The following is a 121,896-nucleotide window of genomic DNA, read 5'->3' on the forward strand; positions in this document are numbered from 1 at the left end:
ATCTGCACTGAGTATGTAGAGTTAGCGGTCGGAGGTACCAGCGTTCTCGTTTCTCTTTATAGTCTGGGTTTGAATGACCAATCATTTTAGTAGGATAACCTGAAAACTACTCCAACCCTGTATTTTGGAGAAAGGTAAAACTCAATGTTTTTAAAAAAAGTATTATTTTTTTTTGATGTTTGATAGTTAGAAAGGTTTTTTTCTTTGTTCCCTAATTGTCAAAGCTTCCACTCACCCATCCATCCTTTTTTTCTGCTTATCCAATTCAGGGTCACAGAGCAGAGGCAGAGTACACTTTGGACAGATCTCCAATGTGTCCCAGAGCTGACACAAAAAGACAGACAGCCATTCACACTCACATTAACACCCACAGTTATCAATGAACCCAACCCAATGCATGCCTTTGTACTGTGGGAGGCTGCTGGAGCACTTGGAAAGAACCCACTCAGGAACCGGGAGAGCATGTAAACTCTGCATAGAAAGGCTCCAAACTGCATTCAAACCCTGCACCTTCTTGATGCGAAACATTTGAGCATTTGGTGAATAATTAAAAAGAGAAAAAAAACATCTTTCAATTAGGTCTAGATATGTTTGAGTTTGGGTCCTCACCAGTGATACTTAGATTTAAACAGTGTGTGCAATGAGCAAATGAGTTGTTGCATTTGGCTGAAAGCTATCACCCACAAAATTGAGCTCTACCTGAAAGGGTTCCTGGATTGTTATAAGATAAACTTTGATAAGTTTGATAAACTTTTTATTTGTGGATTTTGGGGTTGTTGAACAAAGGTGCAGGGGCACAGGTGAAAATACTATCAGCACAACAATGAAAAACATTCACCAGTTTCCATGGATCATAATGATTCTGCAGGTGGGTTTGAGTTTTTAGTACTACTGTAAGTAATTCATGATCCTATTTTTTTTTCTTCCCTTTTTAGCTACTGGAAATGGTATTGGAAAAATGCTTTGTATTGTAGCTTGCAAGTGAAAATGCAATGCAAGTGCATTCATTCGACACATTAATTTTTCCATTTCTTGTGTTTCTAATTTTTGAAGCGGCTACCCTGAGAATGTGAAAATACCCAACTGTGACACACTCAGGTCACACCCAAGCAGTATTATTATTAATGAAAGACATCAGTGGAAACTGTATTTAAGAAGCTTCTGAGACAAAATCTTACATGATTGCTCGTTACCATCATAATCACACAGTACTCTGTTCAGGGTAGAAGTCAGATCTATTCAAAGGAGGGTGCAAGATTATATAATACAGTCCTGTCTGCAAAGGATCAGTTTATATATATATATACATAAAACAACCACCCAACAAACAAAACACAAAAAACAGACTGAAATAAAAACATCTGATAGTTTCCTTTTCCTTTTACTACTTATCAAATATGACAAATTCTGAAAAAATATCAGTTGCATTTTTATTTACTACATTTAAATATCAGCAAATAACTGACAGGAAAAGGAACTGTGCTTTAAAGACAAGCATAGTTAATGACACAGAATCAATCTCTACTAATATAAGAATAAACAACCCCCCCAAAAGACTGCCAATAAAATATCACCTGATAATAATGCCCTATCAAGCAATACATATATTAAAATATTTGTTTTTTTCTCCATGTCAACTTTGTTTGTGTGACTGAGTCTTCTCTTTTTCTGTAAACACACGAACTCACACATGCTGCAGCAGGACCAGAGATGGGCAGTAACGCGTTACTTGTAACTTGTTACTTGTACTTTTTTCAAGTAACGAGTAATGTAAGGGATTACTATTGCAAAAACGGTAATTAGATTACCGTTACTTTCACGTAGGAACGCTGCCTTACTGCGTTACTAAAACCGTGATTTTTTGCGAGAATGTCTCATGACAGTGACGTAAGCGAGTGCGACGTTAGTGACAACAGCTGTGTGCAGATCATAATATATCAAGTGCGGGAGAGAGTATGAGCATGCAGCGTTCAAAGCGTGGAAGTACTGACCTTATTTTGAGTTTGATTCCATAAAAAGTGACAAAAACATTAGTGTCCGTTGTGCGTGGGAAGAAAACTTCTTTTTACAGCGAAAAAACCCCCTAAACTTCCAAGCAAGCAGCGAGTGCGCTACGACGTAAAGTGAAACTCACAGAGAAACTCGCGGATTCTTCCACTGACCGCTGCGGCACACCTGCACCAGGGTAAACCTCCGCCTAACCCAGTCCTGCTTTACAGGTGAAAATAGAGCAACAGGACCGCTAGTCTTTGATTTTATTTATTTTCTGCTGTGTTTTACTTTCATCTATTTGAAAGAGTGAGTGTAAATACAAAAAAATATTTTATTTTATGTGCTGGAATGTGCAGAAAATAGGTTTAATTGTTAAACAAATTTCTTCCAGTCAGAGAATGTTGCATATAATTAAGTTTTTGCTTGATGCATAAAGTTAAAAGATTTAAAGTTTAAAGTTTTAAAAAGAGACGTTTCCATTTGATTACATTTTGTATGATGGATTATGCAGAAAAAGTAGAATTGGGCTGAAAGATCTATCGCTTTATCACCTATTCAGGTTGTAAATCGTCTTTTTAATAAGTAACTAAGTAACTAAGTAATTAATTACTTTTGAAAATAAGTAATCAGTAAAGTAACGGGATTACTTTTTCGGGGAAGTAATCAGTAATTAGTAACTGATTACTTTTTTCGAGTAACTTGACCAGCACTGAGCAGGACATATACAGTAGTATATACAATAGGTCATAAAGACAGGGGAGAAGACCCAGACATTTCTCCTAAAAGAAGAAAGAAGACATGTTTAGATAGTAAGAAGAGTCCACATCCTCATTTGGGAACATTAGATCTCAGCTGTTATGCATTCTGCTCAGTAAAGTGTTCATACTTTGTTTGCAATGTTGACTTGATTGCATTGTGCTCTTAAATAAACCCATTCTCCCTGTCGAAGGACATAGTTTTTCTTTTCTTTTTTTTCTTTTCAAAGATAATGCTGATCCAACTATTACCAAACAGACTGTAGAAATTAAAAATACATCCCAAAGAGCGCTCAGGTTTCAGGAAGTTAACATGTAAGTTCTGTGCAGTCTGCTGTGAGTTTATATTCGGGCTGCTTTCTGCCTCCCAGAGGTCAAAAATGACTTAACTTTCAGAACGTTCAAAACAAGGTATTCATAGAGCAAACACAGGAGAAGCCTCATTATAGCCACGAACTGGAGATTACATTCAGATTAACTTCTGCTTTATTTTTGCTGTTGTTCCTACGGTGGCAGCGTTCTTCTGAGTAACGCTCCCCTCGATGGACGTCCAAATAGGGATGCCATTCCTCAGATGGCGAGCACAGTGACTTCAGACGCTGCAGAATATAAGAAGCGTAAATTTTAGTACTGTGTATTTATTTTAATACTCACAAATCATTTGTGGGATTGACTGAAAAAAAAAGATCCAAGCAGTTCAACAACTGCTACAATCTTTCAAATGTAGAAAAAGACAAGAATAATCCACAGTCAATCTACTGCACAAGTACACACCTTCCAGGGGTTTCCCTTTGCTTTTATCAGCTTATACCCAGCAACAACAGGGATCCACATCAGGACAAATGCAATCATGCACCAGCCTAAAGTCATGCCCCAGTCTGGGTACGGGATTCCTCCATAGTTAGGGGGTTCAAAGTAAACCAGAGACGAGATCAAGAGGAACTAGACAAAAGTCACAAAAAAACCACAAAGTTCACTACTGGTAGAGACAAACAACTACAACATATTTGTGTACAGCTATACACGTTAATAAAAGTCGATACTTCTACTTAACACAATGCTTTTGCCTTTTAAATTCTCTTGTACAGCAAACAAGGCAGCACTGTGAACTCACCACTATGATGCAGGGGCTGATGAAGAACCAACATGCTCTCCACCACAGCCAAAATGTGGAAGTCTTCATTCCAATCATCATCTCAATGTCTTTGATAAAACGGTTTCCTCCTGCAAGATGGAAGAAGAATATAAATATCCTGGAATTTAAGACCATCTGTCACCTTTCATATGCACAAACTTAGATTGTTGTACTTACCGTAAATGTAGGAGATGGCAATAATCTCCAAAAGCACCAAAAATAGCAGCACCCAGCTGGCAACAAACTGGTCAATTAGGGTTACCCAGTATATTCCTGCCTATGATACACACATGCATGAAAAACACCCAAAACCATTATACATTATACATTTATACAGAGAGACTGAGCAAGTTAACTATTTTATAACAGCCACAGAAAGTTGTGCTAAGACAGACTTACCCTTGTGACACATGGTAAACCCAGGAGGTAGAGGATAGAACATAACGTTACAGTTAATAAGGCATGTTTGGATTTGAAGACTGTGGGGAAAGCGTCGAGCAGGCAGGTCGTTATCACCTCTAATGACAAGAAGAGAGATTTTAGTTTGTGTAGATCAAACAGCAGTGGGCTGAATGTTCTGCAAACATCACACTGAACTGAAGCTTCAGATCTAACCTATTCCTGCAAACTGGGAGTCCAAACCAACAGTCAAAAGCATGAAGAAGAACAAAATGGACCACAACGGGGAGATGGGGAGCTTAGACAGAGCATCTGGATAGGCTATGAAAGCCAGACCAAACCCTGCACAAAGACAAATAAAAGGGGAAAAATCATCTGGTAGCATCATCTGGAACCAACATGGTTTATCCAGCTTATTATGGTTTGCAGGATATCAAATACTGCCAATATTTTCTTCATGCAGCATTGAGACCAGTCTTGCACTCATTTGTAAAGGATCCCATGAATTTCTGAAACCTAGTCGCATTCTTTGTTTTAGTGTCTGAATATAACCAAGTACTTTTTAGTGTCTGAAACTAATAAACAGGCAAAACTGAAAGCACAAAGCTGACAGAATGGCAGTATTTAACACAGCATGATAAGAGTGTGTTAGTGTTGTATGTCTGACCTTCCTTTACCACTTTTGAAACTGGCGTTTTGTAGATGTGAGCCATATGTCCCAAAATTGAAAATATGGCAAAGCCTGCAAGCACACTGGTCCCTAGAAAGAGATAAAATCAGGAAATGTATAAAATTAAATGCAAAAACAATTTCATTCTTTCTAAAATTTAGTTAGAGAGGTCTCTACCTGCATTAGTAAGGGTGACAACAAACGAGTCCTTGAACACGTTGTTGTGAAAGTTGTTATAGGAAGCAAGAGCCATGAGTCCACCCCAGCCAATAGAGAGAGAATAGAAGATCTGAGTTGCTGCATCTTTCCACACCTAAAACACAGAGTTGTACTGTAGATCTTTGTTTTCTCAGAAAACAAATGACTTTATTGGATTCCACATGAACAGTGACAGTTTCTACCTGAACTTCAGTCAGTTTGGTCAGATTGGACTGAGAACCAATGTAGAAGTCAATCCCATCTTTGGCTCCCTCTAGAGTCACACCTCTGATCAGCAGGATCACAATCACCACGTAAGGGAAGGTAGCAGTGAAATACACAACCTGGAGATACAAAGACTTGTTACTTTGCAGGAAAAGCAAAAGACTGCATTTTGTTACATTTCTTAAGCCTGCATTCTAAATCTTTCAAGCCCTCTGCATTTCAGTACGGACAGTTTAGCATCACATACGAAAAGTGCAGTCTGTCATTTTGTTGTTCTTGGTTTACTAATTTTAATAATACTTTAACACTTTAATACTTTAATAGTTGCTTCGAGTTAGATGAGATGATGAAAATCAGTCCTGTTTCAGTACATTCAGCTAATTATGAAACTAAGGGAATATTTTGTTAGATTACTATAAAATCGTTCAAAAGTAAAAAAGGAAACCAGCACTATAGACTGTCGATAAAAGGTTTCAGATAACCATCCTGAGTTTTTTAAACTGGATAACAGAAACAAGGTGTGGAGCTGCCTGAGACATGGCTGCACAATAGAAAATATAAAGCACGTGGTGTCTTTTTTTATTTATTTTTTGCCATTTTAAAAGGGAAAAACATTTGGAGCAGCATGGTGGTGCAATAATTAGCACCTTTGCCTTTGAATCCACGTGTGGAGTTCGCTTGTTGTATTGATGCCTATGTAGTTTCTCTTGGGGTTCTCCTATATATATGTATATATATGTATATACATACAGGGCACCTTTTGTCCTATGACACCTGAGTTGCTGAAGTCAAAGAAAATAGCGGGATGGGACCATAATTTAAAAAATTATGTTATGAACATAATTTAAATCTAGTAATAGAGAGTATTAAGTCCTTGAGAATGTGTATGGTATATATGAGGTTATGAGCAGGGGGAGTCACACCCTGCTGGCTATAAGAAAAAATACCACAGTGACTTCACTTATCAGATGCTTATTAGACCTTTTACATACAGTTAGTTTGTGAAACTAAACAGCTAATATCACAAACTAAATTATTCTAAATACATGTGTGGATTTGTATGCTGGACAAACGAATATTAGTCCATCTACACGGAGGACTTTGACGTACTTTGCCTGATGATTTGATGCCTCTGATGAGCGCAGCAGTAACAAGTATGGAGGTCAGCAGCAGACAGAGAGCCAAGTGCCAAACTACTGGCCCCGTTTCATCAAGACCACCGGACCTCTGCAAAGCCACATTACTGCAAAGAAGAAGACACGTGTATTTGTACAAACAGTGTGACAAGTGCTCTTATTTGTGCCTGTGTGCACGAGTGTTTGAGTCTTACTCCCAGTACAGTTCACTCGGAGTCTGTATCGAAGAGCAGCTGCTGTTTTCCTGAGTCCAGTTGGTAACCAAAACACTGCTTACATTACAGGACACTAGAAAAAGAGAGAGGACCTGTGAGTGTCCAAAATATAAATCTTAAATCAGTATTTACCACAACACAAATACCTGAGATTGGATCTGAAGTGGGTGCTTTAATTTCTCCAGAATAATTACATTTTAGGTTACTGAGACTCAAAAACACATCAAAATACTTTATAATCTTTATGACTGATATCAATTTATGTTAAATCAGTGTATGTGGTGATACAGATGCCACAGACCAGCAGATTTAATCAGCCGCTCTTTACAAGAATACAAGAATATAATGTACGCACCTTCAGGCGTGGTGCTGCAGTTACTGCCATCGCAGCTGGAACAGCCGGACCACGGCAGAGGACACTGCATGGAGGCGAACATGTAGTACAGGCTGTAGGCGATGATGACGTTGTAATAAATAGACACTATTAGAGACACCACAACCATGGCAACACCAGTACCTGAAGGGATAGATAGGGCATAAAAGACACTATTAATTTCAAAAAATATTATCGGAAACTTCACCAGACAAAAGCTGTCTCTTTTTAAATGAATTTTTGATTGAACTAATCATAATAAGTTTACTGATCATACATAAATGCATGCTATTTTTGTTTATTGCTGTAGTAATTTAAAAATCTTATTACACTTTCTTTAATTACACTGCAGCATTCTTCTTTTTGTTTGAAGAACATAAAACAATTTTGTATTCCTCATTAGAGCTGTCATAAAAAAAAATTGGGTTATGGTCAGTTTTTGGTCACACAGTTGACCATTAACCAAAAATCTCATTAAGGAGAGTTTAGGGCTGATTTATGGTGACACAGCTCTGCACTGGCCACAAGCCTCATTAAATGTACTGTTAATGATTCATGTCACATGCAAGCACTACTTAAGAAAAACAAATAATAAAAATTTAAAAATGCAAATTTATATTTATTGGAACGTTGATTAATTCATAACATTTTCTTTTATTAAAAAAAAAACATTAAAATTACCCTGTATTAATGGCACTGCTCTCCATACATTAACTGGACCTTGGCTGCAGAATTGACCAAAGGCACTTTCCAAGAAGAAAAGAGGAATTCCAACCACCACCAACATCACGAAATATGGGATAAGAAAGGCACCTGCTCAAAATCAAGGATTTGGTGGTGAAGAGGAAAACAAATGTTATAAAAACATAGTTGCTTTCAAATAGAATCTTGGATAATGGATTAGAAAATAAATGCTGATGTACCCCCTCCATTCTTGTATGCCAAATACGGAAATCTCCAGATATTTCCCAGACCAACAGCATATCCGATCATAGAGAGAATGTACTCCTTCTTGCTGGTCCAGTTACCACGCTCAGTATTCTCATCCCCATCGTCCACACGTGGATCCTGCTCATTTAAAAAGTTCCAAACTGTTGAAAACTTGTAAAACTTGTGACGTGTGTAAGCAATTATCGGACGCACCAGGACTTTCAGAAAGAATAAAGATGTTAGAGAGAAGAGTCTGTTTTAGAACAACGGTATGGTACATATTTTAAATATTAATTAATCAACACCAGGACACAAAGTCTCAGTCACTATAGTAATTATATACTACAAAGTTGGTTTCATTTTTCAGCTGAACCATTTTTTCTAAATATGTGACAGTTACATCAAAAACAACAACAAAAAACTACTATGGTCTTTATACAGGCAAGTGTCTTCTTCCTCAGTCTATTTCTCTATTTTTATGCTGTAAGTTATCCAGTGAAAGTCTGGTCAGTCAGTTGTGCAGACCTACCTGGTCGACAACAGCAGGATTTCTGAAAATTAAACCCTTGAAACTTTGACACCTGTATTCCCTCATGTTCGTTCACCTGCTTGTTAGGACAGAATAAGAAATTTAAAGTTAACTACATCTGTTTTAAAGTCACCTCTCTAAAGGCGAGCTGGTGATGTGTTCCAACCAATCACCTGCCTCATCCCTCCCCCTGAGATAGTTGTATGCAATTACCTCAACTCCCACTCTAATCTTAAAAAAAAGAGGTTATAAAGATCAGTGAAGGAGATTTTCCTCTTTTTAAAATTAATGACACACCTGCAGACACTCAGTCTGATAACGTCAGTGTCACTTTAAGCAATCATGTGGAGCTATTATTAGATGGTAGTCGTGTTCACTGTATAATATCATGGTGCTAAAATACAGTGTAGTGTAGGAGTGAAAACTTACACTGATAAAAAAAGAGTGGAGCTCTGACTGTTTACGAGTGTCCAGGTTGTGGGTGACTCAGCGTTGTGACTCTAAGCCTGCATCCTTATCTTCAGCACTCCACCCTAATGCCACTGCTGTAATGCACCGTGGATGGGACTCATTTCGGTCAGTGACATCTACACATAATGACTGTACGGATGACCCTCGTGTTGTGGTGGATTTTTGTTTGATATGTATAACTATGTAACTATATACACTATATATCTATGCGCACTGAACCTATATATTTTAACTTTCATGTAGAGTCTTAAGCACAAGACATTTTTGCTTCACCGAGGTTTATTAAGTTGGTACTGTAACAGGGCAGTTAATGTAGGGGGAGAGTTCTCTTGAATAATTTACTTAATAATTAATTAATTTAACATCTTTAATGCAGCACAACCAAAACAGTAACATTGTAACAGAGATCCTGAACACATAACGATAAAATATCATACAAAGTACACACACACACACACACACACACACACACACACACACACACACACACACACACACACACACTTTGAACCCAAACTGAAGTGTTTTTAAGCATGTAACCTGTGTATTATATAAGATTGTGCCACTTGCTGAATAAGATTTAATAATTAGGATTAATGTCTGACCTTTGACCGTGTCATGACCTATTGTGATAAGCCAGAGCAGGGGTACTCAGAGTCCTGACTGGCCTTTGGCCAAGACCTTGGCCGCTATCTGACCCCAGCAGCTGTGCGGGGCGTGTGGGAAAGTTACCCAGCAGCAGGGGGCGGCGATACTGGTCCCTATATTAGGGGACCAGAGGACGCCCCCAGAGCTCTTTTTCCTCCTGCTGCTGCTACCTGTCCGTCTCTGTGTTGCTCTGCTGTCTGTGCTTAAGGCTGTACACCCCGGGGTTTTGCTTTGCTTGCTTTCTGCTTTGTAATTTTCTTGCTAAATGTCTGTATGTATTTTTCCTGCTGTTCATATGATTCAGTGTATTAAACTCTGTTCCAAGAATTCTACTCTTTTACAGAGCATCTTTTTGAGTGTCTTGGTTTTAATTGGATTTGGATCTCCACATCGTTGGTGGAAGAAGGTTATCAGGATGGCTTCAAAATTTGCGACCACAGTGTGTCTGTGTCACTTGTAATAACAGATGGCGTGCCCACATGATGGTGACTGGTGACAAAAGGAGATGAATGAAAAATGCCTCAGATTATTCAGCACAGTCCAAACACAGATGTTAAATTGATTTCATTCACATAAGCTAATAGTGTAAGCACATATGTAACGCCGACTTTGTCTTTGGTCATAATTTGGTAAGCTGTAACTTTACCAGCTAGTGCTCTGTGGACACAAAGTAACCAGATCATAGGGAGACCTTCTTAACAACATAGAACAATATAAAACAATGTATTTACGTAACTATGACGTTGGTCATCAAATATAACGGGCCCTGGTTTTGACATTACATCATTTGAAACATTAAGCAGACATACGAGACCAATAAAGGACATTAATGCTACCAGCCAGATATTGTTTGTAGGGTTCTGACCCACATGCGTTAAAATAGTTTGGCCTCATGTGTTGTTATTCAGTAATACTAATGGTTTTCCTAATGCTAAGTGCAAAAATAATAAAGCTTACTACTTAGTTTTCATTTCCTGCCAGGGACACATATTCCCTTTGGGATTGTGTCAGGAGGGACATCCGGCTTAAAACTGCCAAATCAAACACGTGGAGCTGCCCGCTGTGGCGACCCCTTCTGAAAGTAGCTGTCCCTCTCTCCTTCTTGCTGTGCGCCTTCCTGACATCAAACCAGTTTGAACATGTTGGTGTTCATATTTGTGCGTGCACTGATGAAAAACATGGAGATGAAGGAGAAAAACAAAACATACGCAGGGAACATGAGCACAAAGCAAAGCATGACAGATAAATGTAAGGTTGGACTTTACTACAGAAGATGAAGACTTTGGTCGTTAGTTTTCACCAGAATCTTTGTTAACACAAGTATCTGCACTTCTGCTGAGTAAACAACTTGTGCACGTTTGTCATCTGAGGTTATTATTATTATTATTGTCTTAAGTTGGCTGTGCTTCCAGGTTACCTCGTTTCCTGTCCATTTTCACTACTACTGCTATCAACTAAACACTTGGCTCAGTATGGGTACACCTAACAGACCTTATTCCACTTGCCAGATTGTCTCTGTGTCTGCAGTGATTCTGCATTACAACATTTTCTGGTGTTGTTTATTCTTTAAGAACCTCAAAATTGTAAAACGTTTTTGTTCGCTCCTCATTTTTGCCTTTTTCCCTGCTCCCTGTCTGCTCTGATTGCCTTGCTGGTTTGCTGCCTGTGACCCCTGCTTTGTGTATGCTGGATTTTGGAGTTTCCCATAGATCCCAGAATAACAGTGGAACTTTATGTCATATCCAAAGGTCAAATGTAATTATCAAGTCAACAAGTTCTACACATTCTGTTCATTCTTCAGACTTAGACGAGCTTCTTTCCACAGGTTTTATGAGTCAAAGGAGTTAAACAAGTCGAGGACGGTTAATGAATTATTTGTGTTTTCCAGGGCAACAGATTTTACTCAGATAATCCAGTCTTTACTATACAGTTTGCTACAAAAGTAAGAGATTATGAAAAAATGCACCCTATCTCTATGTATCTTTGTTTTGGGAGCATTCAGATGCTGTCACGCTGAACATGAGGTGCTAACACTCTTACCTCTTGTTCACTTTGAATGGTGTGACATTGTGCTTTACAAGACCAAATTATGGATCCTTTGCTTGCATGCAGTGAAATGTTCAGCTTTTTAAATAGTAAGACAGTTGCCAGTCAGTCAAATCATGGTTATTCAAATATTCCAAAGCTGCTGTGAGCCAATCAAATCACTACAGAAAACTATTCTGAGGGAGTGAGGTCGTTGCTTGTGCAGCTTGTTATTAGGCATCAAAATGCAGCTCTTAAAAGTTGATCACCATGGTGAGTAATCACTCTATTTTATAAGGACAAAGTTAGGTAACTGGTTTGGCTAATGCTAATTTCTAATTGAAGATCTGTTAACTTGGTTTGTGAGTGACTGGTTGTTGTCAGTGGTCATGCTAGTACCTCAAAGTCTGTTTTGCTAACTGTCAAATTGTGGAAGAACTGTAAATCCTCCTAAGGTGAGTGTACTCATGCACTTTTCCTTGTGCATGGGTACAGTAGCAGTAGCAACATCTCTGCTTCAAATTCAACCTTTGTTGCATCTCTCTGCTTCTTTCCTTTCATCTTCTCATGTTTTCTATGACGTAAAAGCATAAAGTTCCCACAATTTCTATGAAATGTCCTCGAAATTACTCAGTACTCAAAGATGGATGAATATAAATAGAGAAACAGGAAGTGAGTCATATGTTGTCATTACTACTCTCCACCATAACTATACACAAATCCTTCTTTTATTGATAGCAGTGCTTTTGAGTTTAAAGCTGTGAACAAATAGTATTATTGCCCAGTGGCAGTTACTCAGACAGTGTGAGACCTTTAGTTGTTCTCTGTACTCATTGTACCTGTTTGCAATGGTCTGTACCTGAGTTCTCGGCTATTTTGGTCACTGACCTTTAGCCACAAGTTAACCACAGAAGTCATTTGATGTACATTTTCCTGTAATGATGATCCTGTGGTGTGTGTCCACACACCACAGTGAAAAACATCCTAAATTTAGACATTATGTGTCCTCTGACCATCCCACATCTGGTGAGCTGACGCGTAGAGGGTTAGGCCCTGATGCAACGGCACATCATCGTTAACATTATCAGCATTACAAGTCCATCCCAGAAGAACCTCCATTTGTAGCATAGCGGGCATAAGAAATGTAAAAACAAAAGATACACTTAAATTGTAATGGAAGGCCATTAAGATGGAGCTAAAAGGAACTAAAGAGAAACATGAGAAGAAAGAAGAGAGTCGTAGTTTCCCTCTCGAGTAAAGCCAACCAGCCTGATAAATATCTCTATAGCCATGAGAAAATCGCCTTAGCTGTTTAGAGGAGCAATTAGTCTCAAGAATTCAGGTTAATGAGGTACAATTAAAAAAATATAAATATTTTAAGGAATCCAGTGACTCTTGTTTGTGCCAGTATCCCCTTAAGAGCTTTCCTCAGTGTTATATTGGGTTAATTTATTGGATAAACATATGAGCAGCTTCAGGGCTTTGACTCCTCGTGGTTTCTCTCTCCTTCAAGGAACTGGTTTCTGTGGGCACCTTGGGTTAAAAGTGTAAATAAGCTATAAATGAAACACCTCTTTATCCTGCCTATTACTATGTAGAAACCTTGCATCAGACCCTAAAAACCCTCACTGGTGACTGATACTCGCTTCATGCTCATGTCTGTTATTAACCTTTGAAATAAGTATGAATTTAACATTGAGAGATAAGATCAACGTAAACTTTAATTCAAAGACTTCAAAGACACTTTTCAGCCACGTTTCAATTGCAGGAGGAAATGCTAGAGAGACCTTGAAGCTGCTCGACTCCAGCGTCCCGGATCTAACTTAAGTGCTAGGTAAATTATTTTAATCCCCCAAAGTTCCTGCTCAGGGTAGTAATTTCAAAGAGCACAAACTTTGCAGGTGGAACTTGCAAGAATAAAGCTTTTTTGATTGTTTGAGTGCCTATTTATTGTGTTCATCTCTACCCAATTACTGAGGAAGTTTGTTGTAGCAATATGTGACAATTCAGCAGCCTGTTATCTTAAATAAAGTGTATTCTGTAAATTAAACACTATTTAAAGACAACACTTAAAACACCGTGAAACAGTGAAGTGAATATAACTGATCAACTCTGGGAAACCTTGAGCTTTTATTATTTAAGTTGTTATAAGGAACCATTTGAGGAATAGCTACAAAAACTTCAAGCCATTGACTCAATCTCCTCGGATCCCAGATCAAAGTTTATGTCAGCTTGATTGAAAGCATCCTTACCTCAGTATCGTGTGGTAACCTGACCATGGCAATTAGGAACAAACTGAACAGGATCGTCAGAACTGCTGGTAAGATTATTGGTCGACAACAACCTTCACTGGATAAGCTGCATCAGTATGTTGTCTTAAGGAAAGTCTGGTTTATTGTTGCTGACTGTGAACACCCTCTTCATTCTGACTTTGAATTAATGCCCTCAGGATGATGCTTTTACACAGTAAAAGAGAGTCAGTTTATACTTTTGACTGATCACCTCAGTATTGCATTTCATCATTGGCTGATCAATATAGGACAAAAATGACACAGATCTTTATTAACTTTATTTATTCTGGAATGGCTTCATAAACAAAAACCCTTTGTCAGGATAATAATTAATCCATGCAATGTTTACAGAGATCCTAATTCACAGACCATGAGCCCCATGCATGTCTGATTTACTACAGTACGATATCCATATTTTTTCTCATGGAGCAGAGACATTTTCTGTGTCTCTAAGAAAATTTCACTGTGCAAAAAGACGATCTTAAACAGAATCAAGCTGTCACAGCATTTTTCTCTCAGAAAGATAAAATAATGTAACCAAGTGCAATAACATAATCTCATGCAGTAGACACCATAATAGTGTTTTAGTATTCTACAAGAGCTATATGATCTATATTTGAAATTATACACTTCACAGTATATATGATACAAACTGTTATTCATCACCTTATTATACAAAGCAATAAAACACATGGAGGAAGTCCCGAAAAGTTGATTCTGTTCATCTGGACGTGGCGTCACCAACCTGTTTATTAGGTTGGGGAAACCTGCAGTGAGCTGACACTGAAGAAGTCACTTGAATGAGTGACAAAATGTTTCTCCCACTGAAAATGCTACGTCCACATGAACAAAATCAACTTTTTGACATTTCCCTACCTGGATGATTGAGCATGCATCAAGAAATATGGAGGAAGAATCATTACAACAGAGTATGCTGTAAATAGGATGAAGGTCAGAAAACCATTGCTAAATTTGATTCAGCTTTTGTTGTTTTTTCGCGATTAAAGGCTGAGGAGGAGGAGTTTCCAGTAAAGCTTGCTCACAGTGATCCTCTCTGCAATCACTACTAGGAAAATACCGTGTTTTAATAACTGCTGCTACTTGCTGTAGATATCAACTTATATCTGCTGTAATCTGTTGTCAAAAAATAGTCCTGCTGTAGGTCCATGTGGTGAACTGAGCCACAGACTGCGTTGTACACATGCTTAGATCTCAAGGTCGAGAACCTGGCGCAGACAATGGCCCACGTCGGTGGGGATGTCCACAAGACTGAGCTCATTTCCGTCCAGTCGCACCACTAAGAGTCTGGAGAAATTCGTTACGTCCACGACACTGCAGAAGCTACCCACAGTAAACTCTACAGGCAAGGGAAAGAGTGGAGACAGCGATGAGTTTACTTTCATGCAAAACTGTAGAATGGCAGTATAACTGTATAAATCACCTCAGGAAAAGATATGCCCAACATCTCATCTCTCAAAATCCAGCAAACAGCTTTTTGTTCTCATTTAATCTAAGTGTGCATGACACAGTAGTACATACACGATCATGTCTTATTGTGAAATCAACAAAACTGGCTTAAAGGTAGAAAACTGTATCGTAATGTAGAACATGACGATTTAAAAAATGTTTTCTTCAAAGAAACTCTCACCTTTGATCTGATTGGCTTGCAGATAAAGATATTGCAGCATGGTGCTAACTGAAGGAATTCTCTCCAGTTTGTTGAAGCTCAGGTCCAGCTCCACCAGCCCAGACACGTTAAACGTGTTAGCGGGGACGCCTTTATCTGTGAGCAGGTTGTGCGACATCCTAAAATACTGTAGCTGAGAGAAGAGGCTCAGGAATCCCTCAGGTATAGAGTCGATGGCGTTGTACTCCAGGTAGAGCTGGTGCAGGTATGCAGGTAGCGGAGCTGGGACCTGGGACAGTGACACAGCATCTCTGAACAGGATTACCTTGGTTGCTTAATAATGCATTTAGAAACAAACAGATAAACAATTACCTTTGTCAACTTGTTGCTACTGAGGTCAAGCAGTGTGAGGGAGTTCAGCCCCTTCAGTGATGAGCCCACCTCTGAGAGAGCATTATCATGAAGGTACAGGATAGTGAGGTTATCCATTCCCTCTAGGTCTGCAGGTGACACCTAGGTAAAAGTGGCAATAGCTGTAAAGCATAGCGTAATGTCTCACCTGATGTCGGACTAAACAGGGGGGCTGTGAATGTGAATTTTTGAACTTTTAAAAAGTCAGAAGATTTACCTTCTCAATCATGTTGTTATCCATTCTCAGGTCTCTCAGGCAGAGGGGAAGGTTTGAAGGAATGCTGGTCAAATTATTGTATTGTAGATATAAACGCTCAAGTCCCCCCAGCTTCAGAAATGCCTGCAAAATGATCAACATGAGCAGGTACGAAACCCAAAAAGAAAAATCATGGTAAATTATGTGGTGTTTTTACAATAAAAATGATGAAAGGGGCCTTTTCAGAGCATAGATGCACTATTGTCGGTTGTGATATTGAAATGATAATACACTACATCTTTTTATGTGTTTGCAAACGACCAGCTAATTCTCAACTTACAGTGCACTTTTGCTTGTGTGTGAAAGTGTTTTTCAGTGTGTTTCATCGGAGAAATAATGCTGGGGGTTGTAGACCACAAGGTCTGTGGCTCTGATGTAGCGAGCTGCTGTCTGGTTTAGTGTGAGCATGTGCTCTGCTGATCAGACTGCTTTACCCAAACATGTTTCAAATTATAACAAGTTTATTATATGATGACAGAAAACTAACCACAGTATTTATTCATGTTTTTTTCCCCCCTTTTGGCTCCTTCTTTTCTTTAAAAAAAAGATAACACAGGAAATTAACTTGAGGATTAAGAACACACACCAATAAAAAAACACAACTCGGGCTGTTAGACACCTGTCAGCCTTCGTACCGCTATTTATCGCGACAATAACTCATGTGATCTCACACACGAGTGTCTGGATGTGCCTATGACCACGTGTTTACCTTCTTGCCAATTGATTCAGATGTCAGCTGGTTGAAATGCAACATAAGCCACACCAGATTTGTTGCGTTGCTTAGAGCCGAGTCCGGCAAAGATTTGATGGCATTGTGTTGAAGATACAAGTATTTGATATGGGAGGGAATCGGTGGCACGGCGGTAAGGCCTCGCCCGTCACAGTACATAGCAACGGGGAAGGAAGAGGGGCAGTCACACTCGTCAGGACATGCCGACACACTGTATGCTCTGTCTGCATACTGGGAGCCATAAAAGTATCCTTGGCTCTGCCAGTAATTTGTCCAGGAGTTCCATCCATGGCAGAGAACGAGGGGAATCAGGGCAGACAAAAGAAAGAAGATCACCAGACGCATGATGGAAGATCTCAAATCTTAACTGTAATGTAACATAGATAGAACAGAGGGACACGCACTGGTATTAAAAAGGCCAAAAAATAGAAAAAGTTATTCACAAATCACCAAAATGTTCAAGATTTATCATCTTACAGATGTTTTAGAACGTTTTGAAACGCTCAAACATGCAAAATTAAACATTTGAAAGAACAAAAAAAATCTTTCAGAAGTATAACTACCAACAAATCTGTTATTCTTCTGTCCTACTTAGGCTTAAGGTGCAGTGCAGGCATGGACTTTATTTGAAAATATTACTAGCTGCAGGCAGTCACGTTCTTAGTGGTCTTAGTCCACAGGGAAGCTCAGAAAAGCCTTTCCTGGCTTCGTTAAGCCTTCCTTGAATGCCAGTTTCGTAATATTCACTCTGCTGCTTATGGTAAAAATTAAGCTAAAACATTCAGTGATTACTTTTCCAAAATTACTCTACTCTTACTGAGTCTACTTTCTCATTTAGCCTTGTATAAATCTCCATTTAAAAGAAAACAAAAAGATTTCACACACTTGCGTGCACACACAAACACACACACCTACCCGATCAAAGCACTGGCCCTCTTGTCCCCCGCTCTCTCTCTGAGTGAGTGTGCTCAGGACTGTAGGGTACTCTGACACACACTGTATGAAAAGTCTTTTCTCCCCTCCCTGCTCTCCCTTCTGTCATGCCAGCCCCCTCCACACCCGTCTGTCTGTTCTTGTGCTTTTGATTACTTCCACCCCCTTGTCCAATTGCCCGCACCCCATTGCATTTGGTCGGGAATGGCCCACAGCCCACTCCGAAGCCTTTTTTTTCCCCCTCCAGTGTGAATGATGTGAGATGCAGTGGCTTTGAGGGATTGTTCCCATCTGCGAGCAGCACATTCAATCCCTCCATTTCCTCATTTCAAGTGACCCCCCCTCTTTCTTCACAATAAAGGGTAGTAAAATAAAAGTCATACATAAGTGGCAATGATAAAGTGATCCAACTTTGGTTCATATGGTGCAAATGCAAATACCTGTGAAAATGAGTCAGAAATTGATACTACATATTCTTTAGCTGTAGCACTGAAAAAAAAGTGGAAGTTTTGTTATCGTAGTTTATTGCAGCTACAAACATAAAATCACAGGTGTGCTGATAGCAGGTGAGACACTCACCAGCCAACTTCAATGTGTAATTTGGAATAATGAAAAGTTGGATAATTGGTTGTGTTTTTTTCTTCTTGCTGCTTTTTTTAAGAGGTCATCATTACAGCTGGAATAACTCAAAGCAAGCATACCTTTATCAGCACACACCTGCGGGAGGTTTTATTGTGATCTGTGTGGGGAAACGATGCAGAAAAAGAAGTACAGCACAGGTCAGTTTTGTTGTAATAGTACACGGCAAAAACCTTGTTACACCTTGCATGTGCTTCTTTTGTAGTTGCTTCAATATGCTGACAAGTGTTTTACCTGTGTTGTGTTGTAACGTGTAAGGCATGGTTTAAACGTTATTAAACATAATAAGATAACCTTAAGACAAAACCTAGATGCCCTTCGACCTACATATATGTTTTGTTTAATTTTTTTTTTTTACATGGGTGCGCTCTTCTACAACAAGCTTACATCTTGTAAAGGGTTAAATGAAACCATGTGTGATAGTCTCCTTATGTTGTCTGTCTGGTCTCAATGTGGGCCTCTTCCTGCCTCTCTATGTTCTCCAACTCAGCGTCCATAAGAACCAGTGTTTCTACTCATTTTCTGCCCTCTCCACATCTTTTCAATCATTGGTTATTCGGAACTTTTATCTCTTCTTTTTATCCCGCTTTTTCTCTCCTCCTTTGATGTAAGCTTGGAAGATCTATAATTTTCCACGAAAATAATATTTACACATACTGATGAAATCTCTGAGCTTTAACTATATACAGGGAAAGATTTTTGGAAACACATGAAGATACAAACAGTTAGGTCCAAAATTTGTTGGGAGAAAGACAAAGTATCCGCACACCACCACACTGGATCGCACAGTCAATGTGTAATTAAAGTTCAAACTTTCAGTTTTACTTTGAAGGGTTTTTCAAATGATTTGCATGAACTTTTTACAAAGTTTACAGCCATTTTTAAACATAGTCCCCCATTTTTAGACTCAAAACTAATTGGACAAGCTAACATGAACATTAAACACACCACTTATTTCAATATAAGGAGTGTGTTTAATACTTGATGAAAATCTACATCGGCTTGTTTGTGGATTTTTCTTCTTTGTCTTCAGTAACTGAAATGCTTGCTTTCTTGCAGCTTGCTTCAGATCATTATCCATTTGCATTGTGGAGCTCTGTCCAATCAGTTTTGCAGCATTTGACTCAATCTGAGCGGAGAGTTTAGCGTTGTATACTTCAAAATTATTCTGCTGCTTATATTAGCAGTCACATCATCAATAAAAACTAGTGACCCGGTTCCACTGGTAGCTATAGCGACATTATTATTATAACGCTGCCTCCGCCATGTTTGACACATAATGTGGTATGATTTGGGCGATGAGCTTTTTCTCTCCTTCTTCAGATTTTTCTCCTTCCATCATTCTGGTAATGATCTTAATCTCGGTCTCATCTGTCCATAGATTTGTTTGCAGAGCTGTGTCGACTCGATGTTTTCTAGCAACATATAATCTGGGCTTCGTGTTCATGAGTGGAACCAGTGATTTGTTGTAAACCCTCTGCATTTCCATTCATAGAGATGCCTCTCGATTATAGCTGTAGACAACGATACCCCTACGATCTTAGGAGTGTTCTTGACTTGGTCAGACGTAAATTGACCAAGCAGGCTGTCGTGAGAGTGAGCAACCTCCACAAATGCAACAACTCAAGGAATAAGCTTTGTTTTGTATCACATCTAACATAGCAACTCTTGAACAATCTGCACATGATGTCACACTCAGTCTGACTCTTTTTAAGTCAGCATATTTCCCCAAATGCTAATTTTGTAATCCACTTATGTAGCTTTGGAGCCTCATCCAAAGACTGTATCAGTAAAAGACAGGCTCTCCGTGAGTGATCAAAGAGCTGTCTTGTCAACACGTCATAAAAAAAGTATCTCAGATGAAATAACACCAGAAATTCTGCTGTGTAAACTGGCTTTGTGCCTTATACATGTTATTCGCGTCGGCTGTTATTCCTGTAGCCATTGTGTCCGACATCTGACAGCAAAAAGCTTTATGCATCAAAAAAAGGGAAGAAAAGAGTGACCAGATGTCCACATTGCATTACATCTAAGCCAAAAGTTTCTTCCCTCTTTCTTTTTTGTCTGCAGGCATCCACAGACAGATGTAGCATTGGCAAAATGTTTAAGCAGTCATATTTGTTCCTGTAAAATGTTTTAGTTATTTATTTGATTTTAAATATTTCTCTTAAAACATCTGAGGAGTTGTGTTCAACACCTGTGAAGTGAACCAAGAGACTGATAATTAACAGTCAAACCCTAAACATGAGGTTATGAAGTTAATAACTCTTGAAATACTGAAATCTGCTTTTATGAGATTGTCAGGCAGATAAAGTTGTGTGACGTTCGTGTGCATGCGTGAGACAAAGATAACCTTTCTGTCACACAGTATGACACATTCTCAAGGTTACCAGCAGCTACCCTTGAAAGTGAGGGAAATGACTCAAGGTCTTCAAAGTAAAAGGGTAAAATGGACTTTTAGGAGCCACAAACATGTCCAACCCCCACCCATGCCCCCCGTCTCCAAACTGGGTCATGAGCGGCACTGAGCTAGAACCTAATCCTTCTAGCGCAGCCTGTGAACTCTTCGCAGGAATGCCTGCTAATTTCTCCTTGTGCAAAAAAACAAAGAAATACCAAGAAACCAAAACACTGACAAAGAGAGATCAGACAAGCCAAACGCCAGGCAGAAGTAACTGCAAAAACACACACGCACAACACATTAACTTCCTTTATCTCCAGCATGAAGTCAAACAGGAAAAACACACTTTGTTTGCAGCGCGTTGCTTAAAATGAGCCAAAGCGCTCCGTTACATACGTATGGCAGTCAGATGTTCTCTCCGCTGGCTGAGGTAGAGATTCATGGGGCCCTCATAAATTTGCACTAATTTAAAAAAATCCAGTGTTTAACAGTTAAGTAAGACGTGATGTTGGGGTTGTGTATTACTTGTTGCTGAAAAAGAAAGTATGGAAGAAGATAATAATAGAGATTCGCTACAAAAATTCACTACCACTTGTGATGCATTTTTTTCTTAAACTGCATAGTTTGCACATCTCTGTGTTTCTCATTTCCTGGACACTAACCTTAACCTTAACATGCTTTACCTCATCCCTAATGACACACACACTCACACGAGCAGCTTCAATAGCTCTTCTCAAGCATCCCTGATCTCCTCACTCACTGCACTCCACTCCAAATATAGCTGATTCTAACTTGTCCTCCACACAGTTCTAAATGCTGCATAAAATAATCACTGAAGGAAATGCACACTTAATAAAAAATACTCTGAATTTTAAGGTGTTATGGTCTACTTGGACAAAGGGACTCCTTAAGGTAACTTAACCCATGGCACCCTAGGGCACAGGGGCAGCAAAACCATGCAATAGAAAGCAGATGTATACACACACATACACACATATAGATACATGCGTGCACACACACTTCCACATAAACCATAAATGATAAACAGATGTTTAAATTTACACCATGTCAGGATTCTCAGCCTTTTCTCATATGGATAAAACGCACAGCTCTTTAAAGAAGTATGTTATAATTACGGGCCTGAGCAAAAATAGGAAAATAAAAAATAAAAAGAACAAACAAAAAGCATTTAACTTCTTAACATCTTGACATAATTTGTTTTTCAACCAGTGTTAAATCTTTTTGAGTTACGCTGAGAACGGAGGCGTTAAAACTGCACTGAACGGTGTCCTGGTGACTCAGCATAGCTGCCTGCATCTTAGACTCCAGCTGCAACATCTGGAGTCCAACACTGTGCTTTGGCCCATAAACCTGGGGGAAATTGTAACACTAAAAGAAAGAATATGGCTCCAAAAGAAAGTTATATCTGTCTTATAAGAACAACCAGGAGTCTTTTGCCACATCATAATTCATCTGAAGTCTTTGAGTTGGTTATTATTTTTCAAATTGCTAATAAATCACATCTTTCAAATGGGCCTATATGTGATTTAGTGGAATTAATGCGGTACGTGTGCTTTTGATAAGTGAGGAAAGAGAGCCCTCTAGTGTAAGTGATGGGAAATTTAAGGATGTGTTCAGGAAGCTGTTGAAGACAATCAAAGAGAAGGGCGAGAAAGAGGAAAGCAGAATCACAACTTCCAGCTCAAACTATGCTCTGGTCAGCTGATAACACTTTTAAAATAAACATGTTAAGCAGACAGTTTAAAAAAAAAATTGCACAAACTAGGTTAAACTAGGTTAAAAAACATTATGAGTTTAAAATGAATATAGTGAAAATGTTCAAAAAACATCAGTCACAGTGTTGTATTGTACATTCAATTCAATTCAATTCAATTCAATTCAATTTTATTTATATAGCGCCAAATCACAACAAAAGTCCCCTTGAGACTTACGCAGACATGGTAACGTGCATCTACCCATAAACAGGACGGTAGCTGGCAGGGACAAAAGACGATGACTCATTAATGAGGAAATTCAACAAGAAACTCCGAGTGATTCACACGTCTACGATGACATTATACCTTTTGTCAGTGGTTACATAAATAATTGTGTAATGATGCTATTGTAAACAACAGACAAGTGTTGATCTGACTGTCTCATTGTAGATTATTGCATCACATCATAAAAAAGCTATGATACAGTCTGAATAATAGCGATAATAATAATAATAATCTAGGATTATGATGAATAATGTGTGACATTATTTGTATCTAGTTTAAGAGTACTTCATTAAACAAGGTGAAATTTCAAAACACTTACTATTTAATCTTATTAAATGTCTCTATTGTCAGTTCTTAAAAATACTCACAGGAATACTTAATATAGTGAGTGTAAATGGCATTTATAGTGAGCATTTCTAAGTCATGACTATGATTGTACTATTCTAAGAGAAAGGAGATAAAAAAAATATGCTGAACTTATGTTTTGGGGGGTTTTTTTGCTCTTTGCACTGCGATTACACAATGTTATTGTCACAGTTTGGCAGCGTGGAAGGCAGGAAGTGGACCCCAGTGCAGGACTTAGAAGATAAGACTCGAACTCAGCTTTACTTTACAAGAAACTCTAGGAGAAAAAGACAGGGAGCACGGTGCAAGGATACACAGTACCATGTGGAGAAGACACAACAATAAATAGACAAGACTTGGACAATAAATACACACCAGGTAATTAGGAAGATGGGAAACACCAGGGAACACAGCTGGAACTCATTGGGGAAGCAAGACGAGGGAAGCAAAACCACACACATCGCACAAGAGACGAGAGACTAACAAAACAAAACAGGAAATATCTAAACACAGTTTCACAGATTCAAAGACTTGACAAGAAGGCACGGGGGCCGCTGGAGAAGCATGCAAACTGAAACAAGAGATAGAATACAAACTAAAACACAAAGACACAGAGGAAATGAAAAAATGAAACAGCAAGGGAGACATAGCTGAACAGGGAGACAAAACTAATTCGACACAGGAAGACAAAAGGACCAGATATGGGAATATGGAAAGACAAAGGAAAATGCTGATGTCACTGGGATACCAAGGAACACAGGAGAAAACTAACTATAACCAACCTGCATGCCAACGGTAACAAAAATGACAAGAACAGAAATCCGAGGAATATACTAAGTTGATAAAGAGCCGCAAACAATAAAAAAGATTGTTAATCTTTAAAACACGGGGAATAAAATTAAAGCCACCACTCAATAGTAAATAAATATCAACATTAACAGGGACAAATAGTGAAACACTAATGACTAACTAAATATAAAAACAAATTAAAGGCAATAAAGAATAAAGGTGAATATAGGTAGGTGAACATTGGTGATCCACAAATTGCGGTTGAAACATTAACTTCAGAAAACTTAGAACCCAGGGTTTTATAATATCGCATTCAAAATCACCTCCTCGTGCACCATTTTCAGCAGGGTTTCTCCTCTGAGTTGTGTCAAAATGTAATCCTTGAAGTTGAGGGGAAGTCGTAAGGAGGCAAAACTGATCGTGCTTGTGTGGCTCTAGTCTTTTAAGAGCAGCTGCGTGGCAAACACTTCCGATCATAGATAGTTTCTGCTGAATGCAGAGTGAACGTGGACGGTCGTATTCCTACCTAGCGTCATTTCCACTGGTCTTGTCGCAAATTGTGATATATACTTAATAAAAGCTTACAATGGTGTGACTGGAATGAACACTTAAAACCACTTGTCCACACAGTCAAAATAAAGTTAGGATGTGGTATTGTTGGTTAAAGAACATGTTCTTGTAATTCTCCATGGTTAAAGTGAAATGATCCATCCCCTCTAATACATTTTGAAGCCCACATTAAGGATTGTGATTCTCCATGGTTTATCCTAGAGGGAGCTCTTTACATGATGTGATCAGGAGATCACTTTGCCTGCTTCTTCCCCACTGCCTCTTCTCTCTCAGTAATATTTTGCAGAAAAGGAATGTGGGATCGTTTTCTTTTCTTTTGGTCAGCTGTTTTCAAGAAGCTCTTTCCTTCAAACACGCACACACAGAGACACACACACACACGCATAGGCACACACACACAGAATGGTCTCTTTGGCTCCCCAGGTACTTTGTAGCTTAATTGCCTCTAGGCAGATCACATACTCTACCCCCACCGCCACCACCACACACACGCGCACGCACACACACAAACACAAACACACTCTTTCGAGGAACAATAACATATACAATTTGCATGCTGATCAATTCAAATCCAGTTTCCTCTCATTTCCCCCCTCCTTGTGCTTCTTTAGCATACCTTCTCAGATCTTTTTGTGCGTCTCTGCAAGCAAACACGTTTCCACCAAATGTCCTGCTTTTACTGCGGGCTAATAGACGAGGAATGGAAGAAGTGAGTGAGGGAAGTTTATGAAGGAGGTCTGGTAGCGTTTGAAGCAGAGGAATGTGTCAGACGGGGCATACGCCGCCGGTAGCCTGAAAACATACACACATGCAGACATCCTGACACACACTCATTCAAAGATCCCAAGGGTTTGATCACTGGGGATTTAGGACAACCTGTCTCCTTTTGTATCTCCTAAACAAACAGGTAAGTTTGCGGTTAGTTTCCAGTTTACCTCCATTTCCTCTTTCTGCATTGATAGCAAAACTGGAAATGATGAAAATAAGAGTGTGTGTTTGTTTAGTTACAGTAAATCTCTTGGCAGTGCTGCAGTGTAAGACAGTACTGTAAGTGTGGAATGCAAATGCAACATTGCAACCATGCAGATCAAGTCAAACTTCCTGATGTTGCAAACATTTCTTACAAATTGCTATCTTATACGGTAACTTGATGTGTAATTGCGTGTGCATGTGTAGGTGTGTCTGCATACGTGTGTGTGTGTGTGGGCGTGTGTGTGTTTGTCTTCTTGTGCACTTTATGTGAAGGTAGGAAAATTTATTCTCTCAGATTCAATCAGTTTGAATTCAAAGAAATGTGCAAGCAAAAGCAACAATCTGCACACACAGCGACTGAAAACTGTGCCATATACTTTATTGTTCATTCATTTTGCTCTATTTTACTTTATTTATCCTGCAAGAGAAATAATCACAAAGACAATTTCACACAGAGATTTATCTTTAACTTTTGAAGCTTCAGATGGATAAAAATAATTCATTTTCACACTGAACAGTTTAATAATCAGAGATGGTACTTGTACTTCACTTGAGTACAAGTACAGATGCATGCATGCAAAAAATACTTTTTACTCCAGCAGAAGCACTGATTCAGCTTCTTTACTCAAGTAAAAGTGTAAAAGTACTGCCTTTGAAATGTAATCAAGGTACATTACAGTAGCTGAGGTTGAGGATATTTCTGCCAGCTATTTTTTGCGAAGGAAACTGAAGCTTGTGCTGTATAACGATAATAATAAAATCATATTAGTAAATAGAAGGCAAACTTTATTTCAACCTAAGTTTTAATACACCGAATGTGCTTAAACACTAGCTCTGTTTGCTCTTGCCTATATTGCAGATGGGTGACTTTGGCTTCATGCGTAAACAGAAAAATGAGTAAAGTCAAGAGTTAAAGTGGGATTCAGTAGGTGTGGGAACCCTAAGCTAAGATGCAGTGGTGCAACCTGAGAAAACAATCATTTAGAAACAAATCACAATAATTCCTTTTGTGATCTCCAGTAGAATTTCTTTGCAGCAGGCTGTGATTAGCTTACTGTTGCTGCTACTTTTTGTGGATTTACACAACCCAGTTCATCAAGATATCAGCAGATGTTTCACAAACTATCGTGGCTGACTTCCAACCCTAGATGCTACAAAACTGATGTAAAGGTGAAAATTAGTGAGTTAATTTCACCAGTTTAATTTACTGTCTGCTACCCTTGTTATATCCTAACACTGACCATGAACACCAGAGCTGCTCTGCACCAGTCCAACACAACACATCACTAACCAGTGTAGCCTGCACTAAACTGCCCAGTATGTTCATGCAACCTTTGAATAGCACAAAATATAGGTCAAATTTGCTGATGTTTGTTGAGTTGATAGAAAAATTACATATCAAAATAACTGCCATGTTACTCTATTTATGCTCCTTGATCTTAAGTGAGGATCATGATATTGAGGTACTGTGAGCACAGCATATAAATATCAACACCAGATATGCTGTGTAGATCATTCCCCCAGTATAGTGCTGTAAAAGATCCATAAATTATTTTTTTTTTTTCATTTTTGTTTTTTTGTTTTATTTCGGTAAACAACATGAAAGTAAAAAGGTGTCAGAAAAACAAATACTCAAGTAAAACACAGATACCTGAATTCTTAAGGACATGAACAAGTATTGGTATTTCATTACTTGCCACCTTTGACAATAATAAAGTCTTTTTAAAAGAAACACTCAGGAACTTTACACTCACACACTTCTATTAATTTGGTGAATTTAACAGAGACAGATAGAACAAGATTAAACAAGAACTGTCACACCAGTGGCTCCTTGAGGCTCTTCATAAAAACAGTGCAGTTTAGGAAGTAATGTTGGAGAACTTCCAAAAATCTCAAGAGCTACATGTCCAACTTAATATGTTAAATGTTAAAGTTCATGACTGCACAATTAGAAAAACACTGAACAAGTATGGTTTCATTGGAAGGGGTTTATGCAACAATGTCATTTTGACAGACAGGACCAACGTGAAGATGTTTAAACATAAAGTCCACCACTGCATTCAGCAAAAACCAAACACAGCATATCAGCACAAACACCTCATGAAGGGGTGATGATTTGGACCTGTTTTGCAACCACAGGGATTGGGCACCTAGCAAACATGAGACCATCTGTCCGACAGCTAAGGCCTGGCCCAAATTGGGTCATTTAACAGGACAATGATCCAAAGCACACCAGCAAATCTAAAACAGAACACCCAAAATAGAAAAGAATCAAAGTGTTGCAATGGTACAGTAAACGTCCAGACCTCAGCTTGAAATGCTGCGGCAGGACCTCACAAGAGCTCCGCATAAATTAATGCATGCAAAACTTAGTGAACTGAAGCAACACTGTAAAGAAGAATGGGCCAAATTTCCTCCACAACGCTGTGAGAGACTCATGAGGTCATACAGAAAATGCTACTGATTCATGGTTTTTCAGTTTTTCAGATTACTGCACAGAGTCCTTTGAAAACTTTCTTTTTCACATGATTGTGAAAAAAAAGATGCGTCGGAGCTTATATAGTTGAAGCTCCTCCTCCTAGACTCTATTAAGGAGCTCTTATGCCTGGCAGACCATCCAAAATTAACACTTCCAGGTTTGGCTTACGGATATATTGTTCCTTTCTAATTTAAGTAGTTGTACGGATCATGACTTGTAAAACTACTTGTAAAATCTACGACGGTGTTCAGGTTTTTAATGTTTCATTTACAGCATAACATATCCCCCCAGCCATGTCCATGGCTCTTTTGTGCTCTGGCCTCCTGTTTCTGCTGAGTGGTTTTCAGTCTGCTTCAGCCACATTTGTAGCTGATATGGACTATGGAGGCATTCCTCTGTGGATTAACCGCCTGCTAGGTGAGCCCAGTGTGTTGAGTCTGCAGGGGCGAATGGATCCAGCCTGGTTCCGCGCTAATAATCCGCAGCCCTGCCCTGAAGAGTGTGATTGCCCCATCCAGTGGCCCACAGCACTCTACTGTGACCAGAGAGCCTTGGCACACATCCCTGACAGCCTGCCGGACAGAACTCAATACCTGTTTCTACAGGTAAGACAAACACTGACATGGACAGTGAGCATGTGCTATCTTAAGGTGGTCTACTGTAAACCAACTGAGGATTCGCCTCAGTTTCACCTACAATATATTCTATATGCTTTTCATCAGTGTTAAATGACAAAATTCCTCAGGTAGTGAATTGTATTCTTATCAGGGCAACAACATCTCAACCCTGTCCTCCTCTGTGCTGGCCAACGTTACCGGGCTTCGATGGCTCATTCTGGACAACAACCAACTGGAGAGCGACAAGCTGAAGCAGGACTCTTTACAGAGCCAGACCCAGCTGTGGTACTTCTTTGCTAACCACAACCACCTGAGTTCAGTGCCCAGTGCTTTACCAGCTGGACTCAAACAGCTGCGACTGGCCTACAACCAAATCAGCAGCATCAGCCCAGAAGCTTTCCAGAACATGCATAGCCTGGCATTGCTGCTGCTGCAGGGAAACAGACTGAATACCATCACAGAGGGAGACCTCAGAGGTAGCGTAATGTGTCATTTCCTTTTGTTTGTTCATGCACAATTTACTTTGAACACGTATGGCTGGAAAGTAAGAGAGAGCTCAGCCTTATCTTGCTGACAAAAAAACAAACAGAAAAACAAGTCATTAATTTAAAAAAATTGTATTGTACCGAAACACTGCCAGGAAAGATAAGAATATTTTTACATGTTTGTTCATCTCACTGGGAAATGTTTTGTCCTAAAAACTATTTTAGCATCAGTATTAAGTTTTGCATGTTTGTGTGTGTGCATGACTTGTGTCATGTAGGTCTGGTCAGTCTGAACCTGTTGGACCTCAGCGGGAATTCATTTTCAACCATTCCCAGGCACTTACCTTCCTCCGTTGAGCAGCTCTATCTGTCAAACAACTCTCTCACTGGACTGGATGAGGACAGTTTCGAGGGATTTCTCAACCTTAAGTATCTACGCCTAAGTCACTGTGGCCTGCAGAACCGTGGGGTCCACTCGCAGGTCTTTAACCACTCCAGCTTGGTGGAGCTGGACCTTTCATATAATAAACTCACTGCTATTCCCACAGTCCCCACCACCCTCCAGTACCTCTACCTGGAGGCCAATAAAATACAAGGTGAGGACTATACGTTCAGCAAAGCATGCACAGACAGATGTCACCTTTTACATTGTAGAGGTGTTACTGAATTCACGTTGCCTAATATTTCATACATGTTACCATTCAACAAGACAAAGCCCTGCTGTAATAGAGAAGAAATGTGGAAAGCTTTCACAGCCCATCCCATTTAAAAATGGGCGGCTCTCCTTGCTGTATGCAGACATGGGAGGGGCTGGGTTTGGATGGTGAGGCAAGTATGAAGGCAGAAAAGGGACAGAAGGAAAGAAAAGGAGTGAAAGGAGGGTGGAGGTAAGAATAGAAGAGGGGATATTAATTGGTTAGACGTGTGGAAAGTGGAGCTAGTGAAAAAAAGAAAGTGAGGGGATTGGTATGACAACATCTGTGATGGATTCGAAGGTAAGAGTGCCAGATGAGCCAGAAGCACATGCTGTTCCCCTCTCCAGTCTCCCCTTTCCTCTCTCTCCGTCTGCTCCCCATCAGTTTGATTTTTTTGACTTTTCAGCCAAAACCTGACTCACATGACCATTTAGCGGCAGAGAACTGGCACGCAGTTTTGGTTCAGGCATTCAAGTTTGCTCTCATTTCTGAATGTGTGATGCAGCAGACAGTGGGGCTGTGTACCAGCGAGACAGACAGACAGCAAAATACTTCCACAATAACATACACCTCATCGTCTAGCAAGCAGCCTGACTGCTACTGCAGTCTTTGGCTGCCAAAGCGCACGCTCTGGCCTGAAAGACATTTTACTACTGAAATGGCTCAGAGAAATATGAAGAGGGTGTTGTGGTTTCCTCTGTCTTCATCTTTACTGCAGCACCTGTAAGATGGTAAATGCAGACTCTATGGGAAGAAGACGGATTTCTGCAGATTGCACAGTTCAACTTTGATCTATCTCTGAACGTGATGAACACATGGCACATGATGTGAAACTAGAGCTCTCCAGACTGGCTTAGTACCTATAATGTCTTGGCGAGACAGCATTATTCATATGGTTGTGACTCCGGTGAATAAAGATTGTGAAAATAGAAATACCTTTTTGTCTGTTCACCACAGAGTTCAATGTGACCAGTTTCTGCAGAGAGGTGGGACCTCAGTCTTACTCCAAGATGAAGTTTCTACGATTGGATGGAAACAAAATATCCTACCATCAGCTGCCTCCCGACTGGGTGTTCTGCCTGCGAGTCCTTCAACGTATTTACATCTGACTCTACGTTTTGAACACAAAACCAACACAGAGGTGCTCTGTGTAACTGTCAGCCCATCAAACCTCCAACTACGACTCAGCATTTCAATATCCAGCTCATAATGTGAACTCTAACAGCCCAGCTTTAAAGCTTAAAACCAGAGAAGAGTCTGATTATGTGTTCAAATATGTAGATACGCAGCCAGGTGGTGGTGGTTAGAGGAAAACTGAGCTTCAAAAGATAGCAAAGCTTGAACTTAACCCTAAACCAGTGTTATTTATTGGTAATGACAGAGGTTCTGATCAAACCCTTTCTTATACCGCCACTGCAGCCTCGTGGCTTTCTCTCTTTTCCAAGTTCTGCATCATCAGGTTTTAAACATCTGTGTATTATTAGTGAATAGGAACAGTGACAACCCATCTCATTTTTGAGTTTACTGAACGATGTGCTCTGGTTAAACTGAGCTGCCCTTGGGCAAAGGAAGCATGTATGAATGGCAAAATTCAGTAGCTTTCCCAGGAGTGGATCTGACTCATTCAGCTGCACCCTGTTTAACAGCCACACCAGTCTACATGTGGAGCTGGGTGGAAAATGAACATGACCCGAAGCATGCTTTGAAGACTTTGTAAACCTCTTTATTGTTAGATTCTTTAAATCTCAAATCAACAACTGATTTCCATGATAAATAAAATAAAACAAAAATATACATATATATCACATGCGTACCTGTCTCTTTTTTTTTTTCAAGCAAAAAAACCCCAGTATGTATAAAATTTGTGATTTAATTTTTATGCAGCTACATGATGTCAGCAATGTAATAACTGCAAACTGTCTATTTAAACTTTTCAATCTCCCCACAGTGATGTCAGAACTAATAAAGCCTAATGAGGAAAACACAGAATACAAATGCAGTGAAGACCACAGTCCTTGGGCTGTTTCTCGATACCTCGAAATGGCCTCTGGTTATGCACTGAAGTACTTATTGCAAGTAGACTGCCACTTGTGCACAACATTTCTGCACTCTGTTGTCATTTCACTGTTTATTATGCGTCTAATCAGCTGATCAGAGCTGGTGGTGGTGAATAACCTTGACTGGCATTTCAGATTTCAGTGAGGCAAAAGAAAAGATGTAAAGATGCCGATAGGTGTAAAACTAGTGTCTCGAGCTGGTGTTCTATTTGCACTGACAAAGTGGGTGCAATAATACCTTTCATTTTCTAGTTTTGTCACCGACTGCAGTGAATACTGAGAACTGTGTGGGAGTTACATTTGTAAAGATAAACACAAGGCCATCGACTCAAATCAGCACTGAATGTATGTATAATTGCGATTTTGGTATTTCCCCAGTGAATTATATGCTGCTGACTAGTATCAAATATTAATACAACTATTACTAATAATCTAAGATAAAGGAAAAGTATTTTCTAATAAGAGTCAGGTAGAACTCTCATAATCGTAATTTCCTTCATTTTCCAATCATTGTGAGACATAGATCATTTCTGAGATAGGTGCATCATCAGTTTAAGTAAATTCAGTTTAATTCGATAAAATAAGTGGGAAAGATTCACTTAGCATAAGCAAAGATTTGAAAACCTGAACTATGTTAGATTAGACCAAAAAACAAAAACAGCACACGCGCATGATTTCTTTAAGTGAATAAAATGAAACTTTAATCATTATTATAGTTTATAATACTTAAATACAGGCACTCAAAACTTTAAAAACAGTACTTGGGTTTGTCTTTTTCTCACTAAATCCACTACCATATTTTCCCAGTGATTCAATTTCTTCCAAACGCTGCATGTTTTTGATGGTCTGAACATACTTGTCCAATGTCTGGACCCACTTTTACCAGAGTCAGGAGTCACTCACACAGACTTCCTTTGAGGGATGAGCATCAACCATAAAATAGTGTACAAGTTTGTTCCAGTGACAACCAGCCGGCAGTCTGCTGGCTACGTATGAAGTCGTGGTGGAAGGAGACAAAGTGAAGGAAAAAGCTTGCTGGTTCGGTGTTGCTGTTGAGGGACTGTAAACACAATACAAACCACATCATGCTGTCTTAAAGTAACAGTTTGACATTTTCAGAAACGTGCTTGATCACCTCGTTATTTTGAGTAACAGTCGTTTCAGAGCTGTGCTAATAGTTTCCACTTGTTTCCCTTGTTTTTGCTTCGTAGCTCATCAGCATGTTTAAAGTGACATCAGTCCTCTCATCTTTCTGTTATAAAAAATGAGTTATTTCCCCAAATTTCCATATATATACTGTTAACATAGGAGGAGGTCAAATAATCTTACCTTCTGTGAAACTTTATAGATGTCAGCAGTTCTACAATCAGCAGAAAATATATTGATCTTTTTACCTCTTTTTGTTGTCACAAAAGTTGGGTTTAAACATGTAGGACTTGCTATGGTCATACTTGACCCATCCATCGAGCCCAATCTCCTCCCTGTGTAAACATGGTGGCTCTGTGATAAAATAACCTTAGATTCACCTTTGGAAATAAAGCATTATAATTATAATACGAACAATACAGTGTGCTGTATCTACAGGTCTTAACTTGCTGAAAAGGCAGTCAGAGAGAGAACACCATCACTGAACCCAATAATCGGCTGTTCTCTGATATGTTCCTTCATACCGCAAAAGTGGTGGGTGATATAAAGAGTTTTTAAGATGTGGTTCTGAGTCTGTGTATCAAAGCTGATTTTGATAGAGATCTTGCTGAGGTATTACCTAATTTCATATCTGGCAGCTATGATTAGCTGTGACAGGCCAATATGTGCAAATTTGCTAATGTGCTAATAATAAAGAGTGGAAAATCAGTGTATTGTTAAATATCTTTTTTATGCAGTCACTGTGAGTGATTAGAGCGCATAATGCACTGACGACAGGACTTAAAAGCTTCCTCTTTTGCCCACGCTCCACCGCTCCCTTAAGCTTCTTGCTTGTAACCTGACAAAATGGTATTGTACAAACTGCAACCTCCTTGGCAGATGTAATAACGTGGTTGCACTAATGACCTATGGAAAGCAACTGTGGTAATAATCTTTATTTTTTTTTAGCTTATTTTTTCTATAAATCAGTCGCCCTCCCACACTTAAACCAGACCTCTAATGCATTTCTCATTTTCCGAACCATGAAGCACGATGATCATAAATAAGCCACGTATTTATTGGAACAAAGTGCACTTTAAGGGGAACCACATTTAAAATATGGTGCATATTTTGTTAGAGTGAGCCATTAATAGTATCTCTAAACCAACACCTGCATCTGAGAAGTGCAGGTGTTGGTTTGTGAAATTGCCAGATACAGAAGAGCTCACTGTGGAGCCAGATGGCACGCGTTAACACCCCAAAGGCTGCTTAGAACACCACTGAGAGAAGAATCAGCGACTGAAGGTGCTGTTGTTGGTGCACTGACTGCAAGTCACTGATGTGGTAATTGTCCTTCACTGCAAAATAATGTGTAATTTTTCCCTTTTCTACTTCCAGACTCACTGATTTGCTCAAAAGATGACCTAAACAAAGTGGAAAGATTGCAAAATGGATCTGGAAAAATACAAAAGCTTCTCTGTGTATTCAGTTTTTTTTGGGGTTTCATGTTTGAATAAGTATTAAATTTTGTAAAGAGACTGAAAGCTCATGTTAGTTTAGACGTTATTCATAGTCAGGAGTATTATCTTTACAGCAGAACAAAACTCTGGCTGGTGAAATCGTTAAGGCTCTCACCATTCCTCTCCTCTGAACTAAACTGTGCCTTGGAAACCACCAGTCAAAACAATCTGCTACAAAGTTCCCTGTGGTGTCATAAGAGCAACATAAAGAACTGCAGAGCTCAGGACGCTTCACATATCACATCCCCCTGCCCGCAAAACTGTCCCGTCAGGTGTTGGAAAAACTCGCCTCTTTGAATCTCCGATTTAATTCACTGCCGTCAATGATCTGTTTTACCATCGCAAATATTTCTGGATGGTTCCCAGCTGCTTCCTGATCTGTTCTCCTTCTTGATTTTGAGCTGCTAAGAAAAATATGTTAATGTAGGCACAGACCCCGAAGCCTTGGAGCAAGATTTCTCAAAGTGCTACAGTTTTATGACATTGTTTGTGTTGATTTTATAGTCACAGATTTTTCTGTATTAGTTCATTGTCACTGGCTCTAACCCATATTACACCACGTTCTCAGTGCCAAACAGCAGAGAGACAGCTGGCAACTGAACACCGGAAATAGTTGAGAAATTAGCACCAAAAACGCACACTTCTCCCTCCTGTATTTGGCCGAGGAGAGTGAATATTGAACTTGAGTCATTGGACTCCACTGTCAAAAACTTAAATAAATGACAATGTTGCATCAAGTGTGCAAGAAGTGTGATAACGGGGGCTTTTTGCTACTGTGTGAACAATGTGGAAACTAATGTTATCTCTAATTGTTATTTGTTGTTGCGGTGAAATGGCAATGCATTGGCGCAGGATGTTTTCTTGCTACTTCAGATAATATTTAAGCACTTGCTGTGTGGTATCTGACAGCTCAGACCACAGTTCATTGCACGCCAATGCTAATATGGTTAACTGAAACTAAACTAAAAATAAGATTAGATAGATAGATAGATATGAAATACCATTTTAGCTCAATTTTGAAAATGCAAAACGCTTAAACTACTTAAACAAATCAATAAACATGCCTCACTGATGAAGGTTTCATGGACGTCTCTTGCAAACTGAGTCATCTGCTTTCGAAAAAGTTCTGTGTTTTTATTGTAATACCTGTACTGAGTTTCAAAAATATTGCCTCTGGCCCTCCATACAATAATAAATAAAAAGACTAAAACTAATGCTGATAGTAATAAAAAAATAAACTAAAACTTAACATTTTCCAACAATAAAAATTAAAGTAAAAGAAGAAAATCCACTCTGGAATCTGAAATTAAACTGAATTAAAAACAAAATGAAATAAAAATATAAACTAATTAGAAAGCTCTGATGGGTACCTCAGAAGCTATGGGTTATTTAAATGCCAGTTTAACATAGCTGACTAAGTCATAGTGCCATGCCACGGTGCAAACAGCTTAAGGGCTTTGGCCCATTCAGAAAGCAGCACATCAGTAAGGTTAAATACTCACTGGGCCTTTAGTTCTGGCTTATGAATGACTTTCCAGTTCATCTGAAAGATCTTGGGGTAAGTTACAAATTCTGTCATATGTTCTTCTACTTGTTTCACAGCTCTTCCCTGTTTGTCTTGTCTTAACAGTGAGGGGATGCTTTGGAGAAGTAAATTAACCCCATATTTCATCGGAAAAAGCCAGAGATTGGTGGCAATGAATTAACCGGACTGTTAACAAAACATAAGCATCTCTGTCTTTATTTATCTTCTAGGTAAAAGACTGGCTGACTTGTGTGTCCATAGCTGTGCTGCAGGTTGTGTGTGTGAAGAGTACTTGCAGGATAGTGAATTGGGTAATTGTCTCACTGCCCACAATTCCCCATAAAGCCACTTTTCCTTAAATCTGTGTTAAACAGTTAAGGAAAAATCATGAATGTGCTCATGTGCCAGCCCCCTATAGTGACTAATAGAGTAATTATATATAAAGCTGATGGGAACCGCCCAGCTGTGTGAAGAGTCTGTTGCTAGGCACAGATATTAGCTTGGAATCCAGCACAGACTTGCATGGGTCTTGTGGTTTTGGCGAGATGACTGAGGAAGCCGTTAGTTACATTTACAGGCCTGCTTACAAGCAGGACTAAGACCTCCAGCCCTCTCATTACACACAGACACACACACATAAAACTGCACACAGATGCTGATTGTGCTGTCTTGTCCTTCCTTAAAGGGTCCCTTCTACATGTAGCACAGTAAGAACTTCTTCTGTTACTTATGGCAGCAATTACTTTTTACTGAGACACTTTCACAAATAGGAATGGCCATAAGCTTACAGTAATGAGCCTCAGCAAAATGGAGGGGAATGCATAATTTTCATAAAGTTTCTGTTAGTGAGCCTGGAAGCTTCAGCCAAAGAAATGAGTAACAGCACATTGCTCGAACAAATGCCAAATTTGAGTTTTAGTCTCAGCATATTTTATTTAATTATGTATTTATGTATTTATTTATTTTTAAGATGAATGCATCAGAAAAATGAGTGATCTAATAAATTTACTGCATTTATAAATGATCAGAGTCCTCAGAGTTGTCATATTACTGAAAGGTATTGTTTATAACTCGGGGTCCTGACGTTTTGTCACAATCCCTGCGCCTGTCTGAGACCCATGTTTGGGCAACTAGTAATGCAGTACAACTCAGATTAAACTTAGCAATTGTGGTTTTCCTGTTTATTTACCTAAACGATACTTTCATTATCGTCTTGACTAAACATTACGGGAGACAGTAGGTGGAATGGGGGTTGAGGTTGCTTTGTGTGAGTGGGTAAAGGTGTTAAATGTGAGGTTTAGGGTCCAGGTTGAATATGATATACGTGTGTTATGCGTGAGCAGAGTTTGACCTCTTATGGGAAGTGTATCAGACATTCCTCGTTTAACCTACGCAGCCTCATATGTGAAACACGTGCAACGTACCCAACACAGTATGGCCATGTGCAAACATGCAGACTGCTCTAGCACCGGTATCACACTTACACTTCATAAACGCACGAGGGCTTTTTTTTAATCTAAAAGAATCTAACTGTGATTCAAAATTGGGTGTCAAATGCAGATCTTAAGCATGTTCATGCCAGTCCACAAGTTCAAGCAGAGCAAGCGTCCAAGCAATGACAGCTGTGTCAAGCTTTAGATTTCTTAGCATGTTGAGACAATGTGCATAATGTTAGTCAGTGTGAAGGCTACCGCTGCACAGTGTCAGGATCAGCTTTCACAGTGTTGTTGCTTTAACGCGCGCCAGCTAGAAAGACTTAAACGACACTAACAGCAGCTTGATTAGCTGTCATTTCAGCCTGCTTAGAAACGCTCATTAGTCAGAATATGAGAAACCTGCTTTCATCTGTCTCCGTCTCATAAGACAGGCAATTCTTAGTAATCCTCCACAGTTTACAATGTAAACTGCACGTGTAGGAATGAAAAGCTCTTACTCGAAAGTAGAGTTTTAGTGCTTTAGAGGAAATAAAGCGCTATTAAAATACGCAGTATATGATAGACACTGATATTTAATTATTCGCTGGGTACTTCGTTTCTCTCAAAAAGTGCTGCGATCAATTATAGAGCACCAAAAGAAATTCACATAAAACCAAAACTAAGTGAAAAAGCAGGGATAAGACTGAACAAGATGCTTGAACCGCAGCTATGGAACATTGCTGCTTGTTTTTGTGAAAGCTGTCACTGGTTTATCTGAGGAATTTAAACACCCTCAGCTGTGAATTACACCTGATCAGACCCATGCGTCACAGGGTAAGTACTGTATAGCCACCTTGGCATCACCCACTGGTTTTGCGGAGAATCATTTTGAAACCTCCAATTCAGCAGATCAACCACTACTGTTTGTTTGTGTGTGTCTGTGTGTGTGTGTGTGTGTGTGTGTGTGTGTGTGTGTGTGTGTGTGTGCTTGAACTGTACATGGTAAATGGAATGATTCTTATATAGTGCTTATCTACTAGTACTCCACATGATATAGTACTCCACATGAGCACTCAAAGCCCTTTATACTGCATGCCTCATTCACACATTAATACATGCACTTTTTTCTATGCTCGATTACACGAGCACACTGCATGTCCACGCTGTAGCCACTTGTCAAGGCAGACGATAAACATTTTGTAGATATTAACAGAGTTAATAAATTGATCAAGACTTCTATATAACCCCGCTTCTCCTTCTACCACGGCACAATTGGCAAATTTCTGGTATCGAAGTCTCCAAAGATACATCGTATTTTAGAGTAATGCTCAAATATTCAAAGAAGTGACACAAACAAAATATTTTAGTCACATTTAAAGGAAAGTGTCGCTAACACATGACTTACTGATTCAGAATGGGAGTGAACACTGTGAGTTTAAGTCTGACTATGTTTGAACGCAACGTGATCTTTGATTTGGAAGTCTTAACTGCGCAGGAGGATCCTTTATTTTACGTCATACTTGGGAACCGCAATTTCTATTAATATTTTATGTACTATGATTCATAGGATAACATAAACCAGATCTGACCTCAATTTTGGGAAATTACTGTGTGACAGCAGCCAAAACATGTCATTTCATGATTTCATATACATTTTGAGATCATGAAATGCTTCATCGGGTGCTTTTGGACCCGCACTCACTGATGGTGCTCAGTGTGTTCTTAAACTTTTATTTCGCTTTTATCGCGACCAGAATGTGTCCTAACTAGCAATAAAAGACACTAAGTTTATCAATAATATAACAAGAATTTTTTTTTGTGTGCATTTAGGATCCAGCTGTTGAACAGCTGCTGGGACTTTATCCTATAGGGTAGACTGCACGCTTTACTGTTAAAGCGCTAAAGGAAGACACTTAGCACAGAGAGTGCAGCGTTTATGACCAAAATCCTTCTTTCATATTTCTATAAACATTACTTTGTTTCAATAACACTGTTTATTTATGAGTAATTAGAAAAATAATTTGTGTAAGCAGAAAATGATCTACGAGACGCCAGATTTGTCTTAGCATGAATCCTTTAAAGTCAAACACAGAGACTTCTATAAAACCCCAGTTTTATTATAAACTCTTGCCATTTGCCAAAAAAAGTCATAAAGCGAATGAGAGCTTTGGATTTTGAGTCGACTTTGAAAATAAGAGAGAGGGTGTGGCCTTCAGAGCTTAATATACAAACACGCTCTCCTAAGGGATTTCATATCTTCTTGCTGTTGCAGCAAAAAGAAAGTTGTCTGTAAATGTTTGGGAGAATATTAGTATTCCTCTCACTGGACTTCCTCTGGGAACATTTCTGGCTAAAACTAATATGCAACTCCATTAAACCAAATAGTTCAGTCATCCAAATCACTCTCTAGATGACAGAACAGACCGTTCTTGGAAAGTTCTCACATTATTATACACACCAAGTCATTTTGGGGCTGAGCCTGCTTCACTCTATCCATCTGCTAAGAAAACAGCTGCTGCAGCATGTGATACCTCTGGTAAGGAGTGCTGCTTAAAGATTTCCTACTGTAAAGACAAGGGTCTGGCATTATACACACCCCTCCAGAACCAGCAGGTTGAATTCAGCTGTGAAAAATTGAGAGCCCTAACATCCATTCACCTCTGTGCAGGCTCTGGCTGTACTTGAACACTGCAAGGCCAAGCAGTTACATTCCACAGGCCATGTGACTCAGTTTCCACATGCAAAACAAAACCACACAGTTTGATCCTCAAAGGCTGCTTAAGCTCTGATACACACAAGAAGAAATGATGCAGATGTATGGTGTCTAAACAGGTCAGTATTTAGATGGTGAGCATGCATCAGCACAGTTATGAAATTGTGGCAAATACAAGAATCACCATTTTAGACACAAGAGGTGATAATGAGTGAGGTGCTTCACAAACTGGTGCTGTAGGCGGCATGGAGGGAAGCCAGTTAAGTCAAAGGTAGCTTATTAAACATAAATCAAAATGCAAACATCAAAGTGGGGTGATGCCAGGTGAGCATTTCTTCATCACTTCTCTCTCTCTCTGCCCACTTCTCTTTCCCAGCACCCCCAACCGGATAGAGCAGATGACTGCCCCTCACCTAGTCTGACTCTCCCTGAGGTTTCTTCCTGTTAAAGGGGAGTTTTTCCTTACCACTGTCACCAAATTCTTGCTCATGGGTGGGTGGTGTTGCTGGTGGTAGGAGTGTTGTGTGATTGTTGGGGTTTTCTTTCTTTCTTTCTCTTTATTATAGGATTTTACCGTAAAACACAAATCACCTTATGACAACTGTTGTGTTGCACTGGTGCTATATAAGAAAAACTGAATCAAATGAAGTGGTTTTCCAACTCATTCTGTTCAAGTCAAATCTTTATTGCAGTCACGGTTTAAATGGTGATCAATTCACAGAATGTAGTCTCTTATTTCTGAAACTCTCTTTTCTGCAGCATTCTGTATCGATTTGTTGTTGTTGTTTTCATCAGTGCCTACAAAAAAGAAAAAAGAAAGTGGCTCTCTTGTGACTGTCCAACCAGTGAGGTGAAAGTTAAAAAGCTAAAGAATTATTGACCCTCATTATACTTAAAACATAGATGTCTTAGTTTGCTGCTATTTCTCTTTGTTGTGTTTCTTTCATCTGTTGCACTATTGCATAGTAGGTAGGGTATGAGTACACTGCCAACATTAAGCCTAGTTAACACGCAGATTTTTCCCTTTTTCATGGATGCCCACCTCTGTGTAGAGAACACTGCAGCCACAGACCAGTTTTGTCACATTTAGTGTGGGTCTAGGGCCAAACAGCAGCAAGAGAAATTTGTGGCGGGCTACCTCATTCAGAAAAAGCCTTTAATTTAATTTAGAATTTGTTCAGTTTAAACCCTGCATCAAACTGGCGATCTGTCCCGAGTGTACCCCACCTTTCACACTAAGAATGCTAGGATAGGCTCCAACCCAACCCCCACGCCAGCAACCACGAATTGGATGAGAGAGAGAAAATGGATGGGTGGATGTTCAGTGTAAACTTTTTGGTTATTGTGTTATTTCCATGATATATGAAACATTAAACAAATGTTGGACTGGTGCTGCTAATGAGCAGCTGTTTCCAATGATGTCATCCTCGAACGCTGCAAAAAGAAAAACTCGCTGACGTTGATTAGAGCTGAGTCACTAAAAAGCTCTCACATGTAAATGGTAGCAGAGCAGATGGGAGGGGAAAAAAAGAAAAAAATGACGTATTTGTTACACACACCCGTTTTGCTGCTTGCGACCTGTTTGTTAAAGTATACTCTCCTTCCTTTGCCGGGAACAGTCTGGTCCAGATGTTTGACCCGACGCTGTATCATAATCACTGACTGAGTGGGAGACAGGAGCGCGGCGGGAAAAGGAGGCATGTGTGTACATGTGTCTTAAAGACATATCCCCACATATGTTCACCTCATTATCGTTCAGCTGCAGCTCACTCTGCAGGAATGCAGGGTAGCAAACACATGTCCACCTCCAAACCCCCGGTGACATATTAGCTAAACACACACACATGCACACACACACACAGACCCTACTTCATGCCACCAGCCCCACTTCCTGAGAGCCCCATCACATCACCCTCCACTCCACAGTTGGACCTCGACAATCAGACTGCTTTCGTGTACTTAGACTAGAGGGGGAAGAAGAAAAAAAGAGCGTTCCTGGACATTTAACTGACACAGAAAAGATGCCATGGAGTCAGCGGAGAGATGCTTCTAATGAAAAGCACATGACTGGATCTGAGTGCAGTCATCTAAACAATGGCGGGGTGGGTGGGAGACAAAGAAGAGATGCAGTTACAGCTGGGCTTTCCCTCGCAGAGGTCCAGTGTTTGTTTATCAAAGACTTGAGATACAGAAACTAAGGCTTGTTGCAAACATGCAAATATGGCACGCAAACACGTCACGGTGCCCTGGTGTTTATGTATTTAGTTATTTCATTTTTCAGACCTACGCACTCATCATATAGTGTGACAAAAACAAAATAATAACAAACTGCACAACGGTTCAGACACATAAAAGAGCCGGTGGTCTACCAGAAGGAATTAAGATTAAATCTCTCTGGCTCCCAGCCAAGCTAAGGGGGGAAAAAAAGAACCACTGTGACCTTCAGAGGGAAAGAAGCCAGGGAACAAACCCAACAGGCAGGCTTGTCCACCAAAGGAGAGCGAGAGGGGGAGAGAGAGGGAAGGGAGGGCTAGGGACCAGAGGAACAGAGGAAGAGCAAGAGGGAGTGAGGGAGCGAGGGGTAGGAGAAGAGTGAGAGAGGCAGAGAGAAGAAAAGACACAAAACTTGTGACTTGACAAAAGAGGGCAGGTACCAGAGGCAGGTAAGACCCTTTATTTGTTGTTTCCACTGGGGGCTGTTTTTGATGGGACCTGATGAGTAAAGGTAAGAATGCAGACAGAGTTCTGTGCATGTGTGTGTATGTGTGTGTGTGTGAGTGTGAAACAGAGAAGCCAGGAGAAGCAGTGAGGGAAGTGTTTGTGGACAGAAGGGGAATCCTGGCACGGGCACAGCTGGGCCATGCTGCCGAGTTTCTATAGAAACAGTTTGTCATACAAAGTGGCACTCTGTCCTCCAGGGAGCTGCCACACGCTGTGACTCTGCTGCTTTTCTCTGCTACTGCACGCTCACCTTGATTTCATCTTTTTCCATTAGTGAGTACAGAGAGCTACCACTGCAGTGCAAGTGAAAATATGCAGACTAGAAGAGCTCTAGCTGTTGTTTAAAAAAAAAGAAATGCCATATTGCTCACTTTTGGCAATCAGATGGATCCCCAGGGGTTTTAAAGGCGGTGCACAATTACATTTTTGGCTTCTTCTGTGGTGAATTCAGATGGATGCAGTTCCTACATGGGTGTAAACCAACAGTTTAAAAAGCTGAAATGGAACGTTCTAGTTTAAAAACAAGCATGCACTGAAAAAAAAGTGCAATCACATGATGTGCTGACATAAGAAGGTTTGTGAAGTGTGTGAAGAATTTGAAAAGAAAAACAGCAGCTACTTTGGAGCTGGCTGATGGCGATGTGTACAAAGACGCGGGGATGACAGTTTCCAGATTTCTGATGCTCGTCCTTCTGCTCTCAGCTATGTTTACATTCTAACTACTGTCGTCTGGTTTCTTAATAAATTTATCATGTTTTATTAGAGCATTGAAGAGCACACTTAGTTGGAGTTTTTGTATTTCTAAATGTATGGAAAGAATCTGTAGATGTTAGAGCTTGGCATAAATTTTGTGATTATTGTGCTTAGTCACAGTCACGGGTCTTTTTTTAAAGATATCTGACTCAGATAAGTGAGGTCGACTGGGGATGATGTAACTTTTTGTCAGGGCTTTTTTTAAAAAGTGGTTTTATGAAACGCTAGTTTTTTTTCTTTCTTTCTTTCTTTTTTTGGTAAAGGAATGATGGGCTGTTCTGCCAAAAAAAGAAGGTTGGAAGGAGCCCATCATCAGTGATGAAAAGGGCGTTATGAAACTGAAAATTTTTGAGGATGAAATGCTTTAGATATAACCTAAAACTCACACTAGTTCTATGACTTTCTACTTTTCCTTTAACCAGATAATTCTAAACTTTAAATATATATATAAAGCAAACTGTTTAATAGCTGCACATAAACATATGATTAGTTGTCTGAAAAATATCAGCAGTAAAGTAAGAATGTGTTAGTTTTTAGTAATGTTTAACCTTTATCTCACCAGTGCTTGCATATATCTTTTTAACCTTGCAAACAGCCGTTGAGAACGTAATGCCACCACTTAGTAGGTCCACATGGTCTTCATCAAGTCCAGTAAGACAAAAGTATCTGATGTTTAAAATATGCAGATCCAGTTCAAAGTCACAGTAGATTGTGTTTGTTTTAAAGCTTTGCAACAGTTTGTGTCATGTACTAGCAGTGATCTCTGTCCTACAGTCCTAAGTATAGTTCTCATGCTGATAACGATCAGATTAACTCATTGAGGTCATAAATAACAAACTGGTGAATCAGCCATTGTGGACACCGAGTCTTTAATTGTTTGCCAAACTTCTGGTCGTAACAGCAGCACGACAGGAAGGAAATCTGGCTGTGGATTTAAACGAGGGGTTGCAAGGCTCTGAGAGGGAAAATGAAGGGCAGTGCCAGGGAATGCTGTCAGAGAAATGTTCAGATTTGTTATTTCAGGCATTTTAGATATGAGGCTCATTCCTGCCTGATGATTTATATCAAACTGAACAAAGGCAAAGAGAAAGAGCGCTGGAAACAAATGGTGGATCTGTGATGAGAGTTTATGTTTTTCCTAATCTTTGTGATACTTATTTACAGGGCTTTGCTGATAATATAGAGAATAACGATTTAGCCATAGTTACCATGGCCTGAAAAAGATCGTTTCACTTTGAAAAGTGAATTCGATTCACTGAAGGGTAAATACCTGCAATGGTAAGCCAAACAACAGCATGTATGTGTGTGTGTTTCAGTCTCAGTCTGACGTAATTTTGTTATCCACATACAGAACTCTGAAAAAGTATCCCTCTCCTTCCTGATTTATTAATGTTTTTGCATATTTGTCACATTTACATGTTTCAGATCATCAAACAGATTTTAATATCAAAATACAGTTTTTAAATGATGGCTTCTCTAATTAAGAGAAAAAAGTTATCCAAACCTACCTGGCCCTCTGTGAAAAAGTAAAAGGGGCAAAAGTTGCCCCTGATTCCATTATTATTACAGTATTACTTATTGATTCTGGGATCTCACTGGCTTTGTTTTGAGAGTCACCACCATCTCTAACCAGCATGTCAATATTACATTCATGCAAATGAATTGCATTGTGCCTGGTCAAATGTTTGTGCATGTTGTGGAGTTATTTCTCCCCCTTCTTCTCCCCCTTGTGGGTCATTACTCAAAAAAAGTAATTATTACAAATATTACACAGAACACTTTCATTAAAGGTAATGCAGTACAATACTTAATTACTTACTCTTTACATTGCTTTCCATAAAATGAGCTGAAAAGCATTGTGCATTTTGGCTAGCTTAGCGTTAGCATGCTGTCTGTACAGGAGCTTGCAAAAACCTGAAGCTGTGTTAGCAGCATAATGCAGATGTTTCTGTCTACTTTACCATCGTGCTCTCATCCTATTATGCAATAGAAATGAAAGTAAAGTCCATATCCACGCTTCAGACTGTGCCACTGTTTTCCTCCTCCTGCATGTGAACTTAAATCAGCTGATTGTTGTTTGAGTGCTACAACTGATAATCGTGATCCACAGGCAAGCGAACCAACAACTCCAGAAACTGAACTACTGGGAACTAGTTCTCTGCAAGAACTGGTTCTCGATTCCCTTCCCTAACCGACAACGATGCTCTTACGTTGCCGTGGAGTAATTTTAGCACACTCTTCTTTTCAGAATTGTTCCAGACACATTCGAGGGTCTAAATCTTGAGAGGTGGACCTTGTGGTGTGTTTTGGATTATTGTGCTGCTATATAACCTGAGTGAGCTTAAGCTTCAGGGCACAAACGGATAGCTGGACCTTCTTCAGGACTTTCTGGTAGAGAGCAGGAAAAGATGCCATGGATCATGGTTCCATTAACTACGGCAAGTCGTCCAGCAGCAAAGCAGTCCCAGACTATCACACTACCGCCACCATATTTGACTGGTGGTATGATGTACTTTTTGCTATGTTAGTTTTACACCAGATGCAACGAGTCTTGTTAGTCCACAGAATATTTTCCCAAGCCAGGTAGGTTTGGCTATTTTTTTGTTTTCCCTTAATAGATGCAATCATCATTTAAAAACTGCATTTTGCATTTACTCTGGATATTTGAGTCTAATGTTGAAATGTGTTTTATAAACTGAAACATGAAAGTGTGACAAATGGGGCGTGGGGTGCAAATACTTTTTCACAGCACTGTAGCTAAACCGATTTGCTCACAATTGTTATATATTCTTAAACCCTGTCAGTTACAGAACATGTACAAATCACCTCCCCTGTCCTGTCATGGTGAAATGCAAGCTCATAGGTGTGCCTAAGATGACTCCTTGTATGAGCAATGTGATGAAATATACAAAATGGAAATTCCTTCTTACAAGCAACTTTGGAAAATTCCTCATGCACACACAAAACAAATCTTCCTGGTGTGAAGCTTTAAACACACACCGATTATAAAATGCTGTAAACACATATTGAGTTCATGAGAGCTTCGTTCCAGTGCGCCTCCCTTTTGTTGACATATTTTAACCTTGCAGGCTTGCTTTCTCTACACAGCTCTCCCCTCTCGACCCATGCTTACAATAGTGCCTTTATCCCTAAACCTTTCATAAGCGCTCATTTCCTGTATCAGTATCTGCCCTACACTCTCTTGAATTTAATCAAATTAAGGAAGTATGGCTCCTCCTCAGACAATCCCACCTCTTCAAACACAGATTACTTTACGGAGCTACACATGTCCATCTTCCATTAGTTTAAACTGCAACAGAAGTGTGGGAGCAATTCTTAAGGTAGGCTGTGGGACAATCTTGGTATATAACATTAAATGTTTTCATAGAGTCAGGTGAGCATTGCTTCACGTAGGCTTTGGTAATGCTGTTTCACTCAGTTCAACCCTGAAAACACCTTCTTAAAACTGGTCGAACAGCAACCAGCTTGAAAGTGGAATCTTTCCAAAGAGAAATACAAACTAACGGATATTTTTAGTAAAATCAGAGATAAGATGAATGCCCGGGATTGCACGTAGCCTTGTAGGAAAAAAGGAGGGTTTGTACGCGGCTGAGTCATTACACCCACATGGAGAAAGAAGCACCAAAAGGACGTATTGTACTGAATTGAACTATTTATTTTTTCTTTTTGTTTTTTTGAAGCATCTTTCTCCCTTAACTTAATGCCTTTCACTGTGAATACTGCACAGTCGGTAGAAATCGCTACTTACACTTCATGCTTTTCCTAGGACAATGAAGGCTGGTGCGAGACTCCTGTCGGCACTGACTCTGCTCCTCCTACTGGGGGCAGTGTTCACACAGAGGCCTCGGCCAAAGAAGCCCACCAGGCGCCCAGCTACCCCCAGAAAGCCTCCTGCTCGTCTCCCAACTGTACCACCCCAGCCTGAGCCAAAGGAACCAACAGATTTCCCCCCACCCATCCTGGGCCCACCTTCCATCTTTCCTGACTGCCCCCGGGAGTGTTTTTGCGCCCCAAGCTACCCGAATGCGCTCAACTGCGAGAACCGGAACATTCGTGTAATCCCAGTGATTCCATCCAGGACTCACTACCTGTATCTCCAGAACAATTACATCTCCGAGATAACCTCGGAGCCCTTCCTCAACGCCTCTGAGGTCCGCTGGATCAATCTGGCAAACAACCGTATTCATCGGATAGATAAGCAGGTCAGGGAGTTCACCTCTATAAATGCTCAGGATTTAAAGAAATAGAATCACTTTACTACAGTTGCTTTGCATCTATCTCTCGCGCAGGTGTTTGAAAAGCTTCCATCACTTCTGTATCTCTACGCCCAACGAAACCAGCTTAATGAAGTCCCTTCAGGCCTCCCAGAAACTCTGGAACAGCTCCGCCTTAGTAGGAATCGTATTTCCAAGATCCCACCTGGGGCCTTCAACAACATGGGGAGCCTGACTATGCTCGATCTGTATCACAACCAGGTGAACCTCACTGTTACAACACTGTGCTATCTAGACATGTATGGAGCCTAACTAAATCTCTAGCATTTGTGGAGCAAATATGTGATGTCTTTTCTGTCAGCTGAGTGACAGTGGCCTGGGTAAGAACAGCTTTAAGGGCCTTACGAACCTGGTGCAGCTCAACCTGGCTCATAACACGCTGAGGAGGATGCCTACTAGTATACCAACCAGCCTCGTGCAGCTTTTCTTGGATAGGAACCGTATCGATGACATCCCAAAGCAAGTATACGGCGCACGCATTGTCCCAAAGTTGATTATTCCCACTGAGAATATTTGTTGTTGTCTTTTTTCAGAAACTTCTTTGACAACTATGTTCACCTGGCTTTTGTGAGGCTGAACTACAACCAGCTGAGTGATAAAGGAGTTCCCAAGAATGTGTTCAATGTCTCCAGCCTGCTAGACTTGCAACTGTCCCACAACCAGCTCGCTTCGATTCCTTTGTTCAACAGTCACCTGGAGCACCTGCATCTCGACCACAACACCATTGAGAGTAAGTAACCAGCAGACACGTCAGTCCCAGTGAGCGGTCATCACTGTGCTTTTGAAGCAAGGCCTCCACATCAGGGAGCATAACCACAGTTTGTCTCAACGTGGGCTGAATGTGGTCTTAGCGTTGTCCGTGTCTCCCTGTTTCTGTTTGGATCTGGTGGATCTGGTCGTGTGGCAACTGAACAAATAATATAAGATAAGAGATAAGATAAGATAAAACTTTATTAATCCCTCGGGTGGGTTCCTCTGGGAAATTCGGTTTCCAAAAGCACAGCACCAACAGGAGTTACAGAACATGAGCAGAATATTATATATATATACACATATATAAATACAGAGACATATATAAATAAAATATACGAAAGGGATAAATAGAATAAATAGGAATAAGAATACAAGGGAATTGCACATTTCAAGTATTGAAGTCTATTGCACCATTGACTATTAACAAAAAGTATTGCACAGTGAAGTGAAGAGGCACTACAGCTTAGTTGTTCCCCCCTCCTTTGTCCTCCTGTTTCCCCTCCCTATCCCCTCCAGAGAGGAGTTAAACAGTTTGATGGCGTGTGGGACAAAGGAGGTTTTAAGTCTGTTGGTTCTTGTCTTTGGGAGAAGCAACCTATATGTCGTTGATTTAAACCCCTCTTTTTAACCTATGTATTAACCGCTGTAAATTGTCTTGGTTAGTTATACCCGATTGTCTTGTGTCCTATGCCGACTTTAATGAAGACAGATTAGTGTAGTCTGTTGACACTACAGCTGTAATTTGATCAGCGTGCAACACAAACCAAAAGTATTTTTTCAGATATTCTGTTATACCTGTTTCTGCGCCACGATTACAAAACAACTTTGGCTTCTGGCCATTTTTTTTTCAACTTCCACTGACGTTAATCATCATGACGAGATGTATTTTATTTTTTTATCTCCTCTTGTTCCAATGTATTTGAATTTATTTTAAAAATATGTTTCTTAGTTATTTTGATGCAATAATTTAAGGGCTTACACAATGCAATCTTCTTCCACACCGTTGGAGAGAAGACGTTAAAAATACTGAATTAGCTGCTGGGTTTTGTTTTGTTTTGGGGGTTTTAACTACACAGTTAGAAATGTATTAATATTGGTGGACTCAGTAACACTTAATCATATTTTCAACATGAAACACTTACTTTTCTGAAGCATGTGTTGCATTACAGAGAAATCAGATGTGATCCGATTTAAAATACTTACTTGTGTTTTCCAATAAAGTATAATCAATTTTACAGTTGAGCTCTGTTTAAAGGTGAGTTTGTTTTTTTCTCAAATATACCCACTTCAGTAGCATTTAAACACACTGATATTTCTGTCTTTTTTGTATCCTTTGTTTTATTCCTAAAAACATTTCTCATGCTATTTTCTAAGTTAAAACATCATAAAAAATAAAGATTTCTTCTGAAAATTTATGCTAAGCACTTCATGTTTAAATAAATAATTCAGATCATGCATAATATTTAAGATAATTATCTTCTCAGGCTATTATCAGGCTATACCCCGCTCTTCCTGTATATAAATTGCTATAATGAAATAAATTATACAATAAACAAACAAAACTGTCAAATCTAAAATAGCATATTTTCTTATTTATATGCACATGTGTGAGCACTTGAACAGTAGATCTTAATGACTGTGTATTTTCCCGACAGGCATCAATGGCACCCAGATCTGCCCATACAGCGTGCAAGCTGACCCGAGTGATATGAGCCAGGTTCCCAAGCTAAGGTATTTCACATTATGTCATAATGCGTGTCTCAGCACTAACCTAAAGAATGAACTCGTCTGAGCTGCACCTGTGACCTGTGTGTTAACAGGAAGTAAACAGGAACAAAAGAATTTTGTCCGGAAATGCCAGGTTCAAAGAGCGAAAATCCCAATGACATATTAGATAACTGTTCTGTTGTTTTTAGGTATCTGCGTTTGGATGGAAACCACCTGAACCCTCCCATCCCTCTGGATGTCATCATGTGCTTCAGGCTCCTTCACTCTATTGTCATTTAGGAAAATGGGGGCTTGCACATGCAGTACTGTGCAAAAATCTTGAGCTGTGCGCCATTTCTTTATATTTTGTTATTAAAGTGTGAAAAATGTGCTTTCTTGTCATTTCTTTAAGTGGTCTCCAGAAATTGTTCGCCGGGCTTCTTAAAGGACATTCAAAGCTCTTCATTGAATGTTGGCATCTTTTTGTTCTGTTCTCTATCAAGATGATTCCATACTGCTTCAGTAATGTTGAGGTCTGGGATCTGGAGAGGCCAGTCCATGACTGACAGTGTTTAATTGTGTGTTTTTCTATCCTGGTATCTTTTACTGCTTTGTCAGTGTGTTTGGGATCTTTGTCATACTGAAAGTTGAAGCTTCTGCTAATCAGATACTTTGCAGATGGTACCACATGGTGGATCAAAATCTGACTGTACATTTCTGCATTATTGATGTCAATTGATTTGACAAGATCCCCAACACCACTCGCTGAAATGTAGCCACAAACCATGACAGGGCCTCTGCCATGTTTGTCTGCAGACACACACTGTGCTACATCTTTCTTGACCTCCTCTGTACATATTGACCATAATTTGAACTAAAAAATTCAAATTTTTGGTTCAAAGAAGACCTGTTGGGACTGATATTTGCTCCCATTCTTGTGTAATTTGACATACCTTAACCTTTTCTCCATTTTACTTAATTAAGAATGGCTTCTTAACAGCCGCTCTTCCATTTCTGATGAGGCTTCAGTGAACAGTAAATGAACTGAAGGGTCAGATGCATCTCTCGGGTCATGTTTCAGATCTTTGCTGGATTATTTGACCTATTTCTTCTGAATATAACTTTCAGAAAAACTTTTAAAAGATTTTAATTTCTTGGAGAACTGTTGCTCACTACTATAAAGAATTACAAGAAAGTCTGGCTCCAAAACAACAAGAAATGAGGGGTGGCTCAAGACTTTTACACAGTACTACTGACACACACACACACACACACACACACACACACACATATCCATGAAAACATAGACTCTGTGCTAAGTGCATTTCATTGTAAAGTATGGTGTTAACCCAGCAGTAGACGCTGTGTTACTGTAATACTGAAAGAGGGACTGCAAATAACTGCAAAACTTGGATGGTTCAAGCTCTTTTAATTGTGATGACAAATTTAACTATTGCCATTTTTTGGACAGTCCCAACATTACACTACAAATCAGCATAAAATGTGGCTATGCTGACATTTAGAGTTAGGCTTCTGTAGTAGTTGCAGTTTATCAGTGTTTTTTGTTTACAAAACTTCATGTAAAGAAAAAAAGTGAAAAATATAGCTTGAGCAACGTCTGAAAACACGGGGACATTTACAGACATGCTACAGACATAAACGGTAGTTAGGTTAACAAGAATAGGTCAACAGAGTGGGGCAGCAGTCAGAGGCAACGAATAACTACGCAGTGGAAGTTAAAAGAGATAACCAGCTTTAAATAACTAGCTCCATGTAGTTAAAACTGTTTCAAATGTGCCTGTGATTTTCAAGATACTCTTTGTAAAAATGTCATTTTATTCTTGTTATCCCTAATCTTTTGTATATTATTCTTCTGTATAAAGAAGCTTTGTACAAACAATGGAAAATAAAAGTTCTCCTTGATCATCTGATAATGCTTGATGTTTGAAATAAAAAGTGTAGTTTTCTTCCTCATTTCGCTTTTCTAATATGCTTCACCGCTCTCTCAGCTTAGTCGACACCAACCCAACCTGTTTCACAATAAAATGAGCCTTTGGATAAAAGCAACATGTCAGTAACTGACCAGCTATAAAAGGAACATTCCAAAGAAGCTAGAGGTAAGGGTGTCGCCTATCTGTAAAAGGCTATGTGCAAAAACCATAAAAGACGGATGTAGCACCATAACGTCAAGGTCAGCATTTTGGCCAATGCCATGTTGGTTGTTTGGAGACTGAATGACTCCCCTAAATCTGCTGGCACTTATACCTAAACAGACAGATGTGTTTACCATACCATAAAACAGTAAAAGAAGGTACGACCTCTCTCATGACCTTAGGATACGTATATGCCAGAGCACTCTGGGAGGCGGTCTTTGCAGACTGCTAAGGATCAGACATCCTATCACTATGCAATCGATTATATACCTCTAAGCATATATGATTATATATTTCTAAGCATAAATGACAGTCCAACAATATAAACCTAACAGAGGTCTATTCCAGTGACTTGAATTAGCAGAGGTGAGGTCTAGTAGATGCTAAAGGACCACAGCTACTTGTGCTGGGACACCTGTCAATGAACCCACCCAAGGCCTCGACTCAATAATCCAGGTGGATATTTATATACATTTCTTTTTCTACCAGGTCTTAAAAATGCCTTTTTTCAATGCTTTAAAGTTTGGCTTTTTATCATCATGACTTCCTCTCACAGCTAACTTCAAGTGGCAGGAACCACAGGTTTGTGCACTTCCTCGCTGGCTTCATTTTAAACTCATATATACATGGCTATTTGAGAATAATAATTTCTAAATGTAAAATTTCAGAGAATCTGAAGATTTGTTTCTCAGGGTGACATAATAAAAAGTCAGACTATCCAGACAAGAGACAAGAACCTAGTAGTGTAAATCACTGAATGGCCTCACCGTTACTGAACACAGTTTGACGCTTGAGTCACAAATACAAGTTAAAGCTGCAACATTCAAAGAAAAAATCCTATGAAAACAAGATCCAGAAATGGTGCCACCTCCTGTGAGCCTGAGCTCATCGAAAAGACAGCATTTATACAAGCTCACATTAATGCTGAACAGTATACACAGGTACTGTAGTAACATGTGCTAGCATCCAGAAAACATTTTTTCATAAGAGGCCCTTGTTTATTTAGCAAGGCAGCAGTTAACCACATGCTAAACGAGTTAGGACAACATGACTTTTCAAAAAAAAGAAGTTTGCGTGCTGAACTAGCGTGCAGGGCCGGGCTCTACCACCAACTGGAAACATTTGGTGCATTGTGAAATGACAAATATGACAACCAAACTTTTCAGAAAGAACTGGAACACCATCACAATAGCATCAGCAAACTGCTTTGGTTCATTCTTCATAAAAAAACAAAATTCATTCCATTTAGTTTCACTTCACTGTTTTTTTTGCCTGATGCGCCCCACCGGCAGTACCTTTGTGTCCTACCAGTGGGGCCTTCCCCGCAGTTTGAGAACCACTGGTGTAGAGTTTCCATGTTAACCCTATGGTCTGGGTGGTGTTTTTGTGGGTGCTCTGATTTCCACCCACAGTCCAAAGATATGCATGTTTGTTTAAATCGCAAGTGAATTAAAGGATTTTTCATTCTGTTTATTGACTGTGACAGTTTAACATGTAATAAAGCGGAAGTGACTAAAGGCTGCAAAATTGCACAACACAGCGCAAACAGAAGTAACCATGTGCACGTAAGAATGACTGGATTAAGCCAAACTCTCATAAGATACATCATAAGAAAATATTTAATATCCACTTTGTTTCTAAAATGCTTGATGATTTTACCTTTTAAGATGTCTAAAAACGATTTCAATGAAACATGCTGACATTTCAACTTGTTTCAAAGAGTAACAGTTGAAAAAGGGTTGAGAGAAACTGACAGTGGCTACGCTGGCAATTTTGTCAATTTTTTGTGTTATTTTATTCGGTCAGTGCCGGTTTCAGTGTAAGAAAAAAGTCACTTTGTTCCCGAGGCTCTGTATTAAAGAGGTAGTACTGCATGACTGCAACTCTGGTGGAATTGAGAATACAATAGAAAAGCATTAGAGGCTTTTTAACTGTCTCTAATTGACTTCATTTACAGGTTATTCCTACTTTCATTGGGTTTTTCTGCTTCCTACCGCTGCAAGCGAAGTTTTAGAAGACGCCAACCAGACCTGGCGAGCAGGTCTGGTTGGTGTTTCCAATCAGGACTTGTTGACTGAAGTGATGTCAGAATGCCCTTCGAGTAAAAAGACAAAAGCCGATGAGAGGCTTTATTTCCAGTACACACCCACAGTGTTATGCAACATTTGGAAGTAGATATACCAATCAATCTGAAATCTAAAAGAGACAAGAAATAAAATGATATTGCCACAAAACACTTTCTTTTACAATTAATCACATTAAAACAACACAGACTTTAAAAGGTCATAAGGCAATTGATGCAGGGAGTGACTTCTTAATGCGGAAGCTGCAGCGGCTTCAGTTTTAATGATGAAACTCTAATCTAGCAACAATGATTACTCATCCATTATTTACATCACGCATCACTGAGAGTGAAAGTTTTTCTTCACAATGACAGCACTACTCACCAAAGAGGAGGAAATCAGCAGTAATTCCTTTTTCCATTATTCCAATCAGAGACTGAAACATCACCGGGAGTTCCTTTAATTGCACCGGACTTCCTCCTCCTGTAAACCCATTCACATGCATGCACCTGTGCAGTCCCATGCATGTTTAACCTGTTCGATACCTGGTAAAAAAAAATCCCCTTACTCCACACTATAAGAGGACACAGGATGGAGGCACAGAGACACAGCTTCACCAGAACTCTCCCTCTGAGTGACACGCGCACAGGTGAGTCTGAATACAGGTGATGCTTCTCTAGGCAATGATCATGGTAGCTGATGGACTTGACATAGTGTTTCCTTTATTCTGGATATTGGTAGTTTATAAACAGTTTTTTTAAATGATCCAATATCCATTTATATATCTATAAATGCTCATAAAGTATTTTTTAATTTGTGGATTTGAAGTTTTTTATCTGTTTTGATGATCTGAGGAAACTGTGATGAACCTTTTTCCTAAATTAATCAACAATTTTACATAATACACAATTCTTACAAACCGAAACGCTTCTGTTAGTTTTCTCACCAGATCGCCATCATCAGGATGAAGATGCTTCTCAGCTGCTCTGCTTCCTTCCTCCTCCTCCTGCTGCTCAGCTGTCTGACTGAACCTGCGGAGAGCCGAACTCTGCATCTGGACAGCTGCTCTGTCAGTGTTCACACACACGAGCTGCGCAAATACTACGCACACATACGATCAAACGCGGTGAGTTCAGCGAGCAGTCGTGCAATCGAAACCTCTGGCAAGAACTTGCACAAGTGTAACGTCAGATTAAACTGGCAGAAAGTCATTGTAACTGGATCCTGTGTTTTTCTTTTCTTTTGTGATAGATTTCGGAAGACAACGAGATCGGAATGAAACTTCTGGATAGATCACTGATGAAAAACGTTCAGGTGAGCTCTCGCGTTGTGTTGCCACTGAGTCATGATGATTTGCCTTTTATATTTACTTTTGCTTCCCTTTTTTTTTGGCAAGTGTCTTCCACATATTAAGTCTCTATCACCAGTATATTGGCTCTGAAAATAGGTTGTGAAAGGTGCTAGAATCTGACTTTCGCCATGTCCCCCTCAGGATGGTCAGACATGCTGTTTCCTGCGTCTTGTGCTGCGTTTCTATGTTGAGAGAGTGTTCAGCAACTATGCCTCATCTGAGCCAGAGCAACAACGCTGCTCCAGCGCTCTGGCCAATGCTTTCGTGAGCATCAGAAGAGACATCCATAAATGTGTAAGTTTGCTCTCCAGTCTCAAAATGTGCTTTTTTTTAATGAAAAGCTGTCATAGATTGTTATGATAATTGTGCTTTTCTGTGTATAGCACTGCCAATGTGGAGAAGAAACCCAGAGAACAATTGATTCAGTGCATGCTGAGTTTATCAAGGTAAGACACACAATAAAATCTAAAATGACTTCCTGTCCTAGATGCTCAGTAATAAGCCCCAAGATCAGTTGTTGTAATTTTCCTAATATAACCTAGTTAGTTAGGAAAAAGCTGTGATCTGTGAAACTTTGTTGTATGTCAATAATATCTTTAATAATGTTACTTTTTGTTTTGGATTTCAACAAGAAACAAACACAAAAGGGTTACTGTTCAGAAACACAGCACACAGAGAAAATACCTAAAACTGCAATGATTTCTAAGTCTTGTAAACTAATTTTTATTCACAGTAGATTCTCTGAGTCTTTTGATGATATTATTTACTGCAGATGACGAGATAATCAAAGCAGTTTTACTTTATTCTGAAATTATTCAACAATTAGCTGATGTTTTTGCAGATAGTTGAATCTTTGTCTATCTTTACGTATGAGAAACTCTGCCTCTCTAAGAGGCCCTTTTTATACCCAGTCACGTTACTGAAATGCTGCCAATAAATTGAATTAGTTGCAAAATGTTCCTGTATTGACTTTCTCAGCCTTTTGTTGCCCCTGTCTCGACTTTTTCGACGTGTGTTGTCACCTTCAGATTCAAAATCAGTTAATTTTTTCTCAGTTTAAACGTTTGATATTATTTCTATGTTTATATGATAATCGTATCACCTTGCACGTGTTGTATTTTTTTAGATTTATTTATTTTCTTATCTAACCCTTTTTTCCATTTTTCCCTTGTTCCTCTTTCTGCTGAGCAGCTACAAGCAAACAGGGCAGCACAGAAGGCAGTGGGTGAACTGGGCACTGTGCTGGAGTGGCTGGAAGCACTGGGACCCAAAACTCAAAGAAATTGAGCTGCTCTTTACAAATGTGCTAATTTAAGTTTTGTGACATGTTGCATTTCTATTTTTTCACTTGAAAGAACTTGTATCCACTAATGTGGACTGAACTTGTTTGCTATATTTATAACTAAACAAAAACAGACATGTATACTTCTGAGGAAGCTGTTACTGTAAGATTGTTTACTAGACTTAAATGTTTGTTTTTATATTTGTAAATACTTTAATTTAAAAATCAATAAAAAAAAAATACAACTGTACTGTGTGCTCTCTGAGAGTTTCCTGTCAACAGCTGATGTCTGCTCTTCATTACCATCTAGTGGCCATCAGTGAAAATGCAGTTTTCTGAAACTGTCCTAATACCAGATTAGGAGCCTGCTCGTGTGTCTGCTTCTGTGCTTTCTGAAATTGTCTCAAATCAGTATTCATGGTGTAGCCCACATTTTATCACAGTCTAGTATTCTGCTTCGCGCAAACGCTGACAGTATCTGGGAACATGTGGACAAATTGCTTTAGTCTGTTGTCAGGACTGACATCAGTCCAAAGGCAGATATTTGGGATTTAGTGTTAAAGGGGATCTTTTAAAGTCCAGACACGATAAAGTTATGGCTGGAAGTCATGGTGATGCTTCCTCTAATATATAATCTATATTTGAAAGAAGAGAAGAGAAGAGAAGAGAAGAGAAGAGAAGAGAAGAAGAGAAGAAGAGAGAATGTGTTTCACTTACTGTTATCAGATCAAATCCATTTAATCTGATGTGTCTTTTTTATGTGCAGCAGATGTACAGCTAGTAGATAACTTGATCTGGCGGGCTGCTCTGCCTTCTCAGCTTCTTAATGCGTGGTTTGTTTTATGCCTGTAATACTGTATGACTGGGCCTATTAGTTCCAATAAATCACCTGAGAACAAATCAGCCTGTCACGTCTGCAAAAAGAATTAATTGAGGGACATTATCTGAGTAAGCTTTAAGGGACATGTTGAGTCGGCTTTGATCCTACTGCTTGAACTAAGACTTCACAAATCTAAGAAACACAATGACAACATTCAACAATTTGACTAAACAGGACACACATGCTTTCATGATTAAGAGTGGATGTGTAGCAAGCCCTCTGGCTCTGTCTGAACAGACATCTGATTACTAGCTGCTTGAATACATGCCAATACTGTGAATGTTGTGTCAAATATTACAAAGGAAATTGCTTCCTCTGATTATTAATCACTGCAGCAGCAGAAGCAACAGACGTGTGACAGAGTATACATGTAATCATGTCTTACACAAGAACAATAACGCCTCACAAAGTATGATAAAAAGAAGCACAGAGGAAAAAAACTAACACCTACTTACTGCAATTCTCATGTTCTGTGAATCCATAAAGCTGCTGGCATTTTTTTTTTCACTTTGCTGATAAAGGTTAAATTGGAGTAAAAGTGAAACCTAAGTTATGAAGTTCTAGCTAAAATGTTGTGCTATCTTTCTTCGAAACTTGTGGCCAATTTATTTTCCTCTTCTGGTGTCACAATCTGCTGAAAAATGAAAATGAGATAAGTAGTAAACCTGATGTGTGGGATCATATTGTACAGATCTTTTACTTAGGCATGAATCCGTGTGCTTAGTTTCAGAAAATGTGAGCCAAGTAACGGATATATAAGCGATTGGATTGTTGACACTTACAGCTCTACTTACAACAATGTATAAGAACATTTTATTAATATCCACTGTAAATAAACTATTCTTAAGGAGGGGAAACAGGCTGAGTTATGCCAAATTACACAAGAACTGGACTGAAGATTAGCGCCAACAGTGCTTCTCACGAACTGATTAATCTAATTGTGAGATTTGATTTCAGCCAGCTGTGCTGCGTATCTTGTCAAAATTGATGGAATTATGAAAGCGGGAAAGTTTGATCAGGTTTTGATCCCATTTAGAAACCATCTGACTCACACTGGCTTCGATTTTCAGCATGAAATTGATACCAAACACACAATGGAACACTGTCAGGCATGGATTGGCCTCCCCACAGCTCAGACCGCAATGATATTGGAGAAGTGTGGGATCATCTCGATAGAGGGAACAGAATAAAAGGCAACATCCAATGAAGAGCTTTAATCCTACTCCAACAACGTGGTGGTTCATCACTAACATCATATAGACACAAATATCCACAATCCTGATTACTTATTAGGACTCGCTCACCTCCTCCAGTATCGTTTGGCCCACAGCCCACAGTTAAAATTGAATCTAATAGAACAAAATATTAATATTACCAATAAGTCACCACATCAAACAAACCCAAGACAATCTCATCAGTATTCAAAAATGATTTAGGTACATGAATTTGCTTTCTGGCCCTACTCCTCAACAGACTATGTAATAACCTTTATCCACACCTAACAGTACAGATGTATAACTTACACAGCATATAAATATTTACAGGGTTCTCAGCAACCACAGAGAGGAGTTTGCGGATGGCCAAAGAAACTCTCACCCTCTGTTCCTAGAAAGCTTTCTCGAAACAGTTTTCAGAATGCAAATGCTTTTCCTCAAAGTCGTTTCTCATTTGATTCATCAGCACCCTTCTACGTCTCTCTCACTCTGTTCCTTTTTTTTCTTGCTCTCCGGGTCATGAGTGACTAACACCTTGGAGGACCAGATCAAAAAAAAAGTTTGACGGATATTACAGACGGATGTGCCACGATTTATGCCAACAGTTCCGATCACTAATTCCAAGCACGGTGAAGGTATTATTTGACTTGATCAAACTAATTGTGACTGGTTGCAAAGAGTCAGGATCAAATGTTCCAATCTAAAACATGTCATACTCAAACATGTCTCCTAACAGGCCGCTAGTGCTTTTGCAATCACCATTCTTCACCATTTAGGGAAATGCTGGTTTCCGTTCAATTCTGTTTCCTTGGAAGTATTACAAAAGCTCTGGAAGACCCTCAGTGGTGGGCGGCGTGGGCCACTATTTCACTAGCAAGCACCCTCGTTAGGGTGTGGAGGTGACTTAAAGCTGCGTATAACAATCGAGGCAGATACGAAAATTTGACAAATAGAGAACGAGGAAAGTGATGACTTAGAAACCTCCCCTTGCCGAGACAGAACGTACACAGGACTGCAAACAGCTACTGACATTCATCACACTTCAGTACAGAGCTACAGCAGTGGACTCATTCAGTTGGATATATATTATATCAGCATCATCTGGTTTCAGGCACTGTGCTAAAAATCGCTGATGGCAGATTCTCAGCACTTGACAGCACTCGTGTGTGACAGCATTAGAAACTTTTGAAGGGGTGAAGGGTTCAGACCAAAACTTACAAAGAGACATCTGAAATATGCAGAACAGGCAGATGCAAGATAAGATTTGCTCTCTTTTTATTTTTTCAGTAAAGCAAAGTGTGAAGAGGAAAGATTTGGCACGGTTTAAGTTGTCAGTTACATTTAACAGGATGATGTGAAACAACCACTTGACAAACATTTTTTTTTTAACTCCTAGCACAGATGCGTTTTGGTAGTATTGTGAAATCGCATACATTTTTTAAGTCAAAGTCAGGAATTCATTTGTATGGTTACTGTTCAGAAATGCCCAAGAAAAGCATTTTGCATTTTGTAGTATGCTGTTTCGAAAATAAGGAACAAATCGCTAAAAACTCTAAAAGACTTATATGGTCTGAAAAGAGAAGCAAGAATGGAACTTGCTTAAACATGCAAAAATCCTCTGGTTGCAAGAAAAGTTGAACTCCGTAGAAGTCTTCAAGAAAATGACCCTACTCTTCACTTGAGTTAAATATTTTGAGCTTGTAACAGTTTGTTTTCAGTTTATATTTCATCAAAATCGTCTTGTTCAGCATTCAGATGAACTAAAACACCCTCTAAAGCCTTGATTATCCTTTGCAAGTCCTCTAGGGTCCACTTGAATCTGGGTCCTAGTCCTCTAGGGTCCACTTGAATCTGGGTCCTAGTCCTCTAGGGTCCATGCAGAAATCCCTGTGACCATAGAGACTTGTGTGTGGAGAGTTTATATTACACTGCACCAAATGTGCGTGTGCCCCAGACACCGGACTTCAGAGAAACTTAACAAATATGACCACTCAGTTATCGTTTCTCCAGCTGTCCTTGACCATAGCAGAGTTTAATCCAGGCTTAAGAAGTCTGCTGCTACTAGCCACAGTTAGCATACAAAATAACACCTCAATACATTTTTTTTTTTTGTCCTGTCTTCCTCCCCTCACTCCCAACCAGTCACGGCAGATACCTTCACAGCCAAATGATGTAAAATGCCAAGACAGTGCAGTCAAAGCCCAACCAAACTGCATCCATCTCTTGCATATAGAACCGTACGTCTCATGACAAATTCAGTTCAGTTCAATTCATTTAGCATTACTAACACCAATAATCAGTGTTGGGGAGTAACGGAATACATGTACCGCCGTTACGTATTCAGAATACAAAATATGAGTAACTGTATTCCGTTACAGTTACCGTTTAAAAAGGTGGTATTCAGAATACAGTTACTTTGTTGAAATAAATGGATTACACTGCGGTACTTCCCTGTTTCATATTGTCGCGGGTCAGGATTATTTGGGTTTGTTTGACAGCTACGTTCTGCTGTTCCAGGCGGCAGCGTTACGGTTTCCATGGTTACAGGGTGACGCGCTCTCTCTCTGCGTGTTTCCTGGGTGAGAGAGCGCCTTTTTGTTGTTGTTGTTGTGCTAAGCTAATAGACAGAATGCTACAGGCATAGCTCTAAAGAATGTAGCTTCATAGGCAGTGTAGTCCGTGCTGCAGGGAGAATGGACTGCCATACACGTTATGTGTCTGTGAGCGAGGGAGGGAGGGAAAGGAAGTCCGAGCTGTCACGGAGCAAAAACGGGAGCTGGAAGCATGTAAATATAATAATAACCACAGCAGCCAAGAAGAGTGCCTGACGAGCCCAGCTGTAAGTAAGCTATTAAGACTCAACTGTACACTGTGTTCGTGTTTTCCTCCGGAAAAAATAAGTTCCGTTGGAGCAGCCTTTCAACGCCTCTCTCTGTCTCCCGCAAGCAAAGTTGACCCAGACAACAAAGTAAAGCTAGTTTTCGGCTACCAGCCCGACAGGGAACCGGACGTATTAGCCAGAGGTCCCTTTACTACGTTTCGGAGCCGCGGACCTTCAGTAACAGTAATAAATCACAGCAATAGTACATTCACGTAGTTGTAAACAGCACGATAATATATTAAGTAATCCAAAGTATTCAGAATACGTTACTCTCATTGAGTAACGTAACGGAATACGTTACAGAATACATTTTGGGGCATGTATTCAGTATTCTGTAGTGGAATACATTTTAAAAGTAACCTTCCCAACACTGCCAATAATATACCTTAAACACATCAACCTGAGGACTCATCAAGGTGGGGGAAGAAACTGACAGGGCTCCTGAGGAGGGATTTTCTTTTCACTTGTCCCTCCTTCCTTTATATACAGACACACCGAAACACAATACACATTTTAATTTGTTTTTTTCCTGGAGAGTCTTTTGTTCCCACGTCTTTTCCTGCTGTCTAACCCTAACCCCTAACCCATGGGTTTTTTTTAATCTTTGATCCACAGTGACTCAGTCACAGTTTTTTTTTTTTTATAACATCTAAGTTTAAAAGTTCCTGAAAGAGTCCACCCCGAAAGAGTACCTAACCACTTCTCTATAGAAAAACTAGAAAACTCTCGTCTCTAGGGCATAGCAAAAACCAAAGAATATCCACAGTGTCATCAGACTCAAGCCACAACTTATTTTCTCCCTGCGACAGACTGGTGACTCTGTGTTAGCCGGGCTGGGCTCAAGCCGTCCCGTGACCCTGATCAAGTTAATCAGAAGAGAATGACTGGATGGGCACAATTTCTGACAATTTTTTTAAATTTAGTTCAATTCAGTTTTATTTATATAACACCAAATCACAACAAGAGTCACCTCAAGGTGCTTTAAATTGGAAGGTAAAGTCCCTGCAATATTATGTGGCCGCTCTAAGTTCACTTCTATTTTTAGTAGTTTAGTGGGTCTGATAATACTATTAATGCTGTTGTTGTTGTTGTTGTTGTTGTCGTCATCGTCATTAATAAAAGATTTTTGTAAAGTAGGTCAATGATTCAGTAAACCAGTTTTATTCTGGCAGATCAGGCCAGAGTCCTCCTGCTTTGTCTCTTTCAGTTGCAGATGTAAGGACGATAACAGGGAAATTATTTACTCGTGCAGCTTAATTCCGGATAAAAGTCTGGCTGCCAAGTTCTGCCCTGTCTAAAGCAGTATTTTTTCAATTCAAGCAGATAAAAAGACTGTTGCATCCCTCCAGGTGTTATTAGGTGAAAGCATCTGTGTCTTTAATGGATGAAATAGACTGCATTTCTGGAACATTCCTACACTGACGGAACACATGTCAGAGTGAGAATATGCGAGTGCCCCCATGTACATTGCTACCATTTAAGGGAAAAAAAGCAGGTTTAACCATTTCCCTTCCAGTAAGTCTCCTCCCTCTCATATCTATCCCAGGTTTTGCTAGACATTACGACAAGGGGGATGACTTCTAACATTCAACAAGCACTTCTTTGGAAGTCTCACACAATACTTCATGGTCTCTCTCCAGAGGGCCTATTCATCAGGCTCAAGAAATGGAACTTTTTGACAGATCCAAGCGTGAGTAGTATTTCCATGTAGCACTAACCCAGCATTATATTGTTTTGTAACACTAACCTACACACTAGCTTGAAAGCTATTTTACTGATTTTTCTAACTGGATCTCCAAGTTAAGAGACTTGCAGACATCAAAAATGTGATGCATTGGCCTCTATTGCAGTTTGTGCAACTTAAGTTGATTTTAAACATTTTTTACTGTTAAAGCCAGTAAATTCTGGGCATATTCGAGCTTATTCAGGAGCTGCTTTGCATGAGTTGGTTTCTGTTTTCATACGTAAACAGCCTAGCTTTTGTGCCTTTCAAGAATATATTTGATTAGGTCAGCATGTTGAGATGACTAAGCCTGCCTTCCTCGTTTGTAAACTGTCAAAGCTTCCCATATTTTATTTTATTTTGCATTGCTGAGAATGAAAGAGGAACACACTAAATAGGCTTTTTTTCTTTTTCTTTTTTTTTTTGCATTGATCAGAGATCCCTAAACCGGATATCATATTGCCCAGTGGCTGCGTTTGATCCATTTGTGTTAGGGGGACCGGATCCCAATACTCGCTGTGCCAAACATTGCTCCAACCCAGGGATCCGGTCCCCCAGCAGAAACGGAGTAATATTGTGCACGCTGTCAGGAGGATTACCGTGATTTATACATCGGAGAAACCAAACAACCTCTGGCTAAGCAGATGGCACAACACAGAAGACCTACCTCCTCAGGCCAGGACTTTGCAATCTATTCACACCAACGATTCACACCTCTTATATACTGTTGGGGTTGGGGAAACCTGCAGTCAGCTGAGACTGAAGAAGTCCCTTGGATGCGTGACAAGACGTTTTTCCCATTGAAAACGTCACGTCCAAATGAACAGCATCAACTTTTTGGAGTGAGTCAATTTTTGCGTCCAGAAAACAAGGAGGGAGATCAAGAGTGATCAGATGATGAGTACATCATGCTTTCTTTGTTTTCAAGACGCTAATTCGAGGCACTCATGAGCAGAAGGCCTGTCACAAGTCAAGACTTAAAGGTCAAGTCATGACTTTACGTGGATTCAAGCAAAGTCAGTATTTCATTACCCATCACCTCACTGGGTTGATTTATCATTGCAGATGTGTTTCAAGACATGTCCCCTGTGTCAGTGTGGCTATTTGGGGAGCATGTTCATCACAATAATCTTACTGAGACTGGCTGGAAAAAGGGAAGAGGCAAAATGATCTTAAGGTTAGTTGTCAAGTATTCAAAATATCACAAGACGTTCAGTGAAACATCATGTTGGGATAGCTTTGGTCATCAGGTTTAAATACACATATGATGTTCATGCAGCTCGAGTGCCCAAAAAATAACACGCATCGTTTAATGATTCATTCACTCTGATTATTAGGGGGTATAATATCAAAACACTATGTAATTCGAAGAATATCTATTCGATTGTCTGGATTGGCTGTAGCTCAGAAGGGAGAGCAGGTCATCTACTAATTGGAAGGTTGGTGATTAGATCCCTGGCTGCTCCAGTCTGCATGCCAAATATGCATGTGCAAGATGTTTACCCGATGCATCCATCAGAGTGCGAATATTAGACAGAAAGCACTTGCACATAGGAAAAAAGTGATTGGGTGAATGAGACATGTTGTGTAAAGCGCTTTGAGTGCTCACATAGAGTAGAAAAGTGCTATGTAAGAGCCAGTTTACTTACTGTGTTCATATATATAAAAAAAAAAATATCTGAAGAACAGCAGACCAAGCATGGAATTAAAACGATAAGAATCTATGAAACTGTGATTCATCATTACAGATGCACGGAGAAACTGTTATTTTTAATTTTCACCAATTCAGCGTTTATACAACACATTAAAAAGGAATATGGAAAACATGAGCTGTCACAATGAGCAGTTCTTACTTATGTGCGGTTAACACCATCTTAGGCACATATGCAAATTACCAAATATGTGCATGTGCTTACGCACTTTGACTTTTTTTAAAAAACGCTAATAATACAGACAGTATGGAGAATGAAACCTAATTCTTGATCATATCAAACTGAAGCATATCAGTTACAAACGAAACCAGAAAGTAGATTAACGAGTGAGTAGGTCCGGGTCAGCTGAATGCTGTGTGCACAGGGAATTTCAGAGTGTCTCCAGTTGACAGATGACTACTCAGCATGAGCGCAGGGCTACTTAAGTTTCACATCACGCCAATAAGGGTTTTTCGTACCGCTTGTACAGCTCTGCAGAAATAATAAGTTTGTTGAGAACGTTTTATTTATTATTGCATGCCCGCGTATGTGCATGTGTGTTTCTGTGTGTGTGTATGTCAGGTTAAAACCACTTAGGTATTGGCAAAAAGCACTTGTATAAATGTATGTGTGAATGAATGAATGAGGCCTGTGGTAAAAACCACTTCAAGTGCTCAATTAGAGTAAATAGCGCTATATGAGCACCAGTCCATTCGCAGTCAAGTGTGCATCACATAATAAATAAATGATGATGAATTTGTTTTTTCATTTCCATCACTAAGCAGACCACATTCACCAGAGTGAGTAAGCTGGGAGGGCAGTTCAGTGACTAAAGAATTACTCGTAAGTTCTCTGTTGGTCAACTACAGGAAACGAAGACAAAGCTCCAAGAAATTTGCTCTTTTACTGTTCTGAGCATTCTTCAGAATAGGCATCTATCCACCCCGTTACCAGCTGTCACATCAGATCTCATGCAACTTGTTACCACACCCATTCATGTGAGAGTTACTGGCGGTATAAGCGATACTTACTGACCCTGGTCATAGTAGTTGCAGTTGCAGTTCTGATAATTTCCTTTTTGAGAATTTCTAAAGCTACATAAAACTAGTGAAGACACACACACGCAGACTTCATAACAATTGTTTATGTTTATATAACCAAAGCCACAAAGTATAAACAATAACTGAAACATACCTGAGAAGAGTTGTGTGCTACAAATGAGGGGAAAAAAGAGTACACATACACACACACACGCGCATTCAAACGGACAAACAATGTGAAAGTGAAAGAGGAGTGTGGTGAATGTGACTGTAAAGACGCTTTAGTTTCTGATAAACTGACAAAAAATGTGATGCACAAGGCTGAGGAAAGGCATAACTACAATACAGAGTGCAAGTCATCAGGTCTGCAGAGCACAAGAAATTCACATTCGTCTGAATGCATCTGCATTGTGATATCAGCTCGTTTCTGTCAAGTTCCAGGAGTGGGTTAGGTTTCAACTGGATGTGATATCAGCAGTAATTTCATGTAAAGTGCTGAAAATCGCTGACAGCAGATTCTCAGCACTGGTGCATGACAGCATCTGAGACAGAAACTGAGGTGAAGGGTTAAGAGCAAAGACAACAGAGACATCTAATTATTTACAAGGCATACGCCTCCCAGCCGACTGTTACAACAAAACGACAAGATAAGCTCTGGCTCCGCTTTGTCCCCATTTCATTGAAGCAAATTGTGAACAGGGCACGAAAAGGGATGTGTTGGCAGAAGAAAACCGTTGTTTGGTGTGGTGTGGGAAATATCACTGCTAAAGCAGTTCTTTGCGGTTTCATTTGACAGGTTACCTTTTACAGACTGAGATGAAGGCGTAATGAAAATGTTAACTTAACTTTCTGACAGCGCAGATTCTTTTTCATAGTATCGTCAAATTGCTAAAACAAAGAGATAAAACTTCACGCACTTTGACTTTTGCAGAGTTCTAGTGTGAAAGTCACAACTCTGTCAGTTTACTTTATTGAATATTAAAATGAGACAGAAATGCAAATGGCACCCGAGAAAGGCAGCTATATTAAAGTGTATGCGGTTTTCCTTTTTTTGGTGCTACATACTGATTCAAAACCAGGAAACAGCTTGTTATAATTGACGGATGGAGTACTGATGTAACCTCTGTACCAGAACAGAGAAGTCAACTATAAAGTGCCTTACCCCCTAAAGAAAATGACCCAACTTCTCTCTTGATTTATTACCCCAGTAAATACTTTGACCTTTGAGCACTGTGTTTTCAGTTTCAGTAACATTTTCCTTGCCTAAGATTGCTGTTAAGATTTTTTCAGTCTTGAGAAGAGTTTTTGCTTGCTACAGGCAGCACGGTAGCACGGTGGTTAGCACTGTTGAAGGTCCTGAGTTCAATTCCACCATCAGGCCAGGGTCTTTCTGTGTGGAGTTTGCATGTTCTCCCCGTAAGCGGGAATGTGTTACCAGAGGCTACAGTTTGCATGGGCTCATCACAACTGGTGAGAAACGTCAGGTGTGATGAGTCTCGATTTGTGCTGTGACATTTGGCAGGGTGTTGCATCAACAGTCAGGCTGCTGCTGCCTGTATAATGTTCTTGGCGCACTTTAGTACCAACTTAGCATCACTTAACTGCCACAGCCTACCTACCTGAGCATTATTGGTGTATTATTGGATCCTTACTGGGTATGTTCATCCTTTTGTGATCACAGAGTATCCACCTTCAGCAGGTTATCATGTCCCAAAGCTCAGATCATCTCAAACCGGTTTCTTGAGCATGACTTTGAGTTCACTGTACTCGAATGGCCTCCACGATCACCACATCTCAGTCGAACAGAGCACATTTGGGATGCGGTGGAACAAGAGATTCTCATCGTGGATGTGCATAACTGTCAAGCGAATGTGAACCAAAATCTCTGAGAAATGTTTCCGACACCTTGCTGAATCTGTGCCACGAAGAATTAAGGCAGTTAAGACAAAAAGGTTTCCAACTCAGTACCTACCTACAACAGGAAGGTGTGGTGAAATGCTTAACTGGAGGCATGAAAACGGTAGCCCACAAACCAATGGATGACATCATTTTTGCTAATCTTTTGCATATGGTTTCAGGTATATCTCATGGCAAACGGGATTAGCATTACTAATACCAGTAACACAATTTCAACCTGAAATAATCATACCTTGATAACACCTCAGTTCTGTGAATGGCAGGTCTGAAGACCTCATTCATTGTGTGGTGTGGGTTTCTATTACTCAGGAGTTTATCTAGATAAATTACGTTCCGAATATTTGTCATTTTCGGAACGAAAAATGATGTATCAGACTAGTCAGAGGCATCTTAAAAGCAACTACAACCACATGAAATTATAAAATCACAATGCAGAGCGCATGCATGCACTGATGTGAAGTACGAGGCGTTTCCCATGAACTGGTCACTGCTGATTCATTTATTTTACATGGAGTAACTTCAGCTGTTCCCTTACTTCCTAAGGTGTTGCCCCATGCATAGATTTTACGCTGGATTGGCCTTAATGACATAACCATGGGACCAAACGAGAGTACACTAGCTCATGACCCTCCGAGGACGGAGTTTGTCGGCTCTCAGTCTCAAACCAGGGATCTTTTACACGTTCGTGAACGGGTGAACGACTACACCATAGATTTTACAGATAACAGATATCGTGGATAGATTTGACCACTTCTTGATTTTTTCCTCCCAAACCGCAATGCGTTCCCTTGTTGTGTTTAGTTTTTGTAAGAAACTGAAAGTTACACCATAATTTAGACATTTCAAATCTTCTGCCTTTAAAAACAACTTGAAACCCTTTTATTAAATCTCTTATTACAATATTATTGCAAAATGATGTGTGTGTCATGTGGTAAATGAACTTTAGCTTGACCCTTCATTTGTCTGCTGACTGCAAAGTCTGTTTATCACACAGAGGCGATCACAGAATGATCCCCCCCCCCAATGGGCGTATTTTGAAAATGCCAGTGTTGCCTAACATGCACGACCTAAGACGACGTGTGAATTGGACAGACTGATATCAAATATCTGGACTGCTGGACATTCCATTCAAAAAAAAAGTACTAAGGGGGGAAATACCTCTTACTCTGCCAACATTACTGAATCACTTCTCGGTGCCGTTTCCCTATTACAAATATGAAAACATATATACGTTTTTTTAATGCAAAATGGTTAACTGAAAAAAGATAGTGGAATCTGAAGAAAGATTGCAGTAACTCCAACTCAAAGTGAAAAGCACTCTTATTACGTATGTCTGACATGCAGCGAGAATCCACAGCGTCATCATAGTCAAACCACAATTCATGTCATTTCCATATGGGGGTTCGATTTCCTTTGTTATTGTGAATAGAGTCATACGTTGCTTTTCATGGACTTTAAACACAGTTTTTACACTGAAAAATCAGTTTGGAGTTCTTTATCTGCTCATTTTAGGAACTTAGTAGGGTCGATGTGTGTAAACTTGTCACCTAAAAGCAACAGGTTGAATAAAAATTCAAAATATATAATGATAATAATAATGATGTGTGGAAGGATAACTATATTTACTATTACTGGTAGTGGTGGCAGCATTTTTATTATATATGCAATATTAGTACCATATGAAAAATCATTTTAAAAAAGAATCAATAGCTTCTAATTCAATTATTGATCACAGAAAATGATGTCAGAGTTTATTTCCATCGTGTCAATACCAACCCATATGATGGGAGTGGTAGAACATATGCAACACACTAGCTGCTTCTAGGCCAAAAAAAAATCCCCTTCATGTATGAAGCATGTTTAACCATTTCTCTTCCAGTAAGTCTCCTCCCTCCCTCCTCCCTAAAGGATCGCCAGATTTTGCTATAAATTAAGGCAACAGATGAGCTCTAGTATACACATTTTTCTCTTCTGAGCAATTCAGCAAGATCCAACAAAGCCTTTTGTGCAGCAGCAGCAGGAGCATCAGCATTTCTGTGGACCAGCTATTCTCTTCATTCCAGCCAGAATACTTCAGCATCTTATCCAGCAGAATGACTTCTCAGACCGTCCTCCTGTGCGTCCTGGCGCTCGCGTCTTTCTTCAGCTCTGCTTTGTGCTCTCCTATGTGCAACAACCACTGCTGCCGTTTCGTGGAGGGCTTCCCCGTCAGGCTCAAGAAGCTCAGACAGGACTATTCACGGATCAGAGATTTCTACGTGAGTATAAGCATGTTCTCTGCAGGCATTTTTGCAGCATCACCAGCCTTCCCCACAGCGGGGATGCTGCACTTTCTCACTTCTGCCTGTCAGTCTTTGTGGGTGCACGGGTCTCTCACGGCGCACTTACTATTTTTTTCTCCTTCGCTCTGTTTTTGCAGGAAGCAAACGACGACTTAGACTCAGCGCTGCTAGATCAGTCCGTCGAAGACTCCTTTAAGGTAAGATTCTAGAAAAAAAAAACCCTCCTCGTTCTGTCTCGCGGAACCAGAAAATCCGCAGAGTTAAGGATTTGATAAGAAAAGCATGAAACTAACCACGCTGGTGTTCTGCTCCATCAGAGCCCGTTTGCCTGTTACGCCATGAACAGCTTACTGGAATTTTACCTGGACACGGTTCTGCCGACAGCCATGGCCGGAGTGACTGAAGAGATCAAGGACTTAAAGCCTCACGTGGAGTCCATACAAGAAATTTTCAATACCCTGAAGAGAGATGTCACCCAGTGTGTGAGTATCTGACACGTGTTAACTCCCACAGCAAAACAAACCGTGTAAATATTCACCTCGCGCTGCTTTAAGGTCACGGGTATCCTCTGTAGAATACGCAAGTGCATGCCTTAAAGTACCATTCAGTGGCTTTATATTACTTTTTTGTTATGTTCGCTCAAGTCGTTGAAGATGGCAAAAAAAAAAAAAGAAAGAAAGAAAGAAACTTCTGAATGCTATTAAAGGAGCAGAATTCAATCAAAACTATTTACAAGTAATCACTGCAACGTATGTTTGGTCAGGTGGATAGGGTTAGGTTGATAAAATACACCTATAAATTTAGTTTTATATTGATTTTTTTTAAAATAGCCGTTTGACTTTGTGTGATCATCTGCAAGGAAGTTAGCTTCTACTCTGCATTTACAAATATTCAATTATTCAATTTTTTAATTCATTGAGACAAAAAATTTCCAAGTACCCTGTGACAGGTTGATTCGGGTTTAAGCGAGTGCTCACAGAACGAGTCAATACTGCATTAGTCATGTGATTTTTGAAATGCACAAGTGTGCATCTTCCAGATTGTGCAAAAAGGGAAGACAAGAGACTGAATGTTGCCGCCGAAAGGTTCTTTTCTTAATGCTGTCTGCATGCAGACCTAGTTTACCAGTAGTAACATCATGTCTCTTTTGCTCTTCTTACAGAGGAAATACTTCTCCTGCAAAAAACAGTTCGACATCAACAATCTGAACTCTACTTACACTCAGGTGAGTGTCAAAGTCTCACGTGCAGTGAGGCAATATTTGAAATCCTGATTTCAAAAGAATGTGCATGCTTATACTTTTCACCATTTGTACTAAATGAACCTGTCTTTGCTCATCTGCAGATGGAGAGCAGAGGTCTATACAAGGCCATGGGAGAGCTGGACATATTGTTTAACTACTTTGAGACGTACCTGGCTTCTAAACGACACAGACAATAACCTCTGCTCGAAGACCTGCTGACCCAAATCAAGATATGAAGCTCATCTCTGGGAGAAAAAGAACTTTTACAAGCATTGACAGATGTGAATTTTTTGTATGGGACTTACTGAACTGTTGTCTTTATTTTTTATGAGACGTTATAACTAATTTGTCCTATGGACAAGTTTCTGTTAGGATCCTTTTGAATCATTATCATTTTGTTTAAAAAAGGACACTTTGTTATAATAATATTACATTTGTTATAATTATTTATAAAGATGTGTCATTCTGTGTTTTTTATATTTATTGTGCCTTCTGTTAAATTGAAATAAATTACTTTAATATAACGGATGTCTCTTTAGAGTTGCTTTCACGATATGTAAAAGCTGCTATCGTTTGCCATTAAAAGGAATAGAGCACTGAATACATCACATCCTGCAGTGCTGCAGTATACGTGAGGAACCATAGACTGCACTGTCAACATGCTGATGCACTAACCTCAAACGTGACCCATATACATCACTTACCAGCAGCAACACTGCTGTATCTTAACTTACCGTAACTCCAACTAGCCAGCCTCACCCTCAATGGCATATGCACACTTGCACGCATGCAAAAGTAATCTCACTTAGTCACACACATTTAGAACAAAACTGACAGGCAGACTAAAACCACTCTGTCATAATGAAGGAAGCACAAAGTCATGGGGAGCAATTGCAGATTGGTTTGGGAAGGGGTGGTGGTGAAAGCATCATACAACAGTCAATGATCTGAACTGCAAATAAAGAAGAAGAAACTGTACACAGACACCTTCTGTGTACTGTAGTATCTTTGATTGTTTTCAAAGTGAAGCATCTACAAAACAACCTCACAAGCATCAGTGAGGTTCCTGACCTGACTCAGGACTGCACTGAAACTACTCTAGGACATTTCGTCAGTCAGTTGCTGACTCAACGTGGGATGAATAGTATCAATTTAGCAATGACAGTACCTTGCAAAAAGATATCATTCATAACTTTGTTCTAACAGGGCATTGGTATTTTTTTGACCTGTGCAAAAAGCAGTTTGTCAGCAGTGTTGTGGTCAGTGCTTTTTATTAATTTCGATTTTTTTAAAGATGCTTGCAGATTCACACTTCAGTCCCCCCCCCTCCCCTCCCCTCCCCCAAAGAGCTCTGGAATCGGTTCCACGTAAACCGATTAAGATCACATCTGGTTGTTATGTAATGAGTGGACTTTCAGACAGCAGTAGCTTCAAAGCAGGCTGAGAAAAACTGAAGAATCATTTTCACAAGTATCACCCTGGTACTCTTTTACATTAAATATTCACATCCACTTAAAGCATGGCGTTGAGCAGAATGCAACATCTCTGAATATTGTACAGGGATGCTCACAAACAGCAGGTCACAATAAAGAAAGCAATTAAAATATCTGTTCCTTGGGCAAATGAAATACGGCTGTGTGGAATCTTTGAAAATTAAGTTTGGTGGTGTTTTCAGTGAATATAACATTTTCACAGATGTCTGATTTTGTTGACGGAAATATAACAAACAAAAAAAGTCTTTCACTCATCTGTTTCATAGATCACGTGTATAGGAAAGTAACAAACAGTGCACACAGACGCATGTGTTTCGCAACCTGGAAAAAAAAACATTTATTCAGAGGTTTCGGTACTCGATCACGAGGCAATTAATCAAAGGGAAGGTACCTCTTATAAGAGTGGCTCTAAGGCTGCAAGTGCATATTGAAAGTTGAGGCATTTTGCAGCTACACTATATGGACAAAAAGGGGCACCTTCACAGGTGGTTTTATGACATCCCATCCTAAATGCGTAGGCAGCGCAACTATGATGTCTTCTGCTCTTCTGGGAAGACTTTCTATGACACTTTGGAACGTGTCTCTGGGAATGATTGCCCACCACCTGACAGTGGTGTTGGACAAGAGGCTTGACTTGCAATTTCTGTTCTATATTTTCTCAAAGGTGAATTTGATGGGTTTAAGGGAGGTCAGGGTTCTGTACAGGCCAGTCAGATTCTTCCACACCAAACTCATCCAGCGAAGCCTTTATGGACGTCTTTGCACACAGAGTGAATCAGTAGAGCTCGTGACTTCTGTGCAATCTGAGCTTCAGCCCCCTCTGGATTCTTTACGTGGTCTGCTACTTTTGGCTGAGTTGCTTCCATCTTGCAGCAATACCACTTACAGCTGATGGTGGAATACTACTGAGGTGGGAAAAGTTTCACAAAGTGACATGTTGCAATAGTAGCATCCTATTGCAGTACCAAACTTGAATTCGGTGAGCTCTTTATAACGATCCATTCTTTCACGCATCATTGTAAAGGTTAGATTTTAAACTACTATGATAATGGGACAACTTGAAATTCAACAGTTAAGTCCATATAGTCAAGTTTGACTGGGAAATACTTTTTCTATTAATTTAAAAAAAAAAATGTCTGTTTAGAAATCATGAAGCTATGTGAGGAAACAAAAGCATCTCCAAGAAGAAAAGGAAACAGCAGTCAGATGTCAACTAGACCAGCTATGATTCATTATTTAGAATAATTAAGATTCATCATGTTTGCAAAGAATATTTTTACACACACGCATCAAATTTAGATCCTTCAGGGATACTGACACCCTTTAGGTATAACGTGGCACACTCAATTATGAGTCATTATGAGTTTTCAATACATCAAACTTGGAAAAAAAACCAGGTCATTAGCCCACCTTGGCATGACACGATGAGTAAAGCACCGTGCATGACACGTCACTTTGTAGGCACAGTACGGATATTCTTCCTGGCAACCTTTCCTGCATCGTTCACTGGAAAGACATCGGTGTGAGCTCTGATCATGTTGTGACAGATTTCGCAAACACAACAATATTAACAGAAGTCCCCCACGTATTGCACAACTGGGTACTTGTTGAAAAAAAGACATAACCATATTAGGTTACATCCTTCAAATGACAAAAGTGCCACACACAAAAAGCCTGTTATTGTCACAGTACTATCCTATCTGACTTTAACTACTCACTACATAACTGCATATAAGATAAATATCACAGTGTTTCATGGCAGAATATTAGCACAAAAAACTGTTAATAATAACAACTATTGTTATGACTTATCATTATTATTGATATTAATGAGGCATCTGATAGCTCCCAAATTCATTTTGTAGCACCACAATGAGCCTGATTCGCAGAGAACAATCTTGAAAAACAATCCAGCAACAGACGGTCCGACTGCCATCAGCTCAGATCTCAGCACCACAGTCTGAGAATTACAGAGGAGCCACTGAGAGCCTAAATTCATAAGCTGTTCTCCAAAATAATTTATTTATTAAAGCTTGAAACCAAGGAAAAAGCAGCTTTTCTTAAACAAAAAAAAAGAAAGAAAAAGAAAAAAAAGATTTGGGTAGTGACTGAGAAATCAAAAACCACCCATTGTATTATTTCTAGAAAGGCCCCTCACTTTGCTTTCCAGTATCTATAACTTGCACTATACTACACTTCCTTGTGCAACTCAGCTTTAAAGATCAAAACATGCGTTTCTCCAAGAAGCACGCCTTTGTTACAGGGACCTAAAGAAAATTTATCAGAAAAACACAATCAAAGCGACCGCACTAACCACAACATGCACGCTGGGCTGCTCTTGACAGTAAGATGATGTGGATTTCCATCACATGTGAAAGATAAGCCACTGTACATGCTAAACTGACAAAACAAGGATTTCCATTTCATGTCTGGTTTACTCTGTGCTGCGGGTTTCTTGCTGAGGTAATGTGCCGCATCTACGGCTCTACTGTCTACAGCAGGTCAAGTCAGAGCCGGCACGTACGAGAGGATGTGTGTGTGTGTGTGTGTGTGAGAATCAGGATGGCATGCCACTTCAAAGAACTCTGAGCTGTGTGTCACCAGCTCAGCTGAGAAGTCTCCATCCTCTACATTTCCCCACACCTTTTAAAAACGGTGAACACAACAATAACATATTGGAGGCCAATCTGCTGACAGTTTCCAGACCAGGAAAAATTATTTAATCACTTGTTTTTAAATTGATGAGGGGGAAAAAAACAAGCATCTAAACCAACTTCCTCTGATCACATTTATCACAAATCACATCAGCTGCTGAGAATATTACTTTAGAAAACATGTACATATAGTGATGACATTTTACAATGCTGCTCATCTCTACCCACCCAGACCGCAGAAAGAGACCAGGGACCCATCTTTTGTGAAAAGCATGCTGAGTGGGCGCCCTAAGGTTTTGATGCATTTGTAGTGAGGGGGTAGAATCTCCACAGGACTACTATCACGAGGGACTCCCCTTGGGCCCAATTTACCCCCTCTCTCACTTACCTGGCAGAGACACACGTCTTACAGAGATGACTGTGGGTTTCGTCACACTCAGAGCTGGAAGCTCAAAGTCTACAGTTGCCTTGCACCTGAACCATATGCACTAGCGGGAAACTGCTCTAAACACCCCACTGTTGGCAAATGTCTGTGTTGACTCAATGCCACTGTGCTGTTTTGCTACGCAAATGCGTATATTCCAGGAGTCACTCATTCTAGCAGGGATGATACAAACTGGTCACGAGTTGAGTCTGTGCACTTCGGCTGAAAGCCACAAATCCCAAATCGACACAAGAACCTGAATCATAACCGGACAAGTGTTTCAGTTGAAAAATTCCCTGAATGTGGAGGCATAGGTCAAATATGAGGAAGATATTTTATATATATATTCCCCCTATTTATTGAATTTCACAAAATTTCAGTTATGCAACAAAACAATCTTGAAGTGAAAGACTTTCGGTTTTACTTTGAGGGCACCGGAAGGGGGTTTTAGAGCTCAAAGTCTCGGTTTTGTGATTAGATCTTGATTAAATACATACTATACAGTAACACAGGCATTCACACGCAGATCCCGATTTTTAAAAAAAAAAGAGATAAGAGAAAGTTTGTGTTTTAAGGGGTTTTTTTTAATCCAAAGCTGAAGCAGACAAATGTACGGCAGCTGAACAGATTCCAAGACACATCTGTTTCCACTACAAAAATGTGTTGGGAGGGACAAAAAATAAAAAATAAACATTGTCACAAACATTTCATGAACATTTTTCCCCATAAGAAATTTCTAGGTGTGATGCGACTGATAAAGTGGAAGTGATCTTACAAAGTGAAGTGGCCTAAACTGACAAAATTATACAATAATATTCCCATGATTCCCAAAGTGAGCTGGGAAGTGTCCTGTTGCATTAACAAAACACTACAGAAGGAGAGACCATTATACTTTGTCTAAATGTGATGACAGCTTGCTGGTGGTAAGTCAGACTGTGCTCAAGGATGAGGAGCAGCTATTACGTACTTTGCAACCTATCAGTTTCCGAGGAATTGTGAAAAAATGACGGATGATAATGGAACTGCACTAGATTAGTCATGTTGAGAATATCCTGACTGACACCTGGTGCAACCAACAGTAACTGGAAATGACCAGTGTGCACTCTGTACTCCCAAGGGGATGCTACTGCTTACATAAAAACACAGGGAACACTCCCTACAGTTGCTCAACATCTCTTCAACACATCTGAAAACAGAAATCACTCGTAATTTGATTACAAAAAACATCTGCATAGCATTAACCTGAAATATAATCTGGCAACGTTTTAAATTCTGAAGCAAAACATTGGTAAAAGCTTGAACCAAATGTTAAGTACGAGTTAAAAGCCATTTGCTGATTTAGCAGTACTCATTAAGGCCTATGCTAAAACGTTCATAGAATTCATAAAAAGTACAGTATAGGCTGCCTCCAACTCTCCTATGAGCTACATGCAGGAGAAAGACGGGCCAGTTTCTGTATTTTAATCTGGCTTCCCTCTCTGCCCTAAAATTGTGTACCTGAAAAACAAGCGTAGATAAAGATAGGAGAGAGGGGCCACGAGTGAGGTGCTCTGTCAGAACGGCCCCTGTGTGAGTGCATAGGCCTGTGTTCAACATTCACAAAGACAAACTGAACCTGACACACACTCCGAGTCCCGGGAATCAGCAGCTTACTTCCAGCTGATTCCAACAATCGAGGACAGAGTCTTTACATTCCACTTGTCAGTTCAAAATACATCTGCTTATTTTGCATGTAAGAAAAACTAAACCTTCCCTTGTGTGTCTGTGTTTTTTTGTTTTTCCATTTTTGGGATTTAGCCATCAGAGTTAACATTCAAAGGTTTGGGGCTGGAGCAGGCTTGTGGGGGGGTGTAAAATAACTACTGCTAATGCTAAGGCGTACATCTCCTATTCCAACATTCGAGCCCCTGTGAGTACACAACCTGATATTTAGGAAAGAAGAGGCGAGAGGATGTGTCAGTTCCCCATTCTCCCCTTTTCTAAATTTCATAATCTCTTCAGTGGTGTAAAAACACAGATCAACATCCCCTCTGCTGTTGCAGAGCGATGAGTTGTTAAAATGGTAGCGTAATAAAAACAAACACTCTTACAAAACATTACAATTTGTCATGAAAAATAAAACACTGAGGAAAAAAAAAAGAAAAAATCCATGCAACCCGACTCACGTGTCGACAAATTATTGCTTCCTTTTCACAACCTGTGTTTGTATGTGCAGGCAGGCATGCATGCATCTTTCAGTGAGCAGCAGGTGTAGCCACGGCGTTGTTTGCCTTCTTCCTCCTTTTCATTAGCAGTGGATTGGTCGAGTCCTCAATGGTCTTAATTCTGATTTGCTCGTAGTCGACCCTCATTGTTGCCAAGGCACTAGTCATTTCTTCCTGTTAAATTGAGAAACAAAACAAGGCCATTAGTTTTATTTACTTATCAAAATCTGTGGTTTTAATGGGAGACATAAATTTAAACTATTTGGTTTATCAAATAAGCAAAGCGGGTGCCAGAGCCTGGCATGCACCTGATGTGAAGCCACTACTGGGAGGTTTTCATTTTTAAATCCAACACAGACAAAATACCCTCACACCAGATTTTGATATTTCCATCCATTCAAATTACCAGAGACCAACGAGCTACTGATACTTCATCTGTTTTACTTGGTAAGCCTGTTGCAAACACACTCAAGTAGAAATAATAGATTAACAAACAAAAATCATGATGTGATTCCAAAAGTTTATTTTTTTTCCTTTTAGGTAGACTGCTTGGTTTCCACACACTGCTCTAGATCCACACGCTGGGTTGGTATAGTTGCTCACAGTCTCAATGACAACATTGCAATTTGTTTCTTGTAAAAGTTTCTGTTCACATGAATGAAAACTAATGTGATTAATATAACCATTTTCACCAGACACTGTGTTAGAGGAAGAGAAGAAGAAGAAAAAAAAAAAAATACAGTTCCACTGAAGCTTGTGGTTACACCGGTTCAGGTAGCACAGATGTTCCAGTATATTAGCTGCAAGCATTCCCAATGCAACACATGAAGTAGTCGTAACCTTTTGCTTACACAAGAAACTTGCAGTTTGTGTTTTCGGATTCATAAATGAATGATGAAAAAAATACAACTTTCCATGTTAATTCTGGATTCTGATATCCATGAGCTATTTAAAATGTTTGCTTGGAACGTAATTTATTTTTGCACGGAAAAAAAATCCCCAAAAACTCAAATGTAAATGGATTTTTGCACCTATCAAACAACTGAAACCGCAACAGGTGGTAGGTGTCAACTTTCACATTAAGTAATTTTTCTGTTTGACTATTTGTCACCATAAAAGCTGACAACATATGGATGGTGCAAAGATAAGCAGGCATCTTTTACCTTGACTTCCTCCCATGCGTCCTTCTCTTCCATCAGAACCCGGCTGGTGTGAAGGGGGGTCTGGGGAACCTCCATTGATTGCTTTAGGACGACACACAGGGGCAAATTCATTCTTACTTAAATATATAGATTATGATGAAAAACACTCATGATTTTAACCAAAGGGGGAAAAAAAAAAGATTAAATAAATAAAATTTAGTAAGCTGTTTAAGCAGAAGTTAACTTGCGTGCTTACATTGATCCAGGGATGATTCATGAACTCTGTGATGGTCAACCTTTGGGTGGGCTCAGTCTTTAGAAGAGTCATAATCAGCTGTTTCGCTGCAAAAATAATTTATTATATTAATAAAAATAAAAGAGACATTTGTATGAAACCACCCTTTGTATGCATTTACAAATCTGATTTAAGGAACTGAATCAAAAAGAATGTTTTATAGACAATTATGTCACAGTGAAGTTGAGACTTAAAATCCAAAATAACTCCAACACTGTATCCAATTGGAGATTTGAGTAATGTGATCTCAGCGACCTTTGACTTTCAAACCTAATTAGCATTTTGAATGTCTGTTTGTTCCAGATGTAATGATATAATCACAATTCAGGGAGAGTCCATAGTATCCCATATTTGAAAACTTTTCCAAATTATTCATGTTCTTAACCAGGCTACGCCCTGGACAAGTCACCAGTCCAAATTGTTAATTTAAAATCACCAATAACTTGTGTCAGCAAGCCAGAGTGCCCAGAGGAAACCCAGGCACAGAGACGACATGCAAACTCTACACAGCAAAGACCCAGGCAACCACAAGGTTCAAATCTTTTTAATGTGGTACAATAGTGCTAAGCACCTCTGTTGCCTATTTCCTAAATTAGGTTATGTGAATTGAAAAGAAAAAAAAAAAAGTGTGTAAGATTTGGTATGATGGTAATACTTTGGCTGCCTCAACCAAAACACTGTAAACACTAGAGTTCATCTTTCTTTGATATACTGCTTTGTCTGTTTTGTGGTTAAAAAGAAAAAAAACCCACTCTGAAGTAGACGACTTTATCGACAGTAAATACTGCACTGCTTCTTGAGTAATGCATTACAGTAAGTACAACCCATCAGTCGACACAACTTCCACAAAAACTAGAGTCATTTTAGAAGGTATAGAGCAACACCAGCTTGCATTTTCTCTTTTAAACAAAAATCCATCACAGAATAAACGCATCACTTTCAATTGTAGAAAATGTGAACGACAGGATGTGAAACACATCAAGTTTCTATTTCTTGATAATAAAGTAAAGACCAGTCTGATTGTCATATTTAGGTGAAATCTTTTATAAAGACTTGAAAGTGATACTATTTTGAAATTTCTTGTTTAGAAATAAGGCATCTCCATAGCTCCATTTCACATATAGATACACCACCAGTCACAAGTTTGGACACCGTCTCATTTAATGTTTTTTTTTCTTTATTTTTACTACTTTCTACAGTAGATACATACTGAAGACATTAAATATATGAAACAAAATACATGGAATTTTGTAACAAAGAAAACATTGTTGAATAACTCTAAATATGTCTTTTAGTTTAGATTCTTGAAAATAGTGACCCTTTGCTTTGTTGATAGTGCTACAAACTCTTGGCCTTCTCTCAATGAGCTTTATGATGTTGTCATGTGAAATGGTTTTCACTTCACATGCGTGCCTTGTCGGGGTTCTTGCCTTCTTAATGGGCTCGGGACCCTCAGCTGTGTTGTGCAGTCAAGGTTTGTACACAGCTGAGAGCCCTATTTGACAACTGTTAGAATTCATATTAAGAACCAATCAGCTACGTAAAGACAGTCCATCATTACTTAAAGAACTGAAGGTCAGTCAGTCTGGAAAATTGCTACAATTTTGAATGTGTCCCTAAGTGCAGTCGCAAAAACCATCAAGCGCTAGAGTGAAAGTGGCTTGCATGAGGAGTGCTCCAGGAAAGGAAGACCAAGGGTGACCTCTGCTGCTGAGCATAAAGTCGTCCGAGTCACCAGCCTCAGAAATTCCAAGTTAACAGCACCTCAAATTAGAGCCCAGATAAATGCCACACAGAGTTCCAGTTGCAGACATACCTCTACATCAACTGTTTAGAGGAGACTGTGCGAATCAGGCCTTTATGGTCAAGAAACTACTACTTTAAAAAAAAAAAAAAAAAAAAGGAACAAGCAGAAGAAATTTGTTTGGGCAAAGAAACAACAGGAATGGACATTAGACTAGTGGAAATCCATGCTTTAGTCCAAATTTGATATCTTTGGATCTACTTGCCATGTCTTTGTGTGCAGAAAAGGTGAACGGATGTCTCTACATCCATGGTTCCCACCGTGAAGCATGAAGGAGGAGGTGTGATGGTGGAGGTTCTCTGCTGGTGACACTGTTGGGGATTTATTCAAAATTGAAGGCACACACTGAAGCAGCATGGCTACCACTGCATCCTCCAGCAACATGCCATCCCATCGGGTTTGCGTTTAGTAGGACCATCATTTATTTTTCTATCAGAAGGAGAGTGATGGAGTGCTGCGCCAAATGGCCTGGCTAGAAAGTCACCCGACCTAAACCTAGTTGAGATGGTTTGGGATAAGATGGACCACAAAGTGAAGGGAAAAACAAGTGCTCAGCATATCTGGGAACTCCTTCAAGACTGTTGGAAAACCATTTCAGGCGATGACCTCATGAAGCTCATCAAGAGAATACCAAGAGGTGTGCAAAACAGTAATTAAAGCAAAGGGTGGATATTTTGAATAATGTAAAATATAAAACATGTTTTGAGTTATTTCACATTTTTGTGTTCACTACATAATTCCATGTGTGTTCATTCATAGTTTTGATACCTTCAGTCAGCATCTACAAATAAATAGTCATGAAAATAAAGAAAAACCATTTAATGAGAAGGTGTGTCCAAACCTTTGACTGGTAGAGGAAATATTACAAGCCCATATACAGTTAAATTAGTTTCTACGTTGCATTAGCAAAGTCTATTTTTATGATCTTACCTTCCTCTGATACATCACACCATTCAGGGTTGGGAAACTCATATTGACCATTTCTGATCCTCTTCTTCATCCCAGGAGAGATGGCTAGACCGTGGTTAGAATAAAACGGAGGATATCCACACAACCTGTGGAAGTTGTAAAGCATCATTATACGCTTCCGTATTGAATGTGACATCTATAACAAAAGGATTAGAGGGAGGAAAAAACAAGAACTTACAAGATATACATAATGACACCCAACGACCACATGTCACATGACTTGTCATATTTCTCTGGGCCGAGAACCTCTGGAGCTGTACGCCATAAGGAAGAATAGAAGGAAAAGGCAAAAGAGGGATGTTTTTAAATAGTTATCAATGAGAGCAGCTGTAATGTAGTAATAAACACAAACAGGTTCTTACCAACATAGTAGGGCGTGTAGCAAGGAGTAGCTAGAGAGTTAAGTGAGGTGGTCTCCTTGGCAAAACCAAAGTCTGTGAGCTTGAGCAGGGCACGGGGTCTCTTTGAGGAATACAGTAAATTCTCTGGCTGCAAGGAGTATTCAGGAATCCAGCAAAAAGATAAGATTACAACATTAGTAACTTTAAGTCATCCTCAGTTTAAAGAAAAATCAAGTTTATTTCTTATGAATAAGTACGATAAGCCAATGCAAAGAACATGTACCTTGACATCTCTGTGGGCGATGTTGATTGCGTGTAGAAATTGGATAGCCTCACCTATGCTCTTCATGATGTGAGAAGCCTCTGAAGTGATGAGAAAATTCAGTTTTTTAACAGATTTTCAGTGACTGTGACAGCAAATGTCAAGCGTCACAAATGGAGACTGTGGCATGTATTTAGCTGGTATCAGAATGCTTATGTCTATTTGATGAATCAAATCTTCTATATCACAGGTGTCGAACTCCAGGCCTCGAGGGCCGGTGTCCTGCAGGTTTTAGATGTGTCCTTGATCCAACGCAGTTGATTTAAATGGCTAAATTACCTCTTCAACATGTCTTAAAGTTCTCCAGAGGCCTGGTAATGAACTAATCATTTGATTCAGGTGTGTTGAAACAGGGTGAAATCTAAAACCTGCAGGACACCGGCCCTCGAGGCCTGGAGTTCGACACCCCTGCTCTACATAATCACATCATAAAGCATTGTAAGAAATGCTGGGGTTTGTAGGGCAATATAGGTTTATTACCCCTCTCTGTGAAGGCCTGGTCTCCTCTGGACTGGATTCGATTAAAAAGCTCGCCACCATCCATGCTAAAAAAGAAAAAGAAAAAAAAAGCCTTATGTCAGTAAATACACGTGCTTTACAGTGTTTGATTCCAGGTTATTGCATGTACAGCGTGATACCCTGCCAGATGTCCAAACAATCAATGGTTTGTTGCAATGATACCAATAGAGACAGAGAGGAAATTGCTCTCACTGGGACAAAATTAAAATGAGAGAAAAACTCTGGTAAATTAACTGCTGTGCGAAACACATTAAAACACATGTCCTCTGAAACATGTGGGGGGGTAGCACAAAAGCTAAAATAGCTGTCAGGATGTGGGGTTTGGTGTGTGCCCTAGTTGTAGGAAATACAGCACACCAGTCGAGCCGTTTCAAAGCAAAGAGGATGCTCTCTTCCTCTGCCTTGTAGAGGTGGTCTGCGGTCTGTTGGTTGACCAACAAAAGTGTGCGAAACCAATAAAATGACTTTTTCTCACACCTTTTGCAAACTAACCTAATCTGCCATCTGTAAGGTATTTAAATCTTACAGTTACTTCCTTCTTCCATGAATGTAACTAGTTCATCTTGTATACCACAAAGTGTGCACGGCAACAATTCAAATTTGCATGTTTTTTTTTTTTTAAGTTAGTTCAAGTAAATTTACGATAAAAATTACTACTATTTTACTGGCAATCTACTAGGTCCAGCCAGTGTGTGAAAGGCACAGAAGTAGGTTGCTATGGTCTTTTACACACTTTTAGTATGACTAACAGACAGATTGCTGGTTGATTGATCTTCTTCTTCCCTGTGTTGCGCAAACATTTTAAAGACTGCTCTAAACAGAATGTTAATGTGTTCAACACAGCTGTCAACCTTGAGGTCTTTAAATGCCCCCTTTATGCTTCCAAAACTTGTTATGCAGAGTATTTTTATGTATGAGCCATCTTGAAAGTACCTATATTTATATTGTAGTCAGATTTAATAAAATACTGCTTACACAAGCATGGCCCCTCATCACATTATGATAACACACAGGAACACCCCCACAGTAATTTACCAATGAGGCGCAGACATATGCATGTGAAAGACTTGAAGAAAAGGTCAAGGATGTAAGCAGATGCTGACCACTGGTAAACTAATGAATGTTAGCCTGAATTCAAATGAGTATGAGAAACTCGCACTTAGCATGCTTGATGTTAAGTTTCATTTAATCTCGTCACACACGGTATGACTGTGAGAGTTTCAGGTAGAATCATCAACGTCAATTTTGTATCCGAGTGTGTCTAATGGTATATGGCAGTGTGCGTACGTATAGCAAGCAAGCAAGATCCGGGGACGCCACGGGACAAGGCTTCTAAACCACAGCACACTTCGAACTTCTTTAAATTAATCATTCACATTTTGCATACTGAGAAAAGGGCAGCAGTTTGATTGAACTCATTTTGATTAAAAAAAAGTGTGAGAGATCAACGTGTTAAACTGCTAGTTCTGAGGTAATCCAGCCATTATTCAAACTTATCTTATACTTGTGCACTGCAAGCGGTAGGGTTCATCAATGTAAATGCATCTATTGAAGCATCTGTTCTGCTGAGAATTCACACTTCTTTTAATATTTTCAAAAGCTCAAAGGAATTGCACACATTTTACACCATAACAGCAGCAAACTGTAACACACTTGTACATTTTAAGCTACAGTCTTTCACATGTACATATGGAGGGTACAGTGTTATAAAACTGGATTTTTTAAGCTGATTTTTCTCAATGAATATATCATAAAGGCAGGTTTGTATTTGCTCTAAGGAACTAAAACTCTAATAACAGAGTGTAATATTAAGAACAAAGTTTCTAGCAATCAGCAGTGGTAGTTGCAGCTGTGGTTAGCACTCTGAAATTAAAGAAATCCCATAACCACAATGCCATACGGTTCAAACCACCAAGTTTGCGCTGAAGGTTGTATAAATACATGTTTATCCAGCAGTTCCAGACAGACTTCCGCTTCCAATTTGTCATGCAGGAGAGATGACCAGCACCAAATTTCCAAAATTATGTTGCGGACCTGACATATTCACATGTTGGGTTTTTACACAACACAGGAGAAAACAAAAATGTAGGTCATCACACTGACTCAGTTACTCAGCATATCTATGTGTGTTTCTCTCTGTCCACAGGTGATTTTCTAGGAATCATTTAGCTTCATCAGAAAACTTCATTGGCGTTTCATGCCTAGCACATTTTCTCAAGGAAATGAGTCAGCCATTTTTTCGCATGTCAGTGTGTAGGCAGATCGGTCCACTAACGCCGACGACTACAAATTGGAACCGCAAACCTAATGAGTGCACGTGTTTGAAGTTGGTAGTGGGGGATGGGGGGATGGTGGTTTAAAATGCTTCAAAGTGGAAATACAAACGCAAGGAAATTGTACCAATGTCATTTAGAAGAAATGGGTCACTTATAAGGTTGTACACAAATGATTTACAATAACTAACCTGACAGAAATTTGCTTAGAGCAACAGAAGGGTCGAGATGAGTATCACTTCACCTTTGTTCTAGGTAATCTTACCTTACCTGCCTTTCAGATTCTAGAAACTAAAAACTATATAGCAACAAATGAAAATTTCACTTGATTTATGGTTTGGCATAATAGCCCATAGACAAGAAATACTTAACCTCCTAGGACCTGGCGTCCACATATGTGGACATCACATTTTGGGTTGTCTAGACCAAAATACTAAATTTTGCTCTACAAGGGCCTCATATCCACTTACGAGGACATTATACTGCCACTGTTCTACTGAAATTTTAAACAAATATCCCCATATGTGGATCTCATTTTTCTCAGAAACAAAAATCGGGTAAAAAAAAAAAAAAAAAAAAAAAAAAAAATCATCTGGTAATTCTTTGTTTTTACATTCATCGGGTCCCTATATGTCCAAATATCAAAGAGAAATTAAAAATGCATGCCATGGAAGAGTTCAGGTCTTAGGAGGTTAAAGATGAATGGGCTTTTGGATGGATTTTAAAACATAAAGATAAATTTAAGTTTAAGATGAAAGTAAACAAGATGCTCACCAACACTTTGATTGTTCCCAACAAATCCTGTCAATCTTGTCACATATCGAACACATTGTTATCAATCTAATTTAAGCTTGCTTACAACCTTTTGAAAAGTTTATACTTTCTCCCACCATTTAAGCATTTTTTTAACTGAAGAAATAATAAAGAAGAAAGTATCATTAATGAAAAATGTAATCCATAAGTACTTGCTCTTTAATAAAGTATTAACTTTAATTTACCTCTACCTAATCCTCAGTTTTGCATTTGAGCACAATGGCAGCCACCAACTGTGTCCAGGGTCCTGGGTCAGCCCTTTTGCATTCAAGACAACACTGTTAAATACTAGAAGTTCCCCCAAACTTTGAGCTTGATTTGTGCTTATATTGTTCATTCTTCACAGTTCAGTCTTTTAGGTTATGTTCTAATTGTTCTTCAGAAAAGGGTAAGTGCATTCAGAGTGCATCAGGAAGTTACCTTTCTTCAATGACCAGTGAAAGTGTAAAATATGCTTGCCTACTGCTCTGCAGGCAGCTAGCTAGCTAGCCAGCACCAAAGATCCTTATTCAAAGTAATATTCAGAGAATGTATGACTATGTCAAGTGGTTAGATGCTCATTCTGCATAATCGGGCAGGTCGAGGGGGAACCAAGTCAACTGGGAAATGCATGGGTTCTTCCACCTTACAATTTGATTTTGACTCTGAAGGGGAAGCCCCTCAAAAAAGTATCCAGAGAGTTATGCGTTTTCCAGCTCTTAGCCAGAGCACTATCAAATTACTGTCCTGTTGCAGTCTTCTGAAAAGCTACAGTAAAACCCATGGATACCTGTTTGTTTGTCTGTGTGCTCCGAGTTCAATAGTTTCTTGTACACTTGTGCATACAATGACAATGACGCTCATCTAATCTTAGCTGGCATCATGCTTGCATCTTTAGCAGTAATAACATAATTTTCTGCATGACTCCAATCTTAAAGAAAACAATTTAGTATGATACTGAGGAACACATTGTTGTTGAGGAACGTCTTTACAGGGTTGCGTCAGTTCATTGAGGTTTGTGGGTATTGTGTTTATTGTGTGGGATATTTAGCTAATATAAACAAAACTGAAGGCAGACGCACAAGGATCAACTGAATGTGGCTGCAATAAAGGCCTAGGAAAGTATCTCAAGGGAAACATAGCATTTAGTCATGCCCATGAGTTCTGAACTTGAAGAATGAGAAAAAGCATTACTAAAATCCAATTATTAAAATGAACCTCAAATTCAGAATTTTATTAGTTTGTTCACTGAGTCTCTGACTTTTTTGATAATGTATGCAAACTGCTGTATATCAAACTGTCAGTGGAACAATTTTGACTGATTCAAAATCCACTTGGACAGTGTACAGAGTCAAATCTGTAAAGCCCGTGTCACTGTCTAATAACTTATAGACCCAATTGCATGTTTTCAGTGAAAGGAAAAAAAAAAAAAAAAAAAAAAAAAAAAAAAGCACCCCAAAACTGCATACTCACCATTCCATAACAATAAGCAGACACTTTTTGCCCTGATAGAGGTTCTCATAAACATCGATGATACGCACAATGTGGTCACAAGGTGATGCCCTCCAATGAAGCTCCACTTCCCTGCGGGCTTTGGCGCAATCCTGTAGCATCTGAGTAGAACAACAGAGAGAGACATGGAGGTTAATAAAAATCTAAAATGTACAATATAAAAGAAATTAACAGGCTTTAGGAAGAAAATGAAGTCCATGTTATATTAAAATTATCAGGTGTATCTTAAAGTTTGTTTGTTTGTTTTTTTTAATTGGAGTAGAGATTAAAAAGCTTGAATTTGCAGACCAACCAATGCCTCCAATTCACACCAATAACCAACCATTAAGAGTGCAGTGCTGCCATCAGGCGACAAAAATCATGAAGTATGCCATTTTTCATTCATGTGAAAGTGGCACCCTCTGTTGGTTACACCCGGTCAATGCACCATTCAACATTATAAGCCACTGAAACAATATACAGTAAATGCAATGGACTGGAATCTATAACATACCTAGGTGTCTCATTCAGCCAGTCATACACAATCATGCAGTGCCTTTAACTCTACCTAAGCACTTTGCTTAACATTCAAAGACACTCCGATGGATTCATGGAGGGCAGCTCGGGGTTCAGGAAAATGCCCAAGGACAGTTCAACACATGGACAGGAGGAGCTAGGAATCAATCAACTGACCTTGGTAGACGCCATGCTCAGGCACACTCAGCTGGTATGTAATATTCTGTTTATTTTATTATTTATTACTGCTACATTATGATCACATGTAATTAAACTTAAATTTACACATGTAATTAACACTAAGTTAAAGGAAAGGGTCAGGGTGTTATGACCCTGCCCATTGTAAATAACACATTAAAACGCCTACGAGATTGACACAGGAAACCAGCTGACTCTGTTACACTAGTAAAAATAGTTCCTTAGACAAATATGGACCTGAAGGTCTAAAATATAAGCTCCTGCCTTTCTTAAATAGCAAATAAAGGAAAATAGATTAAGTATACCAAGCAGGAAAACATTAACTACACTTTTCATAATGTCTCTAAAGACTTGTTTGTTTTTTAACTCAGTTGCACTGCTGATAGAAGTGTGTGACTACATGTTTTTATTTACAAATTTAATTAAAAGATAATTAATGTAGCCCCACAACCTTAAAATATCTTTGTCAGTCCACGGAAAGAATTCTGCCATGTAGCTTAGCCAATGAGCCGCCGTCTGTTTATTTTGTTGTGTATTACATTCCAACTCTACCCACATACACACACAAACACAATTAGTGGGCTTAGTTCCAGCTGGAATGTCCAGTCTGTTGGCTGAGCATCATTAGATTTACATATCTACATGATAACCTCGTTCCCTTGAAATACCAGGTCACACAAGAAATTAAACAGCGTGTTAAAAAACAGTTTCAGTCATATCATCTACACCCTACCTTTAGAAAGCATTCTGTCCTTATCTTACAATTAAAGTAAATTCTTATCTGCCTTATGTACAAACTTTCTTCAACCTTTAGTCAGACCATCAGTAACATCAATCTAAATAATGTTTTATCTGGACTGGAGTTCAAAAACAGCATTAGCATTAAATGGTGCTAGGTGGTGATTTGTTGAAAAATCTAAGGGTATATTTAAAAACCACAATTTTAAAATGTCAAAATACACCTAACCATGTACAGGCTATTAGACTAATGTCAGTGACAGTGCTGCATCAGATGATCTGGCCTTCATAATTGTCTAACTTAACCCAAACTGAGACGGTTAGGTTGAACTGGACTATGCTGACCACATGAGGGAACCACCTAAAGGAATTTGGAAAGAAATTCCAGGCAACTATCATGAAGCTGGCAATGAGAATGCTAAGTATGCACGAGCTCGTTATCAGTATAAGCGGCAGCTGTGCGAGGAATTGAAAATTCCACTTTTCCACTACACTTTTTGACTTCCTACCCATATCCAAATGCTTTATGTTTTGGTTTTGATGTCACCACTGCTTTCCAGTGGGAAAAGTGGGAAAAACAAAAAAGTCACTGTGTCAAAACCTTTCACTGGAATGTCCCTGCATGGTACAAAACAGATGAATTGTTAAGGTGAGAATCAAATGTCTTAGGGCTCACTGACCATTAAAAAGTGACAGTGTTACCCAGGAGGAGTTAGTATGGCATGATGTATGAGTCCACTTTATCTCAACACTGAACTCACAGCACAGTTCAACCACCCTTTCTAACAGAACAAACAAGGGTGGATCTTACTTCCTTCGTCAAAAAAGGAACAAGTCTATGGATACACAGGCATGAAGGGAACAGAGGCTTCTGTGACATTTAAATCCGCTATAAAATTAACTGATAACAGTTGATATTTTGTGCACATCTTATGAATCAATTAAAAAAAATAAAAGGACTTTGATAATTACAAATCCACAGTGCAGCACGGCACATCATTACATATCCTTCATCCTGACAGCAGGCTGTACAATCTACACATTTGAAATAAAATTAAAAAAAAATGGTAAAAATGGTAAATGGCCTGTATTTATATAGCGCTTTTCTAGTCCCTAAGGACCCCAAAGCGCTTTACATATCCAGTCATCCACCCATTCACACACTGGTGATGGCAAGCTACGTTGTAGCCACAGCCACCCTGGGGCGCACTGACAGAGGCGAGGCTGCCGGACACTGGCGCCACCGGGCCCTCTGACCACCACCAGTAGGCAACGGGTGAAGTGTCTTGCCCAAGGACACAACGACCGAGACTGTCTGAGCCGGGGCTCGAACCTGCAACCTTCCGATTACAAGGCGAACTCCCAACTCTTAAGCCACGATCGCCCCCCAGGCGATCGTGGCTTTTTGTATTAATGAAATACAAAAAATAAAAGCTAGCTCACTGTTGGTTTACTTCACTTGTGAGAGACTATGCATAATAACACGACCGTCACAGGAGGAAGAGATCCACTGTATCAGAATTAGTCAGCAGCCAGTTTCTACCTGGAGTGCGGGAAGGCGGGAACAATAGGTAATGTAAACTACAAACATACCCCAGCTTCTAGATACAAATAAAATGGCACAAACAAACATACACAAAAAACAGCCCAATACCTTAAACACATAAAACAAGTACATATACACATATATGCTCCCAATTTAGTATATAAAATTACTATAGACCATTTTTTACTACATCAGGCATATTTAACAAATTAGTGTTGCTGTCTTTGTGTGTGTCCATGTAGGCATTTGGCTATGTAGAGTGAAGGATTTTGAGTTTGCAACCTTCAAAGGCAGGCTTACAAAAACAGTACATAGCCAGACGGTGATGATGCTATGCGTAGGTCAAATGCTGGTGAAAGCAGAGTTCAGTACAAAGGGGAAGAGGTGCAAAAAAAAGAGATAAAAGATCAAAAAAGCAGCCTAAAACACAGACAGCTGCTGCAGTAGACAGACCAAACCAACTCCCTTAGTTCAGTACATTCTGTGATTCAATTAATTACCGAATACACTGTAATATCTCTCTGGACAGAACAAGTACAATAACAAAGCGTGAGTTACACTGGGAACACTTTGTTAGTGCACCGGCTGTTTTCCATCAGTAAGAGTATGCTAATGGTGTAGCCCTTTAAACACTGTGCAATAGCTATTTACATGAAATGTGTTCATTTTAAACTCTAAAACACTAAATATTTTGAATATCGGTCACAACCTGGGACTCACCCTGTAAGGAGAAACAACAAAACAGTCCAATATTGTGGAAATGTTTTTAAATTTGGTATTATTTATTAATTATTTCTAGATATTAGCCCTCTGGTCTTTTGTGCACCCTCACTAATAATAGTTTACACTAGAAAGCGAGCTACAGTGGCTCAGTTTTTGTGACTGAGAATGACTGAATTATTGTTACACTGACTATTATGCTATTATTATTGTTATCATTATGCTGCCCAATTGTAAAAGCAAAATTTAAATGAAGACTAGTGTGCATGCATGTACTGGAAACGAAACTAAATGTATAAAACACTCACACCACCTCTTTAAGAATATGGGCGCAGATGAACATACTCCCGTCACCTTTCAGCTGATGCATTACTGCAATGCAACCCCCCCCTCCAATCTGCTGGTAGCCCTTTGAGACCGAAGCTTGTGGAGAGAAGGAGGGATATGTGGAAGACAGATGGGCACACAATACACCTCCTTTAGCCGGCACAAAAGCTCCCCTGCCCGGAGCAGGACAGTGGGAGGTGGGATGGGGTTACGCTAAAGGAAGTAACCATCCTCCACCTGCTATTCCTGGGCCAAGGAAAAGCCCAGGGCTGATTAGAGTGAGACCAGAGGGTGGTAGGGTAGTGTAATTCAGTGGAGAGGTGATAGGTTAAGCTAGGCTGAATTAGAAAAAGAAAAAGGGTTAAACAACAGTCTAGCAGTAGACTTGCTTCTGTATGTGACTTTTTCCTTTTGTGGGCTCAGTGAAGCACCAAACATGTTTGTGTGTTAATAGGACATGATCTGATTAAAGACATCTGTTAAGTCTCAAAATACAATCACATCTGTTGTTGGTTGTCCGCACACTTTCATGAAATCATGTTTTGCACATCTACGCAATTAGATTCGTACATCTGTACGTTTACTAACATTTCAATAAGCAGTCTCCAATACTACTGTTTAATGCAGATACAAAGGAGTACAATTTTGCAGTCAGAACAAGTAAAAAGTTCATTTTTCAGCTAAATACAAACAGAATTTTATAGAGTGACTGCATGTCAAGACAAAGCAAAGATCCAAATTCACCCTGCACAGTGCAAATTATACATCCATGGGTGAATACTGTTTGTAGTTGGGTGAAATGTTTGTACATAAAGAGATATACAGAGGTAAGAGTAAGATGGGCTGATTGAGAGAGAAAACAAAGACCTCGAATTCCCGGTGAGCTCTATAGGTCTGTCACTCTGAGCTAGAAAACACATAAAAAAATAATAATGCAGCTTGGTCATGCGTAGCCCTGTGATGGACGGACAATCTGTCCAAGATGTGCTCTGCCTCTGGTCCTGTGACAGCTGGTTAAAGCTAACATTTGCACAGAACATACTGTTTGTCGCAAGTAAACACAGTTTTCAACTGTGGCACTTAAGCTGAGAATTTGTTTAATTTAAAAACAAAATCTATGTTTTGAATGTCTCACCAGTGACCAAACGGCACTGAAGTTCTGTCAATAATGATGACTGTGAACCTATCAGGACAGATAGCTTTCAGCATTTCAATTCATGAAAAAAAAAAAAAAACAAGTGGCTTGCTAAAAGGAGGAAATGAGACAGGACTATGTCTCTATGACAAAAAACACCAATTTGTCTCACTTCCCAATATAGACTGAAAGATGATGGAGCTTTTTCTTTTTTTTTTTTTCTAAATAGAAGCAGCTAAGTTGGGACAGATGGAGACAGTTTGAGGCAGTGGACAGAATTATTATAGAAGTGAAATAGAGACTAATGACATTTAGCAACATTTTGACTCTAACCCTTCCTTTTAGCTAGCCTCAGTACCGCCTCCCTTTGGCCACCCTGTGATTCATTGTGCAAATCCCCACCTGCACTTGTGGCTTTACTATATAAATACAAGCAAACTGGTGTGTTATCAAGTGCTTTCAAATGAGAGCGGGCCAACAATGTGACCAGTGCCCGGTTAGTCACAGGTGTGAGTGTGTGAGAGTGTTTTCAGACAGACAAACTAAGATGTTTAGCGGGACAAGTTACCAGAACAGTTAAGCTATAAGGAAGTTCCACTCTTCTGAATATTAAGGATCCTCAAGAGTTCAGCAGTGTTATTTTGTATCATGATTTTAAGCTGTAAAGTTGCACAACAGCAACTTTTGCTTTTAAATGACCATAACTAGCTTCAAATCTGTGAATTGCTAGTGTTGTGTCACAACTGAAACAAAAGCAACAGATTTATGTGATATGTTGCATGAATGAACTCTGAGCAAGAAAAACCACTCACTTCCCGTTACTGTTAACACCATTCAGCACTATTTAACCGTGCTATTTCCATATTAGGAACTGATCATAAGACCCGAGGAGAAAAAAATACACGAAGCAGGAACAAAACAAAAAAAAAAAAACTGAGGATGAATACATAAAATATACCTAATTAAGTTACATGAAGATCCCTAGGGGAAATTATTTCCCCTAGGGATCAATAAAGTATTCTGATTCTGATTCAGATTAACTTGCAAGTACACAGAAACGGGCTAATTTAGTTTCACAAAGTACTGCATCAACTTGGAAATTACTCTGTCACATCTACAGTTGCCTACCCTACATCTGGGACCATCTTTCACAACCACAATACCACATCCTTCCAAAAGCACTTCCCTCCACAGAAAGAGATGCAAGAAAAAGACATGGTCAGTATGTGTGGGTGGCTAAAGTTGAATCTTAGTTATTTATTCACAGGGACCACATTCACAAAGAAGAGATGCACCATACCTCATTTATCTACTAGTCAAGCAACATCTACATGTTTGGGTGGTTACTACACTTGATCACAGACAACGTAAGTGATTAAATCATATTAGGCCAAAGAAGCTTAAATCCCCTGAGATGTTTATGAGGCTTGAGCTAATCTCTTTGTTTGTGGCAAATGTCAAACACATTTTTGGGAGGTAAATATGCCACCACATTGACAGCAATAAAGATTTAAATAATGCTATGATACAGATCCCACTTGTCACTGAGCCTGTGACCTTCAGACTAAGAAAACAAGCAGAAAGAGTAGACAATAGTCTTTTTTTAAATGACAATAAGTAGTGAGAAAAAAAAAACCCAACAGGTTTTGTTTCAGCGTCATACCGATGATCTGCGTCACTGTAGCTACTGACTAAGTAATAAGTAAACAGTCGACTCTCTGCCCACAGATAAAAAGGTACATATACACACCGAGAGTTATAACATCAAGTCAGTTCATTTTCTTCTTGCTGTTCAGACATCCCCCTTTTCCTTTCACTCTTTAAAAATGAAAAACATGACTATTTTTCAGTTTGAAAATACATTCAAATCAGAGTTTCAGTAGATTAACGGGCCTGTAAGCGAAATTATTTATTCTAAGAGTGAAAAATATTTTTAGCCAGAAGTTTGGTACATCTGGTATCTGATGGCAAAATAAAAAGAATACCTTTAGAGATTTAAGGATTAAATTATTGAGTAATACATTCTGTTTAACTCACTTTACACAGCAAATCAGTGATGACTAAATGTATGCTGAAAGCAGGGGGATTTCAATCTTGCTTAAGCAGGTAATCAGATGCATAATGGAAACACGAGTAGCTCCTCATCTAGCAATGAAAAGAGAGAGAGAGGAGATGGCAAACTCATAGGGGAAAATCATAAGGGTAGAGAAATAACTCAAAGGAGACCAAAGGAGAACCTCTTCCTTCCTCCTCGTCCCTCCTTTTCCTGCCATGTCATGATTAACGCGTGAGCAGTTTTTCCTCCATCAGTGTTAATACTTAATCAGACAACTTACCAGCCTAAAGTCACAAGAATTTATAATGTTAGACTTTTTATTAGCCGTTTCAAAAGACACTACTTTTAAAGCGCCATTTAGACAGGTTTCCTCTGCTCTGTAGTCCAAGTGAAATTGTGGAAATGCAAACCACAAAAACACACATTTAAACTGCCTAAGATTACCCCTTCCTCTTTTCTTCAACAAACCTTGACAGGTGTTTACTTCACTTGAATAAGTCAAGCTTTTTTTTTTTTTCTTTTTACCCCAGAAGGGACAACTGTTGGAACAACTCTGAAAATGTGACCAGAGGATTTAGTTTCTCTGTCTACAGCCATTTTCACACAACGTCAGGAGAATCAGTTTGGGAAATTGCTCAAAGTTTCGTTTTCTGATGCATAAAGAGGAAGTTTGCCTCTCACTACGAGAAATATTGCAATATACACAATGTCCAAGTGACAGTTACCTGCACTACTCACACATGGCCACATCACGCTGACTTCATACTAGGAGCTGACAATTTAGAGAAAGAAAGCATTGATAAAATTCAGTTCATGTGGAAAGTGCTTAAACACCTTAATAATGCACAGTACAGGAGGTTCCTTTCCAGATACGAACAAACTTCAGAGGGATATCTTCTTTTGAGAACATACTGTTAATTTCACATTTGTGCATTTGTGGGTCAACATCATGCGAACATCCTAGTCTAGTGAAAATACTTGATTACAGCAAGATGCCTGCTTTCTTCCAAAACAGAATATATAGTTATAATAATTTAAGCTAGACCCACACAGAATTATAAAAGCCATTGGTGATGTATTTATTCCAAATATCGCTACAGTTTCCAAAATATCTCTGCTCATTCTAAGCCCATATTGTCTAGAAGGCCTAAAGCCCTCTCAGCCTTGTTCTGCATTCCCTTTTATGGTTTTGTTAGTTTGTTAATGTTCATCTAACATCATTTATTTGTCTTTATTTAAATAATATACAAACTGCAGCCAACTACAATCACATAACGCTAAAGTATGTCACTAAAATAACCCTTCTGTCAACCAAACAGGCTTCACTGTAAACTTCACTTCCAGCTGGAACACAGTTCAGTCATAATGTATAACAAGCCTATATAAACAAGCACAATCCTCAGTGATCTAAAAAATAAATGTACCCGCCCAGATCGTGCAAGTTTAAACCTCTAAAGTGCCTGCTGTACTCAGCCTCCTTAGTTACTGTGAAGACACCACTGAAATTGCACAGCAAGGAGTCCTGACACTGAAGTCACACACACAGTGTGCTCAAATGGGAACTGCATTATTTTGCATTTTCTACCACACATTAGGGGGAGAAAGAGAAAAAATATGATAGCAGTAAAACTGCGAAACCGTGTAGCATTCTGGCATCGAGCAAGTCTTTGAACTAATGAATGCCTTATCCCATTAGGACTGTACGGAGGCGTTTCATTTTCTAAAATGTGTCATGTAACAACTGCACAGATAAAAACCTGTTGTGTTTCGATTAAAATGTGGCCTTGAATTTGAGTGCTTCCAATGCCCTGCTTGCTTGTCAGCATAAAAATGCAGGCATTGTAAGACAACACCAGCAGTGCTTCACACCTTGTGAGGGTTAACCTGTGTTAGGACACATTAAAGGGAAACCAAATTGTGCCCATTTTTTGGTACACAGATGCATCCATTAGGTATTTGCCTATGGAGAGGGATTGTGAATGTATACAAACATGTTTGGCTGTGCATAGCCAATACCAATTGGCTAAAAAGTGGGCCAAAATTTGGAAGAGTGCAACAGGCTTCTCCCATTCCAGTGACCTCCAGAACGGAGCCTGTTGCTTCCATCAACAAACAAAATTGCAATTTGATAAGCATAGACAGGGACTGCAGTGGACACAATTCATAGTTTTTAAACACTTGTTTTCACTTCTTCTCTTTTTATGTTATAATTCGCCCTTTTCAACACCACAAGCACAAGTAGCCTGCGGACCCGGTTGTACCACATATTTTGAACACTGCCTTCATGAGACGCTCAAACAAGGACACACAACACTGTCTCCCACAAAAGTCAAGAAGTCAAAGCTAGTGTTTCTGTGTGACAAACTATATTAAGCATAATACATCAGAAGGTTGCAACGAATTATTTCAGGGACTCCGCTTCTTTACCACAGTCTGTCTTGCAAACACAGATGAATAATCATGAATTATTCATCTGTTACTACCATAAAACCTGGTTCCAGAAAACATTTTACAAGTTGACTCCACTGTGGGAGATGTCAGCAGAGTCCTGAGAGTGGAGGTGGTGGTTAGGGCTAGGGCTGGGTATTGTCACTGATTTCCATAATCAATTTGACTCCGATTCACAGTGTCCCGATTCAATTCGATTAGATTCAATTTTGACTCAGTCAGAAATATTATAGTTATGATAATTTATCAGCACATATCCACATTTTTATATCTATGTATAAAAAAACAAAGCTGACACTTGTGAGACTTCATCAGAGGTGTAAGCATCACAGCAGATGCAAAGATTCAAAGTAACTGACGATTAAACAGAAAAACATTAAGGAGATTTTCCTGGCCCGGCTTTTTATAGCAGATGACCGCCTTAAAAATATCCTGCAGTAGATCAAAAATGTAAGAAAAATATGAATCAACATATGAACATTACCTGATACTGCTGAAGTGAAGCAGAGCAAAGTTACAGAGGTTTTATTAGAGGCGCTATGAGTTTTGCAATTTGGCATCATTTTTAATTTTTAATCATTTGTGAAAAAAGAAAAGAAAAAAAAAAAAAACAGCAGCCCACAGCACTGTACACAACGGTAGACTGGTGCGTAATAACCAAGCGAATAATGCAGAAAACAGAGATTTGAGATGGGAAACTGAAGTACACAGTGAGAGCGAGAGCTGTGCAGGAAGTGTGATTTTATCGTGCTAGAAGCAGAAAGGAAAAGTAAGAGGGAATTAATGACAATGTTTATCAAACATGAAACATAGTTTTGATCTTCTTTTGCTGCTGGTTCAGTGAATTTTGGTCAGAGAGTGACAAAACCTGCAGCTTCAGAATCTGTGACATGTTGGCTCTCGTTTGCCGTTTTAGCTGTTTGGCAGTTGTTGAAATAGGTTTGGTGAGCTTTAACCTGAGATTCAGGATGTAATCAATCGATATTGCTTTATTCAATCTAAAATCGATTTGAATCGGAAATTTGATTTTTTAAACCAACCCCTAGTTGGGGCTCAGATGAAAGAAATGATGATGGAAGAAATAAATAGTAGCTTTTTACAATATTACTGTTTGAGTCTATGAAATCAGACAGGCAGCTAACAAAGCCATCTGTCTAGATGCTAAAACATAAGAATATTTATGTGGAAGCGTATGTATGTTGTCATTCAAACAGTGCACAAAGTTCAGGTAAAATCTTCACCAACTTTCCTGTAACTGTGATACATAAACAGCAATCCCCCCCAACTTCTGTCTCCGGTTAGGAGAGAGAACAAAAGTGTTCTGTCCAAACGTTATCTTTCATCACTGTAATTTGTTCTTCCATTTTAGGAGCTTCTTTGCAACAACATGTCTTCTAATCTAATTTTTCAATTGCATTTTATCAGTGAGGTCTTAACAACAGTTTTGACTTTGTACTATCAACAATATAATATTAATTGAACCCTCTGTCACTGTCGGCAGCTATTTCTGGCAAATATTTTTAAATATACATGTTCATATCGGGGGAAGGACTGCTTTGCTGATGGAAATTCGGGGTTGGCAACACGACCAAAAACGGAAAATCTACATGGCACCCCATATCTTAGGTTATGGGCCGCAAAGTGCAGCCAGTTGTAATGTGCCTTGGCAGAGATTGCGCAAGTCTCTGAAACTAATACATATTCCCCCATTTCATGTTTTGATGGTGGTCTATAGTACTGTTGAATATGCAACTCCAAAAACTCCAATAGGACTTCAGTGGGTTGAGATCTAGTGTCTGACAATGTCATTTTCATCAACCACTCAGTGACCCCCCCACCTTGTCCACTGTCATCCTAGGAGGGACTCAAGGGTTCAGATTTTATAACTTCAGTCATTTTAGTGAACCTAATGTGTGCAGTTAAAAGATTTGTTGTGTTGTGATTAAAATGATAAAAATGATCCACTGTTGACAGCCACTCGAGTCTGACGATAACAAACACTAAAAAAAAAAAAAAACCCCATATTGGCCCCTAAAAAGTTGATTGCATTAGCAGATGCAATACGACATAGGCGCTGCGGATGTGCATGGACAATGGGGTAGTGGTAGATGCAAAAGACAGGGTTTATTATTGCCCGGTAATAAACACACCCATACCACACCATAATTACTAAGGGCAAACCCCTCCCACGTGAACCAGTCTAAAATTAAATGACCCTAACACCCACCTTCAAACCAAAAAACAAAACTGTTGCTCCACATGATTACACTCAGACATCAACAACCTTTACAGCTGGCATATCAAATGAGATGTGATAATACTGCGTGGCATAAAATATTCTCAATGTAGCGGCAGTAAAGACAATAAGAGATACAAAACACCTAAAAAGAAAAAGCATTAAACCACCATATCCAACAGAAGAAAAAAAGACATCTAAATATTCAGCTTGTACACTGTAACAAAAAAGAAAACGCCAAACTGCAGCATCTTTGTCATACAAGCAATCACGTGACCCAACCTCCCTTTTTTCCCCAGTATCTGATGAAAGGCAATAGGTCAAAGCATTAGTGCAATTTGTTTGTTTGCTCAGTCGGCCAGAATAAATTGGTGAAACTAAGACTTTCATTACGTTTTGTTTAAGGTCCATGTTTTTCATTTGGGCATTTACAGCACTAGAAACACAAAGCAAAGAACACAGTAACAAAATAGCAAAGTTTCCCAGCACCTAGACCAGAATAAAGAACACTCAGGAGTGAAGGAACCAGGCAAAGTAAATTGTAGCACATGCAGGTAGGAGGAAAAAAAATATTCATCTTGGTGTCTTATGTGTATCAACTTTACTTAGTTCAGACTTGTATATTTAGTTGGAGAGATGCCACAAAACAGTGTTTGCTCAGTGTGATTCATTTTTAGTATTGTTAAGTTTTCAGTTATGCCAGTAAATGCTTTGGCTTATTTATGGTACTATTAAAAAAAAAAAAAAAACCTGCTGCACTGGGTGTTTGCAACTAGCTTCATAAATGTCACAACACCACCAGAAAATGACACAGATTCAGACTTTCACACAACTCTCAACACAGGAATGCTTGGAGATTCAAAATAATTATATTAATGTGCAATAATGCCAACTACTCGGCTTCACCAAGTGACCAGAGTCAGGAGATGCAGCAGCAGTTGCTTTATTTATTATAGCTCATATTAGATTTAGGCTCAGGACCATAGTCACAATTTGAGAATTACAATTTTAGTGTTTTTTGTAGTGTGATGGAAACAATATTCTTATTCTTATTATATTAACTTATTCTTATATTGTTCTAGGTGAAACACAGCTCTGGAACCTGTCTTTGGGAGCTCAGGGTGCCATGGACCATCCCTCATGGAGTGTCCTGAATGCCCTGCCCCACAGAGAAACTTAGATGAAACGCTAGTGTTAAGCAAAGCCATTAGAATTTCTAATTTCGAGTTATATAAACTGATACCTACTTCTAAACCCAACCTAGCAGTTAATTTTCTGCAAGGCAGACAGTGTTCAGGAGTTTGCCTGCAGCTCTGGATCAGTTTAAGTACCAGACTACTGACAACCTGGGCTGCTGTGTGAAAAAATGAATATTTTGCATGAACCATATTCTACACTTTGTGAATAAACAGATTGGCTAGTCATTAATGCATGCAATTTAACAGGTATCTGTCACTTTGGCTAAACAAAGTTGGTAAAAAACAAACAAACAAACAAACAAGAAAAGAAAAAACTACTAGGCAGCAGAAGAAAGCTCCTTTGCAATCTAATGGGGTGTTCCAGTGTTAGAGACTATGAATAGTCTGTAGTTGCTTAATGGATTGGTTCAGGAGTTTATTGCTCAGGGGTGAGACCATTTCTCAGTTAAGCGGTGTGGCCAGACCAGTCTAAGACCCTTACAGTTGCAAAGAAAATTTCCCAAAACAGCATTTAATAAAGATTTGATAAAATTGCTGGTAAATACCTCTGCTAGTTTGGTATTTGGTATTCTAATGTCAGAATTAAGGATGTCAGAATTAGTTGAACCACATCTTTATTGACATATAGTGATGTGTCAAAACATACCATTAAGGATACAGGAGAGGTATTTAGATATTGTCTCTAAGGGGCAAGGACCTAATGTAAAAAAAAAAAAAAAAAAAGCAGTTAGAGGATCAAAGATGTTATGACCCCACTGGCCACTAACCTGGGCTGTAGCTCTGACAGACAGATGCAACCCCCATTCTGTCTGTTAATTTTTCTTTGAAGGGAAGTTGCAAACAAGCAAGGGGTAAAGTAAACAGATGACAGCCGGCTAGCATGGCTGTCACCCAAAAAAAAGAAGAAGTGGCCGTTTGTCAGGGTGTGAATGCTAGCATGGAAGAAGGCCACTGCTGCTAGCATTGCTAAGTTTGGTTCGCCAAATTCTGCTAACCCTGATATTGTTTTTTGTGTAGCCTTTTCCTTTGTTGCTGGGTTTCAAAAAGATTGTGGTTTTGAAGGAGCTGCTCTCATGATTCACTGAGTGACAACAATAACTGGCCAATCAGTGGCATGGAGTCTGTTGACATCACATTTTTGAATTAATTCAGATCACTTGGAACCTAGGCCAAGTGGGTACCTGGTGCCAGGTACTACCACATAATGGAAAACCCTGCAAAACGGAGTTGAGTCCAGCCAAGCAGGTAGTAGGTACTAGTGGAAAAGGTCTATTAGTCGCCAGGAACATCTCTAGTTTTGGTACTGAGTAAATTAAGAAAATAGATTTATTATTACAACATTAAAATTATTTAACAATGATGTAAACAAAATGATTTCATTACCAATTGTAAGTCTCCCTCTCACCGCCTGCCATTTATCCCTCTCTAGTGCACTGATCTTATAAGGCAGATGTGCAAAGTATTTTTCAGTTTTGGATCATTTAAATTGACACTGGAAATGGATTTAATTATATTCATATTCTAAGATGAATATAATTAACCTAATCAAAGTATGACGGTTTTGTTACTACTTTTCTCAAAATGTTACACTAAAATGAATTGCTGACTTCTGAAACAGAATCTAGCTAACACTAGTTAGTTACCAGCTGCAGTTCATATATCTTTTCTGTACTTCTTTTGAGAAAGAATTTAGATATTTTTGGTCTGAAACTGATGGAAAATTGACAGCATTTGCAACTGAATTTACCCTCCAGGACCCCACTCATGCCACATTCAGTCAAACCTAATAAGACTAAGATTTAATAAAAGAATGACCCAATATATTATATCATACTTGGAAAAAACTTCTCTACTCCCTCAGCCTTAAGCGCTCAAAAATCCTGGAAAAAAATTAAGTACAGAATTTCAGCCCACTTCTGTGTAATCTGAGGACCTTTAACTTGGAAAATTTTTCACAGTGTGAACGCAAAACTGATTTTTGAAGGGCATGAATTACTGATCAACTGCAACAATAATCATGGGAAGTTGCAACCTTGTGCCAACTTGCTTTCACCTTTGCACTTCTATTGGATATTAAATACTGCTTTACTAGAAATGTTTTACACTGCACTGTGAACTGAGCCCACTTCCACTTTAAAAATGACAACTATATTCACATAAAAGGCAGCTATAGTTTTACATGCAGCGCTATCAATGTATAATGCCCCTGCTCACACAAGACAGCTGAGAAGACAATTGAGAAGGCCTGAAAGTTCAACATGACTTTCTAAGTTTATACTTGTTACAAGTGTTTTAACAACAAACAAAAACATGGCTCACTGATGGTTGCGTGGGAGCTTGTGTGGAATTTGCTGTTTGAAACATACACACAGAGAAAGAGAGAAAGCGGTCACCTGTTTTTTCAGGTTTTAGATTTGTATTTTTCATCTTGTCTTTCCCTGACTCATTCACTTGTGGAGGACTGTGCAACAGTTATGCATGCTGAGAATCTTAAGATTATACTCCCTATCATGATGATGGAAAAAAAGCCTTCTGTGATATTTGGCCTCACTGGATAACATTTCAGTCACTTGTGTGTGTGTGTATAGCTGTTGTGACGTTTGTCCTTTATCAATGATTGACCAATACAGAAAATGATCTCTTAAGAGGTAGATCCTGATACTGCAGTGTCACTTTACAGCCACAACCCTAACAACCCCTACCCCCCACTCATACACACTTTTTTTTTTTAAAGCTATGTATGACATTCTACCTTGTTACTACTTAAGTGGTGGAAGTGGGTGACACGTAAAACAATAACAATGTGAAATCCAAAAAAAACCACAATTGAGAAACAGCTTTAACATCACACAGCAGCCTCCAGTCACAAGAAGCAGCACTGCACACTTGAACTGGCGAGATACCTGTTGTGTATCAATTCACTATTTGCTTGTGCACCACCTTAGTGCGATGAAGTTACATGTTCTAATAATAGGAGTTAAAAGGCACTTGTTGGACAACATCGGGCTATATTTTAGGGTAAGAAATTATTGACAAAGGTGATCAAATATTTAATTCGTGGATTAACTTTTACCAACATTACCACATTAATGAAGAGAAAGACAAAAAAATTAGAAATTTGGTTCCTGTAAAATGTAAGCAAACTAAAAGTCGAATTTCCTAAAAGTTTGAGGTCCTGATAGGTTTTATCCAAACAGCAGGCTAAATGTAATACTTTGCAGGAGAACAAACAAGGAGAAATATGTCTAAATAATAAGTCTAAAAACGACACTGTGGGACAAAAATGAACTGCTCAACGTGTGATTGGTTCTGCTTTCCAATTAGAGCGTCCAGATATGTAGAATTGAACTTTAAAAGTCTTAATTGCAAAATAGTGACCACTGCATGAACTCATAGCTGGACAAAAGATGGACTACTGTACAAAATTGCGTTGCTTCATTACAGATATGACCTACCTTTAGGGCATACTTGTCGCCAGTGCTCTTCTGTACTATTTCGAGCACTTTTCCATTGATTCCCAACCCCAACACCTGGCTGGTCACCTTGTATTCGTCAGTGATTGCGTTCTTCCTGATCTGTAAGGTGGGTCTGGGCTGGAAGGAGTGGAACTGACCCGAAGGGTTCTGCTGCCCGGCTGGGTTCTGCTGCCCCGCCGGGTTGGGAAACAGTGGCTGGTTCTGTGAGTTTGATAGCATGTTCATAGTCTTAGGCTGAGAGGTAAGCAGCCTCCCCTCAACAATACTGTTCTTAATACAGAGACCGAGTCTTCCTGAGTTAGCTGGCCTCTGACAAACTGCTCAGCGCGTCGCGTCCAGGCCCGAGGAAAATCTGGCAGTAGTTCTAACGATACAGGTTCACAAAGTCACTCGGTTAGCCGGTAAAATGCCAAGTTAGCTAGCTATTAGCATCCTAGCTCGAGTCTTTTCTGTGATTCTCGGCTAACAACTCAGCTATCGGTTAGCTTATCCATCTCCGGTGGTGTCCGCCGTCCACCGGTTTCCTCAAAGAACCCTTCAGGAACTTTTCTAAAACATCCTCTAAGGCGGCAACAGCGGTAGGGTTTGTTTTTTTTCACTCGATACCGTGAAACCCCTCGAGGGAAGTAAAAACAAAAACAACAGAAACACTTAACGAAAGACAGGCAACACAGGGGGAAAAAACTCCGATAGCAATAGCACGACAAACACACTTCACTTTCCAACGGACAGACACCCAGCAGGTTTAGCTTCTGACGTCATATGGCCGGGGCTTTTTTTCGGCGCTTAAAGGAGAAGTGCACCAGAGGAAACGGCTGGATTCATTCAACAGACTGGAGCGTCGGCCAGGAGAGGGCACACGCACAGGCGTTTACAAGAACAGAGACTTACTTTGCCAAAAGATAATCAAAGAGTAATCTGCATTTTTATTGTGTGTTTCCTATATGACAGTATGAAGCGCTACGCGGGTTTTAATTGCCAGTCTTTGAGGCAAGAGATCCCCCTCCAGAGTTTATTAGCAGTCTAACAGGGACAGGGACAGGGACGAAAATAGACACTAATCTCTGACCAGAAGGACCAAAGTGCTATAGGTGACCTCAGTGCTAGGGCTTGTGTGCCTTTAATTCTGCTGTTCCTACTTACACATTGATTTGTTTTGGGAAAGGCGCGATATTGGTAAATTAGAACCCAAATCTGCATGAAAGTATTGAAAATACAAGTTACAGAGCAACCAGGATTGTACACACATCACTATCTTGCTTTGTCTTTTTCCTGGATGTATGCAAATGTCAAAGGGCAGCAGTATATAAAATGTTTTGTATGCAACTACTAATATTGTGATTGTCAAACAATGAAACCTTACTATTTGCCTAAAAGCAGCACTGAATGCTAGCGAGAGCCCATGCAATCAATCACTTTAATCATTTTTACATTCTAATTATTAAATGAAAACTTCCTTGAGGTTATACAATTTCCAGTTTCAACCCAAAACACAGATATAACAGGGTGTTTTGGTCCGTAAGTTTTTCATTAAACTCTGGTACCTTTACAGCACGTAGCTAGTCTCTGACAGCCTAAATCATTGCAACATTGTTGTATTTCAGAGGACTGATGGATACATTGTGTTGCTAATCTGCAAGGGAATAAGACAACACAATAACTGTGGAAAAGAAGTGATTACAAAAAATATTAGGATAAGGGAAGACTTGTGGTAACCAGCATGACTGAGGAGGAAACTGAACAGATGGGCCTCTGCAGGTCAGTCTATGTAGGTTCTCAGTCGTCCATGTCAAGGTAGTCTTAAGAGCTTTAAAAAAAGGAAGCTGGACTTCTTTAAGCTAGTGGAGACATCATCCAAGAGGCTGGAGAGACCCATGTCTTGAAACCCTAGTACACTTGACCCAAGCTGCACATCAGCATTTAAAGGATAAAGGTCACTTTTTGAGGATGATAATGTCCACATTTTAGACCAAGAAGACAGATGATTTGAAAGAGGAGTACAGGAGGTCATCTATGTCCACTGTGAGCAGCCATCGGTGAACAGGAGTGGTAGCTTACAACACCAGCTATCAGCCACCTACAATGCAGTCTTGATATCCCCTCCCTGGCTCTTTAACCCTCCCTCACACCTTGCCTCAGGTGACCTCAATAGGGTGGGGTAAGGTCTCACAGTGTTTTAACCCTTAACCCCCATTGATGGTATTGACCTGTGCATTTTTTTCACACCTTGGCTCATGTGATAATCCTCAGGATTACTTCCAAAGGAGAAAAATCCCACTAGGCACTAGGGGATAAATACCTGGGTTTCTCCATCCTTTATTTTCAGAACTGAAGACACCTCTTACATGAGGTGGTGACACGTTTTCAGAAACCTAAGGAAGTCCACTTTCCATCTTTCCCAGACTTTGGGATGTATTCTTCACATGTCCTTGAATCTAGAATAGAGGTTGGTGAGCTACTTTTAAAGCGTCACCCTCCTCTACAGTTCTGAAACAAGCGGAAGTTTGTTGAGGATATTCCACGCTCACATTCAGCTGTTCTGGTGAGTTCACTGATGCACCTCTGCACCGGGAGGAAAGGTCTCCTGTTTGGCCTCTGAAATATTAAAAAGATAAAGTGTATGAGTGCAAGCAGTTTTGTTGTTGTTGTTGTTGTTGTTGTTTTTCTTTCTGGGGGAGATTGGGGGGGGTTCCCAAAGGAACAGCAAAGTGACTTATTGGTTCCCTATTCAAGTTAATATGGTGTGGTGCTGGCCTTGGCCTAATAACAGCGAGCCTGCAATTAAAACAAACAAAAACATGCACAAATAGATGAGTGCAATATTTCCCTTTATTTTTCTGCCACTTTAATTTCTTACTACAGAGTCAAGCACGTGGTCCGGAACTAATGGCGGTAGATAAGCTATAAATTGAATGCAGCGCCTCTTTTTTACCAGAAGATGGCAGACAAGTCTTAACGAAACGCTTTCCTCAAAGCATATTATATCGTGCTTTTAATCTCACCGGAGAAGAATATTAAGTGTACATTGTACAATATGGATAACATTAACATTAATTTATTTATTTAAACTTTTTTTAAAATGTTAACAGTGATCTAAGGAGCTTGCAAAGCTTTTTCCCTTGAAATGCTTTGGTATGTAGGATACTAATATAGTTGTGTTTAGATTTGGCTAAACGGTGATTAGCCAAATCTAAAAACAATCTGAAAAATCTGTTTGGAACACGATCTTCCAACAATGTATATGCTTTGGTTTCCTGTTGTGCAAAGTATTGTTTATTTCAATCATGCTGCACCTCCTCTGAAGATTTCAACTTAAAAAGTACCTTTTAATAAAAATTAGAATGTTAATAGAACACAATCATTATTGCAGTATTCATATGTAGTATAAAAAACTTCATGCGGTCATTCTCATTGTGCTTCCATCAGTCACAGGTCAGTTTGGTTAACTTTCTTTCTGTGAGTAGGATAAAGTTTGACTGCTCGTGTTGCTGAATGAAATCAAAGTCTACTTCACTGCCATCAGAAGTGAGAGAATACCACTAAGATATGTTTAATGTGTGAAATCAAGATTTTAAAGGTTTATCCAAAGTAGCGCCACATTATTAAAAAACTTAAATGGAAACACACATACACTCATCTGCCAGTAATTGGCTCACAATTAAGTAGAAATGCCGCGTTATATTCTAGTGACATATGCTCACTGACCACAACTTTTCAGCTGCTTATCAACATAAATATCTAATCAGCTAATCACATGGCAGCAACTCAGTGCATTTAGCCATGTAGACATGGTTAAAAAAGATCATTAAGTGACTTTTATTGTTATTGGTGGCAGTCATGCTGGTCTGAATATTTCAGAAACTGCTGATATACTGGGATTTTCCCATCTCTAGGGTTTACAGAAAACAGTCTGAAAAGGAGAAAATATCCAGTGAGCAGCAGTTCTTTGGACAAAAAAAGTGTCTTGTTGATGTCAGAAGTCAGAGGGAAATGGTGAGCGCATTTTGAGCTCATAGGAAAACAGACAGTAACTCATTACAGTCAAGGTATGCAGAAGAGCATCTGTGCTATAGCAGCAGAAGACCACACCAAGTGTCACTCCTGTTAGCCAATAACAGGAAATGTTACACAGGTTCATAATAAAAGATATAGAGCACCTTTATGGCGTTATTTCAGTGCCACTATTCTGAGCGCACGTAAAAAAATATTGCAAGTGCAAGTGTTGCATTTTGAGGAGAAATTTATTTTGAGCGTACAAAAGCTGAATTTGAGTGAACAAAATTCATTGCTGCGTGCAAAAAATGTATTTCAGTGTTTGCGCTTATCCATATACACACACACAATAGCACCCCCTCTCGCTCAGTTTTTTCATTTGCGCTTGCTCGCAATGTGTTGCTTGCGCTCACAACATTCTCTGCTGCAAGCGCTCAACTCTCTGTACACCGTTATAAGTGTGCCACAAAACCAACCAATCACAGACTTGGTTTCAAAAATTCTGATTGGCTCTTACAGTCTCCAATCAGCTCGCTAGCTGCTGCATTCCGGAAACAGTCCGAAATGTAGCTAAATCCAGCTAAACTCAATTTAACCCCAATTTGCGGATAATATCTTTAATTATTTTATTTTAAAATATATTATTTGTTAAGACTATCGTTGGTGTAGTATAATGTAGTTGCATTATACAACCATGCCAACTGACTCTCCAAATTATATTTGAGTAGCTCTCTTTTATGTCGTCGAATACTGAACAGCAGCACGAAAACAACATGTCCCGGCCACATGTAAGTAATATAAAATCATTTTGTACATTATTATTCGCTTGATAACTGACGTTAGCTAATTTGCAAACTATGCAAACTTGAAAAATGATGTACCTCATGTAGTTCGTTTTATGGGTTGTTTATTTTTGTCTGAGATACGTCATTTCATTGTATTTTTCTAACTACTTGTCCATGTTTGCTGCTTTTAACAGGACATACTGAGACAGCAAATGATGCATAGACTCCTCTCTAAACTGGAAGCTGCTTTAAACCAACAACCACTAAATCTGGATTATTTGGAGTTCTTGACTCGTCATGAGCTTGTTCTGTTTGAATCTTTCTCTCAGCAAATAGGTGGTCTGTCAGAGATTACAGAGGCTCTACAAAATGTTCATCATCTGGTTCAGTGTGAAATTAACATCACCTCTGTGGGAATTATTGAACTGGAAACAGAAGTTGGTCTGGGACCTGGCCACCCCAAAATCGTACTAGAGAGAGAAAAACTGAAGAACTTGTTGGACACTCAGCTGCCAGTCAGCTGCATCGCTAAATGTCTTGGTGTTTCAAGAAGAACAATCTTCAGGAGGATGCAAGAATTTGACTTGTCTGTGAGAGGAACATACAGCACAATGAATGACCAAGAGCTGGACAACATCATATCGACTATCAAAATCAGATGCCAAATGCTGGCTATCGAATGGTTCAAGGACATTTGGTTTCTATGGGTCTCCGTGTTCAGTGGTGGAGAATGATGGCCTCCATGCATCGAGTTGATGCTGTTGGGATCTTCACACGGATTACAGAACTAGGCTGTGTTGTGCGAAGAAGCTACTCGGTGCGAGGCCCTCTCTCCCTTGTCCACATAGACACAAATCACAAGCTAATAAGGTAAAATACCCACTTATATAGCTCTAATAAAAGTTGGGCAGAAAGATGCACGTTATACTTTAAATCTGTTTTAATCAACCTTATCTGATAGGTCTTTCAGTGTGTTTATAATATTTTAAAAAGCACTTCATATTGTAATATTAAGTAAAAGGATTACAGGATGTGTAACAAAAGCAGTAATATTGTTAATTGTAAATTTTCTTGAGCAATTATTTACACTTTGTATATCGATATTTTCCATGATAACAAGCCTATCAACACATAATATGGTAAGTGCTACTGAAAACTTAAAAAAAAATCATGACAAGGGAACTAAAATATTTAGTCTCATTGAACTTATCCACTTTCACATATAAAAATGTTGGTATTATTTTCAGCACACCTGACAAGTGTCCAGTTTAAATCAGTGGCAAGTTTGGTTACTGAAAAATGTATTTTCAATGTCTTACATGTTCTGCAAATCAAGCCTTAGTGAGATTGTTTTCCCTCTGAAACAGGTACAATGTTGTGATCTTTGGTGGAGTGGATGGCTACTCAAGGAAGGTAAATTTAAACTGTTATGTAGAATATTTGGTAGTTTTGAAATGAGAGCTGTATTAGGTTATTTTTTTATGAACATCAATTATTCAGCAAGCCAACATAGTGGACGATTTGCAATTTAAAAAAAAAAAATTATAATCAGTTCTTTACAAAAAAAAGGTTCAACTAAAAGGCCATTTTTATTTTTTGATAAGTACTACCAATATTGATATATAGACTACTCAAGCTTTGAATTATGGTTTTGAACATAGAACCGTACAATGTTCCTTGAACACTTATTATGGAACTGCATTATTAACTGAAAAACTATACATGATCTGAAACCAGATCTTTAATTTTCCATTTGTTTTTACTGCAGGTCCTGTACTTGGATGCAGCAACTAACAACAGGGCAAAAACTGCATTCTCATTTTTCCTGAGATCAGCCCAGCTTCACGGCTTGCCATCAAGGTTTAATGCCCTGATCAAATTTATATGCTAGCAACAAGTTTCATTAAAGACAACTTCCTTAAAAATGTATTTTTATCATAGGGTTAGGGCAGATCAAGGAGTAGAAAACCTGGACATTGCACATTTCATGTTTGCCACAAGAGGAACAGGGAGAGCGAGTTTCATATCTGGAAAGAGTGTCCACAATCAGAGGTTAGTCTTTTGATGTTTTTTTATATTATTATTGACTGCATGGGTAGATTGTTGTAGCAGTTCTGATATTGATTTAAAGCATATAATACCATAAATCCAAATTCAAATGTATTTACAGAGTAGAACGACTTTGGCGTGATGTCTGGATTGCAGTCACTAGCAAGTACCATGATGTTCTTCACTCACTTGAGGAGGATGGCCTGCTTGACATTTCAGATGTCATTCATCTCTTTGGTGTCCACTACATCTTTGTCCCTCGACTCCGAGCAGATCTTGTCACCTTTGTTGGAGGATGGAATAATCATCCCCTCAGGACAGAAGGTGGTCTCACTCCTGAACAGCTCTGGTGTATGGGACATCTACAAGAGCTGGACGACGGCGAGAGACTTGAGGTACCAGATCATAGTTTTTTGCTCTTCTGAAACTCTGCTCTTCTGAAATTAACATATTAAACACTTGTGGCACATCTGCGAGATGCTTCTGGTGATTTTATACATTCTTGCCTATCAATTACCACTAATGTAAATCACAGTAAGAAGAACATGAAAACAAAGGCATTCTTTTTAAATTGTTGTATTTATTGGAAAAAACGCTTACACAAAATAACATTACTCCCAAAGTACCTATTCTGGAATAATGACTATTATATATGTTTGTGGATTTGAAGGAGCTTCAGGATCCAGGTATTGACTGGGAGAGTGCTGTACTGCAAGAAGAATCTAACAGCACAGTTGTGGTTCCTGAAATTGAATGCCCACTGGATGAGGAAACCCTGGAGGGACTTCAGAGAACAATTAATCCCTTGGGACATTCAGAATCTTACGGTCGTGACCTGTATATACAATTCTTGCTACTGGTGTCAAACCAACAGTGACACTTAAGATGGACGTGAAAGTCAACGCTCTTTTGTTCTCAAATACTGGATTTCTTTGTTTCTTTGTTGAAAGATTACAGATTACAATTCAGATTACAAGTAGACAATCAAACAAAGCACTTGCTTATTATCTATCAACGTAGGACCCTACACAAAGTTTTGAAGTCTTATCATTTTCATGAAACAGCTACGAACATCTTAACAGCTAATGTTTAGAAACATTTTTACTCATTTAGTTTCCAAATTACAAGACAACAATGTGTTAAACTCTGTGGAATCCACCACCATATCTAACTGCTGCACTCATTATGGTTTTAAACATTGTGTAAGTGTCCAGATGCTGCACTGGAAAAGTCACAGTACAAGTGCATGCACTCACAACTGGGTAACAAATTGAGTGATCTCCCAGCCGCTCCTTACATTCGTGGTCAAACTTGCATGTTATTTTGAAATGTCTCTTTTCATCAGGAAGGATGGGAACATGGGACTGGCCGGTCATCCACTGGAGCACATGCTGGACAGCAAGAGACTCTGATTTTTCACCACCTGCACCGCCTGTGTTTCCATCTGTGATGTTTGAAAATGTTTCTGAAGTCTTTTCTAAATAAAAAGCAATCTGGATTACAATGTTTTAAATTAACAACTAAGAATACTTCCTAGTGCCCTGTATGTTAAAGCAAAAATATTTAACAGATGCATACGGTATATATACACAATACTATAGGTATATACAGCTAATACTATATAGTACCTGATGCTTCAATCTCCTGCAAGAAATCTTGCAAAAAATTTATGATCTTCCTCTCAGTTCTCTCCCTAGATGTCCCCTTTTCACTGAAATGTGGTTGGCAGCTCATCATAATGAAATCAGCGTCTGGCTGTAAATAAGGAAATAAAGTAGATTATATTATAGATATATTGTTCATTCAAAACTAATAAATAAATACAGGATAACTACAGTACAGATAAGTGGACTGTCTTCGGATCAGACTGAAGCTGCTATGTTAATACTTACTTTGAGGATTTTCCCAGGCACAAACAAACTGTGGCAAGCTTCAGGATTTACAGCCATCAGGTTCACAAGACCATACAGTTCCATGCCCTTTCTGAGCTGCTGTAGCATTGGAATCAGTCTTGTTGTAGAGTGTAAGACAATGGCACTTAAAGAAAACAAAACAAAATGAAAAACTAGTTGGGGATGGGTTAATGATCTCTCTGACTTTTTCTCGCTTACCGTATCATGCTTTCCTTACTATCCATCTTTATCTGGTTTGTGTATCCACAGGTGACAATTTCATCAGCCCACAACATCAGAGACTGTATGTCTGCTGCATCTTCAACCTGGAAATGTATAATGTGAAAGAGGAAATACAGAAGGTTAAAAGTGTTTAAAAACACCATACTCATAATATATCATGTGCCAGAGCTAAACCAGGTGCTCACTTTGCTGATGAGCAGGGAAGATTCCACATCTGCAACATCCTCCTTAGACAGACAGCTGAAATCAACCTCTCCTGAGCAGAGGAAATTGTAGCACCATTCTTTGAAAAAGGCAGGAGATGGGCCTCCTTGGGCGAGGCTGACTGCAATTATTTCACCAACAGTTCTGTGTAGACAAATGATTATAATTCATTTTCAGGTAACATTTACAAAAATATCGGATGCGTATTAAATGTAATACACAAAGCTCGTATGTAACCAACCTGAAGTTTTCATTATCAAGATCGGTCAGAGAATACTTGGGGTTTTTGCCCTTGTTCTCAGGTCCTTCAAAGAATCTGCTTTCAATACCTGAAATCATGTCTTTCATACAAAAAATATCCGCATTTTTAAGTTATCCATTATTTTTGACACTAGGACAAAACAGGTAATAGGCAACTCACCACTCAAAAACTCTTTCCTAAGTGCTCCTGTATCCACGCCTGCCTCTCCAATGAAAACCACCCTAAGAACACTGGTGGGAGATGCAGATTTTTTTCTCTGCCACTGGAGAATGCCTCTGTCTGGAAGGTCTTCTCTGTCCACACACAACTTAAATTCTGTTGTGGTGTCGACTTGTTGTTCAAGGCAACGCAATACATCTTCCACGCTTAACAAAAACAGGGTAGAAAACATCCTAAGTTCTCAAAGAAAAATAATCATCTTTAGATTAAAAGAGGCTACCACATTAAACTTGATTAGAACTTATCGCAGCATGTTCTGTGCAACAATCTTTAACCATAATTTAAAGTAGTGTGATCATAAAATGTTTTATATGAAATTAAAACCCAGCTATTGTTTAAAAGATCTTACACATAATTTTAACAAATGGTTCTGCATAATAGTGTGTATATGAACTATAATAGAGCAAAGATTACCTGTCTGTTGTGCATACTGAAGTTTGAGTTGGTGTGCATGTAGTTTGGTCATTTTCTTCAGGCACCATGCATTGAAAGCTGTTGACGAAACAAAGTAAAAAAAAAAAAAAAAATACATATGCTTGCGTGGACTGTTACTGATTAACATTTTTTCATAAACGGCTGAAAAAAGATTACCTATCCCCACACAGACTTGCGTGGACTGTGATCTCATCTTCAGGAAAGTCCTTAGTGCATATTGGACAAATAACCTACAATTTCAAAAAGGGGGTACATGTTATGCATAGTGGGAAAAAGATCATTACCGATACAAAATTTATTGTAGTTACTATGGTTTTTAGTAATTTGCTAGGTTTACCTTGCATTTGCTTTTCACAATGCATAACTCAGATTCCTGCAGAATTAAAAAACAGTAATTGTGATACTATATTATTTAATTAAAATTGCTCATTTTGACTTCATCAAAATTGTCTCACCTCATCATCAGTCTCATCAGGAGAGAATTTTCCTTTGCACGTATTGATGTGTACTGCAAGCATCTGCAGAGGCATAACTTCATTACACTGGTAACATAACTTCTTTGGCATCTTTGAAAAGTGCTGTGAGTCGGGAGGTAGAGGAGATGTGTCTAATGTTTCCTGAAGAGGTACAATGTAAAAAGTGGATTTGCCACCTCCTGACACAGCTTTCAGTGTTTTGACAGAATATCCTTCTGTTTCAGGTGGAATTACAGTGAGCTTTCGTCGACCACTCCCACCTTTATTGACAGAAAGATAGCACAAACAATCAAGCAGCAAAAGTATCAACTACATAATTCTAATGCAGTATGAGCACGCAAGAATGCCCAAAACACACATAAAAACTGAATTAACAACAAACCTGTTGCCTTATGCAAGAGCCATCCTCCACAAAGATATTCCATTTTTGGAAAGGTTTCTTCCAGAAGTCTTGAAATCTTAGTTAAAAACACAGTTAAGCAGAATGAAACACTAAATGGACTGTGGCATATGATTCAGGCTAAATGCGTCTGCCAATGACTTATTTTAATACTGACTATACAACCTTACCTCTGCATGGTCACCATCTTCTGGAAGAGACACGGTTTGTCTCCCCATGCCAGCTTGTAGGAGTTCAAGCTCCTCAGCTGGCAAAGGAGTGTAGGATGTGTTTTTTGACAGCAAATAAAAACTGAGGCCTGTGGTCTTACTGCCTGCCTTGACAAGCTGTTTAGTAGATGTTAAACATCTCTTTTTACCACGGCTCAAGTTTGATTTGAAATGTCCTGGAAATGATCTGTGGGATGAAAATGCATGAGTTTAAAAAAATGCAGTGTTGCATAACATAAGGGTTATTGTTTAATAAAGTTATTAAATATGACACCAGTCCTTAATAGCACATTTTAATTTAGAAATCAATGTTGATAAATCGATAAACCAAATAACTGTAACAGAAAAGATTGCAAAACGTTTAGAAAAAAAAAACACACACACAAAAAAAGCTAACACCTTGTCATCTCTTGCTGGATAGTCAGAGTTCTAGGCTCCGGCTGCCCACTCTCTGTTGGCCTCCCTGAAGGATTTGTGGATATGTTGTTAAGCAGCAAAGACACCAGATTTCTTACTGCTGACTCAACTGCACCATTACCCTAAAAAGCATGATTGGGATACACTGCCTCAGTAAGACAACTACGCTGGTAATTACCCATTAGGCTAGCTTAAACTCTACAGCTGCATCTGTAACTACAATTTCACGGCATATTAAACAGAAAGGACAGCAAATTACTAAATTCACACAAAAAAAATTAAACTCACCTGATACTGTGGTGTAGTATTATTGGAGCCATTATTTGATTCTGCCATCTCTTCTTTGGCTGCAGAGTAAATCAAAACTCCCTCTATCTGCAAGAAGCGAGGCTGAGTGGACAGTGTTTCCGGTGTCCGGAATGCAGCAGCTAGCGAGCTGATTGGAGACCGTAAGAGCCAATCAGAATTTTTGAAACCAAGTCTGTGATTGGTTGGTTTTGTGGCACACTTATAACGGTGTACAGAGAGTTGAGCGCTCGCAGCAGAGAATGTTGTGAGCGCAAGCAACACATTGCGAGCAAGCGCAAATGAAAAAACTGAGCGAGAGGGGGTGCTATTGTGTGTGTGTATATGGATAAGCGCAAACACTGAAATACATTTTTTGCACGCAGCAATGAATTTTGTTCACTCAAATTCAGCTTTTGTACGCTCAAAATAAATTTCTCTTCAAAATGCAACACTTGCACTTGCAATCTTTTTTTACGTGCGCTCAATATTTTTTTACGTGCGCTCAGAATAGTGGCACTGAAATAACGCCATACACCTTCACTACAGAAGAACAGGGCAAAGAAATGTGATGCTATCATGTCAATATGGACCCAGATCTCTCAGTAGGTTTCTAGCATGAATCTTTGCCACAAAAATAGGACTTTTATCACAGATCAAGATCTAAAAATGTTAGCTCCTATAAGCTTCACCATACAGACTTAAATGGTGGCCAAGCTCTGCCAAAGCTGATTTTATATAGTACCTGGACACAGCAGAAGAAATGATACCGCTGTTTTAACCAAATGCTTCCTATTACAAGTAAGCTAAACTGTGTACTGTGCAAATGAGGGAATTAGTGGAATACTGTATGCTTTTTGTAGCTAAAAAACCCCCAAATAATCTTGTTTTTATCCATGCATGTGTTTGATACAGCGTGTTCAGCCTACAAATATTTTTAAGTTTTCTAATCTTCAGTAGAAATTATACTACACTTCTAATAATCTACAGGACTACAGATAATAAAACCTTTGATTTATACCATATATACCAACAGCTAATATGCCAGGGATAAAGGACATCATACAAGCTTCATAAATTTCCAACCTACAGAAATTTTCTCTGGCACAGTGTACAGGCACGGCTCTGTCCTTATGCCTGTTTATCCACAGTTATGTAAGAGGAGCACATCACATGTCCTGAAGGACCACCTATATATATGTATGCAGAGAGTACACCTTATAAAACACTTTTGCACAAGCACATGAACACACATAGATACTTGAGTGAAGGCTCTGAAAATGGAAACGCTTGCCTGAGCTTTTGACAGCTTTGTACTGATGAATTAACACAGTCTCTTTACATAACTCATGGAGTACTTATAGTGTCTACCCAGACATTGGTCTGACCTGTTTATAACAATATTCACCTAGGGTTTAGTGTCCTGGCTCCAACCTTTCTTCATTATCAAAGCAACCTGAGTGACTATATGACACCAACTATACATAGAAGATTTCTATCCATAGGTTATGCAGCAGTGTCCCAAAGTTTATCCTGTTCTACAAGAATCAGGAATGCGTGGCCGGTGCACAGGGCTGCACAGTTTGGCATGTTGACATTTTCCTTTTCTCCACTCTTTCCCAGAATGCTCCCTAGACACTCTCTCCTGTTTCACAGCACCTCTTTTAACTTCCTGACAGGGGCAGGAGGTGCATCTCCTTTCGTATTTCCTGCACCCCTCTCTGTTCTTCATTAGAGTGCATAAGTCAAAGCAAGTTTGGATCAGTTATTTCAGGCTGGCTAGAACCCGTCTTTCTCAGAATAATCCTCCGCGCAGGGCTGAAACTCTAGCCGACTCTTGATATAGACCCATGGTCAGCACTGGCTCTGATATAGGATTCTAGCACCCGAACACTTCCAACCCTCCAGCCCAACATGGGACCCGATGAACCTGCTCACCCCACTGATGCACTCAAACACACACAATCAGACACACACCCCTTATAATGACCTCTTATGATCTTTGTCTCTCACCAACTTGGGCTCTTTCTCTTTGACTCTCATGTCTCTGTAATTGCTATGTGAAACAACAAGAACCCATAAATTAATGTTTCTCATTTTACTCTGATTTAGCTGCATCTGTTTGCATGCAGTCTGATTTAACCATAATCTGTAGAATCTTCAACTAGAAATTCAATTATTTCCATGCTTATGGTGTGGTTTTTGAGAAAGCCAATAATAAAATGCCCTCTCCTCAGGAGAGGTGGTTTCTCTGTTCTAGTTTTGCTAGAAACAGATATACAGTAGCTTTTAAAGACAGTGCATTACTAAAATTCCCCTTTCTCTAGCCTCCTTTCTCACGGTATCCCTCTCTTTCTCATGTTCTCAAACATAGAAGGTTGTAAATATCACAACGATAAGTCATAGTCACCAGCTCTGAGACAGTCCAGTCATGTGGCTTGTGGTGGAGTGATACAGCGTGTGCAAAGACACGTGCAGTCTCACAACATACGTTTCTGGAATATGTCATGGTCTATAGATGATAGTGTAAGCATGAGTTAATTTGTGAGTTGGTGTGCGAGTGTGCTAACGGAAGTGAAAGTAATTCATCTATGCAACTCATAAAGTAGTACAAGTTCTTTCACAATATTCTCATGGAGCACGTTTGTGTAGAGGGTTTACACACTCACTTAACCAAGAGGAAACACAAATCGGTGGGTTTACATCAGAAAGGGCATCCGGTGTAAAAATCTGCCAAATCAAACATACCAATCATCAAGAATGAGATGTCCTTATTGGGTCAGTGGGGCCCGCGTTAAGAATGAACAAGGTCCTGGTGGAAACTGTTCTAGTTTTGGCCGAAGACAAAGGAAGAGGAATGGGGGAGGCATGTTTGAAGGCAACTAGAGGGAAGGAAGAAGAGATGGTTGAAGTGGTAGAGAGTGTCCCCAGGGGAAGAGAGTGGAGATTGGAACAGATGTAAGTTGATATATATTCAAAAAAGAGGGTGGCAAAGACCAGTGGGATAGTTAGAGAGATGAAGAAAGTAGAAAGAAAGAACAAAGGTGATATGCTGATAAAGCTGATGTGGCATACTTTGAAGATATGGGAAAGTGTTGATGAAGCTAGGGTAAGAAGAGGCTATCAGTGAAAGTGACAATCAGTGAGCTTCGTGCTTTGAAAGGACACTCCAGATGTGGTTTTTGCTTTCAGAGCATTGATGGAGATACAGAGAACATCAGAAGAAGTCGCACTGTGTCTTTCTGGATCTAGAAAAGGCCCATGGCAGGATGCCAAGAGATAAACATTGGTACTGCGTGAAGGTGTCAGGAGTCACAGAGAAGTATGTGATATTTGAGGACACAGTGTTGAGGTGTACAGAAGGAGTGACATATGGGTTCAAAGTGGAGGTGGGATTACATCAGGGACTTGTTTGCAGCGGTGGTGATGGACAAGTTGGCAGATGAGGTCAAGCAGGAGTCTCAGTGGACTATGATATTTGCAGATAACATTATGATCTGTAGTGAGAGTAGGCAGCAGGTGGAAGAGAGCCTGGGGAGGTGGAGGTATGCTCTGGAGAAAAGAGGAATGAAAGTCAGCAGAGGTAAGTCAGAATACATGTATGTGGATGAGAGGAAGAGAGGTATAAGACTGGAGCTGCAAGGATAAGAGGTAGTGAAAGCGGATGAAATTAAATATCTGGGGCCAACCATCTAAGGCAACAGACAGTCCATAAGAGAGGTGAAGAAGAGAGTGCAGGCAGGGTGGAGTGGGTGCAGATAAGTGTTAGGGGAGATTCGTGACAGAAGCATAGCAGCAAGAGTGAAAGTGAAGGTTTACAAGGCAGTAGTGAGAGCTGCTCTGCTGTACAGTTTGGAGATGGTGCACTGACAAAGAGAAAGGAAGCTGAGCTGGAGGTGGCAGAACTGAAGGTGTTAAGGTTTTCACTCGGAGTGACTTGGTGAGTTAGAGAGGCAAGACTGAGATGGTTTGGACATGTGCAGAAGAGGGACAGTGGATACACTGAACTAATGATGCTAAACATGGAGCTGCCAGGCAGGAGGGAAAAGAGGAAGACCTTAGAAGAGATTCATGGATGTAGTAAAAGAGGACATGCAGAGGGTTGACATGACAGAGGAGCATACGGTGAGATGGAGGCAGATGATCCACTGTGGCAACCCCTAAAGGGAGCAGATGAAAGAATAAAACATAAAAGCCCTCATGACAAAGACCAAACATTAAACTCACTTCTCTCTCTCCCTCTAACACACACTTACGGTACATACCTGTGGAACTAAAGACAAAAAGGGAATGTGTTAAGCGTAGACTGTCATTGATCTGCACAACGCTATAGAAATGCTGTATGCACATGCATCCAGACACAAAGGAAAACCATGTATGGCTTATTTTCCATGCAGTAGTTGGCCTCTTCTATAGCGCTGCAGGAAGCACGTGACTGTCACTGGAATCCCCCTTTCATAAGAG

General features: G+C 39.4%; 9 protein-coding genes across 22 annotated transcripts; 5 read left to right on the top strand and 4 right to left on the bottom strand.

Moving 5' to 3' along the window:
* Nucleotides 1-2,559: 2,559 nt before the first annotated feature.
* Nucleotides 2,560-8,719, bottom strand: slc6a14 (solute carrier family 6 member 14). The gene is made up of 15 exons (XM_005469379.4): nucleotides 8,558-8,719; nucleotides 8,022-8,166; nucleotides 7,780-7,911; nucleotides 7,081-7,242; nucleotides 6,705-6,798; nucleotides 6,485-6,617; nucleotides 5,353-5,493; nucleotides 5,129-5,264; nucleotides 4,949-5,041; nucleotides 4,498-4,623; nucleotides 4,282-4,400; nucleotides 4,060-4,159; nucleotides 3,862-3,971; nucleotides 3,522-3,689; nucleotides 2,560-3,346 (listed from the first exon to the last, which is right to left on the bottom strand). Exons 1-15 carry the CDS (start codon nucleotides 8,621-8,623, stop codon nucleotides 3,191-3,193), a joined length of 1,881 nt encoding a protein of 626 aa, XP_005469436.1. The 5' UTR covers nucleotides 8,624-8,719; the 3' UTR covers nucleotides 2,560-3,190.
* A 5,544-nt stretch (nucleotides 8,720-14,263) lies between these two features.
* Nucleotides 14,264-18,118, bottom strand: fmoda (fibromodulin a). Its single transcript, XM_003441364.5, has 6 exons — nucleotides 17,932-18,118; nucleotides 16,996-17,383; nucleotides 16,248-16,370; nucleotides 15,992-16,132; nucleotides 15,641-15,908; nucleotides 14,264-15,349 (listed from the first exon to the last, which is right to left on the bottom strand). The coding sequence occupies exons 2-6, from the start codon at nucleotides 17,359-17,361 to the stop codon at nucleotides 15,198-15,200; spliced, it is 1,050 nt and encodes a 349-aa protein (XP_003441412.1). The 5' UTR covers nucleotides 17,362-17,383; nucleotides 17,932-18,118; the 3' UTR covers nucleotides 14,264-15,197.
* On the top strand, nucleotides 16,286-31,431 carry zgc:113307 (lumican). Of its 4 annotated transcripts, XM_013269190.2 has the most exons (6): nucleotides 16,286-16,394; nucleotides 18,611-18,728; nucleotides 28,418-28,749; nucleotides 28,913-29,237; nucleotides 29,525-29,842; nucleotides 30,899-31,431. In XM_013269190.2, exons 3-6 carry the CDS (start codon nucleotides 28,438-28,440, stop codon nucleotides 31,048-31,050), a joined length of 1,107 nt encoding a protein of 368 aa, XP_013124644.1. In that variant the 5' UTR covers nucleotides 16,286-16,394; nucleotides 18,611-18,728; nucleotides 28,418-28,437; the 3' UTR covers nucleotides 31,051-31,431. The 4 variants fall into 4 exon arrangements, with proteins under 4 accessions (XP_013124644.1, XP_025763394.1, XP_003441559.2 ...); XM_025907609.1 differs by lacking the exon at nucleotides 16,286-16,394 and having other exon boundaries at nucleotides 18,577-18,728; XM_003441511.5 differs by lacking the exons at nucleotides 16,286-16,394; nucleotides 18,611-18,728 and adding an exon at nucleotides 25,005-25,600.
* An 11,401-nt stretch (nucleotides 31,432-42,832) lies between these two features.
* Nucleotides 42,833-52,456, top strand: prelp (proline/arginine-rich end leucine-rich repeat protein). Of its 3 annotated transcripts, none has more exons than XM_005469378.4 (7): nucleotides 42,833-42,959; nucleotides 47,558-47,993; nucleotides 48,081-48,266; nucleotides 48,367-48,524; nucleotides 48,599-48,795; nucleotides 50,474-50,549; nucleotides 50,735-52,456. In XM_005469378.4, exons 2-7 carry the CDS (start codon nucleotides 47,562-47,564, stop codon nucleotides 50,823-50,825), a joined length of 1,140 nt encoding a protein of 379 aa, XP_005469435.1. In that variant the 5' UTR covers nucleotides 42,833-42,959; nucleotides 47,558-47,561; the 3' UTR covers nucleotides 50,826-52,456. The 3 variants fall into 3 exon arrangements, with proteins under 3 accessions (XP_005469435.1, XP_019214345.1, XP_019214346.1); XM_019358800.2 differs by having other exon boundaries at nucleotides 42,833-42,955; XM_019358801.2 differs by lacking the exon at nucleotides 42,833-42,959 and adding an exon at nucleotides 46,416-47,111.
* Nucleotides 52,457-55,049: 2,593 nt separating this feature from the next.
* Nucleotides 55,050-57,571, top strand: il19l (interleukin 19 like). Its single transcript, XM_005469377.4, has 6 exons — nucleotides 55,050-55,390; nucleotides 55,679-55,867; nucleotides 55,993-56,055; nucleotides 56,234-56,386; nucleotides 56,476-56,538; nucleotides 57,284-57,571. Exons 2-6 carry the CDS (start codon nucleotides 55,706-55,708, stop codon nucleotides 57,377-57,379), a joined length of 537 nt encoding a protein of 178 aa, XP_005469434.1. The 5' UTR covers nucleotides 55,050-55,390; nucleotides 55,679-55,705; the 3' UTR covers nucleotides 57,380-57,571.
* A 4,685-nt stretch (nucleotides 57,572-62,256) lies between these two features.
* Nucleotides 62,257-72,745, top strand: il10 (interleukin 10). 3 transcript variants are annotated; one of them, XM_013269189.3, is made up of 8 exons: nucleotides 63,901-64,039; nucleotides 64,509-65,055; nucleotides 65,138-65,249; nucleotides 70,784-70,978; nucleotides 71,140-71,199; nucleotides 71,320-71,484; nucleotides 72,165-72,227; nucleotides 72,347-72,745. In XM_013269189.3, exons 4-8 carry the CDS (start codon nucleotides 70,814-70,816, stop codon nucleotides 72,440-72,442), a joined length of 549 nt encoding a protein of 182 aa, XP_013124643.1. In that variant the 5' UTR covers nucleotides 63,901-64,039; nucleotides 64,509-65,055; nucleotides 65,138-65,249; nucleotides 70,784-70,813; the 3' UTR covers nucleotides 72,443-72,745. The 3 variants fall into 3 exon arrangements, with proteins under 3 accessions (XP_019214344.1, XP_013124643.1, XP_013124642.1); XM_019358799.2 differs by lacking the exons at nucleotides 64,509-65,055; nucleotides 65,138-65,249 and adding an exon at nucleotides 62,257-62,307 and having other exon boundaries at nucleotides 63,896-64,039; XM_013269188.3 differs by having other exon boundaries at nucleotides 64,509-65,249.
* Nucleotides 72,746-77,378: 4,633 nt separating this feature from the next.
* On the bottom strand, nucleotides 77,379-106,334 carry mapkapk2a (MAPK activated protein kinase 2a). The gene is made up of 10 exons (XM_003441367.5): nucleotides 105,543-106,334; nucleotides 88,951-89,090; nucleotides 84,374-84,438; nucleotides 83,855-83,934; nucleotides 83,593-83,719; nucleotides 83,409-83,484; nucleotides 83,192-83,316; nucleotides 80,419-80,504; nucleotides 80,184-80,264; nucleotides 77,379-79,194 (listed from the first exon to the last, which is right to left on the bottom strand). Exons 1-10 carry the CDS (start codon nucleotides 105,786-105,788, stop codon nucleotides 79,051-79,053), a joined length of 1,170 nt encoding a protein of 389 aa, XP_003441415.2. The 5' UTR covers nucleotides 105,789-106,334; the 3' UTR covers nucleotides 77,379-79,050.
* Nucleotides 106,335-109,845: 3,511 nt separating this feature from the next.
* LOC100707221 (uncharacterized) lies at nucleotides 109,846-113,446 on the top strand. 2 transcript variants are annotated; one of them, XM_025907427.1, is made up of 7 exons: nucleotides 109,846-110,344; nucleotides 110,536-111,211; nucleotides 111,709-111,754; nucleotides 112,110-112,201; nucleotides 112,283-112,393; nucleotides 112,512-112,785; nucleotides 113,061-113,446. In XM_025907427.1, the coding sequence occupies exons 2-7, from the start codon at nucleotides 111,000-111,002 to the stop codon at nucleotides 113,265-113,267; spliced, it is 942 nt and encodes a 313-aa protein (XP_025763212.1). In that variant the 5' UTR covers nucleotides 109,846-110,344; nucleotides 110,536-110,999; the 3' UTR covers nucleotides 113,268-113,446. The 2 variants fall into 2 exon arrangements, with proteins under 2 accessions (XP_025763212.1, XP_019214343.1); XM_019358798.2 differs by having other exon boundaries at nucleotides 109,846-111,211.
* On the bottom strand, nucleotides 113,416-117,803 carry LOC100707485 (G2/M phase-specific E3 ubiquitin-protein ligase). 6 transcript variants are annotated; one of them, XM_019358793.2, is made up of 15 exons: nucleotides 117,436-117,799; nucleotides 117,130-117,269; nucleotides 116,692-116,917; nucleotides 116,504-116,579; nucleotides 116,101-116,381; nucleotides 115,983-116,018; nucleotides 115,802-115,875; nucleotides 115,625-115,702; nucleotides 115,151-115,356; nucleotides 114,971-115,070; nucleotides 114,711-114,873; nucleotides 114,502-114,608; nucleotides 114,283-114,427; nucleotides 114,019-114,145; nucleotides 113,416-113,834 (listed from the first exon to the last, which is right to left on the bottom strand). In XM_019358793.2, exons 1-15 carry the CDS (start codon nucleotides 117,481-117,483, stop codon nucleotides 113,530-113,532), a joined length of 2,112 nt encoding a protein of 703 aa, XP_019214338.1. In that variant the 5' UTR covers nucleotides 117,484-117,799; the 3' UTR covers nucleotides 113,416-113,529. The 6 variants fall into 6 exon arrangements, with proteins under 6 accessions (XP_019214338.1, XP_019214337.1, XP_019214340.1 ...); XM_019358792.2 differs by having other exon boundaries at nucleotides 113,416-113,867; nucleotides 117,436-117,798; XM_019358795.2 differs by having other exon boundaries at nucleotides 113,416-113,867; nucleotides 117,130-117,193; nucleotides 117,436-117,796.
* Between the last annotated feature and the right edge of the window lie 4,093 nt (nucleotides 117,804-121,896).

This window comes from Oreochromis niloticus, linkage group LG5 (genome assembly GCF_001858045.2).
Source record: "Oreochromis niloticus isolate F11D_XX linkage group LG5, O_niloticus_UMD_NMBU, whole genome shotgun sequence".
Lineage (NCBI taxonomy): Eukaryota > Metazoa > Chordata > Actinopteri > Cichliformes > Cichlidae > Oreochromis > Oreochromis niloticus.

Coding starts and splice junctions, on each gene's coding strand:
- zgc:113307 (XM_013269190.2), top strand. CDS start 28,438: ATGTCCATGGCTCTTTTGTGCTCTGGCCTCCTGTTTCTGCTGAGTGGT. Junction 28,750..28,912: donor CTCAATACCTGTTTCTACAG/GTAAGACAAACA, acceptor TATTCTTATCAG/GGCAACAACATCTCAACCCT. Junction 29,238..29,524: donor CACAGAGGGAGACCTCAGAG/GTAGCGTAATGT, acceptor TGTGTCATGTAG/GTCTGGTCAGTCTGAACCTG.
- fmoda (XM_003441364.5), bottom strand. CDS start 17,361: ATGCGTCTGGTGATCTTCTTTCTTTTGTCTGCCCTGATTCCCCTCGTT. Junction 16,133..16,247: donor ATAACAACATGATTGAGAAG/GTAAATCTTCTG, acceptor ACTTTTACCTAG/GTGTCACCTGCAGACCTAGA. Junction 15,909..15,991: donor GTAGCAACAAGTTGACAAAG/GTAATTGTTTAT, acceptor TCACTGTCCCAG/GTCCCAGCTCCGCTACCTGC.
- il10 (XM_019358799.2), top strand. CDS start 63,923: ATGACTTCTAACATTCAACAAGCACTTCTTTGGAAGTCTCACACAATA. Junction 70,979..71,139: donor CACGGATCAGAGATTTCTAC/GTGAGTATAAGC, acceptor CTGTTTTTGCAG/GAAGCAAACGACGACTTAGA. Junction 72,228..72,346: donor TGAACTCTACTTACACTCAG/GTGAGTGTCAAA, acceptor GCTCATCTGCAG/ATGGAGAGCAGAGGTCTATA.
- LOC100707485 (XM_019358792.2), bottom strand. CDS start 117,483: ATGGCAGAATCAAATAATGGCTCCAATAATACTACACCACAGTATCAG. Junction 115,703..115,801: donor GCAAGTCTGTGTGGGGATAG/GTAATCTTTTTT, acceptor TTTCGTCAACAG/CTTTCAATGCATGGTGCCTG. Junction 113,868..114,018: donor GCAGGAGATTGAAGCATCAG/GTACTATATAGT, acceptor CTTTTTATTTAG/AAAAGACTTCAGAAACATTT.
- prelp (XM_005469378.4), top strand. CDS start 47,562: ATGAAGGCTGGTGCGAGACTCCTGTCGGCACTGACTCTGCTCCTCCTA. Junction 47,994..48,080: donor TTCATCGGATAGATAAGCAG/GTCAGGGAGTTC, acceptor TCTCTCGCGCAG/GTGTTTGAAAAGCTTCCATC. Junction 48,796..50,473: donor CGACCACAACACCATTGAGA/GTAAGTAACCAG, acceptor TTTTCCCGACAG/GCATCAATGGCACCCAGATC.
- il19l (XM_005469377.4), top strand. CDS start 55,706: ATGAAGATGCTTCTCAGCTGCTCTGCTTCCTTCCTCCTCCTCCTGCTG. Junction 56,056..56,233: donor CACTGATGAAAAACGTTCAG/GTGAGCTCTCGC, acceptor TGTCCCCCTCAG/GATGGTCAGACATGCTGTTT. Junction 56,539..57,283: donor TGCATGCTGAGTTTATCAAG/GTAAGACACACA, acceptor TCTGCTGAGCAG/CTACAAGCAAACAGGGCAGC.
- slc6a14 (XM_005469379.4), bottom strand. CDS start 8,623: ATGAGGGAATACAGGTGTCAAAGTTTCAAGGGTTTAATTTTCAGAAAT. Junction 3,972..4,059: donor TGCCATCTCCTACATTTACG/GTAAGTACAACA, acceptor TCCATCTTGCAG/GAGGAAACCGTTTTATCAAA. Junction 3,690..3,861: donor TCAGCCCCTGCATCATAGTG/GTGAGTTCACAG, acceptor ACTTTTGTCTAG/TTCCTCTTGATCTCGTCTCT.
- mapkapk2a (XM_003441367.5), bottom strand. CDS start 105,788: ATGAACATGCTATCAAACTCACAGAACCAGCCACTGTTTCCCAACCCG. Junction 83,485..83,592: donor CTACACGCCCTACTATGTTG/GTAAGAACCTGT, acceptor TATGGCGTACAG/CTCCAGAGGTTCTCGGCCCA. Junction 83,317..83,408: donor GGTGTCATTATGTATATCTT/GTAAGTTCTTGT, acceptor CAACTTCCACAG/GTTGTGTGGATATCCTCCGT.
- LOC100707221 (XM_019358798.2), top strand. CDS start 111,000: ATGCCAAATGCTGGCTATCGAATGGTTCAAGGACATTTGGTTTCTATG. Junction 111,755..112,109: donor TGGATGGCTACTCAAGGAAG/GTAAATTTAAAC, acceptor TTTTTACTGCAG/GTCCTGTACTTGGATGCAGC. Junction 112,394..112,511: donor AAGAGTGTCCACAATCAGAG/GTTAGTCTTTTG, acceptor ATGTATTTACAG/AGTAGAACGACTTTGGCGTG.